The sequence below is a fragment of the Corapipo altera genome, unplaced genomic scaffold (genome assembly GCF_003945725.1).
Source record: "Corapipo altera isolate COAL_440 unplaced genomic scaffold, ASM394572v1 64, whole genome shotgun sequence".
Lineage (NCBI taxonomy): Eukaryota > Metazoa > Chordata > Aves > Passeriformes > Pipridae > Corapipo > Corapipo altera.
Window position 1 is genome coordinate 9273309 of NW_020884893.1, and position 114229 is coordinate 9387537.

The following is a 114229-nucleotide window of genomic DNA, read 5'->3' on the forward strand; positions in this document are numbered from 1 at the left end:
CGGCCCTGTGGGGTGGGATGACGGAGAAGGGGAGCAGGGGAAGGATGCGGCCAGGGGCAGGGTGGGGGGAGCCCAGGCGCCGTTGCCGGGCTGGCAGCAGGAAGAGCGCGGCAGCACCGGCACCAGCCGAGTTCTATCGGGGCCCTTATCTGGCAGGGGGATGGGAGCAGCTCTCGAGCGGGCGCTGTGGTTTGGCGTCGAACATGGGGCTGACGAAGGCTGGGGTGCCTCCGGCTCTAACGCCTGCGGCGGGGTTTGCTGAGCGCCGCGTTTTCGGTTTTAATCTCTTCACCTGCCGCGGTGTGGGGGCAAAGCTGCTGAAGGAAGGCGTGTGGCTTCCTGCTGCACAGCATGGCACGGCACGGCACGGCACAGGGGCTGCAGGTTCCACCCGGCTCCAGTGAGCACCAGGTCACTGTGCCACCATGTTAGGTAGCCTCTGGCCAGCTGGGCTACACCCGGAGCACCATCGTGGCATTGTCTGGAAGATACTGGGCATCCCTTGGGGCAGGGATGCCCAATTCCCAGTAGGGAGAAGAGGAGGAAAGCTTAAGCTGTGGGGTCTGAGGGTCCAGGTGCATGTCCAGCTCTCCAAAGCACTCAATTTTTGTCACACTGAGGCTGCAGGACCCACAGGGGTGACGGGAGGTGAGCAGGCAGCAAGTGCTGTGCAAATACGCCCTGGTTCCTGCCCAAATACTGTGCAAAGCTCCCGAGCAAGTCCCTGCTCTGGCAAAGGCCATCCCATTTTGGCAGCTCTTGGTGGCTGCATGTCCCCATTTCAGAGGTGCCAAACCATCCATGCAGGGCAGGTGCACCCACAGTCACACTGTGCCCAAAGGGGCTTTCCCGGCACCAGCATCGCTGCGTCACTGCAGCAGCAGCACCAGCCCCCATAATCACAGATTTAGATCCAGTTTAGGAGTGTTAACACCCTCTCAACCTTTCAGTGGTGTTCGGGTGATGGCTGCCCACAGAGACACCCTTGCGTGGGTCTGAAAGGGTGGGAGTGGGAGATGGAGGATGGAGCAGAGCCCACAGTCCACACTGCACAGTCCACAATCCACAAGGTGGGATTTCTGGGTTGCTTTGTTCAGGGCCAGGAGTTGGACCCTTGTGGGTCCTTTCCAATTCAGGATATTCTATGATTCCATAAAAGCACAGGGATGACTCCATCTCCCCATAACGAGGGACATTCTGTGATGGGAGCAAAGTCACTCAGGGCTTCCTGGGGGCTTGAGGGGGCCCTGGTCTACCCCAGGCAGCAGGAGGGGGACAGAGACCCTCACTCATGGCATAAAACCCCTGATGAGGGTCTGACCCTGCAGCCCCTGACAGGGCTGATCACAGTCCTGCCACCCCTGCCCCAAAACATGACTGGTCCCCACCCTGTTCTCGTCTTGGTGGTACCACCAGCCCTGTCCCATTGGGGTCCCACATGGCACCCAGTACCCCCAAACTGCCCATCCTGGGGCATCCCACCAGCAACCTGCTGGCACCAGCTGGGATGGGATGGGACAAAGACACTTAAAGGAAAGTAACAGAAATATATACAGAGAGCATGCCCCAGGGATATATACAGGGATGCCTCAGGGCTGCAGGTGCCTGTCCCCAGGCACTAACAGTGTCCAGCCATGGTGGGATCCCGCTGTGGCACCAATCCTGCTCCTGGGGGGCTATAGGTTGGTGATGTACACCTCCAGCCCATTGGCTGTCGTCCGGGTGGAGGCTCTCCTGGGCTCCCCTGCCCAAATGTCCCCAACACTCTCGTACAGGTTCTCGGGGACACAGGTCTTCCCCAGCTTGTCCCGTTTCACTGCCTTCTTCCAGTTAATGTCCACAGCCTCGTAGTCGGGGTCGGGGCCACGGCCCTGAGCAGTCCAGGCTCTGTCATTGATGGATTCATAGCAGGGGTCCGGAGAGCCTTGGGCTGATGGGCTCCAGCACCCAGCTGGGGCACCCTCCTGCTGGCAGGGGGGTGGCCACCCAGAACCTGCCTCCCTTGAGGCCCTCGGGGTCGATGCAGGGACCTGGGATTTCTTCTTGGTGGCTTTGCACACTGTCGAGTACATCTCTTCCAGCTGCAAAAGGAACTTTTTTGGGTGGGGGCTTGGGGGCGATCCCTGCCCACTGCAGGGTATCCCTGTGCCTGTGACCCCCCCCAGATCCTCACAGTCCTACAAGAAGATCCTGGCAGTGGATTACTGTTGGGGATCCCACTTTTTGCACACCCCAGGGAGCCTTCTGTGGGGCATAGAGAGCAGCATTGTGGGCATCGCCCGCCCCTTGAGGTTTTGGTTTCATTGTGCCCCCCAAAAAAGCCCCAGTGAAAATGCAGTAGCCTAATTTATACCCTGCTCCAAACACAGGTGCTACAGGGAGGCAGGGAGTTACATGACTTGCTCTGTACCCCATCCCTGATGCCCCCCAGAATCGTACCTTGGCCCGGGGGGCATTGCCTGTGCCATCCCAGCATTGCTGTGCTCCAGAGGGTCCCGCCGTGGCCCCATCCTGCACCTCCACAGGCACCACCTTCTTCACCTTATGGACACAGGCGTAATCGGCCGCCCCGTGCCCCACCCGCGGGGGGGACACCTGGGTGCCAGCGGGTGTGAGGGACACGGGGGTGTCCTCCCCCCCCACTGCCAGGGACTCATAGACGGTGTCTGCTGCTGGTTTCCTCAGTGGGGTGAAGAGCAGGTTGGAGTAGGTCTGGTCAGGGGCCGGGGAGGCAGCTGGTGGCTCGGGGACAGGGATCCGGGGCAGCTCACGGTGCAGGAGGCCAGAGCTGGGCAGGGACTCAGCTCCGGGGGCTGCAGGACAGGGGAGATCCAGGCTGGCCGGGCGCTGGGCTGCAGGAGAGGAGAAGAGAGGAGGGGACATGGGGGAGGCGGCAGCACCAACCCCTGTGCCGGCACCACACCGGCACTGCAGCACGGGTGTGCATGTCATGGTGTGCTCCCCAGGCAGCGTGGGGACCGCAGGCACTTGCCAAGGGCCACCAGCCCCTCGGCTCCCCCAGCTCCATGGCCACTCACCACTGTCTCTGGCCTTCAGCCGGTACAGCTCATGCAGCTTCGTGTCTGACTTGCTGAGTGACCGCAGCTGTGTCTGCCGGAGCAGGGCCTGCAGTGGGGGGACACACACTCTCAGCTTTGTGTCTGGGAGCTGGGGGCCCCAGAGCTCCCCCCTGGGGCTGATCCTGCCCCCCAACATGTGCTTACCTCATCCACCAGTTTCACCCCATCCGGAGCGACCTTCTTCCTACCCTTGCTGTGGGGAGAAGTGGAGCTGAGCTTGAGGTGGGCGGCCAAGCCAGGGGTGAGGAGCAGATGCCCCAGGACCCCAACCTGGCATCCCCCAAACCCACATCTCACTGCTCCTTCCCCAGCCCTGCAGCAAGGTCTGTGCTGGCTGGGGAGGTCTCAGTTGCATTCTGCAACAGAGCTGTGCAGGGCACCACTGGCACCACCCTTGGCCTTGCCCCTGGCATCACCCACCCTGCCCATCCTGCTCACAGCTCAGCCCTCTCTGGGTTACTCCTGTGAGATTTTTGGGTGCAGGGGGTGTCCCTGGGCACTGGGGTACAGGGCTCTGGGGTTTGAGGTGAGCAGAGAAGGAGATCCCAGCGGTGCCAGCTCAGGATGGGCACACGCGGGGTCTCCACGTGTGGCCACCAAATGCCACCGAGGGGCCCCCAGCCCCATCCCAGTGCCAGGAGGGAAAGCAGAGGGGCTGCAGGCAGCACGTACCGTCTGCAGACAGTGCACAGGGCACCCAGGTAGACCAGGCCACCAAGCAGGGCCAGGGTAGCTCCAGTTGGCAGGAGCGGGGTCCCCACCGGCCCCTCGCCACCAGCTGCAGCCATGGGGGATCCGCTTCCAACACCACTGTGGGGCTGAGCTCTGGGGAGAGAGAACATGAGCTGGGGTGCAGCCAGGCACTGCCAGGTTCACCACAGCATGAAATGGTGCTCCATGACTTGAGAGGCCCCTCTGGAGGGCGACATGCACTGGGTGTCCCATTTTCTGGCCAGTGGTTGCCCTCCCCAGGGTGACCAGGACTCGTCCAGTGCCCCATCCAGTGTGGACACCCAGCAGCAGGTGCTCTGCCACCTCCTAGGAAAACTTTTGGTTCCTTTTGAAAATATCAACCCAGCAAACCCAGCGAGATTCAAGCTCCCAAGTTGCCACTGAGATGCTGAAAAGAAGATTGCCAGGGGCCCCAGAAAACCTCTGGAGTCACTCAAAAAGTGACAGGGTGCTTTCTGGGGACACCGGGACACCCCTGGGCTGTGGGATGGAGGTGACACCACTCCCGAGCATAGGGGAGGCCAGACAGGACAGGCAGATGATTCAGCTTCCCAGAAATGGAGAGAGCTTTGGCCTCATAGCCATCTCTCCCTCCTCTCTCTTGTCACACCACGAGACACCCTCTGACTGCAGCAGGTCTCACACAGACCCCACCTCTCCTCTGCCACTACAGCCCCAGGTCTGCAGCTGCTCTCTGCTGTGACATGGGAGCAGACAACGCCCAACCTTTCCACAACTTCCCTCTGCCTGAAGCCATGCTTTGCCCAAATCCAGCCCTTGTCCCTGCACCTTCCTCAAGGGAAGAGTCTTCCCCTGTAAACCGCAGCAGTGGCTGGGCCAGAGCAAGTGGTGCAGAGGCACGAAGGTGCTGGGAAGCCCGACACAAAGTGCAGATGCTCCCCAGCCTGTCAGGATCATTCCCGGGAGGCTCTTGGTGACCCCCGCCCCACCATCCCCGTCCCTGCTCAGCTGTCAGCACGCTGCAAACCCAAAGCAAAAGCTGACACCGCTTCACCTGCCCCAGCGTCGACGGCGGCTGCGGCTCCCGGCTCTGCAGAGCTCAGCTCTGTGCACCCTGCGCTCCAAAAAGGCTGGCCTGTGAAACGCCGAAAGGAGGCGGAGGCAGTTCCCAGCCCGGGAGTAAAGCCCGGCTCCAAGAAGCCACGGAAGCCGATCCAGACGGGGCCAGCAGGGTCCCCGGGCAGAGCTGAGCAGGACAGCTTCCACCAGCATGGCTGGGCATGCAGAAAGGCTGCAGGACACACCGAGCACCTCTTACTCACCCTCTTACATATCACCATCCAGATGACAAAGACCAGACGAGCTCTGATGAGAAGCCATCCTGCCTCATGTGAATCTCAGAAGCTACAGCAGCTCCACGGTGAGCGGGGCAGTCTGTGCCCACTGTCCCCACTGCCCTGACCTCTATGTCACACTGCAGCATCTTTGGAACATCTTTACCCTTATAACTGGCAGGTCTCTGCCCACTCACAGCACCCTTCTATCCGAGAGCACCCTTTTATCTGAGAACTTCCCATGCCTTTGGAAACTGCCCTGACTGAAGCCTGAACCCTGGAGACCAATTAGTTCAAGGTAGAAAGTGAGACAGAGAGTTTTTAGGGACTAACCAGGCTGGACAGACTGGCTTAGATCAGAGCTGGGAAGGGAAGGCTGTTCCCTCTCCAACGACGTTTTAATTAGACAACACAGCTTTTCTGTCTGAGCATACATTAATTACGTGGATTACCTGCAACAGGGGCTGTCGTGTTAGACAGAGCCTGGAGCTCCTCGCTGGACTCGCTCAGCTCATTAGAGTGATGGGATCACAGGCTGCAGGAGCGGCCGCGCTCAGGGCAGAGCCGAGCAGGCTCTGGGGTTCAGCAGACAAAGTTCTAACGAGGAACGACAGTCGGGAACTGGTGTGATGTCGGAATCGAGGTGGGAGCTTTCAGCATGCTGAGGCAGGCACACATGGGGCAGCTTATCCCACAGCGGGGGGATTTTCCATCCCTGAATTTTTAAGATTGAAGAAGGGACAGGCTTCCTGAGTGGAAATGAATACAGAGAAATTCTTCTGACCTACTCGGTTGTGCAGGTGGGTGGTTGCTCCTGGATTTCTGACCAGTGAAACTGTCTATTGCAGGCTCAGCAGTCACTGGGAAAAGCCACTTTGGACAACTCGTTGGGCCTCCCAAAACTACGTATTTGCGAGCAAAAGTCAGTGCCCGACTGAAGCCGCTCGGGTAGGACCGAGCAGGTTTGCAAGGCAAAGTCTCAACCAGACCTTCCAAAACCTACACCTGAATTTCCTGCCAATAAAGTTATCGATCTCCCAGTCCTGGGGCTGTTCCCTGGGGCAGGAGACTCAGCAGATGAGGTTTCACAATGTGCTGGCTCCGCAAGCCCGGATGGCTTTGAAGGCAAGGGCGGCCACGGCCGTTGCGTACGTGCGACACACACCCACGGCCCAGGAGGGATAACTCCCCTCTGTGACACCCCAGCACAGGCACCCTAAAGGGCAGATGGTTTGTTAACTCCAGGATGTGGGAGTTTTTTGTGACTCCTACAAAAAGCGCGAGTTCCTCAGCCGGGTTTCATGAAAACAAGATCAATTTCACTGCAAATCTCAGTGCTGCTGCTGATTCTGTTCGACCTCTGATTCATCTCCCCAGATAAAACCACACAGTTTTCAGTGCAGGGTGATGAGCAGAAGGTCTGTGAAGCTACTCAAAGCCTGTTTTTGCAAGAAACCAGGGGGAACATTCTGAGCTGATTTCAATCAGCGACTGTGCACACGGCTGCAGCAAACTCCTCTCGGGTACCCTGGGGAGTTGTGCTGCAAAAAAGGCCCAAGAAGCAGAAGTAGACGGGTTTTTTTCTTTTTAATTATGAAAAATGAAAGCCCTGTTACAGTTAGTCACAACACTGAATCTGCCCTAGACCGTGGGCTGCAATTAGTGATTTTTAAGACAATTTCTAACATGGAGCAGGCACGAGATCTCACCCACTTCACTGATCTCTGCAGCAGGAAGGAGGGATTTCATGGTCAAACATCTCTGGAGGCATTTAATTTAGAAAAGACCAACTATATTTCTAAATGCCAAACCCAAATGTCCCCAAACTTGGATGCACGCTTCCAGCTGCAGTTCTGATGGCTGCTCAAGTGCTGGAGTAGCGTTTGAGAAGATACAACTTTAAAACCTCCAGCTAAGTGATCACCCGCCCACACCGTGGGGCTTTTCTCCAGGCTGACACAGTTTCAGTGTGTTTCTTTCTTCCTGCCCTTCCCTGATTGCAAGACACTCACTCACTTGGGCAGAGAAATGCTCTTCTAAGGCAAAAACCTGCTGGAGAGATTTTCTGCAGAGCTGAGCTACAGGAGGACACCAGTGGAGAGCTCGGATCTGCTGTTATGGGAAGCCAGATTCCAAACTACAGGATGTATTAAGGTGATACGTGTCTTTTTGAGAACCACCTGCCTACCACAGTGGTTTTCTTGCCACACATTCTGTAGTTGTGAATAACCTCAGGTTTACAGAGGACAGTGTTTCAGCGACCACACTCTCAAGCCTCCTCACCCACAGCTCAACACAAGCAAAACTCCAGTCCCCCTTTCCACAACACAACTGGAAACTTTCCTATTGAAAAAAAAACCCCACAACGCCCCACACCTCCGAACTCAACTCATTCATCCCAAAAACAATCGGCTCCCACTCAGCCTCCAGCCACGACATCCCAGCAGCGCTGCCGACCGACCTCCAGCACCTTTTCTTCCCTTAAAGCCCAGCAGCAGAGCACAAAGCACGGAGTGGGACACATCCTCCAGGGGCAGCACACATCCTCCAGGAGCAGCACACAGCCTCCAGGAGCAGCACACAGCCTCCAGGAGTGGCACACAGCTTCCAGCCCAACTCGCAAGGTTTAACGCAGCTGGTGCTTCCCCAGAGCAGAGCAGGAATCCTGCCTGTCCAGTCTAGCCAGCTGCAACAGCACCTCCAACAATGCTGTGACTTCTATATACTCTCATAGGGTCTTAAAGTATTCCCCCCTCCCCATTTAGCTGCAGATTCCCGAGACTGGAAAGCCAACACCACTTACTTTGCAGGAACTCAGAGGACAGTGGAGCACAGGGATTCAGTCATGCTTTCCTCTTTGCCAGCCAGCCTGGAGAATTTAATTTCTTTTATCCCGCCGAGTTAATCCCAATTAGGGGTTCCTGCGCATTTCAAACACGCTGAGCTCTCCCACTCCCGAGCTCCGTGAGGAGCAGCCGGCTGTGAGCACACACGGAGCACACACACCACAGCTTCCTGGCCTCGGAGGTGGTGGCTTCACCCCAGGGTAGGCTGGGTCTGTGCTCGCAGGCTCCCGGCACACACCAGCACCCTCTGCCGCCCTCCGCTCCCCGCCCGGCCGGTCTGGGTGCTCAGGGGAATACAAGGAAAGAATGGGGTGCCCCAGATCATCGTTACCTTGCAAATGAGCAATGCCTTACAAGGAGAGAGGGGAAAATAAACACCAACTTTATTCATCAGGGATGTGGATGTGTTGGGTGGGAGGTGGCAGCCACTGGGAGTCTGACAAGGCAGGCTGTGGAAATCCCAAGGAAGGGCACAACGCCACTGAGCTGAGACATGGGGCTAATGCACCCAGTTCCTAAAAAGATGATGTTAAACAGTCTCAGAGCACAAAACAACCCCAAAAAATTTCTCTGCCCAGCTCAGCTCCCCAGTCACGGGCCACTTGAGCGAGCACCCATGCTAAGCTGGGCACATCAGCCCTTGTCACCACTCAACGCTCAAGTGTGGGAAACAAACAGTCACTTATGAGGGAAGGGCTCTGGCCAGCCATTGTTAAACCCTAGAACTGAGCCCCGTGCATGGAGAACACAAATTCAGAACAATGAGGACAGTACAGCCAATTCCATCAGGAACTGATGGATGCTGAAGTGCCCAAGGCAGCCCCTGCCAGTTCCACATCCACAGCATGATCCAGGTGCTCTTCAGGAGCAGAGACCCACTCCCACAGGTTTCCTGAAGATCTTGTTTGGTTTTGCTGTCTCGCTGTGTTTTCAGAGGTGTGTCTGCAGCAATGCGAAATCCCTCATGACTTGAACAGCTCTGATCGTATCTTCTCCAGCCTCAGATCTTCTGGTTAGTTTGGCAGCCTGGCCCTGCAAGCAGGCACAGCCCTGCCCAGGCTGACAGCTTTACAGGCTTCTTAGGCACAGATAAAAAAAAGGGGGTACTAAAGGAGCAAACCTTTTCATGAGAAAAGTGACTCACAGAATAAAAGGAAATCAGTTTCTTAAACTAAGAAAAAACTCTGTCCTTAAGATACTGGCATGAATTGCAATTTTTTTTTTTTTTTTTTTTAAAAAAAGCCTTTACAATGCACAAATCCCACCAGAAACAGTCTGATGAAACCACCATCTCCTCTGGGGCAAGGATTGGCTGCCAACAACGCAGAATGTAACAGAGGGGAGAGAACATCCTTCCTGTCCAAAGACTCTCCATGGTGCAGGGAAGGGCACTTGGCTTGCCTGGCCTGCTCCCAGCCCAGCCCCAAGCTCTCCCACTGGAGGGCTGCACGCTGGGCACACACAGATTCTGCTCTTTGTGCTCATCCGGGGCCCAGTCCAACCTGGACCTGGGTCCTGAGGTTTTTTAGGAAAAGAACCTGTGTTCAGTGAGCCACCTTGGACAGAAAAACCCAACTAATGGTGGCAAAAATCACAAGGCTCCCTGTGGAGTTGTTCCTAGGGTTTGGGAATCCCATTACACTGCTGGCTTATTCCCCCAGTGTTGGCACTCTACTTGTGGAACCACACAGCCTTCCATGCCAAGCCAAATGAGTTAGGCTACAGCATGTCCTGGGATACTCTTACAGGCAAACTGCTGAAATCTGATCCTTGAGGCTGCTAGTTCCCACCTCTGAGCTGCCAGTTTTCTGTCTATTCCTTACACTAAGGCTACAAAGAACTGCTCCCTCAAAAAATGGAGTCTTCAGATAAATCCCATAGTAAAAACCAGAAGGCAGAGAGCAGCTGAAGCACTGTGCCTTAGATGTTTTCTCCCAGCACAAGCCTTTTCTGCTTTGCCAGGCCGTGCTCGGGACTCTGCCTGCACCTGTGCTTGTCGGGGGGGCTGCAGACAGAAGCCACAGCTCATGGCAGGATGTGGGGCTGTCCAAGCCCCCTCAGCTGCTTTGCAGCCAGCAGTGTTATCACCTGAGCAGCCACAGACTCTGGATGGAGGTGCTACCGCAGGGAAAACTGAAGAAAAAAAGTGTGCAAGAGAGCAGAGAATCATATTTCGTGTAGCCAGTCCTCACCCAAGGCCCAGCTCAGGGAATGCTTTTGGGGCTGGACGGATGTGTACTCCCCCCCAGTCCCAGCAAAGCTCAGAAGCATCCAGAAACTGCTCCTTTTCCACCCAGTTTCAGGCTGGGCAGCCTGAGGCCCAGAGGAGCAGGATGGCTCACCCAGGCTCTGAAGCCAGGAGCACTAGAAGGACAATCCCTGCAGTCCAACGCCTTCCTCAGCACCTAGAACTCAGTCATCTTCTTGTGGGTGTCTGCCTTCTTCTGCTCCCGCTGCAGCCTGGCTTCCTGGGCCTGCAGTTGCCCCAGCTGCTTGTGAGCATTTGCCAGCTTCTCCTCCAGCTTGGCTGCAGCAATGCTGTGCCTGAAAGCAAAAAGCACGGTGGTAATGTCATCCTGCATAGCAACATCAAAGGCTTGTCCTCATCCCAGGAGGGTTTGCCCTTTCCTGTAGGATTAGCACAAGGGACCCGCTGAAGAACCCCATGCTTAGCACAATTTGGGCTAGAAAATGTCCTCCTGGGATGTTCAATAGCAATGTTGCAGTGGTGGGCACGAGAAAGGACTCCAACACCTTCCCTCAGAGAGCTCCTCTCTTTCCCACAGCCTGAATTCCAGCCAAAGGACCACAGACACATCTGCCAGTGCCCAGCATGGTCCGAAGCACACACCGAACTCTCTCCTCCATTTCCCCTTAGGTCTCATCCACATGTTTCACTTGTTCCTCCCACACCCCATTTCAAGCCCACCCCTTCCCAGAAGCACCAAGAACTCGGTCCCAAAGGGAATGTTTTCCTACCGCCCGGTGTTGCGTTCCAGGGCCTGCTGGATTCCCCTGATATCCCTCAGCGTTTGCTCGATCTTCTCTGCGGTCTGGAAGAGGTGGACACTCAGGGCTTTCCTGGTGCTCTTGCTGGCATGGTAGATCTCCTTGCTGTTCCTCTGGGGCAGTGCCATCCCTCCAGCCTTGTCCCCAGCGCTCTTCCCACGCAGCTTCTCGTTCAAAAAGTCAAACACGTTCCGTGGGGGCTTCCGGCCGCCAGACTGTCCGGAGCTGTTTCCCTTTGCTCGGCATTTCCTCGATTTGCCTGGGTCCAGCTTCCCCTGCTTCTTCTTCTGAAGCACCTCAGCACACTGGTCCAGGGACTTCCCTCGAGGAAGCACCACAGCCTGCACTGGCTCCACTCTGCCCTGAGAATTCTTCCCTAACCCTGAGGAGAGACACCAAGTGATTACGGCAAGTGAGGACATCCCCTCTCTGAGTCACCTCCCACCACAGGATCAGGTTGACAAAGTCACAAGCTTAGAACAAGCAAACAGGCTTTTGAGGTACCAAAAGTTGTAACTACTGTCCAAGCAAGGGGAGCAGCAGCAAAGGCCAGGCCTGGAGCCTTTCACAGCAGGAGATTTGTGATTCCAAGCCCGGGGCCATCTGCCAGGCTGGTTTCTGTGAAACCAGGTTCAGCCTCACATTCTCGGCTTCTCCAGCCAAGTTCTACTTAAACTGGTTTGGTTCCTCTGAGAGAACTGGAGACACACAGGGAGCAGGGCCACCCTCCCAGAGCCCCCAAGGCTCGATGCAATTTGGGTGGGGAGCAGCGAGTTCAGCAGGCTTTGAAGTCTGTGTCCAGAGCCAGATGTGTTAACACAGACATCAGAAGCTTTGCAGATCAGCTCCCTTCCACCTACAGGCTCTTGACGCTCACACAGCAGTTCTCACGGCTTTGATCATGAACTTGACCGAGGTTCCAAGTGCCTCCAATGTTTGCCATTACCATACAGGGCTTGGTGCCCCACATGCCTGTACTTCCATGAAATAAGTCATCCCTCTTCCCTCCAACACCTGTGATCTATCACATCGCTTGAGCCTCAGCTCTGGCTTCATCCAAAATCTTGTATTTTTCTTTAACCACCTCCTCCCCTTACCTTTTCCAAACTCATATCCCATCTGAACAAGCAGTTTGGAGCCAATGCCACGAGTATGGGCTTCCCAGCCACCGAAAGAGGAGCTGCATGCAGGAGTCCATTCCCCGTTCTCTGGAACTCCTGAATCTATCACTGTGGCACAGGAGAGAAAATCAGTGAAACACAGGAACAAAGCTGCTCTGCAAAACCCTCATGGGGGGCACTCACACAGCATGAAATCCCTTCATGGGGTAGTACAATTCACTTCTCCCATCCTAAAATCACTTGGCCATTCCTCCAGCCCTACTTAGTTCCTACTGAGTTGTCACCTTCCATGACCACTGCACAGGGAGTGACTGAACTGAGAGATCTCAATTTAATGCACATACCACCTCCCTGATCCAGGCACAGTCACCTAGGAGTTTTATGCTTCCTTTCCATCCATCCAGGTTGGTGATACACACATCAGAGTAAAATCTAGCACAGTGGCACATAACACTTATCCTGTGCCTCCAGCTCCTGCCTCCTGCCTCTGGTCCGAGGCTCCTCTAAGTCACAGCGTTAATTCTGTGTTATCAGGATCCAGAAACCTCTGTTAGGTTAAATGTTAAGAGCTCTAGGACATGACTCTGTCCCTGTGACACTGCTGTGCCTGTGTAACCTCCAAGAAGTCATTTGGAGGGACCCAACACTCAGTTACTGGGATCTCACACTCCTGGGTCACAAAGCTGCACAGAGACCCCAGGGATGAGGGAATCTCCTGATTCACTTATTAGCTCAACTGAGGCAGCCACACAAGAAACAGGCTCTGAGCTTGGAACTCTGAAACATCACACCCTTGTGGAAGTTCCCATGGAAACCTCCAGCCTTCATTAGCCCAGTGATTTGCATAAAGCAAAGATTTTAGTTGGCAGTTGTACCATAACAGCTAATTATTGTTCTCTACCTTTCAGGAACACATAAAGAGATTAACTGCTCTTTCATCAAAGGTGAGACACTCACAGTGAGAGCTCCAGGACAGTCATCCAGTCCCAGAGAAAGGCAGACCAAGATCACAAGAAGCTTTTGCTCATGCCCTCCTCTCTCTCTTACCTTTGGCATAACCAGAATCATCGACACTGTCCTCGTCAGACTCATCAGACTCGGCAGCATCTTCACTTCTCAGTGGGGGAATGACACTGTCCCCTTCCAGCACAGCCTCCTTGAGCAGCAGGGAGTCAAACTTCACTGTGTAGTAGCCACTGTCCACGTCTGCAGAAGCAACAGCAAGGACAGGAGCTCCAGTCAGTCCCCAGCACAGAGGGGGCTGAGCCAGACTGAGCTCCAGCAGAACGACACGGGAGCAGGGGAAGGCCCAAGGAACATGTTTTTAAAAATTCTGGGCATAAATTGTGTTTCTCACTTCTGTCTGGGAGGGAGAAGCACCCACTGCAATGAAAAGCCACTTCCACAATGACTGTGTTGATACCTGAAAGTTTATTTCTATAAATGAAGAGAGATGGGGTGTTGAGAAATGGAATTAAAGAGAAGTTAGACTTGCTCCCTTCTGAATTAATAATAGTTAAAAGAAAGATGGAAAGAGGGAATAAGCCCTCCCTCTTCCCAGGACACAGGGAAGCCTGAATGAGCAGCTGCAGGGCAGGGCCAGCTCCTCTGGTTTTTGTTTAAACAAGAGCAGATTATTGCAATTCTCACCTAATATGCATGCAAATTCCTGCAGGACCTGCCTCTTCCCTTTCAGAGCAGTTAATGACCTTGCACTAATCTCCTTTCCACATTCCTGCCCTTTATGTCTCCTTTTCGTCCTACACTCTCTTTCCCAAGTCTGACACCACTCAGACTGGTGTCTCAGCTCCATCAAGATTTTCAGTTCAGGGCTGCAGCCACACAGTTTAACATTTTTCTGTTGCCAACCACAACAGCCAAGTTTTATATCCAGGTAACCATCAGCCTCCACCCTCCCCCAAGAGCTGCAGGGCAGCCCCCTCGCCCCCCTCACCAGTGATTTTGGCCGTGTACCATATCCCATCACTGTGCTTTGCCAGGCAGGCTGAGCCCACCCCCAGCGAGCTCAGGTCGGGCTCCTGGAAAGGCTGGAGCTCCTCCACAGACACCACCTGGCCATGGGAAAACCTGCAGGGAAGGAGGAACAGGAATCTTTAAATAAAAACCCCTTCCCTCTCTAAAGGAAATGTCCCAGTGATGAACCTCCCTCGGGCACTGGGGAGGTTTGACCATGTGTTGTTGCAATTCCACAAGTTGTTCATGTTTCCCTTCAAACATGTCATTTATGCCGTGTAACAAAGCAAGCACCCCACCCTGGAGAATTAAACTTCCTTGCTAGTGACACATCCAGTAAAAAAGTTCATGTCCTTGGAGATCCTGAAGAGGATCAGAGACAGGCAGGGCTCCAGCTCATCCATCTTCACCATCCCCTCAGGCTTCTCCAGGCCATTCCTGGTGAGGATCCCCAAAAATGGAGCCTCTACAACCTCCCTGTGCAACTGGAATGTGTGCACTAACCACACACTTGGGTGTTTTATTTAAAATACTTATCACCTATTAATTTACCCACTCAATCATGCAGTATCTCTGCAGCTTTCCCATGGGATTTTCCATTTCAACTCTGCATCAGCTAAAAGAAAACAGCCCAACTGATGCCACTGCCCACCACAGCATGTTTTAAAAACATAAAGGCATAATTTCACTGGGTAAAAAGAGCAACACAGGGCACTTCAGGAGGAGATTCATCCCTCCCACCCCCCTGTCTTTACCGACAGTTCTCCTTAAATCTGCACTTGTCGTCCAGGAAGAACGGGCAGGGCTTCAGGGACTTGTGGGTCGGGTACAGGTAGAGCACCCTGACCCCTGCACTGCCATCCTCCAGCTCCTCTGTCCCCACAATCATGGCATTGTGGTACTCCAGGGTCCCCCAGGAGCTGTAGTAGGGGGCTTTAACCTTCATCCCACTTAGCTCCTCCTCCTCCTCCTCCTCCCTCTCTGACTCCTCCTCCTCTTCGCTGCACTTGGATTCGTTTTTATCACCAGTTTCTCCCCCTCTCTCCGAGGAGATCTCGCTGTTATTCCCTGGAGGCTCCTCGTCTGCTCCAAGTCCAGCAATGGCTTCCTTAAAAGCAGCGTATTCCTCATCCTGGGCAGAGCTCTCCAGGTTGGGATCCTGCCCCGGGAGACCTGCCGGGGAGGAGGAGGAGGCATCTGTGTCCAGAGCGGACAGGAGTTTGCTCTTTTTCACAGCCACCAGGCTGGACTCGGTCAGTTCTATCAGCTGCTTCAGATCCTCCTGCAGCTGCACCAGGTCCGAGTGCTGCGACGGGTCCTGGCCGGCCCCCAGCGCCAGCTCCACCTGCTCCAGCTGCGCATTGTAGGTCTGGATCGCCGCTTCCAGACTCTCCTCATCCATTATGGGCACAACAAAGGCGCCTTTACCCGCGGGAACTCACAACACATTCAGCATTCACTTAAGAACTCTCTAGATAACGAGTCTGCAGAAGGGACATCCACACGCCGTCCCGCTCCTTCCCTCGGAATTCGCCAGGGCGATGGTCCCACTGGAAACAGGAGATGGGAGCGCCCGAGGAGAGGCCGGGCCCGGCTCTGCCTTCCCCCGCCACGGCGCCGCTCCTCCCGCAGCCCAGGCGCTCCCCCGGCTCCCGGGGGCTGCAGCACCGCCCCGGCCGCCGCCGCCGCCCCGGTGGCCCCGCTCCGCCCTCAGCGGCGCCGAGCCCTGCAAGCCGCCGCCATGACACCCGCCACGGCACTCGCCACTTCCGGCTACGGTGCATCCACTTCCTCCAACACGTCACCTCGTCAGAGCTGGGGAGGGTGGTGTCGCTGTGCATTCTGGGAGTTGTAGTCCACTGAAACTTCCAGCGCCGGCCCAACAGAGGGGCCGGGACTACAATCCCCAGAGCTCCGCGCGCGGGATGGCGGCGGTCGGCGGTGCTGGGCAGTCGTGAGAGGCGGTGGCGGCGGCTCCGGTGCCGGTGCCGGGTGAGGAGCCTCGGGCTTCGGGTTCTGGGCTCTGAGCCCCGCCCGCCGCGCTTGGGGGCGGCAGCGGCCGCGACAGGGGTACGGCTGGGCTTGGGGCGGACCTGCCGGGCCGGGACCTGGCGCTGGGCCGTGAGGGGGAAATGGCGGTGAGGGCCCGTGTGCGCCTTCACCCCTGTCAGGCTGTGACAGGGAAGGAGGAGAGGGATCTCCTGGATATGAGGGGGATCTCCCGGGTCCCAGAGGAGCGGACCAGAGGTCGGGCACACACGGGTCACGTCGGGGACGGCAGGAGCTCCCCCCTCGCACAGCTGAAGGTGAAGGGTCCCGATCCCACCTGTGCGGACGAAGCCCCCCCGCCCTGAGGTGCCTTTATCATGAAACCCCCGATTCCTGCCCTGGAGCGCTTTTATTTCCCTCTAGGTGATGGTGTTTGACTTCAAAGTGATCGCTTAACCACGCACTTGCTCAGAGACAGCTGCCTCTCAGAGTCTCTGCCTTGAGGTTCCCTTTATCTGTGTTTGAACAGGGGAGTTGTTGCAATGGCATGTGAGTCAGCTGGAGCACTTGGTGCCAGTGCTTCCTGCAAAGCCTCTCTGCCTTGTGTGTGCAAATCCAGCCACTGAAAACACAACAAGTGTGGGCTTCTGCAGGTGCTGGTGTTGCTTTGATTCTCAGCTTTGTGGTTTTTTGCTGGGCAGCTCGTGTAGCTGGTCTGTGAGATGACAAAGCACTGTTTGGTGGGTGCTGCTACATAAGGCTGTTGCTGGATAAGGCTGAATTTAAGATAAGAAAAGGAATTATGTGCCTTTAGGATGCTCTGCACTCACTGCAGCCAATAGAGACCCCAGGGTGCTTTTGTAGGGATTGGGAACAAGGAGGGGAGACTGGCCTGTGCATTCTTTCTTAAAAATACCTGCTCTGTGTATTTGTATAAAGTTCACTTTGTTTTCTGTGGGTCTTACATTTACTGCAAGGGGTGTTCAAAGTCTTCCTCAGCTCCCCTTTGAGCAGACAAAGTTGTCAAGTGAGAGCTGAGTTTGCAGCAGGTGCTGGGCACTGTGTGCAGACACAGAGCTTCAGCCCTTTGGAAGATAATCCCTCCCTCGTGTGCATTTGAAAACTTAATCCTGAGCCATTTTCATGGTCTCTCTCGAATCTGTGATTTTTCCTGGGGTTGCCCAAATGTGAGAGTTCCTGATAAAAGAGCAATGTCATTTATTTGTCTGGGGTTGGGAAGAACTCACGCTGTGGAATGAGAGGCTTTTGGGAATGACCTGTTTGTTAATGAATTCCTGGCATTTTTTTGCAGGAGCAGGATGTATACACTGCTGTCAGGGCTCTATAAATACATGTTCCAGAGGGATGAGTACTGTGTCCTGATCCTGGGTTTGGACAATGCTGGTAAAACTGTAAGTGCTGTTTATCACCCTGTGGAGGGCACACACAGTCCTAAACAGCCTCCAGAGATAAATCTTCCATCACAGGTCAATCTTTCTTCAGCTGTATCATGAGTTATTTTAGTGCTGTCACACCAAACAATCAACTTTCCCCCAGTACTTAAATTTAGCACAAGCTTTCAGGGATGTGGCTGAGGCTTTGGTAATCCTATAATCACCTATGATCCCTTCTTTCCTTGCTAAAATATGGAGCAAGGAGAGTGGTTTGTCCAGAATTAGGTAGGACAGTATCTGTTCTAGCAGGATTGTGCAGAAATTAAAAGGCAGGTTTGGGGTAGGATTGTCTCAGCAAGTAAAATATTTGGCAGTAAATACTTTGTCTCATTCCTTTTCAGACCTTCCTTGAACAAACTAAAACCCGATTTAACAAGAACTACAAAGGGATGAGTTTGTCCAAAATCACAACCACTGTAGGCTTAAACAGTAAGTAAATCCATCTGGAATTTTTTCAGCTTTCCTGCACAGTTGGACAACAGCTGATTCTTGTTTGAAGTATTTAAGAATTGAAAAGGGCAGAATAGTTCCTGGAAGCAGAGGCTGTACCTCTCAACTGCCCAGGTCTTTTTGTAGAGAATAAAATAGGCTTTCTTAGCTTAGGAGTGTAAAAACCCCATGAATCCCGTTTCAGTGCTGTGCTCAAGCTAAATTTTACTGGAGTTCATTCTTTGGTCCAATTCTGGTGTTATTTACATGGTATGACTTTATATTTGTGGTCACTGTGCAGGTTTTGTTCTGTTGTTGCAAATAACCACTTCCTGTGATTTGTTCCCCTGCAAACCTATCCTGCCTCAGATTTCTCAGTGGGCTTTGCAGGTGTTTGTGCTTTACAACACCTCCAGTTTTCACTGGATTGTCTTTCCTTCTTTCCCTCTAGTTGGTACTATTGATGTTGGCAAAACTCGGCTGATGTTCTGGGATCTTGGCGGGCAGGAGGAACTCCAGTCACTTTGGGACAAGGTTAGAGATGTGGGTTTATTTTATTTTAATTTATTTTATTTATGCAACTTGTCCAGAGAAGCTGTGGCTGCCCCATCCCTGGAAGTGTTCAAGGTCAGGTTGGAAAGGGTTGGGAGCAACCTGGTCTAGTGGAAGGTGTCCTTGCCCCTGGCAGAGGTTGGAACTGGATGAGTTTTAATGTCCCTTCCAACCCAAACCATTCTGTGGTTTATTTTAGACATGGGTTTGTCTGTTTTAGAACTGAACCAGTACTATCATTTGGTAATCACACAGACTTATTTGTAACCCCAGTATTTAGCATCAACACTTTTTCAGAGATTCAACTATATCTGTGCAAGATGAGCCAAGATAATACTTAATACTTGCATTATTGTTACAAAGGCAATTACCAACCCATATCTGGGGCTTGTGCCATAGAGATAAGCTTTGGGGGGACACAGGTGAGCTTCCTCACCTGGTATATTGAGCAAACAGAACAGGCAGCACATTCTGTTTGCCTCCCTTCTCTCCCAGAGACACACCATGGAAACAGCTGGCCCTAACTGGCTGATCTCTTCCGTGTGTACCAAAATTTTACCAAATTAAAATAAAATCAGGAAGAGGAACAAATGGTCGCAGTGGATCGACACCAAGCTCTGTGTTCTCCTTGCAGTACTACGCTGAGTCTCACGGGGTGATCTATGTTATTGACTCCACGGATGAGGAGAGGCTCTCAGAGTCTAAAAGAGCTTTTGGTGAGTACAGTGTGAAGAAAATTGACCCAAAAGGTTGTATCAAATGAAATTGTAATGCAAGAAGGAGCCTCTGGCTTCATCCCTCTGTCCAGACAGTCTGTGCCATGTGTCTGTACAACTTCAGAACTGGCTAAACCTCTGGTGTTATTTCTGTGCTTTGTAGAGAAGATGATTACCAGTGAAGCTCTGGAAGGGGTTCCCATTCTGGTGTTGGCCAACAAGCAGGATGTAGAGGTAAGATTCTTGCAGATTTTCGTAAATGAGCAAATAAACCTTGGAAAGGTGAGCTCTGCATTCATATTAAATTTGTTCTGCATTCCCGGGCTGATCCTATGGGATTTTGCTGCCATGGGAAATACTTGCTTTGAATTTAGTTGTTTGTTTTTTTCCAGTGGCATAAATGAGCTTCCTACAGGCACATAGCTGTGAACTCTTTATGTAAACAGAACAAACTGCATTGCTATGGTTGGTCTTTCTCATGCCGTGACTGGGTGTATTGATACTGGTTTTTCCTGTTTATTCAGAAAAAAAAATAAAAATGTTTAGTGCACTTTGTTTATGCTGCTCTTTTAAAACCCAGGAACAGCACAACAAATGCATGTGAAGCATTATCATCCTTCTCCCACAGCTTGATAAGATCTGTACAATGAAACATTTGTTTGTCCTAAGGCATTCCATCTATGTCAGCAGGGAATGACGAGGAATGCTCTTTTCTGGTAACATAATTTAAATTCTTTCCAGCATATCCAAAACTGCAAAGGTCTTGGTTTGGATTTGCAATATGATTTAAATTATTTCCAGCATATCCAGAACTGCAAAGGTCATGGTTTGGATTTGCCAGGTTCGTGGGCGGTACAGTTTTTAGGTGACACATCCAGGGCCATCCTCCTCTCCTCCGGAATGGAAAAAAGGGAAGAGAGTGCCTGAAGTGGTCATGGTGTTTTACGTGTGTTCCTCCTGCTTCCCTCTGCGTTGTACCTGGAATTCCATGACTGCAGCTCCAGTGATTCATCTCTAGATGGAGCCAGAGGCTTCCAGTAGGATTTGGAGCACCAGCCCTGGCAGTTGGGATCAGTGTCGGTTCCAAAGTATGCAAATACTTCTCACCTTCTTCCCCTGGACTTTACACTTGTCCAAGTGATTGCACTTGTGGGAAGTACTTGAGACTTCCACAGAAATCACTTTGGCTTTACAGGAGGATTTGGTTACACTTCACATGTACAACACAACAGATTGAGTTTTGGATGATCATGAGATTGTCTAAGGGATTATCTAGTGATGGAATTAAGAGAAATGTTGTTCCATGTAAAACACAGCATGAGGTCGAGACAGAACTCCTGACTTGTGGTCCTGACTTCGCTGTGGTCTCTGGGATGTGGGATAATTGTCTTTTCTGTGTGGAAACCAGAATATTAACTCTCATATTTCCATGCAACACCAGAGCTGTGCTGCAGGGAGCAGCCTGCGCTCTTGCCTTTAGAGCTGGAAAGCTGTTCCCATTTTCCTCTTGGCTGTATATGCATGTTTTGTTATGGGCACACTGCAGACCCTGCCTATTCTGGCACTCTAGTCAGACTTAAGACAAATAACTGAACAAGTGGACTTCTTTAAATGATTAGAAAGAGGTATTTGGAGCAGGCTCTCAAGATAAAAACTAATTGACTTTCTGCCCCTTCTGGAGGGTCCAAGACCAACCCACTGACTTAGTGCCTTTATGCAGTCATAGAACTGCAACAAGAGATTAGCAAAGCTGAACCCAATGGGGCTTTCCCTGTTTGTAACAAATACCTAAATTGGATATTTTGAGGTTCACTCCTGCAGTCTGATCTTGGATATGCACACAGCAGAGGCATCAATGCTGTTAGCAAATCATTGAGGGGGTACAGCTTATTTTTCAGTAGCTATTCAGATTCTCTTAAGCAAGGGTTAGAAAACTTGGTGGCCTGGTTCTCTTCTTCCAGTATAGCAGAATGGAAGATCTCTGGAATAAAACTGAACATTAAGGGATTATCACTGATAGAGATTTTTCTGCTCTGGATCTCCAGACATGTAACTGTAGTAGGGAATTCTCACCAGCATTCCTCTATCCTGGACCACGATAAGGGAAGATGAGTGATATGTTAATCTTGCTGGGATTTGCAGGTGAATGATAATTCTGGATGATGACTTACAGAGAGGCCAGCAAATACATCAGAAGTAGAACATCTGACATACTTGGGGTTTTTTGTGAAGTTTACATACCTCTCAGTAAGATAACAAAAGTTCTGACTCAATACCTGAATTTGCACGAGGTGTAAGAATTCTGCTGTGAACAGGCACCACTACCCCAAGGTTCATTGTGTCCTCTCAGCACTGCCAAACACAAGTGGTATTTGGTCATATCAGGGGATGAAATACATTCACAGACTGCAAAACACCAATTCAGACTCTTTATGGAATAGGCTGTTCACATTCCTGTTGTTTCTCTTTTAGTTCCATTCTGATGATTGATTACTCTTGAGATGGCTGAAGAGGCTGCACTTGAGGTTTTATCCTGAAAGGTTTTATCCTGACAGGAGACCAAGCAGCAACATTGCCTTTGGTGAATGGATAGACTCTACCCTTTTTTGGCTAAAACTTGCCTTGCTGCTTGATAGATTTTTAGGGGAGCAATTGATGAGTCTTAATTTGGGTAATGCTTTTCTGAACCCAGTTGATAAAAAGAATTAGCTTTAGTCCTGGCTATATTATACCTTGAGGGGCCTTCACGAAGAGATGTTTTACAGTGTTATTTTGGGGAAGTTGAGATGGAAATATGGTTTGTCATGTGTTGTGTGAGGTTCCTCCAAACTAGCTCCTGAAAGGTCACTGTGGATTGTGTTATTTTAGTGGGCACTGTTGATGTGGTCACAGGTCAAGCTTTTGAGTTATGTGCTTTCAGCTGAGAAACAAAACACATCTGTAAATAAATATTTTGTAATGTGTCTGGGGAGGTCTCTCTTGGGAGACAAGGGGAACTTGGAAGCCACAGCTGACATTTTCCCCTGAGCATGAGAAGCTCAGGTGCCCCTTGCTGGAGTGACAGATAATCTGCCTCATCCTCTGCTGTAAGATGAGATTCCAGTTTGTGGCTTCCCCTCAAAGACTAAAACAAGGCTTGTCCACATTGGTGTTATCCCTCTGCTGTGCTGCTCTCCTGGATCTAGAGGGGAAAAAGTTATTCCACAGCACAGGAGTGGTGTTGTGATGCAGTGGCACCCTGCTGCAACAATGTGAAAGGTGCAAAGTCTCCTCAGGAGCAAAACTCCGATGCGCGTTTCCATGGAGAGAGCCATGGCTGGACAGTTCTGTGGGAAGTGGGGCAGGCCATGGTTATACCAGAGGGTGGGAAAGGCAAGTGATGACAGTGGATTATACTGGGAGGGGAAAATGGCTATAATTGTAGCCATATAATTCCCAACTGCACTGGGAAAAGTGGATTCTCAAAGGCCTCAAGGATGGGTGAGCTGAAGGATGTGGGTTGTCTGGGTTCCTGGGTGTGTGCTGATCTGCCAGCTGGTTTTGGGATGTTCGTTGCCTGTGCAAGTAGAAATCAAGGACAGTATGACTACTGTCTATTGTTATTTCCTACCTTGAACACTTTCATATTTATTTTAGAAATATTTTAAAATGTGTGGTCATTCAGAAAAGGGGAAGTTGTTATACAATGATATTAAAGCTTAAATTATATTTCAGAAAACATTTGCTCGATTTCAACTGCCTTGAGAGTTAGTCTTCCTGCTGCTAAGTTCTCATTGACTGAAAAGAAACAAAGACATAAAAAATAGTTCAAATTACTGACATGCAGCTCTTCCACCTTCCCATTTGTTGGGTAATTGATTTGTCCAGAGCTCTGGCTTAAACCAGGAGGCACTTGGACCTGCCTTTCTTACTGGGCAGTGAATGCCACACCAGACTAAAGCAGCATGTTTTACAAACCCATAGAGAATGGTTGGTTGGTTGTTGTCTCTTGCCCATCTCCCAGACCTACTGATATGAATTCCAACTCCCAAGTCCAGTCTGACTCCCTCTAAAGTCAGTATTTGGGTTTTTTTAAAATTAGCTATTTTTCCTGTGACTGACAGTTCATTCATATGAACTGAGCCTTTTTCACTTGGCAGAAATCCTGAATTAAATTGTTAGGAATTTGGTGCAGTGATGTCAGTAACATTTTTGGATATGGTTTCCAGGTCATTCATTGAAAGGGCAAGTTTGAAATGCAGCTTGAGGTCATAAGAAAGTACAGTCATCCAAAGTTGCACAACCGATGGAGTCGAGGACAGTGGGTGAACTGGGTGTAGTTAAACTCCTCTCAAGGCATTTCTTAAGAACCCTTCTTATTTATAAGCAATGAAACCTGCTTACTTGTTGAATGGTTATCTCCATGGAAGTTTCTTGTATTTAATTTCTCCAGAACCAGTGATTTGCAAAATAAATGGCCGCTATCATTAATTTCCGTATTTCTGTTCTCTCAGAGTTCACATCTGCTTGGCCGGTCCTCAGGACCCACAAGGGTCCGATTTGGCATTTGTGTAAATTTGTAAACTTGTCCAAAGCATGTATTTGGGCCTCATGGATGGGTCAAAGCACATATTTGAGCCATGCTGAAGGTACAGAATGTCCTTGCAGAGAGAGGAGGAAAGGTGGGCTCGTGGCCAACTGAAGTGCTTAAATGGCTCATCCAGGACTTCTGAGGAAAAAGCAAGCACTGAGATCAGGGAAGGATCTTAGAGGCTGGTGATTTCTCTTGTAGCTGCTTTGTGTGCTCAGGGAGGTGCAAGTCCAGACTTCACTAGGGCAGGTTTGCTTTTGTTGTGTTTGTAACTCTAAGAATCAGATTTTTGTGGTAACACTGCGATTTGTGTCAGTAATGCACTTGTTTATCAGGGGGTTTATGATCTGTGTTGTAAAGCCGCTTCCCAGCAGCCTTCTGGCAGCCTCACAGAAGTGCAAGACCTGCAGAGGGTCAAGAGCACAGTGACATCAGGCATCAGAAAACACGCTGCATTCAGTGGTGCCAGCGTTCCTGTGAATGCAGACAGACAGGTGCAGGGTGGCTGTGCCTGTAGTGGCAAGGAATGTGCTGAGAACAGTGCCCAGGCTGCTGGCTGCAAACAGTCCACTGGGCTTGCAGCAGGTCCAGTGTTTCAAAAACCTTTGTAAATAGTAAAGCTCTTGTAGTACCCTGGTGGACAGAAGCTGTGTGTGATGATGGGGTGGGTTGGAAGGAGTATCCTGAGGGAGTGCAGGTTGTGCCTATTTTCAGGACTCTGTTTGCTTAGAAGTGCACAAATGTGTGTGTGTGTACTGTCTGCAAACAGCATTCTCTTGAGTGAAAAAAGAAAACATGTTAATTTTTTTGGAATGTAAAGAGGTGAATTTGCTGTGTTGGTGGGTGAGGGGGTTTAAGCTCCCAGCATTGCCATCCTGACCAAAGCAGGACTGCAGACACGGTAGGATTTGTTGTGGAAGAAGGTCACCATCTCTTGCAGCACGGAAAGCAAGCTCTTCTTTGGTTCCCTTTGCAGACTTGTCTGTCAATACCTGACATCAAGACAGCATTTAGTGACTGCATTAACAAAATTGGGAAGAGAGACTGCCTGACTCAAGCCTGCTCAGCCTTGACTGGGTGAGTATGAGAATGGATGGAGTTTTGTTTGACTGAGCAGCTGTGGGGTGTCACACACAGAGCAGCAGTATGGGATTTACTAACCCCTGAAAGGGAGCTGGGCTTCCTCCCAGCACTGACCTGTGTGTGAACCCTGTATGTGCACCAGGTCAGTAACTTCATCTGTAAATCCTGCCTATGAAACTGCATGGAAATGTACTGTGGGACTTGTCCACACACAATAATCCTTGCAGATGCTGGCTTGCTGCAGCTCCTGGCTTGCTGCAGCTCCTGGCTTGCTGCAGCTCCTGGCTTTTAAGTTAAGGAGTCAGTTGAAAATGCAGCTGTTGATGCCACTGCCAGAGAAATGGGGGGTGCTCTGCTACCACTGCTGCAATTATGCTCTTGCTTTCATATTCTTTGGTGTGCAGATGAGCTTTGTGATGTGGGTAATGTAACAGTCTCCAAGAGAGTTCTCACAAAGGGACGCCTGGTGGTTTAAAATTTGATGAGTAAAACAGACCAAAGTCTGGCTGTACACAGCTGCACACCATGACCTCGACCAGCCCACTGGATTCCTGACATCTCAGCGTCACTACTGCTCCTCTAATCTTGCAATACTTTGGTTACACTTTCAGTTCTTTGAGTGAAAAGTGCTATTTGTTGCAAGTTTAAAGTTCTGTTCCAGATGGCAGAAACACTCCTGGCTGTATTTCTGCCTGTGCTAAATCCAGAGCTTTGAGATTTCTTCTAAATCTAGCAAGAAATCTGTGTTATCATACAAGCAACTGCAAAAAAAACCCTCTTAAAAAACCTCTTAAACCATGGAAAAAATCTGTTGTCTGCATTGCTACAAAAAACCATGCCATTAAGCAGATGAGTGACCAGAAGAACAATGGTTAAGCATTGACTGGAAGAGAAGTATTAGGTGAAAAGCAACCTTTTAAAACACTTCAAGTTTTGGTCTGTGTGGAATTTCCTTTCAAAATTCCAGTTTGAGCTTGCACTAAAACAATAAATAACTTGTTGAAAGTCCTGGCTGGGGAGCTGTGCAGACCAGCGAGGTGGTGACTTGCTTGGCAGCCCCAGCACAGACAGTTAACAGAAAGATGGAACCACAATTGGAAGATCTGATGCAACTGATGTGAGGTTTGTGGCAAAATAACCTCAAACCAGCTGTCAGGTTTGTTTGATGCTTGTTCGTCCCAAGGTTTCCACAGAGTCGGTGACTAAATTGGATGTAGACATGTACAGACACCAGAAAAATAAAGGATGGAGTTTATATCCTTAGTTAGAAGAAATCAGATCCCTATTGTGTGCCTGTATGAGAAATAACACAGTAATGGCAGTAAATAACTGCAGGGCAGAGCCCTTCCCTTTCTCTTGTAAGGGCTCAGGGCCTGCCTGAACCATGTTTCTGTTCTTGTTTGTTCCTTGTCGTTGATTTATTTTAAAACCTTATCTGCTTATCTTACTTCCTTAGCAAAGGGGTGAACGAAGGAATTGAATGGATGGTGAAGTGCGTGGTGAGGAATATCCACCGGCCCCCAAGAAAGAAGGACATCACGTAAGGAATTCCAAGTCAGCCAAGGAGCAGACAGTCTTTTTCCACACAGTTTTGTGTTCCCTTTAAAGAAGGTGATCCACTGGATTCCTATTACGCCTGATTCTTCCCTAAGTTTGGAGACAAATATTCTCTTTCTGTGTCTAAAAAACTTGAGCCAAGGATTCCAACTGGGTGGGGGGTGGGAATCTCTTACATTAAGTATTAAGTCTTTGGCTTGAGAGCATCCTATGTAGCAACCTACACATTGTTGCAGATGCAAAGGACTTAGTTTTCTACTGTTTTACTTTGTGATTCCTGATTTGTTAGTCTAACAGGCTGGAGGCCAGTGACATGAAGGAACTCCTGAAGGAACTGTGCAGGTGAATGTGGGAGGGGAGGAGCAGCCTGGGGAATGGCTGTCCCTCCTAACTGAGAAGATCCCTTGCTGCTCCAACCCCGTGGTGTCTGCAGGGTGTCACTGGCCCTGTTATGCTGCTGTTTGTGTAGTGGGGAGAGACAGTGTTGATTAGAACTTGATTTTCAGCCGGCGTGAGGACTTGTAACTTTGACCTGTGGTAAATTCAGACATGGAAGCCAGCAACTGCACAATGGTCATAGGATCATGGAATTGTTAAGGTTGGAAAAGACCTTGAAGACCATCAAATCCAAGTGCATGGTTGTATGCTGGTTGAAATGGGTATTCCTACCAGGACATGGACTCCAAAAGCACTGCCCTGCTCTGACTGCCAATCTCTTTGTGCATTCTCTTTAATCCTAAGAGTAATTGGGATCTTCTGTAACTGGAATGAATTGAGGCCCTCTCTGTGATCCTTCTTGGCCAAAAGCAGAACCTCTAGGCAGGGAGAAATCAGTATGCAATAAAGCTTCCTACTTCTTTGAACTTCTCTGGCTGAAACAAGTGATGTTTGGCAATAGCAGAACTTAGCCCTCTAGTTTTTTGAAATGTAAGAAAGAACAGACAGGCAGCACTCAAAGTCAAACAGTGCTCAGTTCTTACCTCACCTACTCAACCAGATCTGCTGATGTATCACTAACATTTCCCTGAGTATCTCATTTTACATGAATTTGATGGTGGTTTGGCAGTGGCTGTTGCTCCTGACCTGGTTTAGTTACTCCTGGTGCTGTTTGCTCACAAAGTGAAGGGCCGTTAATCAAGGTGTACTTGAGCATGTCAGCAGTATTTGTTTAAAGTCTGTGGGTTCGTGTGTGTCAAAGAACTTTCTGCTGGATTTTTCGCGTGCAACTCACTGCAGATTTTTTTTTTTGGAGAGACAACATTCAGTACAAAAGTTTTGGAGACCCAGTGGCCACTGATCATCAGGGAAATCTCTCTCACTGGGCTGCCTTGGAAAGCCTGACTGTTTTCCAGGTGACTTTGTGGCCCTGGCTGTTTTGGTTGATAGGGTTGGTACTGACAATTAAGATGTAAAGCGGTAACTAGTGAACAAAAATACCTTGCTGAGAGACAAATTGCTTCAGTCAATTAGCTTGTGTTGTCAATTAGTCTGTGTTGTGGGATACCAGGGGTTTTCCAAGCTTTCCACATACTCTTTTCAGATCTCTTGATCTCCCTATTCCCTGGGAGACCAGGAAGGAAAAAAAACAGTTTCTAGACACAGATTGCTTTGTTGCCCGTATCAGCAAGGGGTCTTAAATTAAAACAAATGTTTTGAGCTCAGGATTCCAAGTTCTCAGGCGTGGGAGAGCCTTTCTCCCACAGACATGCCTGGGCTGTGGTAGGTTTGTATGAACCATATATGGTAGGTATGTGATGGTCATAACAAACCAGGGAGGATTTCTCTGAAACCAGCAGTGAAAAGGTCACTAATTCACAGCTTCCAGAGCAGTATCCCAGCAGGTACCAGGTGGGCCATTTTTTATATTTTGATCATAACTTTAGTATTTTATCCTGTTTTAGACTTACAGGAACCACAGACTTATTTAAAATGCTTAAGTGACACACCACCCCCCCCCCCCCACCTCAACCAAAGCAAGGATGTTTCTGAATAGTTCAAATGAAATCAAGTTTTCAGATTTTTGATACATTTGCATTGGACCTATTTTGCCCGTGCCAGCTCGCAGCAACCTACTTCTCTGAAGAGCTGCTTTATCTTCCCAAGGTGAAACATCCGCTCAGTAACCCCTGTTGTCATGCTGTACATGAGGTAAAGGTAAGTGTCTAATAAGCTAGGCAGTGATTCCTCTTGCCATATTTGAGCATTGGCAGATGGTTACATTTCTCTCACCCATCTGGAATTTCCTACACAAAGATTTACGGTCCGGGAGCAGCAGGAGGCAAGAGCTAAAAAAACACTTCTAAGGCTTTTAGAATCCCAGTGAATCTGCGAATCCCAGCAGTGTCTGTGTGCTGGCAATCCCATCTTTGTTTGGAACTCTGAGAAGACACAGAGTAACTGAGTTACAGCGCTTTGACTGGTACAACCTAATCCCGTCCCGTCGCGTCCTCAAACGAGGCAGCAGTGACATGGGACCTGACATCTGGGGGATGCTGATGTCAGAGCTTATCCCACTTCCCAGGACATCCTGTCCCACAGAACCAGGGGAAAAATACCAGGACAAGTCAAACACAGCTTCATGTTAAGTCCAACATCCTAGTCCAGGCTCTGGCCAGTAACATCTGGTGAAGGTGAAGCAAACAGAGGCTGCTTGGGAACTGTGCCCTGGCCATCCTTCCTACTCTGCCGAACTTAAATCAGCCCATCATAGAGAAGTGGACCTAATATGCAGTGCTGCAGGGTGGCTTTGTCCCTAATTGAGCTATTTTTAGTCTTTTCTTCATTAAGATCCTAATTCTGTACTGCTGACACATCCAGCACGTCCATCAGTTTGTTTAGGGAAGGGATCTGCTGTTGCACATACAGATCACAATCTCGAGCGAGTCTCCTCAGCAATGATGTTTTAGCTGAGCATGAGCCTGTTGGGTTAGTCATGATTTCCAGAAGTGCTCGTGATTCACTGACTGAGATACCAGTGCACATTTGGAAAATGTAAAGTTGCAGCATTCCTCAGCTAAAAAAACTGCATTAAAGTATTCAAAGGATTCTGAATTGATATAGGCATTTCACTGTATTTTGGGATGTCCCTGATGGCAAGTGGTATTAATTCAAGGAGAGAACTTCTAGAGAGGTCTGCTAAGGAAGGTAATGAGTGGTACTGTCACTGCTCTTGGCAATTATCCCTTCAAATTAAAAAAATCTGACTAATGGGGATGGTAATTCCTGGCAGCCACAGCCAGTGGTATCAACACGTGGAGGACATGAAACGTCAGGGCTCTGCATGCAGCTCTGCTGCTGGTCTTCACCTTTTACCCAAAGCAGCACCACAAGCTGAGTTGCCTTCAGCCTTGGGGTTGTTTTCAAATTCCTGAGTATTTGTCTGTAGGTTTCCCAAAAGCAATTCGGACAATCAAGAAAGACAGAGTGAACTGACTCCGCCGTGCAGACGGTTTCTAGGTCAGGTGCCCTCTCAAAATTCCCTTCTGGTACAGATTTCTATTCAAATGTGTCTGAAATCTCTCTCCAGGGAGATAAGAGGCAATGGGGAGGTGGGAAGAGCCATCGCCCTCTGCTGAGCTCTTATCAGGACCAATGATGTCAGAGAAACTAGAGCAGGTGCTTTTTCACAATGGAATTTTACACCCATTGGAAATCCCGTGTAAAACATTCCTGGTGGATAACACAGTTATTTTTTTTCTGGACTTTGGTCATTTCCTGTAGCATTGCCCTTGGGTTTTGTTCCTTGTGCTTCTGAAATCCCTTAAGAGTTGTTTTTCTGCTCCTCTGGTAGAACCAGCTTTTGTGAAAACTCCAGGGGGTTTTCCATTAGTTTCCTTACATGCACTTTGCCCTTTTTTATTCCCAAACCACCTTCAACAGGCTCTAGTCCCAGCTGTCAGTGGTGTCTGCTCTTGTACAACTTCGTCTGTACAACTTATATCTGATCACAAGCCTTCACTCCTGACAACCATTACCTCAGAAGGGAGTGATGCTTAAAATTCCTGGTAAAGCAACAAGTTGGTACTGTAAAGAATCAGACTTCATGGAAAATGACAGAGATCTGGCACAGAAAACATGGACAGCACAATATGCAACATTACTAGGGAAAAAATTAGCTAAAGTTTTTCCATAACCTAGGTGCTTGTTAAGTGGAAACAAGGAGAGGAGAAACACTGGTAGTTTACACTGTGCTGGAATTCTGCCTGACATTTGTTTTTAAACATGTACAATCACTTTCTGGAGGCAGGAATCTCCTCATTCCTTCTCGGTTGCACTCTTTACTTACAGCTGCTGATGGCAAATGAGTTTCAAAATTTCCGTGTTGTCATCAGTGTCCTCTTGAATACCACATTGCTCACGTGCTTTTTTGAGGATGTCCTTGCACAGTCTCACCTTTCCCACATGTTACCTGGTGTACTTTCCTTGAGACAAAATCCTTGCTGGACCAGTACTTTACTAACACTACTAACTCATGAGTAGTAACTTCTTTCTGTGTTCAGGCCATCTTGTCTAGGCTGTGCTTTTGCCAAGAAAGTTTGGACCAGATGATCCAGGAGGTGCCTTCCAACTTGGAATTCTGTGGTTATATGGTTCTCCATCCTTTGAAGTGTACATCCTTCAGCTGAATGCATTTCATGCTAAACATTTGGAGGAACTAATCCAAGCCTCTGACCCAGTGCAGCCTTAAGCCATCTGTATTCAGTACATAGCAAAAGAACTGCTCTGAGGGTAAAACTAAATTCAGTGTGAAATTAAGTTTATCTTTAAGTGCTTTCCTGAAACAGAAACCTCTGGAGTTGTTTCTGTTGTGTTCCAGTTCAGGTCATAACCAGGAACTCCTCTGCCAGTTCTCAGAAGTCAAAGAACCTGATACTGTCTCACTGGAGATTTCCTTCAGAATTTTTTTTTTCTTTTCTGAGTTATGCTCCCACAAAGAGTAAAAGGGTTCCACAAGGCATTCATAAGGAGGAATAAGGAATTTGTTGTTCCCAGAAGCTGGTATATTATGAACAGCACCTCCCGTAACAGTAACAGGCAAAGGAATGCAGGGTCATTTTGTAGAATCATAAAATATCTTGAGTTGGAAGGAATCCCCAAAGATCACCAAGTCCTACTCCATGCTGAGCTTTTGCTGGGTTTTGTGACCAAAGCCCTTCAGATGGATTCTTCTGCCAGGGGAACAAGAGGACCTGGGGGATATGGAGGGGTGTCCTGCCCTGTTGAAAGATTTTGCTCCTCTGACACAAACAAGACTTGTTTCTACATGAAATATTTGTGGTTACATGTCATAACCCCAGTATCAGCCACCATGCTGTGGCAGGGGAGCTTTGCCCTGGACAGGACAGCAGTGGGGTGAAGGCAGCTGTGGCTTCCTGGAGAAGGACAACAGCTGAACCAAAACCAACTGATCCCACACAGCGAGGATTAAGATCTCCCAGGTCTGCACCCACATCCTCAGGGTGGTGGAAATTTTGACAGCTCATCTGCATGCCATGAGAAGAGGCAGGATCATGGGATAGCTCACACCACAGGCTGTGAAAGACTAGTAACTGTCTCGTGAGTGCACCTGGTGTATCAAAGGGGATCTCTGTAAACAAGAGGTGCTGAATCACAGGCAAGATTGTTCCTCCCTGACGTGAGAGCAAACAACACATGAAACTGAGCAAAAGAAGAACTTGGGGTTGATCTTGTCAGAACTAATTTGTCCTTTCAGATTCAGAGTCATGGAATGGGGAATGTACAGTCCTGTTATTACCCCCCGAGTTTCCCAGCTAAAGAATTCTAGTCTTAACTTACGGGAAGACCAAGTCCAATACATCACCTCCCAAGCTCCAGTATCATAGAAGGAAGCAGAGAGAGACAGAAATGAAAACCAGCAGCAGGGAATCTGTGTGATCTGACTGAGGTTGAATGGAACAAGTCCCTGATGCCAATCTGGACTCTCCAGACCTTTATCTGATCCCTTATGCTTCCCAGTCAAAAACACCCTGAAGCCCACATGCCTGAGACTCAGCAGCACTGACCACCCAGTGCACGTCCTTGCTGAGCTCATGTCTTCACAGCAATAGCTGGGAAGTCATCGTTCCCTGTGTTTCCATAGGAAAATGATCAAGTCTCCTGTCTCCACTCTCATGTTACAGCTAAGCCACCACACTGCTGGAGCTCCTCTGTGTTCAGAGCACGTGGGAGAGCACAGGATCCTGATGCACTGAGTGCTCAGTGCTCTTCCTGGGTGAGCAATGACAAAAGACACCACAATGGGGACCTCAGTGCTCCCCACATCCTCATGGCACTGTGAGGTCTGGAATCCCCAATACTACTTAGTCACTTAGATACAGCAGGTTTTCTGTCCTCCCTCCCTAGACATTGTGTAATTGGAAAAAGCCTTTGTTTTCAAGGTCAAGCAAACAGTTGCTTGGGGAAGTCTCCTCTTGACTCAGACAATAACACATCAAGGGCTGGTGGTTCTAAGCAGCAAGGGTGTTGTGTACAGATATTGTAGCTGTGGCCATGACTGTGTTACCCAGAAAACTCCTGTAAGTTAAAGGGCATCAGAAGGTTTACTAATATGTTCTGATTTTATTCAAGCTAAGGTGCCCAGAACCTGAGCATTACAGTCTGAGTACCTTGGGAGCCAGGTCAGGGGAGCCAAAAAGTGTCTGATCAAATAGAATCAGAGAATATCCTGAGTTGGAAGGGACCCACAGGCTGCTTTGACAAGTGGGATTATGCACTTGCATTGGTTCCATGCCCTCTGTGTCCCTCCGCACACCTCAGAAAATCCCTGCCCTTGCTTTCCTCCAGCAATCCTGGCTCTACCTGCTTGCGAGGTCAAGGCATGACCTCACTGAAGAAACTCCCGCTGACTCCTTCCACTCACGTTAATCATTCACCTAAACCTGTTCCAACCCCTTGGAGCTGCACCAGCACTCGCAGCCCTCCCCTCCCACAAAAGAGGAACGTGTCCCGGCGGCTCCTGCGACGAGCAGGCCAGGAGCACGTCAGCTCCTGCTGATGGTGCTCTGGGCTTTGAGGCATCACCGCCAACCTGAGTCACTGCCACACCTGGTTGTGGTGAGAGGTGGCCAAGGAGCCCACAGCACCGACCTAACCCACTTCAGCACTTTAAACCAACTAAATCATTTTGTGGCATTTTATCCCGTTTTAAGCATTTAACAGCCTGACATGGAGAGCAGCATGGGCTTGGGCTTTCTATGTAGTGCTTGTAAGCATTTGGAAAATTATCTTCTGTGTACTAAATATCTGAGTCATCCCAGGAGAGTGCTGCATCCACTTTTAGATGTTACCATGTGCTGTCCTCAGCCACAGCTTATTAGTAAAGTCATTTAAACCATCAGGGAAACAGCTCACAATGCTGACCCTTCCTCTTCTCTCTCCGGACTTTGGAAACTTCAGTGGAAACCAAAAGGGGTTTTCATCCTCTTAACTTCAATTAGCTGAAAAGGTGAAATACCTCATGATCAGCTCGAGGGTGGTTTGGGAGTGCTTGCCTTGGTCCAGGTGTCCAACGGTGGGAGCAGATGTGGGAGGAGCTGGGGCTGGCACCATGCAGTGCTCATCCTGGCTTTTCCAGCAAAGCCTGTTTCCTGGAGGCTGAGCAGGACTCACGTGCCGGGGTGTTTGGCCGCTGTTATAACGGTCAGTATTTACCAGAACCTTCCCAGTCATCCTGTCTGTGAGAAAACTTCCTGGCGCAGAAATTCCAGCTAACTCACCAATGAGGGGACTTAGGTCAGGGAGAGACCTGGGGAGAGGCCCCAGACCACCTCAGCATCAGGAGACACCCTGGCAGAGCAAGTCACACTGGTGGCACCAAACCAGGGAGCTGCTGCTGGCCCAGGGTATTACCCCCTCCCCAGTCCCTCGGTGCTGCATTTGCTGGGGGCAGCAGGGGCAACCTGGGAGTGCAGAGCTCTTTGACATGATCTGGGCCATCCCCAGTTAATTAATCACCCTCTCCTGCCCTGGCAAGCTGAGGTCTGCGGTTCCCACTGCAACCTGGCACAGCACATGGATGCCAGACATTCATCATCCCTCTCCAAGGAGGGGTCAGACATGGTGGGCCCACACTTTGTACTGGGAGGGCCACGAGGCTCAGCAAGGCATCATTTCTCAGGAAGATGGGGAGTAGTCAAGGCTCTCCTCTCCCTTCCACACCTACATGGGGTGCTTAACCCCTTGGAGTCACAGCTGTGGGCCACAAACTTTGGCAAACCTCTGGGTGAGAGCAAGCCTGCCAAAGCATCTGCTGTATCTGCTCTATCTGAAGGGACAAAGGGTCTGTGCAGACTGGTGTCCAGGTGGGACAGAACACTCACGATGGTTGGTAAAACCCCCAAAATAATAAAAAAGACCCAAAACTTCCCTCCTCTGCACCAGCATTCAGCAGAAAAAAAACATTTCCTGGGCTCTTCTCCATGGCCACTCTGCTTCCACCTCTGCCAGCGCCTGGTCAGATTCAGAGCCCTCAGCCATGAGGCATTGCCAGAATAACCACAGCTCATCCAGGAGTTCAGAGACCAGAACTGGCTGCCTGTGTAGCTGCTGGAAGCCTTCAGCCCACACCCCAGCTTTTGCCTTGCTGGTGAGAAGGACAGCAAGCTCCAAGGACCACACAAAGTGTCCCAGGACCCTGAGCTCAGCCACCAGGCCCCATAGGGACTTCCATCTCAGCACTGAGGTCTTCCATCACAAAAAAATACACAGAGAAGGCACCTCTTTGTCTTCAAAAGTCACCCAACTAAACCAGGATCTAAGATAATGATTATCAGTTTCTTGCCAACAATATTCCCATTTTCCCTCCTCCTCAACTTCCACATATTTGAAGAAGCCATGGTGGTGTGGATGAAGAACAGGAGGTGGTTTCTGCACTTACAACCCTCCATTCTTGCTCCATTTCAGACTAAGGACACCGAATCCTTTGTGCTGAGTCAGGGCTAACTGCAATGCAGCAGGATGGGAATCCTTCAAGGAGCTGCAGCCAATGCTGGAGGCTCTGGCTGCCCTTGTCTTCAATCCATCAGCTCTGGGTGTCCTGCCTTGCACTCTGCCTCAGAGAAAACTGAGTGTGGGGGCACTTCCACATAGCACATGATTCAGAGAGCTTTAAATAGCTCCAAGTTGGGGGAAAATATTCCTCTTTCGAACCGCAAACTATTCTTGGCAACTGCTTAGTTAAAAAAGAGCTCTAAAAAGTCCAGCTCATTCAAGGCAAACATAGTTCATCATTGTTACAGGCTGGAAAATGCCCGAGGGGGTCACTATTGTTGACTTTACTAAGCAACATCTGCTTAAAAAACCCGTCTGCAGTCAGCACAAGTGCCCCGAGCCTGGTCCTTGGCTGACTGAGCAACTCTTCACTTGCTGCAGTGTCTGGTTGGGTCTGGGAACAAATCTGGGGCTCAGAGGAGACATGGTTGGGTTGAGCTGAGACCTGAGACCTGAGCTTCACCCTGGCCACAAATCCCAGTGCAGACAGACTGCATCCCACTGGCACATGACCTTACCATGGCTCACAGAGGCTGGAGCTGGTGGGCTGTGGGGTGGCTGGTATTGTGTGATCACCAAATCACAGAATGGTTTGGGCTGGAAGGGACCTTAAAGTTCATCTTGTTCCAACCCCATGCCATGAGCAGGGATGCCAGCATGCTGAGAAGTATGTGCAAAAAGCAGGCAAGGGTAAGCAGGATCAAATATGACAGTCTGGGACTCCCAACATCACCTCCAAATGAGACTAGGAAAGGACTCTGGTGACAGAGAATTGTATAATAAAATAACTTCTTTGGTTTCTTTCTTTAGAAAACAACTTTCAGACAAGGTATAAAAATAGGTAGTTAAGGAATACATTTCAAGCTGGATGTACCAGTGACTTTGGGGTATCTTTCACTACCCTGTGCCTCAGCAGCAACTGCCTTCTCAAACTGAAGCGTGACAAACAAATGCAAGTGAATCCTCTGTGGGAAATACCGTTACATAACTAAACCCTCCAACAAAACCAAACTTACAGAGTTTAAAACAAAGCCAGACAGTTTTCTCTAAAGAGGACTGGGTTCTTCACAGAAACAATGACCCTGGGTGCAGGTTTCTCTTCTGATAAAATATTGAGCCTTGTCAAGGGCTGGAAAATCAGTGACCAACACCTGGAGAGCTCCCAGGAGCTGCCCCACTGTAGGGACACTGCTGTTCACACATCCCATCCCATCCCATCCCATCCCATCCCATCCCATCCCATCCCATCCCACTGCTGCCACGGTACGGTGTCACTCCAACCCGTCACTCATCTCTCATACTGCTTTTCAAGTTATGCTTGGAAAGATGAATAAATTAATGAAGCCACAGAAGGAAAAAACCAAACCAAAAAGCACCCAAAAAGTCCAGTTCGTGCTCTCAGAGCAGCAGGAAGCGCTTGCGGACCTCCTCCTCGATGGAGTGGAGCTTGACAAGGCGCAGCGCATCCAGCAGCTTCTTGATGACCTCGTAGTGCTCCTCTTTCTTGTGAGTGAGGAAAGTCCGGAATTTCTCCTGGATGGCTGCCCTGGTCCATGGTTGCTGCTTCCTTGGTGAGCGCTCCAGGATCTGCTGGAGGCGCTTCAGCTTCTTGACGGGGATGTTCTGATACACCACAAAGTCTATCATGGCTTGTTCACAGTCGTCGTCCTCTACAGCTGGTGGGGGGAAAATAGCTGGAGGTTAGAGGGAAGTGAGCCTGGGACACTGGAGAGCAGGACACAGCCCTGCCAAGCCTCTCTGTGGGATGTCTGCCCCGGGAGGTGGTGGATGCCCCATCCCTGGAAGTGTTCAAGGCCAGCTTGGACGGGGCTTGGAGCAACCTGTTCTAGTCGAGGGCTGAACTTCCCATCAGTGACCCATGCTACACGTGGCAGTTGGACAACAATGTGTAAAAGTTCCTGTAATTCTGAAAAAAAGTGACTATACCTGCTCCAGGCTCCTCCCCATCGGGGAGTAGAGGAAGAGGGAAAGTTCAGAAAAATCTGGAGTAATTGCAATAAGTGTTTACACATTATTTTTCCTGCAAGTTTCTGTTCTCCCATGCAGATTTGTACATCTCGTGACAGGACAAGCCCCAAGCACAGCCCCAATCAGGGCACTGAGACAGATCCGGCCCCAGCTTGTGGAAGCTGCTGGAGGGCATCCAGCAAAAGGAATGAAAACAAAGAATTTTAAAGAGACCAAGGCCAAAGGATTACTCAATCAAGGAGAGAGAGATTAACTTGGTTTCGTGCTGTTGCAAACTGGGAACAGTTTCACTGGTTATAGTGGGATGGGTTGGGCTCCACTGCTCAGGCTGATGATGAGCAGGTCCCAGTGTGCCTCCTGAGCAGAATCATGACAAAACAGAGCTAAAAATACCCTTCAACTCCCATTGCTGGGGCCTCCTCTTCTCTGTAAATAGCCACAAGGGGCCAGTCTGGCTGCGGGGCCGTTTCCTGATGCACGTGCTGATGATGCTGCCCCCACCTGACCACCCCCCACTCCCAGGACCATGTCCTGCTGATGACAGAGCTTTTCATCTCTCTGCAGAGGGATCGTGCTCCTGGCAGGGAACTCATGGTGTGAGTCAGGATTAGTAAGGAGAAATGCCTGGGTTGGTGGTGCCAGGAGAGGATGGAAAGGTGAGAGCTGCTGGGGAAAACAGCCTCCTCGCTGTCGCATATCACCCCTGGAGCCAGCCCTCTGCTCTGCCCTGCACCTGTTCTTTTGCCAAGAAAGGTTGGACCAGATGGTCCTTGAGGTCTCCTCCAACCCAGAGTTCTGGGATTCTCTGATCTGTGCCCACTGGCTGCTCCTGCCTGACCTTCCACCTCCACTGAGGCTCATCTGTACCATTGCAGTGACACAGTTGACACCACGTCTCTACTTTTTCAGCTGACAGGTCAAAATCCACCCTATGCTCAGCTCTGATTAACCTTGGACTCTGCTACGTTCAACCTGCACGAGACCAGGCCATGCTGCAAGAAAAGCTTCCGGAAAACGGGCTGAAGCCCGGGAAAAGGGAGCACAGGATCCATGCCAGGAGCCATGCTGGATCCCTCAGCCCTTCTCACCTTGGCTGTTTGCATGGCCATCAGATATCAGTTATCAGCTACAGTCAAAAGGCTGCCAAAACTGTCCTCCTGTCCCAGCATTCCCAGTTGTTCCTGATAAGATCCAGCAGGATTTTACTGCCAGCTCTTTGCTCTCACTGAGTGGTGGCCATTGCTTAAGCCCAGCAACCTGTCTTTGCACTATGGGACTGACACTGGAGGGGGAGGAAGGCAGGCAGGCAGATGGACTGTATTCTACCCATAATTATTATTAATTGTGGATCACTCCATACTTTTACAAACCATTTCACTGCATTTTGCATCTAAGTAGGAGAAAGTCACCAGAAAGTTTGCTCTTGCCCCGGCAGCATCATGTTCCTGGCACCCCCTGTGCCCACAGATCCGCAGCTCACCTGGTCCCTGCGTAGTGTTGCCTTTCCCCAGTCTGCAGGAGGTGCAGAGGGTGTCGTGGAACTGGTTGCCCTGAACATTGGTCACCTTCCCCTGCTGCTCACAGTCCTGGTGTGGCTGGCATGGATCAGTGCTGGAGCTGGAGGAGAAGAAGCCGGGGGGACACTCGTGGCACTTGGTGTCCTCAAAAGGGGTACCTGTGCATGGAAAGACAAGGGGACTGTCAGGTGACAAGCTGGGAGCAGAGGCAGGAGCTGATGCCAGACACCACTGGAGCGTGAGGGTGATGTTTTGGAAATGATCACTGCCCGTAACTTCCCTGGGCACTGCATGTTCCTGTGTGGGGCAAACAGCAACGCTTTCCCCAGCCTTCTCCCAGCCCGTGCTGGTAAATCGTCACCAGCACCCTGACACAAGAGGACACCTCATCTGCTATGAAAAGGGCCACCTCCCAGGTAGGAGCTGCAGCTGGGCCAGTGGGTGAGCTGCCAAACCAGCCCTTTGGTTCCCAGTGGAGCCAGAGGCTCCCGGCCAAGTGAAAGTAAAAGTCACTGAGGAGATGAAAGCACATCGTCACTTCCCACCCTGGCTCCGGGCCAGCCCTGCCCATGGTGTCACAGAGACAGTGCCACGCAGCCAGGATTGCACCAGGCATCTTGCACGTTCCCTAGAAGCCCTGACACAGCAGATTTCACATCCCTTTCACCTTCTTTTCACAGATCTAATTGCAAACACAAGTTCTACCTTGTCACACCCCACTTTAGGCTGTTGCTTTGGCTTCCCCAAGAGAAGTCTGATCTTTCAGGTCCCTCCCAACCCAAACCACTCTATTCTAAGTCCCAGCCAGCCCAGCTATAACCCCAACACCAGAGACACTCCTTGTAAACAGGAAATCCCAAAGAAGCTGATGTCCCCCAGAGGAATCAAAGCCCCCAGTCCACATCGTCCCCATCAACACCATCACTGACAGCCCTGGGGTCCTTGCTGTGGGGTTCAGGTGGCTGGGCTGGGCTGGGGTACAGTCCTCCCCACACAAGAAGCCATTTCTAAAAAATAAATTATAATAACAACAAAAAAATGGCTTCTCCTCAAATCCTCAGCTTGCTCACACAGCTCCTCAGTCCTACAGCCAACCCTCCAAACAAATGTCATGTTTAATTTCAAAGAGCTTCCCTGTATTGCTTGGAGACCTAGTTCCCCTTTCACTGTATTATTGCATTTTGTCATGTCCTACAGAAAATTAAACCCCAAACCTCAGCCTTCAGTATCAGCTGAAGACAACAGGTATTTCTCCTCTGGCAGGTGAGCCTGGAGCTCTTCAATGCCGTGGATGGAAGGACTTCAAAAGCCTCTACACTTCAAAAGCCTCCACACTTCAAAGCATTAAGCAAAACACTGCTGGGTTTGCTGGTGCTGCCCATGCAGGTTTGTTTGTACCCAGCTGTGGTTTCCAGGCAGACCCTGGTTCTTGGTGGTTCAGGGGGGAGTGAGAAAAAGGAGAAAGAGGGAAAGCCACTTCTAGGCAGCTTATATTTTCAGAAAGTTTGCACACATACACATAGAGCAACTAAGGGAGCAGAGAAATGTGTACTGGGGAAACAATGGGAAAATAACCCCCCTAAAATCTCTTGGAAGTTACATCACACAAGGAGATGGAGTGTCAGACTCATGAATCGAAACAAGGCTGATTTTATGGGTTTGGAACCTGGCCATATACCCACTGCGTATTTTCAACACAAATTGTTCTCCTAATTGCTCAGTAAAAACCCACAAAACCCAGCCCCAGGGCTACACACATCCACCAGCCCTGCCCTTGCATCATCAGCCACCTTTTTCAGTCCAGACAATCAGCCTTCTCAGCTCCTGGGCTACCTGATGCAGAAAGAAAGGAACTCTTGGAGGAGCAAGAGCAACTTGGACCTTCTCACCTGTCCAGAGCCACACAGGGCCAGCAGCTGCTCCAGGGATGGGCAAGTCACAGCCTGGCTCTGCCTGTTGCAGCAGGTGAGGGAGGTAACTGGGATTGCCATGTCCCACCTAAGCCTGGTGCTGGGGATTTCACAGGCTTTCAAAATTAAAGCTGTGGGAAAACCCAACCAAATTCCTCCTCGGAAAAAAAAAATTAGGAGCAGTTTCACATGCCAGCGAGGATGGCAGTGCGATAGTGAGCTAAAAGGGAGTACGTCAGGCTATGAGCAAGCATTGGCTGCTGTATTTTTTCCTTGATTTTTAGCTCCAGCAGGGATTTTGGGATGTGACAAGAGCCTTGTGAGCACACACAGCACTGCCTGTCTGGGGATTTACCTGGTTTCTCCACGCCGGAGCCCGGCGGGCACTCGGAGTGCCTGATGCAGAGCTCCATGTCCGAGTAGTATCCCTCCTGGCACTGACAGACGCGGTTGTGCGTGGCATCGCACTGCTGCACCTCCACCTGCTTCTCGCCGCAGATCACGTTGCAGTACCGGCACTTCTCCAGGTAGTTCCAGTACTGCGTGTAGTGCAGCTCCGGGCAGGGATCGCACTGGGTCCGGTTGTCCCTGCTGCAGTGCTGTGACACGAATGTCCCCGGCGGGCACTGTTCGCACGTGATCCTCTCTCTCGTCACCGGGTCCTTCCATGGGTAAGTGGGTTGGGCTTTGCAGCCGAGCTCAGCCAGGAACAGGAGGAGAGGGGGAAACATCCACTGCAGCAAAGACAGCGCAAAGAGCCCTGAGCTCGTCCTCTGGCAGAGGCGGGAGCAGCAAACGCGGCTGCTGCTGTTACAGAACTTGTTATTGTTGTAGGTACAAGAAATCATCCTCCCTCCCTATGCTGTCCCCAGCCCCAGGGGTAAAGCATCGGTGGTACCGGGGAGGAGCTGCTGCCCCCTGTGCCTCCCCATTGCCTTCCCTTGCCATCCCAGGTGACAGAGCATCCTTCCCAAATCCATTTGTGATGCCTTCATAACCCCGTTTCCCTCTTTCAGAACTCAAAGCAGGTCCAGTACATTCCCCTCTATCATCCCAGTCAGTTCCCCCTGTCTGGGATAAGAGAGACCCTGGCAGATCAAGAAGCAGAAGGGAAGTTTTCCAAACCAGCAAATACATAGCATGCTCCGTAGGAACTCAAAGACTTTTTTTGGAAACCCAGTTGCTCAGGATAGTACTGGAGAATCCCAGAGCTTGTTTATCCCCCGCTTTCCTTTTTCAAAGCACGTGTGCCCAACCTGACGAGCAGACAGCACTTTACCTTGGATGGATGCCTCAAACTCGGCATGTGGCAGGATGGCATCACTGCATGGGGCTTCTGAGCGCCGGGATCAGAAACCTGAGGAGACAGAGAAGGTTTCTCAGGGGCTGGTGCTGGCTGGGCTGGAGCTCCTCTCGGCGGAGTGGGGCCAGCCGGCCAGCAATAAAGTAGAAAGAGAGAGAATGGGAAGGGCAGATAGTAAAGGGCTGTTGGGAAGAGCTTATATAGGAAAGGGCTGTTGGGAAGGACTGCGTTTCCTCGCCTGCTTTGCTCCGAGTCAGCCCTTCCTCCGAGGGAGATGCCAGCTCTTCCCAGCCCAGGGACGGAGCAGAGCCTTATAGCGGCTGCGGGCGGGAGGCTCTGACCGCACACCCACGCAGCGCCCGACGCGCAATCGCCTGGGGTGGGGGAAAGTCACCCCCAGCCCACCCAGCCGAGGGGAGCAGAAGCGGGTGAAGTGGTGGGGCAGCAGCCAGGGTCTCCCTTTCCTGCCCTTTCCTCCCCTTCCCTCCCTCGTGTTGAGAGACCCCTCTTGCGCAAGCGACTGCTCCATCCCGGCCCCCCCACCTCTCCCACCCCCTGTGACTCCTCGCCGGCTCCCGAAGCCTTCTCGGACCCCCGTTGCGGCGGCACCGGCTCCGCTTTCCCGTCCCGGCGCTCCCCCTCTTCCTGAGCGCCGCTTTCGCTCTCGTTTCTGCGTTTGCCTCTGAAAGTGAAGCTTTCGGGGCGATAAAGTGCGTTTGCCTGCGCGGAGGAAGGAGGCAGGTGGGATTCGCACAGTTTTTCAGAGCTCTGTAGGTTTTACAGGGTGTCGGTGTGGAATTGTTTTCTGGCAGGGCAAAGGCAGAGAGATTCCCCCGCGAGCGCGCCCCGTTCCCCGGCTGTAAATGCCAAATAACTTCCCAGTAACAGCAGTTGCCTCTTGCTGTCAGGGCACAGTTTGCCCCCCCAAAGGCAGCCCAGAGGGGTCGATTCTGGCCCTGGTTGGAGGCAGTGGAACCGGCGCTGTGGGGATCATCCCCCTGGCTCTGCCAGGGGCTCTGGAGCGAGACCCCATCCCAGTCCCTCACCCTCCGAGGTCACCGACCCTGCCATACAGCCCCGATCTCAGTGCTTAGGCGCTGCATTCCTAAAGCCGGCTCAGAGCTTCAACTCTGTCCTTCCGGGAGCACCGAGGATGACGCCGTGTCCAGCTGTAACACTGAACACTCACAGGTACCTTTTGTGGGACCACAACATCCAGCAGCTGAGGGGGTCAGCACTTAAATCCCTTTCAGGTGACACTGCCATAAGTCTTGGACCTCAAGGATTTCAGTGGAAACTGAACTCAGCCTTGCAGGTACAGTGCTGGGCAGAGCATGTACTGCTGCCTGCTCACCCTGCACTGCCACTGCTTCAACACACAGGACTCTTGCACTTTGTCCTTCTGCCCTTTCTCACCAGATTCCCTCTGAACAGGCATCGGTGAAGAGTCAAAACCAGGTCACATGCTCAAAAACCAAATACAAAATCTCTGGAAATGTGGGGGAACCACAGTGAGGACCTGAGAGGATGTGGAGGTTTTTCTCCTCAGGAGCCAGCAGCCACATGATTTTGCAGATCAGTACAGAGAATTAACAATCCTGCATTTGCCTTCTGCAAGAGTCAAAGGAGCCTCTCACCTCCAGCTGTCAGTCACCGGGGTGAGGATGGAGAATCTCCTGGACTTCATTCTTAACGCTCTTAAAGATCAAACCTACAAGAGCTAAACACACCATTCACCAAGAAAATCAAACCCAGTTCTCTGCTACCCAGAAGGAGAAGGAAACCTTGATGGTCAGGAAGAATCCAAAGCTCCTTCCAGTAAGTTAAGTTTCTATCCATCAAGGTAAAAGAAAGTCCTCAGACTCCAGCAGGAGCCAGGGAGGGTCAGAACTCTGGTCCGACAGCAGGGTCTGGGCTGTGTTTATTTGCACTTTACACAGAACAGGTGATGGGCTGAGTTTCATACATCACTCTAAAACGGTTTTTAATTTTACTGCTAGTTTATCTTAATCCCCTGTAGCTCTCCAAAGTAATCCTGATGATTTGTAAATTGTTTTGACATAACCCTGGAGCTGAAGACTGTCAGGGTTTTGCTTTGTCAGTATGTATCATCTCAGGAATTAGTAAACTAATCTCCCAGCACTCCCCAGAGACTGAGGCACAGCCCCTTGAGGGATGTTTGTTTTTTTTTATTAACCTCTTCACTAGACTGGACCCAGCAGGAAGCCCAGCTCTGAGCCCACCTGGCTGGAGAGTTTCAGTGAGGGCAGACACTAACAAGGACCAAGAGAAAGAATTTCCAGGATGAAGGGATAGAATGCACCCTCAGCAAGTTTGCTCCTCAGCACAAGAAAGGCAAGGAGCTACTGGAGAGGGTCCAGTGGAGGCTACAAAGATGATTTGGGGTCTGGAGCATCTGTTGTGAGGAGAGACTGTGGGAGCTGGGTTTGTTCAGTCTGGAGAAGAAAAGACTGGGAGGGGGTCTCATTAATGCATATAAATATTTCAAAGGTGGGTGTCAGAGGATGGTGCCAGACTTGTCAGTGGTGTGCAGTGACAGGATGAGGAGCAATGGCCACAAACTAAAACAAAAGAAGTTTCACCTCAACATGAGGAATAAGTTTCCATGGAGGGTGGCAGAGCACTGGAACAGCATTGTTTCTTTGCCCTGTGTCACTAACAGTGGAGCACTCCCAGGTAGGAACAGTCTCCAGACTAAAACAACTCCAGGAAAAAGCACAGCTAGAAGTATATTTTAGTTGAAGGGAAAAAAATAAGTGTCATAATATTTGTCCCAGCCAATCCCACGCATCTTTTTAAGTGTTTCCTTTAGTCTTGCTGGATCTGGCAGCATTTTTGGAGCCCATAGCAGGTAATTTCCACCAGCAAAACTGACCAAAACTACGTGGCACTGCCCTTGAAGATGCTCAGAGCTCATGGCTGTGCTATGGTTTCCCTCCAGTGGCACGAGCAGTCAGCTGCAGCTTTCCTGGGAGAGACCTTCAGAGCAAACCAGGCACTGAACTATCCACCAATAAATGACATTTCACCACTCACTGCTCCCAGCCTCACCCTTTCCCCTGCTCGTCCTGGCCAGGGGAACACATCCAGAATTAAAAATGGGCATTGAAAAGGAGTGACAGGGACCTGCTTGGGAGCAGCTGAGGGACTTTGCCCCAGTCAGAAAACCCGGATCACCCCAAAAAGGCAAAACATGAGCCTGATCTGCTGCTCCTGGGAGCATCTTTTATTTATTTAAAAAAATCCCTTCAACAATGCAGGAGTTGCTTTACTTGTTACAAAAGCAAAGGAGAACTAAGGATGATGAAAAGCACTCGGCACAACTTGAGAAGGTTCAACACCTTGACCAACAAATAAAATTAGGCACATTTCAGGTATGGAGTTGCTTTGGTGACACCAGTTTTGAATTCTATAACCAGGGAAATAAGAACCTCTGTTAAAATTCAACTCGGTTTTCAGTTTTATCAATTATTAACAATAAAATTTTATTACGATAAAATTTTCTAAATTCCATTGATGTGAAAATCACCAACAGGGTGATTTTAACCTTTCTACATGTTCCTACCAGGACCATTGAGACCCAATACCCAGTATTTTTTATATCTGGTCATTTCTTTAAAACTTTTTTTTTTTTTAATAAAACCAAACCCAAATAAGACAACGGTTTTATGTACCATCTCATTTACAGCACCTATGTTAGATTTAAAATTGATAAAATTTTCCAGGTTAACCACTTATACCCACTACTCACAGAGAGTGGAAGTATTAAGGAATTTTTTTAAACCCATATAATATGATATATTTTTAAGTTTTAGATTGATTAGTTCCTTTTTCTTCTTGGAAAACCAACATCAGATAACACAGACACATGGAAACAGCAGCACTGAGCAGAGAATAAAGGCTCCTTAGAAGCACATTTCAAAAAATCCCAGCACAATGGAAGATGGAATAAGGCTCTGGGGTGCACAGATGAGAGGGAGCTTCTGCTTACCATCCACCACTAGAATATTTCTGTAAAAAATGATCCTTTCAGTATCTTTTGCTATTGGAGACAGTGGCTGCTGCCAAATACCAAACAGTGATTGTGAATCACCTCTTCCAGGAACACCGGTGTGGTATGGATGGGTAGTCTGGCCTCCTCAGCCAGCTCAGTTTCACTGTAACAGCGTTCCTGGGGTTTTCCCAGGGTCTGGTATTACTTGAAGGGCACGTAAACGACAGATGCCCCTAAGGATATAAAATTTCAGCCTAAGAGTGGCCACAGGAGAATTCACAGGTTAAAACAAGTAAAAAGTTAACCTTCCTAGTTCCAACAGAAGATAATGTCCTGCTTTGTTTCCTGCAGCGAGACCTTTCAGACTCGATCCCCTCCGCAGGCAAATGACACGTGTTGGTGCATCGTAATCCAGAGGAAAGGACCAAAGGGATTTACAGGAACCTCCATTCTGCTTCTGCTCAGTGGCAGAGCTGGAGCACAGCCACCACCTTCTGCTGGGCACAGGGGGCTTGTTGCCCTTCCTGTGGGTGGGATTATGACCATAAGAAAACCTGGATTAATCGCTTCCTCTTCACATCACTGCAGCACTCTGGGCACTTCTTCACCACCTGTAGAAAGCAATGAACAAAACACGTGGATAATGTGTTTCTTATGGAGGAAACACCTTAAATGGAGGGAATTTTTTTGTGGGCAGACAGTGATGGGACAAGGGGCAGTGGTTTTAAATGGAAAGAGGGCAAGGTTAGATTAGACTTTACAGAGAAATTCTACCCTCTGAGGGTGGTGAGGCCCTGGCACAGGTTGCCCAGAGAAGCTGTGGCTGCCCCATCCCTGGAAGTGTCCAAGGCCAGGTTGGATGGGGCTTGGAGCAACCAGGGATAGTGGAAGGTGTTCCTGTCCATGGCAGAGGGTTGGAACGAGATGAGCTTTTAGGTCCCTTCCAAGCCAAACCATTCTAGGATTCCATGAATAGATTCCATTCTATCACATTTTGTCCAACATGAATCACAAGCCACACTACTCATGGGTCAGTCTCCCAAATATCCTATCTGCCACTTGCATCCTCAGTGTTCCCACACAGTTACTTTGTGTTATTTTGCCAGTAACAAAAAGAAGAGAAAAAAGCCTCCCAGCAAAGTGGCACCAAACTTTCCAGCAGTTGTCTCAGGTTAATTTACAGCTATGACACATCTGGACGACTAAAATACAGGAACAAGGAAATGCAGAGCTGCAAGAGCTGCTGTGAAGTACAGCTGTACTTTTGAGTAAAGTCCCCTCAAGTGGCTCATGAGTTCCCTGAATCCCTGCTTCCTCCTGCACTGATGGGAATGAAGAGTGTCCTGGACATACCCGAACATGGGTGGCACACGTGGTCATGATCAAGAGCTTTGCAGGGGAACCAAGCACATTTATTTCTTCATAGCACCCCACACCTTTCTCAGCAGGAGACACGAGGGCGTGTGAGGCACCATTTCTCCACTCAGGTTTCAGTTTGCTTCTTCCCTAATCTTCAATTTTAAAGTCATTTGACCTGCACGTGAATCCCAACTGCTCTTTTCGTAGCTTGCAAATTACCGGTAAAACTAAAATGCTCTGCTTACTTCAAAGGGGAGACAGTAAAAAAAAAAAAAAATTTAAAAAATTATTTTCTGGGAGAAGACTGCCACCTCAGGAGGCTAAAATGATGGTCACCTACATCAGTGGCACTGCACAAGCTTCCCTGCAGTGTGCAAGTTCATAATTAAAATCACAGAATGGTTTGGGTTGGAAGGGACCTTAAAGCCCATCTCGTTCCAACCCTCTGCCATGGGCAAGGACATCTTCCACTATCCCAGGTTGCTCCAAGTCCTGTCCAACCTGGCTTTGAACACTTCCAGGGATGGGGCAGCCACAGCTTCTCTGGGAAACCTGTGCCAGGGCCTCCCCCCAGGGAAGAATTTCTTCCTAATATCCAATCTAACCCTGCCCTCTGTCAGTGTGAAGTCATTGCAAGAAAGGGTGCAGTCTGCAAGGTAGGCTCTAGCAGTAGGATTTTGGTTCTAAAAACATGAATTTAAATACCATAAATGGATGGGGAGAGGAAAACTCACTTTACCTCCCAGCAGACAGTGATTTGCCAAAGACAATTTTAAGTGTAAAATATAACTGTGAAATCTGGTATTATTGGCCTATATTGCAGATAGTCTAAATGAGAATAACTCATTCTCTCTGGAAGAACTGCTTGAATAAATGACACATTTAAACACTGGAAAGCAGCAACAGCCCTCTGGAGAAAAAGCTACACCCCAAAGCAGCATGTCCTGGCCCAGTTTCTGCAAAGTTTCCCCAGCACAGTGAATCACCCAACATGCTCCAGCACTAATCCCCCTAATACCCCTGCAGCTGCAGGGAATTCTGACTGCTCCTCCAAAAGCTTCTAAAAGCTTCCAAAACCATTCACTGCCTCTCCCCACCAGTATTTCGCTACAACAACAAATTGGAAAAGATCACAATTTGCAAACCCTGCATTGTGAATGAGGCTGTTAGTCACTTCCTCGGGGGACAATCCGCACCAAGGGACTTTTGAGCTGAAAAAACAGTGAGTAAGTTGTTAGCAAAGCAAAAAGGAGCTTTAAACACAGCCCAGTCAGAGCTGACAAAGCCTAATGCCATCTGATGAGAGCTCAGAGCTCAGACGTGGTTGCTCATTTCCTGCTGGTAAAGGTAACTCTGTCCCAAACGCATCCCTGTCACGGATGGAGCCGATTGCCTGTTTGACCTCCCAAAGAATGGATGTGTTAGGAGGTGGCTCCTCTGGGACTGGTTTCAGAGAAACACAGAATAGTCTTCCTGTTTGCAATCCTGTGCTCTCCCAGGAGGCTGTGCTTCCTTCTCAGCTCCATGACCAGCAGAAAACAGTTCTGACTCAGCATTGGGAGAACCATTTCTGCATCAGTCCAAGTAATATCCTAATCTTCAACAGTTTAGATAATAGGGAGAATTTCTGTGTGGAAAGGGTTGGAAAGCACTGGAACAGGCTGCCCAGGGAAGTGATGGGGTCACCATCCCTGGCAATGTTCAAAAGTCACGTGGATGTGGCACCTCAGGACATGGTTCAATGGTGAACACAGTGATGGTGGTGGTTGAACTTGATCTCAAGGTCTCTTCCAACATTAACCATTCCATGACCCTCTTATTTGACTTTTCATTAGTCAAATGACACTTGAATCACATCATGAGCCACTTAAGACTCCTCTACACAGACAGCACTCATCACCAAAAGGTATGTCATAAGTAAGATTACTCAGGTAAGTGGCAAAGATTGAAATCATTAATAATAAATTACCCACAGGGAATGATTCGTTTCCTCAAACATGATTTTGCACTGGATATCTGGACAGAAGAGAAGGAACACTTCCAGTTGGAAGGGATCTACAGTGATCCCCTAGTCCAACTGCCTGACCACTGCAGGGTCCAACAGAAGTTAAACCATAAAGGGCACTGGGGAAATGACCACCTCTCTAGGGAGCTTCTTCCAGTGTTTGATCACCCTCTTGGTAAAGAATGTTTCCTAATATCCAGCCTGAATCTCCCTGATAGAGCTTTGAACCATTCCCATGCATCCTGAGCAAGTTGTCATTTATCTATGAGCTATGAAAACACCCATTCACTTGAGGATTAAGAAGAAATCCAGACCTCAAAATGACCAATTTCAAGATGAAAAACACAGAAGAGGGTGGTACAATTGCTCAATATACAATAGTTCTAATCCTGTGGATCCTTAAACTGATGAAACAACAACTACAAGTTCCATCTTACTGGTAAAAGGAATGAGTTTTTCGTCAGATATTTATAAGGTCAAAATTAATGGGCTGAGACAACATAACTACACTGTGGGATGCTAAAATGCTAAAAATAACTCCCTAGGGATCTCAATCTGTCCTTAATCAACTCAAATCTCAAGCAGCAGAGAATATAAACACACACACTAGTAAAATTCTTGTTGTGACTTTGTTGGGGTCCTTTCTGCAGCAGAGGATTCTGCCTGTCAGATATTCACCCCATTACACTTTGGCAAAAATGGAAAAATTAAACATTCATCAGCAGGGCCTATTGAATGTTCAGCAACCCCTCAGCTCTTGTAGCAGACTTCCAAATCCAGACTATTAACCCCTGGCTGCCACGTCAAATGTTGAGTAAGATGCTCCCAAACACATGCACCATGGGACCAGCTACATTCTCTTGCCCAAAGAATTTCAACCACCAACTTACTCAGATGGGAAAACCAACAGACAGGATGACACAGGAGACACTTGAGCGGGAATGGAGAATCACAGACTCATGGAATCATTTGCCTGGGAAAGACCCTTTAAGATCATCACGTCCAATGCCTGACCCAGCGTTGCCAAAGCCACCATTAAACCACGTCCTTTGGTGCCACGTCGCCACATCTTGAATCCCCTCAGGGATGGTGAGTCAACCACTTCCCTGGGAAGCCTGTTCCTGATTTCCCTCATCTCATGATAGTGCTTTACAGTAGGATTTTGATGGGGAAAATGGTGAAAATAATTCAGAAAAAAAAATTAAAATAACGGTTAACACATGAAAAAACTGACACTTTTTTTTCAAGCTGACTCCACAGCTTGTCGCCTTTGTAGTTTTAGACAGGAAAACACGTGGAGGCAGCTCAGAAAGATGCAAATGTGTAAAATCCCCAGCTTAAAGCAGAGGTCTGCTTCCAATCACATTGTAAAACACGGAAAATAATGAAACAGGTGATAAATCTTCCATTGGGATTTGGGTGTTCTTTCTGTAAACAGCAAAATTCTGTTTCTAGGCTTGTTCACATGGTTCTCATGAAAAGCACAAAATTCTCCAGTAGTTTCAGGAAAAATCAGACCAGTAAACAAGAGAACCTTTAAGAACTGCTCCCAGCATGTTTTGCAGCAAGTGAAGTCACATAATGGACATTTAAAGGGCACATCATCCTCAGATTTGCAGTTAGAGCAGTAGAATCTTCCTAGAACAGAGAGGAGGATGGGGAGAGGGGGAAAAAGAAAGAGGAAATGACTAAATTCCAGTAATCACCTGTGAAATTCTTATGCATCCACATCTCCAGTGCAGTCCAGAAAACAAGGACCATAACCACCTTAACAGTGCAATACCTGGCCCTGTTACGTAATTTCTCTCACAAGACGTCACTCAGTCTCCCGGTGCTTCAGATCCCACTTAGAAACTCAGATTACATCCTTCCTTTACCAGGAAGTTGTAGAGAAAAAATTCTGTAAATTCCTGGGAAACTATTGCACCACTGTGATAAAGACAACAAAGCACTTTGAGAGCACGTGGAAGGTGCACAGAGTACAAACGCTGCTCAGCAAACCACGCTGAACCACGTTGCACTTGAGCAAATACAGGCATGAACCACTCATCTCACAGGCCATCAGCGTAATTCTCATTTCTATAACTTATCTTTATTCCCAAGTATTGGAGAAAGGCATCCTCAGACCTCAGCTATACCTACCACACTCTGGTTCCATCTCCAGGGGAAAGATGGGCACGACTCCAGAGTCTGTGGGTGCTCTCACGTTACCGGTTCCTTCGGATATTTCAGTCTTTGGCAGCCCAAGTTCACTTTTCTGGCTAAAGCAAAACGAGGAAATCTTACTCTGAATTTTCCCTGGCATGTCAGTCTTAGAAGTGGAAGCATCTGAGGATAAAAAGAAAACCAGCACACAAACTTATGTCATGCAGAACACAACACACAGACTCTGCAGAACACAACCAGCAGTAAATTCAGCTAAGTTGTCATTGTGTGAGAAAGAAATTTGAATAACTACTTTTTTGCCATTTTAGTTCTGCGGAAATTCTTCCTAGACAGAAGGAAGAATTTCAGCTCCCACCCCACTTAGATGCAAAAATTCTGCCTTCACCCTTAATACACTTCACAGTCTAAAGATGGCAAAACTGTAACTAATTTCTTCATTGTTTCCTTGCACTTCCTCATCTCAGGTTACCTTTTATCTTACACCTGTTTGGGTGGGGTATTTTTAACCCAGTTTAGACACAACCAATGTATTTGATCCTCCTTTACATGCCTTGGGCACAGAGGCTCCAGTGCATGAGATGGACTTTTCACAGGGGCGTGGAGTGATAGGACAAGGGAAATGGCCTTAAACTAAAAGTGGCCAGGATTAGATTGGGTATTAGGAAGAAATTCTTCCCTGTGAGGGTGGGGAGGCCCTGGTACAGGTTGCCCAGAGAAGCTGTGCCTGCTCCATTCCTGGAAGTGTTCAAGGTGAGGTTGGATGGGACTTGGAGCAACCTGGTCTAGTGGAAGCTGTCCCTGCCCATGGCAGGGGTTGGAATGAGGTGAGATATGAGCTTTAAGGTCTCTTCCAACCCAAACCATTCGGTGATTCTAAGGCTGTTGAGCACTATCCATCATTAACAAATAAGATTCTAAACTTCAGGCAATTGTTCATTACCAACCTTGTACGTGGCTGTTTCCTTTCGTGCACCAGCTCTCCAAGCTCAGGGGTTTCCCTCCGCTTTGCACTGGCTGCTGCAGTTGCTTCTTCCCCTCACCACAGACCATTCCAGTCAAACTCTCACACATCTCTTTGAACTGCTCTTTGTGGTGAGGACGCACAAACATGTAAAACCCTGGCCAAAGGAAAGCACAGTCAAATGCATATGAAAATCAACATTCAACCATGGAACACTCCTTTCTTTGGAGTGGAGAAATTCTTCGGAAGCTGAACAATATCAGCCGTATTCCCCAGAGTATCTTCAGCTTGGTGCAACACTTGATTTTTTTTTTTGTGGTCTTTATGATTATGGGGTTTTCCTTGCCAGAAGGCAGATGAGTACTCAGTATGGAGAACAACCCCACTTACCTTGAAATTCTTCTGCTCTCTACAACCCAGCACTTCAACCTGACACAGTACCCGGAAAGACTCTCAGAAAGGAAATTTCTTGCTACTGTTTGGTTGACAAGGATTCACAACACATACACACAAATTCTGTAAACCTCCAGTTTTGATTTATTGCCAAGCACAGACAATTCTATCACAAAGTCCTCTGAGGTCAAAATATTTGCTCAGTAAGACAAGTGCTCAAGGGGACGTTATGACTCAGTACCCCACAACTCATTTCCCTCCCACTCTTCACTGTGCCAAGGCTCATCCAACTAGTTAATGCACCAGAAAAAAGATATTTTCTGACAATTTGCAGACTATGATATCTATTCAAGGTCAATTAATACTTACTGTTACTTCCTAAAGACAACAAAACAAAACTCCATCAGCATTTCCTAGCATACACCAAATGTGTAATTTCCTGCAGAGGAGTTCACCCCAGAGACATGGGAGAAGGTGGAACTGAGGTGTCACATCACACAAGCCCCCTTCTTCTTCTTCTTCTTAAAACAATGAAGTCCAATTTCAAATTTTGAAAACCTGCAGCTTCCTAAATCCTCCCATCACTAAACCCATGAAAGGAAAATAAAACAAACCACTTCAGAGAAAATAAAAGTATGACACAGATCCGTAACTATTTCCAGGTAAAGGTCTGTAAAAGAATAATGACCCCAAAGTGTGATTGCTTACCCCAAAACCTGGAAGTGACCTAAGAGCTTAGCACCAGTATAGCAATCACTTTGGCCATGAGAACAAAACTGAGTCAGTTCAATAGTCAGCACTGTTCTTCCTAAAGAGGTAGTAATTGAGGAGAAAAAATGGTCACAAAAGCACCTGACTGAAGTTAGCAGAGCTGAAGGTTGGGACTGGAATTACTGAGGTCTTGTCAAACGTTTTTAATGGACAATTTCTAACTGAACAGACAGAAACAACATTCTATAACCTTGACATTTTTTGCTCTCTGAATGACGTACATTGAACGCATCTTTCCTGCTGCTCCATTTATCCGGATTGCTACACCAAAAGATGAGATCTCACACGAGATGACAGCACCAACATCTTTCCAGCTAAATAAAAGTGATTAAAAAACCCCCCCATCCCTTACTTTGTAGGAGGTGAAAGTCCTGTGGCCTCTCCGTGGTGAGGGCTGCGATCACCGATATCATCGCGTCATAATTATCCGTCTTCTTGTAAGCCAGCAACGCTTCGTAGAACTGGCTGTAAGTGCTTTTGTCCAAAGCCCTTTGCACATCCCTGAGATAGGCAGTCCTGAGGGCCTGGTGATGGTCTTTCCTGGAGCCTGCAGGCCTTTCAGCCTCTTTCCTTGGAGCTCGACTGGCATTCTGCCCTGAGAGACAAAGAACACGTGAGAAGAGCCCAAAGAGGAACAAACGGATCACTCCATCATATTGACTTCTCATTTCATTTACAGGGGGTTTCTGGACTACTTCAAAGTGGTAAAGCCAACCCCACCTGCCCAGCCACACACTTCCCTCCAGCACGGCCTTGGCAGAGCCAGACCTGCTCCTGGAAATGGCAATGGAGCAAAATAATTCTGGGGATCACTTTTAGCATTTTCTAGAGTTCTTTGATATTTTCAAATGGAGAAATGTGTCAGAAGGTCGCTAAGGAATGAGCAAAAGGTGACACAGAAGACTGTGCATGGAGGTCAGCAATAAATCAGGCTCTGTGCTCCACTGAGGGAGTAAAAGCATCTTAAACAGATGGGTCAGCCAACTCTGCTGGCCTGACATATGGGCAATTTTAAAGGACAGATTACTCACCCCCTGACAATATAAGGAGAAAAGGTGGGGTAGAGTGTTTTCCAACAGGAAAACATAATGTCAAAAAGACTATCTAATCTGAAATAACACTCAAGAGAGCACAAGAGCAATGCAGGAGGACAGCAGAAGGTAGGAGCAGCTTGGAACATCCTGCTGAACTCCAAGTGGACTTTGTTCAAAATCTCAATCTTTAATTTCTGATATGTTTCAGAGGAAGTTCTGGTTTGCATATTACAGGCATGCAAATATGGATGAAGGATATGGTAAGAAACCGATTTAATTAACCTGCCTTATCTTTTGGCATTTAGATCTTTAAAAGTTCTTTAGAGAAGGATAAAGATATTTAAGTTTCAAAACATGGGCTTCATTCAATTTCCTGAAAAGGAAAAAACCTGGGTGTGAATTTTATGATCAGTATCCTAGAGCTTTCTGACACTTTCATAGGAGTGTTTTCTACTTAAGAAGTGAGCAACAGAAACAACATATCCATTTATTGCTATTATTTTCTTAATTAATTTTAGTGGAAACAAGTTTCTGTGAAACCACTCTAATGGTTTCAGGACAAAATAATTACCAAATATTCTGTTTTATTCAAATATTCTTAAAATATTTGAATATTCTTAAAATACAAAACAAAAGGGAAAACGAATCAAAAGAACAACATGGCTTCACACAAGAAAAGCTTTTAAAGCCTTCCAGGAAACTGGGGGTTTTATTGTTGTTTTTTTAAAGAAGGGATTAACCTTTGACTATTCTTTACCCTTCAAAGAAAGACTTCAAAGTTGTCCAATGATCCTACTCATTTCCTTGTGAGAAATACAAAAAATTCCCAGCTCTTCTCAGGAAGACCCGTAATCAAATAATAACTGAGCCTTTGAGTTCAAAGATAAATAATGGGCAAGAGTGAGTTTAGAGGGATGCACACAAAGATTACGTTTGCTACTCTCTGTTTCTGCAGAAAAAACAGACTGTCCACAGGAGGAATGCACACATTACACCCAGAACAAAACAGAAACGGTTTCGTCTTCATACCTGGATTCAGACTGACGTAATCTAAAGCTACATCACTTAACTGGCTCTTTTTCACAGACCCTGGACAAACAGGAAGCCCAGCAGACTTGTGCTCAACTCACCCTTTTCCCAGCTCAGTCTCTCAGTGCAAAAGTCTGGCTTCAGCTGGTTTCTTTCATACCCACCTTGATTTAATTTATTGGCTTTTGTGCTTTGTTTTGTGCAATCCCTGCTGAACATTCTGAATTACCACCACTTCTACCTACAGGGAGTGAGCCACTGTGCTGGGTGAGCACAAAGAACATTGGTTCCCACTAGGAGAACTGAGAGTCAGTGGGGAAATGAGGCATAACAGGTCTTGCCTTGGGTTAAACATGAAGGGTACCTGCACTGTTCAGTCCTGTTGCCAAGTGGAATCCTCCCTGGTTCAGGTGGAGCCCAGGGTTCAGCTGAGTACGTGAGGCCTTGGAGAATGCACTTTTCCGCTGACTCTGTTTTCCTTCTGCTAAATAAAACCAGTCCATTAACAGTGAATTTAGGGAAGAATGAACAAAGAAAGGTGCATTTCATAGTATGTCATCCTATGCTGAAAACACCTGAACAACCCAGAGAAGCTGTGGCTGCCCTATCACTGCAAGTGTTCAAGGCCAGGTTGGACAGGGCTTGGAGCAAACTGGTCTAGTGGAAGGTGTCCCTTCCCATGGCTGGGGGGTGGATCTGCATGAGCTTTAAGGTCTCTTCCAACCCAAACCCTTCTGGGACTCCACACAGAGGTACTTCTCTGATGATGAGCCAACACCCTGCTTTTTTTAGAACTTTATTGCTCCACGGTTTCAAAGATTTCACAAGCTTTGTGAGGACACTATCACTGCCTATTCACAATTCTGGTGGGACTACGTGGGCAGCAAAGAAGACAAACAAGGTTTTTAAATCCCCAGACTAGATTAACGATTTAAATAGTTTGGTAAAATCACCTTTTGAAATAAATTGGCATCATTACTAACTCTGCAGTAACTAATGCTCAGGGGAAGGCAAGATGATCATGAAGAGCAGAGACTTAGCTCAGCACTGATTAAATTAAATTGCCTTCCATCCTTGCATTTCTGTATTAGACACATCTTGCTCTAAGATTGGGTAATATCCTTCAAACAATACAACTGAAACCAGCTCCTCACCTGCTCTCTTGGCCAGGATCTTCCTCTCCTCCTGCAGGAGGCTGTGCTCAGGTTTGTAGCCACAGCCCACTCCAGTCAGGCTGCAGCAAGCTTCATCAAACTGCTTTTTATGCTGAGGTCGAACAAACTGGTAAAATTCTTTCATTAGAGAGAGGGAAGAAGGGGGAAAAAAAGAAAAAAAAGAAGAAGAAAAAAATAATCAATCCACAAATGCTACAGAAACCTACAACAGCAGGACTTCAAAGTTAGGCAATAAGAAGATAAAAAGGTGCAGCTAAATTAATTAAAATCTAAATGTCCTTATCTAATATTTATACAATAAGCACACTTATAAGTTACAGAAAGATCAGCTACCACGCAAATATTGAGCAAAATTATTATCAGTAGGTAAAAGCTGTCATTTTTTCACTGTAAATATGAAGGAACACCTCCCAGTGAAACAGGACATGATGTGACTCAAACCATGAGGTCCAAGTATCTTCGAGGCTGATACTTTAAATAACTGATAGATTGTTAATTTACACCTCACGTTACTTACTTACTACAGAGCGTTTGCCAACCAGAAGCCTAAACATCAAATCAGCTTTAGGTTTCAGGTGCCTGACACTCTTGAAAACTAGACTCAGACCTTGATTTGATTATCAAATATTTTCTTATCTATATAGATCATCAGCAAATTGGGAAACCAGTTGTGGTTACTATTAGCACTGAGTGCTCATACTGAGCTTCCCATTCCTTAACTTTAGACTTTACCTCACACATTTTACAAGATGCATAACTAAGCCTTCATTATTTCAGAAGATGAAAAAAGTCAGAGAAAAACCTGCCCATTTCTTCACAAGCTGAGAGAGAAATGAGAAGTCACACAGAAAACACTGTTAAACTAGAAGAAATGTTGATGGGAGTTCAGTTCCTGTCAGAGCAGTTGTTAAAAGTCAGGAGAATACCAGCTAATCCAGTAACTATCCATGTTTGCCCAGACCCTTTGCTTTATACTTACCATTATCTAAATAGAAAATTTCTCTAGATATTCTACTTATTTACTGCTTTAACACTGAATCCTTATGAATGCATGTATCCAACTCACCCAGCCACACTCTTGAACTTATAAATCACAGGGAATAAGCCAAACTACTTTTAGACAAAGTCTCAAATAACACAAACTTCCACGGAATGTGAATTTCTTCAAGTCAAGATGCAAGCTAACATTGATAATTACACTGAGAAGATTTTCTGTGTGGTCTGGGGAGATAAAGTGATGAATGTTCAGGATGACCATCCTGACTGATTTGTACTTCAAATCTAAAATATCACCGAAATACCCAAGTTTACTTAAAAGACAAAAATACACCAGGGGTACACAAAATACACCAAATGTACCTCGTAACAAGACATGATTTTTCTCATCCTCTACGAAGAGGGAGCTCATTTCGGATAACATGGCATGGAAGTCATCTGTCTTCTTGTACTGCTGCAGAGCCTTAGAGAAGAGCTCATAGTTCTGCTGGCTCAGGGTCTCCTTCACTGTGCTGATGTACGACGTGGCTCGGGCCTTCTTTGGCTCTGGCAGCTCAGCTTTCCTAAGGGCCTGCTGGGAGGGCAGGAAGGAATTTCAGTACAGAATGATTTCAGTTACTTTCACGGGAATTCAGGTAGAAACAGTATGTTTACAATTCAATCATGGAATCACAGAATCATCAGGGTCAGAAAAGATCTCTAAGATCATCAAGTCCAACGTCCACCCAGCATCACCACCACGTTCACCACAAAACTATGAATGCTTTCACCTAACAGGTTGTAGTTTTGGTAGTCACCCCTGTATCCGTGTATTATTCACCTTCTCTGCTTCATGGAAATATTCCTAGAGAAGGCAGCCAATAATCATTGCACAATTATATTCTTAGGAGATGGGTTGATAAAATGATATTTACTCCAAGCCTGGAGGCTGAGCTGACTCATCATGACATCAGACACCAACAAACTGCAAACACAACCTTCTGCATGAACCTGTTCTCTTCCTTCTCCCCCTTCTCCTGGATATTATCGGCTTCAGGATCAGTTTTGTTTGCCAGGTGACTGACAGACTGACAGACAGGCAACATCCAGTTAGGACAGCACCTTGGACAACTACTGGTGCACAGTCACCCAGGGAATTTTCCTGAATTTATAGTAACTCTTAAGCAATTAGCTGCCTAATGAGTTAACTGAGTTTGGAGACAGGGCAAAACTACAATGCACAACTGCGAAGTTAACACAAAATGATGACCCACCTCAGGATGGGGTTGGATGTGATCCCTTACCCAAAACGGGTCAGTTAAACCATTTGAGGCTCTACCAGCAGCTGGACCAGCTGATCATTGTAGGTCCCTCCCAGCTGAAGTATTCCATTGTACTCAAAAAGGTGAAACCACCCACCACACCTGGTCACTGGGAGAAGTTGTTCACAAAGCATTCAATGCCAGAAAACAACTCTTTTCACCTATTAGCTCTACTGGGACCTGTGCTTGATTTGGTCTGTGATGTCTGGATTTGGGAAAGATCATGAAATAGATTTCAGATGTGCACTGTTAAGTATTTACAATTTGGAGAAAAAACATGCTTGTTTTGGTATCAGTCATCTGTCTGCCTGGAAATTTCCATTTCAAATTAAAGCAATCTACAGGATCAAAGGGATGGCACCGACACAGGGAAACACATACTGTATTGCTGACCAGCTTTATTTTCTTCCTTCCTCCTTTCTGCTCATCTGTTAACTTCTTCTCATACTGAAGGGAAAGTGTAGACAGACGATGTGCCTGTGAAGACAAAAAGACAATAAGAAACATACAAAAAAAATGCTTTTCAAAGCTATTGTCTCTTTAATTGAGATATTTCCAGCAGTAAAGCTTGTTAACTCAGTTTGAGACACCATTCAACAAAGTGAAACAAGTCAAACTAAATTATTGCAACAGAGTATGGGCACATATCTGTTTCCAGAAGGTAATAATTTACAGGACAAGTCAAAAAGAGAGATCAAACAGAGGAAATTAAAGACAAAGCTGGTCTTGATTCCTGATCAAGCAAAACTGGACTCACAGCAGAACACTCCAGGGCAGTCTGGGAGTGTACACAGACCTGTGTGTAACCAATGGCTCAGATACCCTTCACTTTCCTGCCTGGAAATCCTTTTTTTGTGAAGAAAACCTGTATTAGGCTTTTGGAATACTGAGAAGGGAAGCCTAAGCAGTGTTGTAGAAAATATCAGGCAGGTAGGATGAGACAGTAGCAGAAACACTTGTGGGTGAACAAGCTCTTCAGCAGCTCCCATTCCCAGTAACAAAGAATGGCTCTCAAGAAAGAGGATTGGAATTGCTTAAAAGCAGAGGCTCCAATATTAGATCAGTATCAACCACCTTAAACACAATCACTCAAGGAACAGAAGAAGCTGCAGGACAGCCCCATACTGCCAGCTGGTCTCTACACACCTGCTGAGAAAGCAGGAATGTGGAATGAGTTACTTCTTTGCTCTCGCCCAATAAAAATTTCATGGCAAGTATGTGACTATCAGTTCATTTAAGTTCACTTGTGAGAGGAACCAGTGAAACATAAGAGCATCTCTAAATTCCACTGTGACTTCCAAACATGGCTATTCAGATCACAAAGCTTCAGAGCCAAATTAAACTAACTGCAGCTAAACACCATCACTAAAATAAACAACTCCTTTGGCCAATAATTTCAGATGAGTCAATTTGTGGAGTTCTGTTGCTGTACCCAGAAATACAACCTTCAGTACACTCTTAATACTGCAAGGACACCTAATTCCAGACAAACCCGACCACAGTTTAAGTGCACATTTAAATATATTTTATTTAAGCATCATGAAAGGGAATGAAGAATCGGAATATAAGCAGCAAGTCAAATATTTATGATACACGCAGTAAGTCAGAAAAATGATCAAAACCATCTTTTACTCCTGTGTTATGTAAAAGCACCACCTTGAACAGCAGGATCCAGCAGAAATAAGGCTTCCAAGACAAGTTTCCATGAGACATATCTCACAAGGAAATCTGATTATGGGGAACAGCCAAGTCATTATTTACATGGATTGAGAGACTATTTATTGCATTTTGATTTTTTGAGATGACAAAGATTTTTATTCTTTTTCACTGCAGGCAAATTCTTTCAGAATGACAGCAGCTAAATTTCCATTTTTTAGGGAACAAGGATGCAGTATCACCTTGATAAAAGAAAAAATGATAACACAGATACCATGCTGGACAGTGAAGAAATACAGGAAATCACACCAACCCCATCCTCAGTCCAAATCCAGCGCTAAGTAAATCAACTCCAGGTTGGACTCAGAGTGAAAGCTGGCTCCCTCAGAGGCCCTGCATGTCTCAGGGCTACACTCAGGTCACCAATTTAGGAGCAGCACAGGATGACCCCAGAGTTCTGCACAAGCCTCAGAGAAGCAGTAATGCCAAACAGAGGAAGAGGACACCAGCTGAGGGACTGCCAAGCCCCCAGGTCTATCAGCTCCAGGAAACGCTGAGCTCTGCCAAAAGCAGTGCAGCTGTGTTAGGAAAGCACTGTAGCTGAGTTACCAACTCCCTGGAAATGTGCCAGGCTTTCCAAAGAATAAGTAGTGGTGTCTGTGCCATGGCGGCTCATGGGTGGTGGAGCCCATTTCCCACTTGGCTGCACACAAGTTAAATATTTGCTATCCTTGGTTCATTCCTTCTGTTCTGTACACATCTCCATCTCCCTTAGGCCTCCTCAAATATTCCTCAGATACTCCTACACCTCCACATTTTCCTGCAGGCATTCTTCCCCTAAGCAAACTGCTTGGGTATGCTGCAATAGGCATTCTTGGAGTCCACGTGCTAGTCTGCAAGCCAGCACCAAAATACTCCTCTGATGGCAGCCAGGTAAGGGAGCCACCCCTCCAACAACTGCAAACAGGGATTTTGGGAAAGGAGGAATACAGCCTAACCACTGATGCATTAAAAATACCAATCTAAGAGGAAAGAAAACGAACAGCACAGAAGCAGCTTTGTTGATCTTAATGCAATAGTGGATTCTTGATTTAGATAAAATATTCCACAAGTCTGCAATATTCATTCTCTGAGGCAAATCAAAGATTTTAATCTCAAAGAGCAATTTCTAATTCATAAACCCTCCCCCACCCTTTTTTTAATTCAATATCTGGCCTCACACAAAGAGCTGACACAGATTCCACCCAAGACAAACTGTATTTAACAACCTCTCCTCTGAGAGCTCTTTGCTTCCCAGAGAGCGTGGTTAACTTCCAGGAATCCACCCGGTCAGCAGCCTTGGAGCACAGTACAAGCACCTACCTGTTGATCATCTACTTGAACGTGGCAAGGAAACCCTTTGATTAAATTAATTATGAGAACTTGCAGTTACCAGTGCTGATTACGGTGAGTTTTTTGAAAGAGGGTTGAGCTGGAACTCTTAGTGCTAAGCTAAACCCATTTTGCTTTAAAGCCTGTGATTTTTACTTATAAACAAGTATTCTGCACACCATTGCCACTACCTTTTCCTCTCCTGGCAAGTCAGGTTCCTCTTCTGCATCTTCACTGCTCTTCTCACTGCGCTCCAGGGCATCCAAGAGCCCAACACACCGTCTTCTGGGCGAGACAAATTCTTGTTCATATTCCACACACAGGCTGGGTGTTCCCTCTCCATTTACTGGCACCAACAGCATAACACAGACGACAAATTAACATTCCACATTGTATCTCTTGCATTTTCTTTGACTGAGTGATACCTCCCAGTCTTGCGAAGCAATCCACAAAGACGTGTCGGTGGATTAAATAATCTTCCACATCTTGCAAACTTGCATTTTATCACTTCATAAGAAGACTGCTTTGATAAATCATGCCCAAAATTGCTCAAGCATTTGTTACCACAACCTGGTAGATTGCTTTCAAACTTTCCCTGAAGTGATGGTCTTATTTAACCTCAAAATAGCTTAGGATGAATGGGTAAAAGTCTTACTGCTTTAATTACTTCAGCTTTGTGGATTTCCCCAAAACTGGGTTTCTAAGACATTTTGGTATGAAACACGATTTATTATTTTTAAAGAGAACAAGTTTTTTTAAAGCCTACAGTTCTCACAGTATCAGTACCTGTAAGACACTGTCACCAAGGTTGCAAGAATACATATTTCCACTAATCACAATCCAGGTATATTTGGTTTTAAATATAAGGATTTAGAGCTGCAAGTAGGGTTAAATTAGTATCACTTTGATACTTCTATAAGTCATTCTCTTAAAAAATGGATTTCCACTACTTTGTGAAATTACTTCAACAGCCAGTTACTAAGAAAAGTCACCATTTTGAGAAGAACGGGAGCATATTGTGATATAAATTGAAAAGTCAGTACAAAAAACTCTAGACAAAACTATGATTACAGGCGAGTTCGACGTTCCAGTTGATGCAAAGCAACTGAAAATTCCTTTCAAAACAGGAATGTGGGACCTCCAGTCCCACATTCCAGCCCATCCTTTGAGCTGGATCTACCAGTCAAGGGGATGGAAGGTAAATTGCTTCAGCAAAGCTCATCTGCTCACTCTGCAGTTGCACTAGAGATGGACTCAAATCAAAGGAAGGAGCAAAACTGCACAGCTGGGAATTGACGGGGGGGAAAAAAGTGGCAGCCAAAGTGATCCCTTTCAACAACAACCAGCAGTCAACACTGGCTTAAATTTAATGTCAAGTCACCCTCACACTTGCTCATAACTGGTTTGAAACCAGAGCTTTAAACACAAGTGCATTGTTCTGTTCCAAACCAGCAAGCAATCTAGAGTGCTGAAATATCTGACATGAGAAATGCTTTATCCTGCAGCATTAGCTAACCACAAAATTTAAAACACTGTTTTGTTCCAATGTCCTTTTTTTTTGTTTTCTTAGCCAGATTACTGAGTAAGAGTCGTTTATACAACAAGATGGAAGAAGAGCATATTGAAGTCAGTGTCAGTAAGAAACTTCTAGTTCTCATTTTCAAAACTACCTGTGATATTACACCAAATTCCTGTTCTGTGGGGTACTTTTTCAGGCCCCATCTGCCTCTTTGCTCTAATTACAACTGCTTTCCTCCATTTTCTATTGCCTAACTATGTCCCTTCTGATCAGATGTTTCCATCAGTCTTTGAACTCTCCTTGCGTTCTTTCCCATTTCATTTTCTAGTCTCTTGATCCCCCTTTTCTTGGTTCAGCTCAAAACAAAAAGATGTATCTGCGAGGACACAAACCTACCTTTCCTTTTCCTCTTCAAACTGGGGACATGGTCATCCAAGATTTTTGCTTTTTTGACGGAAGGGATCTGCTCAGATGAAGTAGATGGTGCTGAACTGCTGTCACTTAGGGAACCAGTGTGGCCAGGAGGGCACTGGGGCAGGGGTGGGGGCATCTGCAAGCAGTTTGCAAAGTGTTACAACAGGCAAAAGCCATTTTTCTACTCCGCTCCCTTTGCAACCAAAAATCTCAGCAACAATCCAAAGACATCTCCTTTTCCCCAAATAACCCTTGATAGCATGATTGTTAAACACTCTGGATTTATGGGCTTTTGAAGGAAAGGATCAAACACCTGGGAAGTGACACAGATGAAGTGCAGTAAGCAGGCTCAGCACTAAGTGAGCTGGTACCAGAAAAAGGATCATGACCTTCTAAAGAACAACCACTTCCTAATGCAGCTTCTTCTGGCAAAGCACATCAGACTGGGGTTCTCATTTACCACAAAACTCTCACTGATGATAAGAAAAGATCAAGTCATTCAGTATCACCCATCTGTAACTTATTTGTCTGAACAACTTGTATTTGCCTAAAGTGTCTTCCAGGAACTCATCCAAGTCTGTATGTGAAATTTTAAGTGTTTATTTTAATCTTAACCTCCGTTTTGGGAACAAAGAATTCTCCATTCTGGCTTCCAGCCTGTTTCTTTCTGTAACTTCCTCCAGTCAATTAGGAAGTCTTTTTACAATATTACTTTTTGCATCAAGGAACTATTACAGACAATATTAGCTTCTCAATGCTAAGAGAGAAGCTGTATCAGTAAAGATGACCCAGTGATGAACTGCAATAACAACTGATAGTTTGTCTTACTCTTTATACCAGCCAGCTTCAATTTAAATGTGAGGGTATGACCAATTCTTCCACACACATGCCTTCTCCCTGAGGTGAAAAGCTTTTGGATGCCAACATCGGTTCCAGGATTTGCATAACACTCAATAGAGGCCATGTTTATTCAGGAGGAACTGGAAGAGGAAGTTATTTTTGTGATCTAACCTAATGAGTTGCCCAGCATAACAACAACATCCTGTCCCAGCTCACCCTTGGAGAAAGATGAGGCATATCTTCTTTCCTGTAAATCTTCCAATGCTTAGAAGTGACAAGTGATTCTGTGTTAAGTCCTGTGAGGAGTGACAAGCTGGACTCAATGATTATTATGGGTCCCTTCCAATCTGACATCATCTCTGATTCTCCCACATTTCTGACCTGGCTTAGGATTCCCAGTCTCCAACACTATTCAGGAAATCTGCTGTGTGTTTTGTGATTTTTTTTTATAGACACTTACAATTTCTTGAGCAACGCGGAAGAAGAGGGAGACACTTTTGACTGCGTGGCCAAAGTTGTCATAAACACTCACGTAAGGACGGACCCACGAGGGCAGTTTGCCTCTTACATCACCAGCTGTGAACCTGTGTACGATTGGAAAACAAGAGAATTATTTTCCAGGTTGGGTTGAATTAAATAAACAAACTCTAGATCGGTCTAAAGGGAAAAGGGAGGGGTAGCAAGACAACTGAAGTTTGAAACAGTGCAGTATATATAATGGGGTGATGTCTTCACTCAAGAGAAAAGGGCTTTGTTGATACCACATACCAGGCAATCAGGCAATTCCTATCATTTGTCCATAAAATCTGTAACTGGGCAACATGAACAGTAGTACTGAACCCAGACTGTCCCCAGTCAAGCCTCAGCATTGATGCCTATCAAACTCTTATTACCTATAATATACCTATTATATTAATTAACATTTTATGAAAGGATATTAATGCAGTATAATATTACTATAGTATACTGATAAACACAGAATTGTTTCTCTAATATAATCTGTCCTCATTCCCATCCTCCACAAAACAATGCAGTGCTGGTGACTGCCTTCTCAAGTGAAAGATGGAGAAAATGCAAAACCATAAACTATTACCACATAATGTCCAGAGGTATTAGGAACATGAATTCAACAAACTGGTTCCTTTTCCATTAATACCATTAATCTCCTTCTGCAGTTCCAAGACTGCATAATTTGGGAGCAGAAGATAACAATCTGGTTACTTTCTTAAAGTGGTGCAATATTTATATAAATTGCTGTGTTAAATAATTCAGTTATTATGAACTGTAGCTTTCTCCAGACATTAACATCAGTACATTTATATACAAAGTACCCATGCTGGGATATAAAGCTGTTGATGTTGCTGACACCACATATCCCTGGAAGTGTCCAAGGCCAGCCTGGATGGGCCTTGGAGCAACTTGGTCTAATGGAAGGTGTCCCTGCCCACGGCAGCAGGTCGGAACGAGATGAGCTTTAAGATCCCTTCCAACCCAAACCATTCTGGGATTCTGTGGTGTTTGCTTACATCCTAGAGCCCAGGTTTACCTGTGGTCACACAGGAAGATGGCACCATAGTCCTGGCGGTGCCTGATGACCCGGCCGATCGCCTGGTTGACAGCCCGGGACGCCTGCTGACTGTACCACTCACGCCCAGACAGGTACTGCAACAGGTGGGAGGAAGAATTCATATTATTTACCAGGTAAAATGTTTTCCCCATGCTGTACAGTCATTATTTTTTTCTAAAGATATTAAAAAAAAAAAAAAAAAGAAAAAAGAGGCATTCGACAAGAGGTATTGACAAATCTCGAAGAGCCAAAGAAAACCAAATACAGGTTGACTCAAATATCACACCTGAATTACAGAGCACAGAAAACTCCAGTAGCAATGTCCAGCTTGAGGGGCTATTTCATATAAGGTGCACTGACAGCCTTGGCAGTACAACAGGTTCACCATATTATTTAAGAATGACTGTGCTGCAGAACAAACTAAATTATAATGCCATTCATTTTTGTGCCTAAAGTAATAATAAGCCAAACCCAAACCAAACCACAAAAACCCCAACACACACTACCACACCCCCTAACCCACAATCCCCAAACTAGCCAGCACAGGCAATTCTTCCTGCTCATGCTTTCTCTGGATGAAATAAATCCCTCAGAGAGAGAGATGGGTAACACACACACAAAGATTTTTGACTTAAACTTTACTACACCCTTTTTTTGAGCCTATATTTGTTTGAGAATGTGCCACTGGAGACAGAATTTGAAAACAAGGTGACTACATTTGTGACAAACTCCAAAGGTTGTCTGGCTTTTTGATATCCGTGCTTCCATAGGGCTGGGAGAAAAAATCCAAACCCCACTGGGACCAGAGGGAAAAACAATAACACAAACCTGCAAACAGCCACCAGGGAAAAGCTGCCCAGTCTTACCTGTGCACCTGCACCACTTCTCTTCATTTCATCCAGAAACTGCATCTTCAAAATGACTCTGGGCTCCATACGAGGGGGAAATGGAAGCCCAGTAATGATGACTCCTCGTCCATTTATATCTGCAAAGTCCAAGCCTTCACTGGCCTGAAGAGACAGAATTTTCCATTATCAACAGGGTTTGAAGTGACATTTCAGAGCAATTCAGCAGTTGTTGGCCTTTTTTCTCCATTCAATTAATTCTCTGGCCAAGTGCAGTTTATGAATACATTATGAATAGCTTCAACTACATTTTTTGCTTTTATTACCAAGACTTTAAACTTGGTTTTTTCTTCCAGCAGACCCTGACAAAGCATAGCTCAGCCAACACTGTTAATGCCTGTCTTATTCCCAGATAAGCACTACAGCTGTATTGAGAACATCTTAAATGTCAGTCAACACCTATGTTTAAACCATCCATACCCTGACTTGTTAACAAGACATGGTAAGAACACAACAAACCTTCTCCGACAGTAAAAATGAACAGAATCATTCCAAAGCAATAACAGAAACCTGCCAGAAATCTGCTCAGAATTCAGACTATAGTGCCATGTCCACCAGCTGTGCTGCTGACATCCCATCAAGTATTTGTCACTCACGTGCCCTGTACATGCTCACTGTGCTGGCAAATCACTTAACAAAATCAGAGAATCAAACAGACTGAAAAATAATTAGAGGAGAAAAAAAGTTGGTTTGTTTTGCAGCTGAATCAGTTCTCCAATCTCAGCTATGAGACTGGAGAGAGCTATGTCTTTTCTTCACTGATCCAAAAACCTCTTTGGAGACTGGGATCAAAGGTTCAAAACAAGTTGGGACTTCTCTTGCTACACAGTAAGCAGCAGCAAAAAGGCTCTAAGAGTAATTTCTGATTTTGCAAATGTTTCTACTGATAAACATAAGTCAATTTATCAGCACTGGAAAACGTAAAGGAAAGGCCATCAAATGTGTCCAGAGAACATGAAGATAATGTGTTTTGAAGCTAAGGAATACTTTTGGGTTTCAGCAGTGCTGTTCTAACATGTTTAATTACAATTCTCCAAAACAATTCTCATCTAATGTGTTAAGTTTTTGGTGACCAGCCAACATGAAATATAAGTATGATGCTCATCCATTTTAAAGAAATCAAATATGTGTCCCTTTAATAGTAACAGCAATGAGGCAGATATAAACGTGACCTAATTTTGGAAAAGCTTCAGGGCACTTGGTTTTATCCCCACATATAATTACAGTCAAATAACAGAAATGGATTGAAATCCAGAGTGATGTTTTCTTCTGTCAACTCTATAATCTTATCTCAGATGAAAGAAATTCCCAGTTACCTTCCCCCTACACACTGCCAAAAATGCAGCTCCATTGGACTTAGGACAGACGACTTTATCATAGTAGGCATCAATCACCTAAAATATAAACAAGTTTAAGTACGAGCAGGAAGGTTATTATCCTGTACTAACTAAATTTGACTTGTACACTATTATCTCAAACGTGATTAATCTGGCTTAGTACAATTGTGTTTGCTTTCAACTAATTGCAAATGTGAGGAGCCATTTTCTCAGCAAAACCTTTACACCACTGTGAAATCTAGAACACATCTGGGTAAGCATGAAAGATTAACATCAGACACTTCTGATAAGGAGGTAAAACATGGACTGTCTTGTGTTTCTGCAGATCCTTAAGTAAAATTGGCAAACCAGGAAAGCAACTCACAGATATTATTTACTCTAAGAAGCAAACAGAAGGGCTGTAAATAAACAGATGACACTGCACAATTCTTCAACACTGAAAGCATGATGAGCTGGGAGGAAAAGTCCTGCAGAACATTAACAAATGCTGACTACTCAAGTGACAGCTTTCTAGCAGCTCGATTACTCAGCACATGTGTATTTTAGCTGCTGTTACATCACCGGATTTAAATGAAGACTGTACCCTGCACAACCAGCCAAGAGAGGACAAGAAGGATGCACAGAAGAATTACACTTCAAAGAAGCCCTCAGAGTTTTAATTTCATCCTAGGATAAAAATTTGGGTGTTTCACACCTAAACACATCTTAGAGGAGGTATTTAAACATAAATACAGTTTCTGAAGATGATAGAGGTATGTAATGCAAATAATCAACCTCTGAAAAGCTTCCTTTGTTCCTGGGTTCCACAAACATTGGCTTCACTTCTTCTATTCTTTTAGCAAAATCATGCTCCTGTTAAACAGACAAGGAACAGATCAGAAATGTCACGTCAAAGTGAGCACATACCAGAAGTGCCCACAAGAACAGAAACGCTCAGAAGTGGTCACTGCTTCCCCACCACAGCCTGTTCCTCTCTTGCCAAACACAGCAAGAGATGGAAGCAGAAACAAGCAATCCCAACAGCACCAACAGTGATTCCTTGTAGTTGGGGCACCTCAGATATCAGGCAGGTGGGAGAGTTCCAACATTCATCTCCCAGATCCCACAGCATGACAACTCTGCCCCTGCATCCACTTTCAAGAAGGAGCATTTAACTGTTCTAGCAAGTCTTAGCAAGGACACTCAAGTTATGGGCATAGAATCCACAAAAGTTACAGCTGCAATGGTTACAATTAAAAGTGAAATGCTCATATTGGGATTTCCCCCCCCCCCCCAAGGGTTGAAACACTCAGAACAATTCTAATTTGGGAGGTTTAATAAAGAGAAGTCTGGTGAAATTAAATTAAGTGTGAGGTCAGATGAGATTATATACTAAGATTCTTTTGGGTTTGGTTTCTACACCACTGCACTCCAGCATACTGTGATCAAAATAAAAGAATTTTATAACTTTATAACCAGATTTTATAACTCACTTATTAGCAAAGAATTTTTCATACAATCCCAAAATGGCTTGGGTTGGAAGAATTTTTAAGATCATCTCAAGTTCCAACCCCCTGCCATGAGCATGGAACCTTCCACTAGAAGGTTTTTAATTACCACGGTTAAATAGTATAACTACAAACTGTCCAGTGTGTGTAACCAAACCACCTAATAAAGGCAGAGCAATAAACATACTCTCCAGTATTCCAGGCTCTTATCCATGACAGGATACGATGGGAAGAACACCAACAGCCCATGTGGTACAACTCGCACAATGTTACCTGCAATGAGAGAAACAAGTGTGTAGCTGAGGACTTTTTCATCCTGGGATGGAGAACCCAGACTGCAGAGGAAAAGCAACAGAAACAAGACAAGAAATTGCACTGATTTCATGTGATCCTTAATTGCTCTACAAATGGCCCTTGGCTGCATCACCTCTAATTTTCTAGTTTCTGTCACCTTCTGACTGTGTTTAGGAATCACATTTTTGACCCAAACACAAACTCCTGACAATAAAAATTTATTCTTGACTTGGAAACATTAAGCCAGGGACCCAAACTCATTTTTGTGTGCTATCACAGCAGCCAGCTGCCTGACCAAACAGAAGTACACAAAACCAAACAGCATTCAGGTCTGCACTGTGATTTTTTACCTTCGTCTTATTGCACCTTCTTTAGTATTGCTCTTTTTAGATTTCTAAAAACTGTGGTCATCAACTCATTTCTGAAATCCACACACTCCACTTACCAATTGTTTTTCCCAAAGAAGACAAATAATCCTCTGAAAACCTACAAAGAAGAAAAATCAAGTAACATCACTGTAGTTCCTTTTCTATGTTTTTCATACACATCTAAATATCATAATCATCTAAAACCTAAAACAGCATATCCAGACTCCCAATTGCTCTCCTTCCTGTGGCAGGTACCCATATCAAGGACAAAAATTAGTAATACCTTGACTAAACTTTACTAATACTATGAAATATTCCTATTACTAAGCACAGAAGATCATCTAAACTTCAATACTTTCAAAATGCACAAATAGAAATGGGAAGCCATATGAGTTTTATGATTAATACTAACATCATAAAAGTGAGAGTTATGCCAGAGAAGTCTACAATGCTGCCAAGCCTGCTAATGTTAAAACTATTTAAAATAATTATTGATCAACTAGGTGTGGTTGCTACAGGGCAAAAAGGGTGAATTTGGTTACTGTGGTTATTATTTACTCATATAAATCCCTTCAGCTTCAACTGAAAAGCTCTGCTCTCCAGTGAGCCATATTTATGTTCTTCCAGCCCTGACTGAAAACTCACCTGTTCTCTCATGTCTTTAGGTTTCTTTTGCTGCCCTGTAGTTCTGTGTACTGCTTTCCCAGAAAAATTATACATGCAGGGAAAAAACCTAACATAGATATTTTTATAGACCTACAAACACCAGTATCACCATACAGATGTTGCCAAAACACAGTGAACTCAGTGAATTCCCTTCTTCCAAAAAAAGCCTTGTTCTAGCCCTTGGGCAGGGGTGGAATCCTCAACCTTCCCTCTTTAAAAGACAATACCTTCAACAAAAATAAACTGAAATGGCACATTAAACTTCTGAAGATGACAAATGCAGCCTGAGGTTTTTTCAGACTACAGTTTCTCTGTAAAGATCCATTACAGATGCTGAGTCCCCTTCCAGTTCTGTGAAACATCTGGCCTTCTCTGCCAGCAGCAGAAGCACTGTGTGCTCTGAACAGCACAAAGACAGAGGCAAAATGATGGAAGACAAGAGAAAAGCAAGAAAAACTATGAAGAAAAGCTTGACAAACATTTGGATATGTTTTCCTTAAGAAGGCAACACAGAGCTGAAAGAGAGACTGGTTATGGTGAGAAGCTTTAAACATAAAAACAGTTGTGGCAAACATGTTTCAGTCAATTAAGTCTTCAGCTAAGAAATTTAGGATGGGGTTCCATGTCTGTGAGGGTGACTGCTCTGTAAGAGACAGGGTTGTGGGTGGAGGTCCAAGCTGAGGTTGACCAGAGCCATTAAGGACTATCAGTGCCTCGACATCTGACCCATTCCAGACCCAAAGTTCTAAATTCTAAATTTTCAACAGTAGCAGTTAAAGGGTGTTGTTATTCAGCACAGTGTTTATCCAAGGAAAGCACTACAGAGACCCCCTTACTTCACTAGCATCCTCCTGTAAGCAGAACCTGAAATGCTGGAACCCAAAATTTCAAAGCAGAATTCCACATGGAAGTTCATTACCTTCTTTCATAGGTAGAAGTAAGCATAGCTCCATCAGGTCCTTTTGGAATGATCCCAACCCAGAGCTGGTGTTTATCGATAACATGAGGATTCTCCAAACAAACAGGAAAAGGGCTAAAGAAACACAAAGGGAAGATCCCAGTCATACTCATTGTATGATTCTCTACAGGTTACCAGTTCCAGAACCACAGACTGTTTTGGGTTGGAAGGGACCTCAAAGCTCATCTCGTTCCAAGCCCCTCCCATGGGCAGGGACAGCTTCCACTAGCCCAAGTTGCTCCAAGCTCCAACCTCGCCGTGGACACTTCCAGGGATGGGGCAGCCACAGCTTTTCTGGACAAACACTCAAAAACCCTGAAATAAAACCTAAAATCACGAGAGCAGATTTGCACTTTCAGGAATGGCACTGTTCCCACATCTAGGTACTCACATCTGCATTTCCATTGTAAATGATGAGAGGGGGGAGAGAGTCCCACTTGTGAGGATAATTGTCCTGACTCCCTGTCGAACGAGCTCGTGCATGCTGTAGCCAGGGCTGAAACACCAATAGCTTAAAGTCTTTCCTGTATCAAACAAAGAGAAAACATTAGGAAGCAAGTCTACGTGGAAAAATTAGCATATGGCACATTGCACAGGAACTTCTGAAAGCAAAACGGGCAGCATTTGAAGGTAAAGTTCCAGATCTATGGTATGTTCTGCTTTGGTCCTTCCCAGATTTAATTACTATTCATTAAAAGGTCATTGCTCCCTCATAATATACTAATACAAGAAAATATCTCCAACCCTGCACTTGCTTGGGAAAAAGAACCCTTTCTCCATGAGGAATTTCCAATGGCTATAAACCTTCCATCTAAACTTTCCACTTTCCCCACAGGCGACTGCCAAACCTTTCAGCTCAAATCTTCTGTGGGATGTGGATATGCAGTAGGTGTGACACTGGAAACCTGGCATACTATAAATTATCAACAGAAAGAATATAAAGAAACACAGATAAATCACAGCAATCATTTATATCACTGCTCAGCTTAGGAGTTGTACCACTGTTGGCCTTGCTGAAAACTTCGCACCAGCTTCTCAGAGACACGGGAACAGGGGAAGGAAACAAACATCTAGGTCAAGAACAAGAGCAGCCAAATAAAACATGAGTTTTTGTTTCTGATTCCATTCTGTATGATTAGTTTCAGTGGAAAAAAAATAAATACCTATATCCAAGTATCTGTGCATGTCTTTTAAATTTACACACTTCACTCCAAGCCTGTATTTCCAAAAAAAAAGCTGACGTTTTCAGGAAATCCCCATTAATATCTGTCCAGTGAGTCACTTACTGCTTAGAATTACAAGAGAACATCTATCCTTAGCTAAAGTTTTGCCCTTCCAACTCATTTGGGCAAACCCATACAGACAACACCCAAATTCTAGAAAAATCACATTCCAAAATTTAGTGAGTTTTGTATCACTTTAAATCACACTAAGAATTGGTGCAAATCAGCTTGGATCTGTATGTGGACAGGCCAAAAAGTATCCACAGACAAGAGCAAACTCAGGTCAGGACTCCAAGAAATTCCAGCATAAAAGCAAACTGGGCCAATACGGGGTGGCCTGGAAGAGGACACCAACCCCTCACATTTCCCTCATCAGTGCTCAGCTGGAAACAAACTTCTCTAACCCAGCATGATGACTGCCAGACACCAGTTATCCAGTTCCTGGAGAGCTTGGGATTGCAGTACATTTTTAGTCAGCTGTGCTGCAATTATGTCTTTAAGTTTAACAATATTAAATCCATTTTAAAGGTCCTATTTGCCAGAAGGAAGTGTTGGGTGTCACACAAAGCAGATCCCCGTAGCAGCTCTTTCCATTCCTGGCACAAGGACAGCTAAATCCAAGGAGAAATGGCTTGCTAATACTTTGCAACACGGTGATTTAGAGCAAACCAAGAGCAAGGGTGTTTTATCTTACTGTAAAACTGCAACAGTTCAATATTGGTGACATAAGGCAGCATCTGTGCAAAGATGGCTCGGGCAGGAATCTCATCAGCCATCCCAAGCTATGCCCCTTCTCCTCACCAATTGCAGTTTGTAGAGAATGATGCCTGAATGGATAATCTCCACCAAATCATCGGAAAACAGTTATTCTTAAATGCTTAAACTATTTCTATACCATTAACTACACCACCACAGGAAACCAGAGACTTGATCAGTCATGTCTGGCCCCTGCTAGGCTTGCACATAGCACAAGTCTCAACAAGCTCAGGTCTGTGGCACATGTACTTGTAAATACGGTTTTTATTTGAAAAGCAAATATATCAGAATGCATCTACTAAGTCACAGAATTCTCTGACTGCTTTGTATTTTTGTGCACAAATCCTCCAAATTATGCAATAAACTCAAAGTGTTTGTAGTGGCCTTTTCCTGAGCAGATCTTTAACTAAATCTACTTAGATTTATTCCTGTAACTTTAAACTCCAATTGAGCAACATCTCAGGAAAACATCTGCAGATAACCAAACAGTACTAAATTTGTGGAGACATTTAAGGGGATGTTACATGCAAAATCATTAAATTTGTGGAATTTTATTCTTTGAAGACCATTACTTTTGTCCTTAAAATAAAAGGACTTCTGTGAAACACATACTTACATTATTGAGCACTTAACTAAGTTGATAGTTATGAGGCAAAGTATGTACAAAGATCCTTGGAGAGCATTCTGTTAAGAAAGCTTAGGTAAAGGGATCTGTATTTCTCTTCTCTAATCAGAAAACCTTTTGTTTTCCATCTAATTATTAAAAAAATATATTAAAAAATGAATGCTGAAGTCCAACAAAGCCAAGCTCTGTGCAGCTTTATAGGAGGCTTAGGATAAACTTTGATTCAGAAGCCAAGTTTCTTTTCTTCTAAATATGTTGTTTTGAAGCATGGCTATATTGAGGTTGTTCCAGATCCCAAGTTCTGCAGAGCATAAGGAACAAAACAGGTGGGAAGAGAGAGACAAGGAGAGGGAAGAAATCTCAACTCAACAAAGACTGAAAAGTATAGTTAAGGCTGAAACTATCAAGAACTGACAACATGCTCTGAAAAACTTAGGAAGTTGCTCAAAGTAGGCCTTCCCAGAGAAGGCAACAGTGCCTCAAGGCATGGCATTTTATGGCAAAGAATTCACATGATCTGGCCAAGATCCCTGTTAAATTACTGCAGAGTTTCAGAATGAGCCAACCATTTTTAACACCTCCACAATGAGTCATTTCAACAGAGAACATTCATGGAGTTTACTCTTTTAATACCTTTGGCACACTTTTTCAGCATCGTAGCTATACATGAGTCTCCTCCTTGTAAAAACGTGGTTACAGGCCTTATTCAACACTAATTTTGGGTTTAACACAGCAGTTAAGCAGAGGAATACAGCTGGTATGAGGAGAACAGAACATGTCATAAACCTCAGAATCAATCCTGAAGGAGGGTTTCCCATTCTTGGGCTGCTCAGAAGATTTTCTCTACACCAATACAACCAACCATTCCATCACGAACATTATTTTCTTTCACTGGAATAATTGCCCAAGAACAACTCCAGCAGTTCACAAAGCACCAAGAAATTTTTACACTGAGGTGGTTTATGTCACCTCACCTTTAGAAGTAATTATAAAAGTAAAAAGCACCTCCCCAGTTTATCATATCCACAATGGATCTGTGCTTGTTTTCTTTTATTTGAACCAGAAAGGAGCAGTTAGGGAGTTTTCAACTCAGCTTTTGCATGAACCTCCCCAAGATCAGTCCTGTACCTTGTTTTTTGGAAGATGATGAATTCCAGAGATCTGTCCTTTGTTTCTTCTTTTGATTACCGTTATCCACATGAATATGTACCTGAAAGAAAATAAAAAGCATTTCTAGAAATGGCTACAGAAAGGAGCCTTCAAAAAAGCTAGCCCATCTTAAGAGTAATTAATGTAATTAGCGTCACTCTTACAGTGTTACTAAGGCTGTATTATTTCCTCTTTCCTGTTTTGCTTCCAGTGTTTCATAACTTTCTAAGAACCAAAAAAGTTCATTCAACCAGTCATTCTGAGTCAGATTACGAGAGCGGCTTTGAGCAGAAACAAAGAATCTCATTATTTGGGTATTTCCACCAGCATAAAACATGCAGGCTAGAAATAAAACACTATTCTGAACTTGCTTCATTTGGCAACCAAAATAGCATCAAGTTTTAAACTTAATATGATATCTAGAAAAAGATCTGCTCCTTACATTCATTACAGCAGCACAGCCCATAAGTTCTAAACTCTGAATAAACTGTAACGACTTCGGGGAAGGAGGTTCAGTGGTTCTGTTGAACTTGCTTGGCAATGGGCTAAACTAAAAAGAACAGATTATTGGAAGAACACAACAATTCTTGCATAATATGCAGTATCGAAGTTTTCAGAAATTCACATCTGCTGCACTTTCCTAATTTCATTTTAGTTTCTTCAAAAATTGCTGTGTAGCTCCCTTTTCTTCTCAGAATCTAAACTAAATACAGTTCCTTTGGTGGGGTTTTTTTGTTCTGGGGTTTTTTCCCCTTCCTGTAATTAATATCATCACTTGCTACACTGTCCACATCCTTCTGAACCTTGGACACGCCAAGCACAGGGATGAAACAGCAGAGAGGAAAAACGCAGCACACAAAGCATCCCATACCTTGTAATATTTAGATATTGCCTGACGTGGAAGGAAACCTGTTGAGCTGCCTTCTGGGGGATCGATGCTGAACACTGTCTGCAAAATGGAGGTGAACAGAATCACAGAATCATTGAGGTTGGGAAACACCTCCAAGACCATCAAGAGAAACCTGTGACCGACCCCCACAGCACCAACCAGACCAGAGCACCCAGTGCCACATCCAGCCTTCCCTTGAACACCCTCAGGGATGGTGACTCCACCTCCTCCCTGGGCACTCTGTTCAAATGCATGACTGCCCCTTCTGTGAAAAAATTCCTCAATTTTTCCTGATGTCCAACCTGAGCCTCCCCTGGCACAGCTTAAGGCTGTTTCCTTTTGTCCTGTCCCTTGTTCCCTGGGAGCAGAGTCCATCCCCACCCAGCTCCCTCCTCCTGTCAGGGAGTTGTAGAGAGCGAGAACGTCCCCCCTGAGCCTCCTTCTCTCCAGGCTGAGCCTCCCCAGCTCCCTCAGCTGCTCCAGCTGCTCCAGACTCTTCCCAGCTTCATTCCCTCTTCTGGACCTCCAAGCCCTCAATATCCTTCTTGCCACAAGGAGGTCCAGAACTGGACACAACACTTGAGGTGAGGCCTCACCATTGCCCAGCACAGGGGAACAATCACCTCCCTGGTCCTGCTGGCCACACTATTTTTGATACATATATATTTTTGATTTTTGCTTCCAGCAAAATCCCAAATGTGTTTTTGCACTGAGAAGTACCTTCACAAAAGTTACTGCTGTGATAACCTTAAATATAGCTCCTTGCTCCTGTTATTTAATAAGACGAGATTCTTGAATAAATAAGGTTTTCACAGGTGACTCCTGCTAACTACATGGCTCTCTCATTGTTCTAAAAATACAAGCCAGTATCTTAATATATTCAAACTATACAAATGACAGTATTATCATTCACACTGTTCATGACTCTAGCTGTGGATAAACGAACACATTCACAAGATCACAGTCACAACCGAGCATAAAAGAACTCTTTCAATTCCTTCAGACCAAAATGTCATCTGTGATACTCAACCCTAATAACACTCTGCTTAGAAAAACAATCAAGCTGTAATCATATCTAACTGTCCATTAAATTAAAAGTTTCTATCAACAGTTATGCTTTTTCCCCTTTCCCGTATGTGATGCCTCAGGACAACGGATGATGCTGTTTCAAACATATGACATTCCAGTTCAACTTCAATGACAACAGCTGTGGTTCTCAAATATTTATAACCCCTGTTAATTTTTCTAAACAAAATTTCTTCAGACATTTAAAAGGAATTACCCACGCTCATAATAATATCAGCTATTTGAAACAAGAAAGATGTTCTCCACCAGCGGGAAAAAAAAATACAATTCCTGGAAATATTTACTTCTGAAAAATAGCCAGAGATATGGTGAATTTGGTAAGTGTTCTTCAAAAAGGAAGAAAAAAATTGACTACTAACTGAAACAAGTTGATGATAAATTAAGACTCAAAGACAAGGCTCTGCAAGCAGCAAGCACTGCGTTTAACCAACGAAAACTCTGTCCTGGTCCCACTTTAAAATATCTCAGGATAGCAAATTATCCCATGGCAGATCATTTGCAGTGACTGTCCATGTGCATGTCCTCAGCAGCAGAAAAGGGATCTGAGCCTTCTCTTCCAAATTCAAGTCACTACCCACAGCTTAAAAGAGCACACACAGGCAATTATCCCCAGGCCTGTAGCACAGGTCACTGGGATCAGGAGGCCTCGCTCCTACCTTCTGAATTTTCCCATCTCTCAGCTTTGAATCTCTGAGAAACCAATTTAAATTAGGCACAACCTCACCTTGCCCTCAGAACAGTGACATCACCACCCAGTATAAATTATTTTGGTACCAGCATACACAAATTGCTATTACTGTATCAGAACATACATAAAGGTTTTGTTTAACCATTCATAAAAAAATTAAATTCTGTGTATGCCACTGTAAATACACCCTCACAAACATCCATCCATTCAGAGTTCAGTATTGCAAACCTACCAGGAACATTTAAAACACAGACAGGTAGCTTGTCTTTATCATGCAGGCCTGCAAAGTTTGAATATATTTCTTCATTTTTAGTTTTAAACAGGGTGTTATTCTCTGGTGCCCCTCTGGACACATATGTTGGACAGGCCACTGGCCCAGTGTACTCCCTAATTTTATGGGGCTCAGAATTTTCATAATCAAAGTTTTGGAAGTGCACACTAGGGAGAGGACTGAAAGCATTAGGTGGGTACCCACAGGTGTCACATTTGGTTCCTGCAGCACTGAAAAGACTTTTGTTTTAGAGACCTCTTAAGTTAATAATTAAATGAAAAAAAAAAAAGCAGTTAAGTTATCTTTTGTTTGCTTTTTATCCTTAGCCTGTCCTGTTATTTCATGAGAAGGTCTCGTATTCTGAAACACAGCTGCTACAAAGCAAAGAGCTCAATAACCCAGCTCCACCTGGTGGAGGCTAAATCCAGGCTAGTTTAAATCCAGCATCTCCAAAAGGAGAGACCAGAAATGCAAAAGAACAACCTGTGCAAAAATCACATTAGACCATCCCATCAGGCAGCAGCTTTCTCCTCAAAAACTCTAGACTTGTACCACTGCACAAGTGTACACACCATCAAAAATAAAATGGATCCAATGCCTTTCTACACCTTTTAAACCAACCCTTCTATCCTTCAGATGTTTATAGAAGACATATTAATTATTTACCTGGATAATATCTGAGAGTTTATGCAATCCAGATGTATTGATAAATATCCCAGTACCTGGAGACAGAAACACACAATTCCTCTTACAATACAAATATACATCCTCTTGTATACATCCACATCTTATCTGAGCAGCTCAACGTGCTGAATACAAAGCCTTGAAACTATTATCTGAACAAACAAATGATTTCAAGTTTTTCATCATTATTCAAGATGCAAGGAGAAACAAAAAATTGGCATTGCACGCCAGGAAAATTGTTACACAGTGGGAAACTGTCATCTGAGAAAATTACAGAAACTTCTCTAAACTAAAAATTGGATAGGAGCTAATCAAAACCAAGATAAACATATTTAAACATCAGTTACTTTTTTCAAAAGTGTCATGGAAAAAAGAACAGAAAACTGACTAGTCCATTATGCAGAGAGAAAATTAACCTTTGCTAATAAAATCTTGCTAAAACCCTTTGCTCCAGCTATAAATCACCTCTAGTGTGCTTGAAACAGTAATTAGAGGAGCAGCTAAAGGAACATATGAAATACATGGATGGTGGAGATTTGAGAGCAGAAATGATCAACAGATGCACCTGTCAAACAGCCTAAAAGGACAAAGATGCTGAGGAAAGAAAAAGGAAGGATAGATGTGTTGTCCTAGGATGCACTTGCAGAACTGACAGTCTATTCTAGTCCCTTCAATGTTTTTTTCTGAAGAGTCTGCTAGTAAGAACTAAATCATTTTCTTAACACGTGTAGAAGTTGGAGAATTTTCTTTCCAGAAGGGCAAACTAAGAACAAGATGCTGGCAGACAGCAGAACAGAAGCTTGTTAAACGAAGGAAAAAAACCCCACATTATGTGATTCCCAACGTTTCTATTTCTTGACTCCATTACCAGGGAAGAACTCGAAACACTAAAGGGGCCATCAGCAAAATGTCAACAAGCTTCACTCCACAATCCACCTGGTTTTGGAGAAAAATAGAGTCTGTGCAAAAATCCTCTATGGATGCACACACACGTGCTGGCACACGCCCAGGTTTTGACACAAAGTGGTTCTTAAAATTAGTTCTGTTGCATGAACAGACAAAAAACATGTTTCCAAGCAGAGGACCCTGCTGCAAGTCTTATTAAAAAGACACAGGTCCTCACAGTCAATTTTTGTTTTTAAAAGCTTTACAATTTAATTCTAAACAAAGAAGCCTTTCTCCTCCTCCCCCTTAACAATGCAAACTTCCAATCACCTGCACTAAAGAGAAAAAGCCTGAGTGAAACAACTAACAAGTTTATACACTTACGGCCTGAAAGATACTGTAAAATTTGCTCCAGTGACTCCAAGAGGGAGGATTTGGTCTGGAATGTTATTTGAGCCTCCGCAAACAGATCAAAGATGTAGCTGCAATTTACAAAGAAAAAGCAGAAATGGGTAAACACTGTAGAGAATCACATGGACACAATTACTGTTACTCTTTCATAACAACAATTTCACCATCAAGCAGCAAAACATGTTTCTGTCTCCATGAGAAAGAAAATTTTACAGGAATTAAGTGTTTGCTTATAAATAGAGCGGATAATATTGACATGACAGAAAGCACATTGATTACAACACTCCCATTTTCCATGATTTCTCTCCAACATATTAATTTAGAAGCAGATTTGCATGCTATTTCCATGATTATTTTTTACAATGTGCAACAGGCATTAGTTTAGGTAGGAACAGACTTGCAGAGCTCTGAGGTGCCTCAAACAGCTCACTGCAGCATTGGTACCTGTGCCTAAGTCATGACACAAAATTGAAAGGAGCTTTCTTCCAGCTCAGAATACCCAAGGCATACACACACATCCACTCTTGAAACACCAGTAAGTTCCACCAGAAATAATGATTACCACAGACAGGGGATTTAAAGAAACCCAAAGCTGTGAATAAATACTATTCCCAGACACTAGAACAGTGCTAGAGCCCAACAGCTCACCCAGCTCCACCTGGGTCTAGAATTCGCTGTACTTTTAACATGTAAACTTATTAATGAGAAGAAGTTACCTTCCCTCTTTGGTGACTCCATTACCATTCAGTGGCAGCTCCACTGCATCAATAGCACTTTCTAGTTGAAGAAGAATTTCTTCAAGAGAATCAAGAGGGGAAAAAGTCAGGGTGCACAGAAACTAACTTCTGGGACATATCTAAGCCTCTTTTTCAAATGTACTTTATTACAAAGGCTGTTACCAAAGACAGCAGCCCAGATGTTCTCTTCAGTCTGTAAACAAATCAAAATGATCAAAACCAATTTCCTAGGCATCATCTTTAAATATTCATATTCAACTCTAAGAACTTCCATGATCTCAATTCCTAGATGAAGCTCAAGTCACAAGATAAATCTTAAACTCTTCTTTATAGACAGAGAAAGTTGGTTTTGGAAATGCTTCGTAAACATGAGACATCTCAAGCTCTTGTTGTTAACTTCAGGTAGCATCATGTTGTTTCAGCAGAATGATGCAACTAATGTAATTCCAAGATCAGAAAACAAGGGAATTTCTAGCAAAGAAGGAAGCAACGCATTCATCTGCCAAATCTCTCTTCTTGAGAAAAAATTAACTAAACACTTCACAAAATTCTTGGAACAAGCCAGACAACTTAAGCTTCCATGAATGTCAGCGTTACAAGCAAGGTCTACGGAAATGCTACATGAGTTTGATTTATAGTTGCTGACTTTTTGAGCCTGTTTCAACAACGGTTTTCGACAACACAAGATAGAAGCTTACTCTTGATCTTTGCTATATCTTCGAGTTCCATGTTCAGTCCTGTTGAAGAAAGGAAAGATTTCAAAGAGGTTGTTTCACGCCTATTTCATTCCCAGTTTCTTTGTGCCTTTTCACAAATTACAACTATGAAGGTTAGAACTGTGTGTATGGAAAGACATCATCTGTGTTCCCCTCCCTCTTATTTCCCATGACCCCTCATGTCACACTGGTTTCATCAAACCTTTCCGTGTCTGGCAGCAATTACTAATTAACAATAATTTACCTACTAACAAGAGTGTAAATTTCCCAGAAACTTTCCCTAAAAGTATCTCCCAGTGGCACCCTATAATCCCAGAGGAACAGCGACTTGTGGTTGCCAACAAACCTGAACTGGCCAACTCCATGTTGAATTCAGCATTGATTTCATTCTGTTGAACAACTTTGGCTTGTTCCTCTAGGACGACGTTTATCGCATCCATCGCCGAAGCCAAATCACAGGGAGTCAGGTCAAAAGAAGAGGACTCCTCACACAACTTCTCCTAAAACATAAGCCATGGAAGAATTTTTCTGGTTGCTCTGTGTGCTGTTTGCTCGGGCAATTTCAGAGATGATGAAGTCCAGGTGACTGGGCTTGATTTCATTTCTGATCTCCAGCTCAGGCCAGAGGACATTTTATAAGCACCTGAAGACTCTGACTTTTACTAAGTATCCTTTTTTTCTGAAATGTAGAACAGATTTTGCCTCGTCCATATTATTAACATTCTACAGAGTACAGACAGTAATTGTTTGATGACAAACTGTTCAAACAGGAAATTTTTTTACTTAGGGAATCAGTTCATCCTTCAAAAAAGCTACTTCTGGTCCCTCTCACACTCTTAAAAAATACTTGTATCCCTATATTCACTCATAGGAAGACATGATCCTTGCCCCTCTTCATTTTGCAGAGATGAGGATGTGGAGAAAAAAGGGAAAGGACACCATGAAAAAGAAAACAAAAACAAAAAACCACAGTAAAACGTTTATTATTCCAACGTAAAACTTGGGCCAAAACATATGGCAGGATAAATAAATACTATTAAAGAAAAGGAAGGAAACACACTAACTTTCTATTAAAAAAGAAGTAATGGTTTAAACACTCATAACCGACAAATTTGACAAAACTCTCTCTGAAAATTAATTCACATACAGTTCTGCCAGAAATTTTCATTCACAAAAAGAACCATTTTCCCCAAGGAACAAAGATAAATTGTAAGGTCTAACCTACACAAAAATTTGACTGCAATAGCTATGAAGAAACAAGTCATAAAGAAAAAAAAAAGTTGAGCTAGCTGCATATGTAAACAATCTAATCAGAAATAAATCCATTTTATTTTGGGGTAATCACTAAGTTTCCACATATTAACCTGGAACAGGCAATACCATCAGAGAACTATTGCAAAAAGAGTAGCTGTTCTAGTTAACTTCTGCATGCAGGCACATCAACTAGTACTTTTTAAACACTACAAAGGGAAAAAAAAATCCAAACCCCAAACAACTATGTCTGGATTTCCATTCATCTTTCTAAAGAAAAACAGATATTCTGGGGAAAGGAGCAAATACTGAATGCAACCATGCATTCAACTTCACTTTCTAGTGAAGCACGCTAGACCTTGGTGTGGCTGTTTACTGAAAGGACACATGCAATCAGACCAGAAACCACAGCTGTTCAGCAGAAATCCCACTAGGAGGCTCTTCATGTGGCAGAAAAAAGGGACATATTTCAAGTTCCTTTGCAATTCATCATTTAGGCAAAGGGCTGCAGTTTTGAGCCAGTTAAAAGAAGAACTCACAACACTGCACTATTTGTTTTTTCTTGTTTTCCTCTATGAGTGAAGACTTGGAAATATTACAAGAGCCCTGTTTGCCATCTATTGCACTTGGGGGAGCTGAGCTTCAAGAATGGATCTTTCATGATTTCTTAGACCCTGGAAGAGAAGTCTCCAAGAAAATAAGCACCTCATAAATTTGGAGATGTACCTTTCAGAAAGAAACTATCACCTTGTAAAAAAATCAGTGTCAAAAAAAAGCAGTGTCAAAGGACTGTAACTTAAATCACAAACCTTTAACTGTCATGGAAACAAGAAATGTTTGTGATAATGAATATCAAAACCATATATTTGAGTACAGATTTTACAGACTGTTTGTAATTGGACACAAGTCTATTTTCTCTGTGGATGAAAAATGGCAACAGACCAGAACAACTTACCACATTGTGAGCTTCATCAAGTATTACCACAGTCCCCTTCAGGTCTAAGTTGTGAGCTTTCCGACTCTAAAGACAAAAAAAGAGAACAAGGGACTGGACAAAAAGGTCACTGAGAAGTATGGATTTGATTGGCTGGGGAATTGGATGATGAGATACATTTGGGTTTTCATCTACTTTGAAGCTGGGTTGTTTTTTCCCTTTGAAAAAACAGCAAGTAAAGGTTGTGGCTAATCAATATAGAAACCACAGAATCACTTTCTCTGGAAATTAAGGTGTTAAAATGCATCATGTAAAAGTTTACAGAGGTTACGACTTGTTATAAACAAAAAACCTCAGATGTACCATACTGGGATGTACAAGTTCAACAGAATTCATTTCAGTTACTATTTTTGGCAACAGGAGTGGAGTGTGAAGCAGGGCATTTGTCTTGTATTGACAAATTTTGTTGTCTTTGCAAGAAGTGGATACTCTGAAAACACCCCTACCAGTACCACACCATGTCACTCATTTCACAGTGTTTCTTTGCTTATGGTGCTTAGGATATTTTTTAAATTTAGTTTTTAATTTATTAAACATTTGGTCCGTCTGCAGCAGTGGAGCGTAATCTGGATTTTGTTATAATTCAGGAATTACTCCAAGTTGCATGAAGATGTCACCACATTCGTTTCCTCAACAGAGTTTTCAGAGGTTTCATTTTCTATCCATGAAATATGGACAACTTACTACAATAGTTTTGTTGTAGTAAAAAATAATTACTTCCAAGGGATTATTTCCAAGGGATATGTCCAATCTCTACTGAAGTTTCCTTATTCTAGAAATCATGCAGCTGCTGCAGAAACAAAAATGTCTCAGGATACATGCAAAAATATTGCATAGTGTGTGACTGAAGGTTTGTGTCCAGAAGGTGAATATCCCCAACCAGAAGGGCACCACATTCTACAAAGCTAATTCTACAAAAATCTAAACATCTCAAACAAACAAACAAACAAAAAATTTCTTAACTGTAGGAAAGAATTTACAGAGAACCCTCAAAATGTCACCCTCTATGGTTCTGAACTTGAACTGGGGTTTGATCAGTTTTGAAGTATCCACGTAATGCATCCACTTGCTAGGTATCATTCTTCATAGCCTATCCACTAAAAGCTAATATAAAACAAACAGAAGTACAATTGTATTTAAAAGTAAATACATATATTACCTTTGAGTCTAGTAAATAGTTGTAAGGCATAAAAATAATGTCTGCTTGCTGCTTCAGGCTTCGAGAGAAATAATAAGGACAAGCTCTGTTGAAAAAAAAGCGATACAAACTATAATACTTGCAGAAATATTAAGATTGCATTCAACATTTATGAACTATGATATACAAGGGTAATAATAAGACCGAGCAGAAAAGTAGTGTTCATTATTTTCACAAGTCATGGGGAGGAAGGTCAGAGGAGATCCTTCACCTGTGCTTGTTTCCATTTTTAACCAAGTCTTCAATATCCATGATTGGTTCAATCAGTTCTTTCTCTGTACTCTTTTCTGTAAAACATGACATTAAAGCCATCAGCTCAGGTAAAGGTATCACACAAAGACTTGTTGTTACTCTGATCATCACACTCACCCACTATTATCTCATTCTTGAAAGACAGTAACACAGAGCAAAACACAGATAGATTCTGCCACCAACTCTTCCAAACTTTTCTACGTGCCTAGCAAACCTCTCCCTCCCCAGAAAATGTGGCTTTGCTTCCAGGTGAAGTAAAGGTGAGCCCAACTCACCTTCCACATTGTTATAGAAGTGACAAGCACGAGCCATCACTTTCATTCGGCACATGTAGATCTGCAAAACAAAGTCCATTTTAGCCCACAGTGGCACAGCTTGTCAAGCACTGAGAGAAGCAGGTTAAGGAGTGAGGAGATACCAATTTTCTCTAGCACCAGATAATTAATAAGGCTAATTACAATTCTTCAGTTTTAAAATCATGTGTCCCTCTGTCCACATTGCAAGTCAGGCTCTCTTTTTTGCAGCACAGAACACTCAGCTGCTCTGAGACAATTTTGCTGTTTTGTCATTAGTACTTTTCAAAACTGTTAATCCTTGACGTTGTAAAAATAACAGGTAAATCAATAACTAAAGCACTACTTTTTAAATTATTATCGCTCTTGACAAACACTTAAGAGGCAGGTCAGAAAGTGAAGCACAAAATATTAACTGTCATGTTCTACACAGTGACATCTGTGATTCTGTGATCCTTCCCTGGACGGAAAACATCACCAGAGACTCAAAATCACATTTTGCACTCACAAAACTAGAAACTAGAAGTTCCTTGAACAACATTTACAACTACTGTGTTTCCCTACTGCCCCCAGTAGTTTAAACAACGTCAGAGTGAAGAATGACACACAAATGACACAAAAGCCTCCGTGTTCTCCCTGTACATCCTCTCTAGGCTCTGATCTCACCTGCATGTGGTTGTTCTCCTGTCTCTTCACTTCAGGATTGATGCAAAGCTGCTCTCTGGATCCCAACACACATATCTTTGGCCTGTTCAAACAGGATACACAAACCCGATGTTAAAAACAAGGCAAGAAAGAAGAACAGAGTTGCAAGTGTCTAGATTCAAAGTATCAAAAGTGAAAGATTCAGGAGAAACAGATGAGCCCAAAACAAGGGTAAAAACCAGAACAAGTAAATTAGTCTGTCTGTAACTGCTGTACATGTTATTTGGCTTTCTGGCACTGCATTTCTGTGGCAGTAGAGTGTGTTAATAAGCAGCAGCAGCAGCAGCTCACAGCAGGAGGTAACAGCAGCATCTTACACCATCCACCACAAAGTCTGGGTTCTGTTATGACAGTTCAGCCCAGTCAGCTGGGCCTGTCATCCATTACAAGACATTTTGAGCCGGTGGGGTTGTTCAGAGTAAGGTTGTGACAGAACTGATGCTCTACAAACATTCACAATATTTTTTTTTTCTGCTTATCACAAGGTTGTATCTTTACAAGAACTATACAAACAAATAACTACTGCCTGTCCAAAGAGCTCGGCCACACACTGGCAGGTCAACAGCTGAAAACTGTGACAGGCATTGGTACAACAAACCCACAAAGTTCTTCATAGATTTACATCAGCCTGAGGAATTCAGCTTGGTGACAGCTTCCCGCTGCCTTAAAGAAATGCCCCAGGGAGAATATAAAGAAAGGGAATTAAAAAAGGTAATTTTGTAAGTAAATGTGCCAAGTGAAGAACCAAAACCATACTAAATTCAGAAAATTCTATGACTGAAGAAGATAAAAGAAGCTGTGGAGTATCAAAATAAACCAGACCCAACAACAATGAAATCCAGGTTCTATTCATGCACAGTAAGGGAATGACATTTCTCTGGATATAGCTTTTTATATCCATCCACAGAATTTCAAACGATAACTACATCAGATGGGTTTGTCCACCTTTTCTTTGAATGGCAACACTACCCTAAATCATACTTGCCTGTAGACTGTGTTCTTCAACTCATTAATGACTTGTGTAAGTTGGGAGTGAGTTCTGGAGGCATAAATTATTTTCGGAATGTCAGTGTAATAAGCTGCCAAACAGAAGAGGAAAAAAGCAGAAAAACATTAGGAGCAGGGACAGAAGAACTAGGGATATTCTTAGCCTCTTTTCCCAGTTGGTACTATGGTAACAGTTTGCCTTGTAGAGACAGCAGGAAATTCTGTCATCTAACAACTCACACCCACCAGATGAGCTAAATGAGTTTCTAACGTTGTAAGAAAAAATTAAAACCACGTGAAACACCCCTGAAAAACCTACAAAACGGTGAAACTGTGCTTCAGCCGCTCAACAACAGCTCCATAACTTCTATAATCATGTATTTATCATAAAAGATAGACAAAAGCAAGTGTTGACTGACATCCCTGAGGGCAAAGGTGGTGGTACTCACTCGGGACCTCGCCATCCGTGGCAGCAGTGCCCCAGGAGGACAGGGGTCTGTCTGGAAACAGCTCCACCCCGTGCAGACGCTGGGCGATTTTCCGGGCTGAGATGGTGTCCTTGAAGTGCTCCCGCCAAGCCAGGGTGGAACACAGCAGGCAGAGGGTCTTCCCCGTGCCTGTAGGGCTCTCCAAAATGCCATTCACCTTCTTTATTGGACGGAAGTAAAATAATAAGGGAATAAGTGAGTAATTTGGAGGTTCAGCTAGAACAGGTCTTGGCGTGGTGCTGCACATCCACTGCAAAAAGCAAACACCAGCTGGCAGCCCCTATCAAGGAACACACACACACACAAGCTCATCATCCATGCACGACCTGTAGGACCCTCTAATCAACTTAATGAGGCCCTTCCAACCCAAATCATCCACGATTCCATGACAGCCCAGGCAGCCAAGGACAGACTGCACGAATACAAGTACTACTTGCTCAGTTTTATTTCCTTTTCCCTAATTAGGCAGGGACACCCTATATATATTTCAACCGACTGTCACTTGCCACCTGGGTTTTCAATAATCATAGAGTAAAATAAAAATAGAAGCAAAAGGTCACAGAAAACTTGGAAAAGGTAGCAAACAGACAACATAAAGGAAACTTGAATTGTGACAACTTCTTCTTAGAGAAATCATTTTGTATAGTGGGCAAATGAGCCAAATTGCCCCCATGGAGGCAGCACGGACCCACCTTCTGCAGGCACTCCAGCACCTTGGCCATGTAGGCTTCCTGGCATGGGTAGGGTTGGAAGGGAAAATCCACTGTGATGCCGTTCAGAGTGATCCTGGGCATGGTCCTGTCAGTGCCTGCAAGGAAACACAGGCTGTGACTGATCCTGCTGCCACGGTGTTATCGGAGTGACAGAATCACAGTCTGTTTTGGGTTGGAAGGGACCTTAAAGCCCATCTTGTTTCAACCCCCGGCCATGGGCAGGGACACCTTCCACTAGACCAGGTTGCTCCAAGTCCCATCCAACCTGGTTAAACACTTCCAGGAATGGGGCAGCCACAGCTTCCCTGGTCAACCTGGGCCAGGGCCTCACCACCCTCACAGGGAAGAATTCCTTCCTAACACCCAATCTAACCCTACTGTTTGTCAGTGTGAATCTATTCCCCCTTGTCCTGTCACTCCAGACCCCTCTAAACAGGCTCCCTCCACCTTTCTTGTCGGCCCCTCCTGGCACCGAAGGGACAATCAGGTCACACGCAATCTGGGACGGGGCGGTACCGGCGGGCCGGGCAGGAGGCTCAGGGGCACTCGGGGCCCGGGTTTCCATGTTCCCGGTCCCCTCCACCCGCTCTGGCCCACGTTCCGGTATTCCCATATTCCCACATCCCCCTATTCCCGAGTCCTGGTATTCCCACATTCCCCCATTCCCATACTCCCGTGTCCCGGTATTCCCACACTTCCCCATTCCCGTACTCCCGTGTCCCGGTATTTCCACACTACCCCATTCCTGTGTCCCAGTATTCCCACACTCCCCCATTCCCGTGTCCCGGTATTCCCCTATTCCCGCACCTCCGGCTCCGCCGTTCGCAATCCCCGCGCCCGTGTCACGTGCCCGCCCCACTCACGCTCCGCGCGTGACTTCCGGCGGGCGCTCTCGCGAGAGCGGCGCTGTTGCCCCGGTAACGGCCAGGGGAGGCGGTGGCCATGGCGGGCCCGGACTCGGGCCCGGGGCGGGTCCCGGGGGATCCCGGGCCCGGGGAGCGAGCGCGGCCCGGGGGCTGGTGCCCTGTCTTTTAAGGGGCCCCGGGCAGGAGCGGTCCAAGCCCGGTGGGGTTTGGGCCCTGCCGCACCTGAGGGAAGCAGGCCTCTCTCCCCTGACAGGTGGTTCAGCCGGAGGGTCCCGCAGCCGCTTCCCTCGGGGCGTTGGCCGAGGTGGGGCCCCGAAGAGGCAGAAATCGGCTCTCCGGTCGCTAAAAACTGCATTTCCAAGGCCTCCCAGCCGTGTGCGGGTGCCCCGCGCCGGGGCCGCCCGGGACTGGCGTTTCTGCCCTTTTTAAGGACTCGGGAGCGTGTGATGAGCGCTGCCCTTCTCCGGGCGGTGTCCAGGACCCCGCTGTGCTTTGTGCTGGGCGGTGCTGCAGGGAGAGGGCAGAACACGGCAGGAGGCTTTGTGAAACCCTCAGCCTTTAAGGTGGGAGGGGTTCTGTGTCGAGCCTTGTGGCTCCCGCCTTAGGAGCAGTAATGAATTCTGACGGGTCTCTTTTGTTTGGGGTGAACGTGCCGCTCCTTTGTTCCCAGCTTTTCTTCGGCGCGGTGCTCCCACCCTTCAGCCCCCTGTCAGTGTATTCATGGAACGGCTCCGTCAGCATTCCAGGTGCTCAGGCCGAGGGTTGGTTCCACACGTGTGTGATTGCAGCGAACTGCTCTGGATTGATGGATTACTCAGTTTCTAAGACCCAGGTGTTTTAACAAGGCATGGTTTACCTGGACCTCCAAATTTTGCAAAAAAACCCGTTTTATGCAGTTACATGAGGGAGAAGGCAGGAACGAAATATTTTACACATATCTCTGTGCTTTATTGCTGCATCTCACGCTGTCAGATGGTCACTGTGTAGATGTAGAACAGGATACGTCTTCTTTTCTTGTAACTCTAAAATTATCTATCCCTAGCCAGCTGCACAATTGGTTTGTGTGCAGAAGTTCTGATTTTAAAAGGAACGGAAAAGTTTATGTGAATTAAACACTGTGTGATCTGTACTGTTCCCAAAGTGTGGTACCTTCTCTGTCTTGGTGTTGGGTTAGGGGAGCTCGTGGGTGTTGCTGTTTTGGTCACCAGCCTTTAAACTCCATGAGCTGAACTTCCCTGGATTATAAACTGTCTTTGATTATAGGGAGTGGGCTGGATTATAAATTGTCTTTGTGGAGAATGGGCTGGAGAGCACGGAGTTATTCCTTTGGATCTTCATGGCACTCCGTGCAAAATGTAACAGCTGTTTTTGCTCGTGTTTCTGACTGTGAGCTCTTCAACGTGATACCAGTCATGCAAGGTTAAGCTGCAAAAGAAATTACTTTGTAGAGATTGTAAAATGAGAGTGTTGGATAACCTGTGGGGACAATAAAGGTTCAGGTCTCCTCATAAATACATGGAATACCGTGTCATCATTATTTCCTGTAAACACATCTTTCCTACATGGAAGAGCAGTGTCAACTGTGTGCCAAATGAGATTATTTTCCCTTGTTTAAGAGCTGTTGCTTGCAGCAGTGTTACCTGCTGGGAGAGAAGGGCTGGAAGGCTCCCAGCCCAGAGGAGGAGTGTGAGTCAGCAGGTGCCCGTGTCCACAGCAAACATGACTCAGCTCCCGCCGGCTCCGCATCTCCTGGGGCTGCTCCTCTGCACCAGTGACCCCACCTGACCAGGCTGCAGCCAGGCTGCCTCCAGCACTGCTGCACCAGGTTCTTCTAAAAACAGAGCAGAGGAAACGGGGGGGGGGGGACAGTGATTTGTAATTTTAAAGAGAAACATTTATTTCTTGTTCAGGTTGCGGAGGGATTGCGAGGGTTTGGTGGAGCTGCAGCGCCTGTGTCGGGGTACAGGGATGGTAAATAAAGGTGTTGTCTTACACTGGATCATCATCCTGGTGTTTGGCTCCCTGGGGTAAACCCTGAGTTCTTATAAAGCAGGAGTTTGGAGAGGGAGGAGAGGTTTGCAAAATGTGGGTTGTGTGACAGTCCAGCCCTTCACCTGGAACAGCCTCTCCCTGCCAGCTCAGCCAGAGGGAACCAGCCCTTCTCCTCTCATTAGTGGATGGGGAAGATCTTGGCTAAACTATTTTTCATTTTCAGGGAAAAAAAATTATGCAAAATATAAACCTTGGAAAAGAAAAATATAAACCTTGGAAAAGATGATCCTTAACCTCTGTGGGGAAGTAGCTGAACCATGTCATGGAGACCTGGAAAGGAGGACACTCGTGCTGTGAAGAAGTGCAAAAGGAATAATGGTCCTGTTTGTTCAGAGGCTGCCCAGGCAGGATCTCTCTTCCCAGATGAGATCCAGATGCTTCCAGATGAGCAGGAATCTTCGGGAATGGGACAAAAGAATTCGTAGAGCCGTGAGGACCTGCTGTGAAACTCCTGTGGTTGGCATGAACGTTATTTTCATCCTTTCAGACAGGAGAGGATTAAGTTACCAGTCGTTGTCCTGAGATGTGATGGTTCCCATAACAACAGGCTAAAATTTTTGTTTGTCCCAAAATTATTGGATTCATTTAAATCCTGGTAATCCAGAGCCTTTCTGTCTCTTTGCTGTTGGGAAATAGCTTTCCACCCTGACCCTCCAAATCGTTTGTTCCTCATTTCTCACACAGTGTATTCCAGTGGGACACGTGCCATGGCACCTTGAAAGCCTTCTCTTCCCTTTCTTCAATAAAAGGAATAAAATGTGTACAGGATTGATGTCCAGAAGATGCAGAATGTCACAAGAGGTAGCCAAACCCTCTTGGGACTGCTGGGTACATCAAAGCCAGAGCTCATCCTGAACAGAGCTGGGAACTTATTCCAGCAGTCAGGTGCCTGGGATGGCTGCCTTCCTCTGATCATGGCAAAGATGTTTTTGAAACACACGCAAGATAACAGATAAAGTCGTAGAGATTCAATCCAAGGAGAAAGTAGAGGGAGTTGAAACTACAAAACAAGCCTTGGACAGACCAAGAAGCAGTTAAAGGTCATAAAAAAGCTCCTGTTGCAAACACGCTTTGAAAATGTGTGGGTAGTGTTGATTTTATTCTGAATTAGACTTATTTTCTATAATTTTTGGTTTTGTTTTTAAATGCAATGCTGAAGGAATAGGACACTTGGAAATTGGGGGGAAAAAATTAGGAAAAAAGGAAAATCTCTGGGTTTTTTAACTGAATTTAATAGGCACTGCCTGTGGCTTCTGCCCCTGACCAAGCCATAGCACTGGCAGCTACTCCAACAACCTGTAGTTCCCTGCAGCAGCTGGAATTGTTTGGGAGTGTCTGCATTGCAGCGTGCTGGGAGATGTGTGGGTTTGGGAGGGTTCCCTGCTCCCAAATGTGTGTGTGATGCTCTAAAATAACAGAAGCATTGGCCCCTAACAAGAGCCACAAATGGAAATGAAAGAAACGATAGAGAACAGAGAGCAAATGACAAGAAGAGAGGTCCTGCTGCCTGGGGTGGGGGAGAAACCTGGAGAATTCTCACTGAAGAGAATTCTCCATTCTGCTCTTCCTCCTCTACTTTTACAGCAGTTTCTTCCCCAAACTGCAGCTCCTTTAGTGCCTCAGTGCTGGTGCAAAAAAAAAAAAAGCTAAACCCATTCCTAAAAACCTGTCTGGGATCCCTCCTCCCTTTGCTGTTTGCCTAAAGCTGCTGCAAGGGTTGGGGTTTGGATTTTACATCTCAGCCCAGCTAAGTCCGACCCCCCGACCTGGCCCTGCAGGTGAGGCTGCCTTGGAATAGATGGTTTAAAAAAAAAAAAAAAAAAAATCAATGAATTTGCTTATCTCTGCTTTCAGCAAGGGAGAAAAAGCAGTTTAGCCCATCTCAAGCAGACAAGAAAGGGAGGAAGAGGAGGAAAAATCCTCTTTTGCCAGCGCCCGGCTGGGTGTGTCTCCCCCCCTCCCCCGTGGGGCTGTGTTCCTGGCAGCCAGGCTTGCCTGGGAGGGATCTGCCGTCAAAGCCACCCAGGAAAGGAGGCCTGATACGCTCATTAATATTCTGAACTAGTGACCCTTCTCTTTCTTTCCACCCCTCGCCTTTCTCTGGGCGCTCCAGCCTCTCCCCGCCGCGGATGGCTGCAGCCCCCTCCAGCTGAGTCAGTCCTCCCTCCCCGCAGCATTGCAGCACCTCCGCAGCTCCTGCGCTCCTGCAGCACCCGCTCCGCTCCCGCCGCAGCATGGCCAGCACCGTCTCAGGTAGGACAGGCGCCTTCTGGGGGGGCTCGACATCAACGCACTCCTAAAACCATCGGGGTTTATTTTTTTTATCATTATTCTGAAGGTTTGGGTTGGTTTTTTCCATTTTTTTTTTTTTTTTTACTCCGTGGGTTTCAGGGGAGTTCTGCTCTGAGGAGGCAGTTGGTATGGCAGCATTGTTCCCCTTCCTTCCCCTTCCTCCCCCGTACACACACCCTTCTGATGCAAGATAGCAGGTGGGCTTTTTATTTTAATATGAATACACAGGTGATAAACTTGCCAATTTAAAATATTGCTGCCGTTACCTTGTGCCATTAGAAGATTCTGCTACATGCCAATTAAATATTGTTTTTGTAATATGTTACAGGGCGTTTTTTTCCCCCTAAGAAAAATTTGCACGCTGTGTAGCAGGATGTAAAGAAATCAGGAATTACATTTTGTTTTATGGAGATCATGTATTGGCTAAATGGGTAATGGAAAGGGAGACAGGGATGAGAGACAGTAATGCCCTATAAAATTCCCCAATGCCAACCAAAAGGACCTGGAGGGGTTTCTGTGTATTCTCAGGGCTTCCCAGCCCTGGATTTCTTCCACAGCTCGCATTTCTTGGTTAGAAGATGGTACAGGGGAGCGGCCCTTTGATGGCGTTGGGTGAAATGAGATGCTGCAAGGGAAGCCCTTCCTCCCTCCTGCAGCAGTGCCGGGAATCACATCCCGGGAGCCTGGTCGGGTTTGGCTGCAGGATGGCAGCCTGCCCCGAGGATGCTGTGCTGCCTCGGTCCAGCTTCCCAAAGACTTGTCTCCCCTTTTTTTCTCAGGAGGAGGGATTTGAATGGCTGAAACCGGGAGTGTGGGTGAAGGAGAAAAGCCTGAAATGGTACAATGAGCAGTGGGTGTGTTTAGGGGGTCTTTTGCTTTTAGAAAAACAAGTTTTCTCTCGAAATGGCTCTGGATTCTGCAGCCCATAAAGAGGGGCTTGGGTGGGGAAAGCAAGAGCCTGGAGGGCTGGGATGGAGGGCTGAGCAGGAGCCACAGACAAAAAAAGAGCAGGTAGTGCTTTGTGACCCCCAGGCAAGGAACCAGCCCGAAGGAGACCAGGCAAAACACTTCCTGCTGCTTTTGCTGTCCTTTGCCTGGGTTTCCTGCTGTGCATTTTCAATTCCTTTCTCTTTTTAAAAGACCAGTAGATGCAGGGGGGAGAAGGGCAGAGAGATGGAGGGGTGTGTGTGGGGGGAGACTGTGAGGGCGCAGCTGATCCTGAGTGGGTTTTGCATGCAATTAAAGAAGTCAAGCAGCATTGTAAAAATGTGTCACTGTGACAGAAAACCTCCAGCTATTGTGTATATTCCTGTGAGTATCCCTGTCTCAATGAACGTCTGCAGCAGTGCACTCCTGGGAGGTGCCACCCATCTCCTGCCTTCCCTACTGAGCAGGATTGGACCTCGTTTGCAGAGTGGGGGTGGGAGTGGAGGCTCAGACTTACCGGCCATCTAAACCAAGGTTGCATCGAACTTGAGATGGACGAGGATGAAACACGCGTGGGCAGAACATGCGTTTTCCAGCTGGTGCATTCTCGCCCTCCCAACCCACCACATGCCCGTAGCATATTTCATCTTCCCAAAGATGCGGTTTTGCTGTCAAGGGAGGCTTGGGATCGTGAAGAAGCGTGAAACCGTGCTTCCTTGTGGCTCAGATCAAGCAGAGAAACAATTTCAGGGGGTGAAAAGTCACGGGAAAGCCGTGCTGTGGCAGGAGGGAGGAGAATAGGGCGCTGTGTGCCAAGGGATGGTCGGGGCTGAGCCTCGCCCAGCCGCCTTTGCAGGAGCAGCTCCTCATCTCCCCATCGCCTATAGCACGTGCAGCAGGAACGGAGAGTAGCCTGGAAAGGCAGGAGGAAAAAGACAAGTAAATCCTTAAATTAAGGAATGAGTCTTGATTGCTTCCTTCATTATTTCCTTCTTTATTCTCAGCAAAAGCCGATCCGTGCTGAAGGCAGAGCAGCTGCATCCTCTGCGGTTGATGCCCCGGGGGCTCCCCCCCCCCCTTGGGAAGATTAAACAAACAACCAAATCCTTGGGATGAAAAGAAACAAGGCTCGCTTCCCCCAGCCCGGCAGCCCTCTCTCTTTTCTCCCTGCCACCCCAGGCGTTTTCCCCCGGCCCCGGGGGTTGTTTTCGGAGCTGGAGCCGCGGGATGGGCGGCACATGCTCAGTGCCGGCTCAGCTGCGGTGCCGGCCCTGCTGCCGGGCAGCCCTTGCAGGGACAGAGCTCCCGCAGCATCCGCGCAGGGCTTTGTGCTTTTGTGCACCGCGGGCGGGGGGTCTGGCTGGGCTCTGCAGGGCTTACGGAACATCCCCCCGCCGTTTGCAGCAGCTGGGTTGAATAAAGGGACCTGAGGTTACGAAATGATGCAGTGAGGTGACAGCCTCGCTGGCTTTTCTCTCTGGCGTTAGCGTGTCTGAGAAGGTGGAGCCAAGAGGAAACACCAGGTTGTCATGACTGGGCATGGTAAAAGGGCCTTGGCAGACCCCGAGGTTTTCCCCTCCTGCATTGAAATGTGAGAGCTGTGTGACTTCATGTAGCTCCAGGTTATCCCCTTTTCTGGATGGTATCGGTGGACACCACGTGGTGTTGCCCTGTGCTGACACTTCTACTGCCCACTGCTCAGAGGCCTTTCTGTCAAGCTCTCCATCTCTCTGTGTTCCAAGAAATCACCATTTGCTTTTTCTTCAGGTGTTGATGGAGTCTACATGGCCTTAGAAATGTATGATACTTTTATTGGGACTTAAGGTTTACAAACCAAAAGAATCTACTGTAGGCATTTACATATATGTGTGTGTTTATATATATATATATATATATATGTCCTTTTTTTTTTACCAGTGTATCCAAATGAGGAACTGAGGGACCTAAATCATTGGAAAATATTTGTTCTTTCTAAAATATAAAATACAAATCATATCTTATTTAATGGCACCACGTAGGCTCTCGGAGATTGCCTTAGATATCTCAAGAGAGCCTGTCAATGTTTGTTCAGATTTGGTAAAGGCACTGCTTTATCCAATGAACATGTTTTCCTTCTGCAAAGGAAAAGCTGGGATTCAGAGGCTGGATGTGGCAACCAGAAGGCTGCAGATAAGCCCGTTGTGACAGCAGTGTGGGCAGCAGGGGGGATTGCAACTTCAAGCTTTATTAGGGTGAACAGGGCTGATGATTCTTGGTGATAATCCTTGGAGGGACCTGAAGCTCACTGAAACTTCTGTACCCCTAAATTAACTGGAAACAACACGCCTGGCTAAGCCTTCCCAGTTGTCCTAATGACATGGGCTTTACTCTTCCAGGTGGGAGTTTATGTTTCAAAAACAAAAATCTCCTATCCAGAGGGGAGTTAAACCAATGGTCAAATCTGTGATTTAGAAATAAAAAAGAGCCAGAGAGCAACCAAAGACCATGGGCTTGTGCTGTGGCACTTTGGCACATCCCAACTGGTAAAGAGCTGTACAGCGTATTTCCAAAAAATTCTTTCGTTCTTTAAAGGTACCTCTACATTTTTAGTGCCTTACTAGAGAATCTTATACCCTCTGAATGTGTTTATACAAATAATAACACTGTATAATGGGCGAGTACAATAATCCTTGGTTGATGCACAGGAAACCAAGATGCCAAGAGGCCAAATGACTGTCTGTGGTCACACAGTATGTCTGTACCTGACCCATCATGGCACTGGGCTCCTGTCTTTGTCTCATGAGCTGCTGCCTCATCAGGTCCCCAACTCCTTTGTAGCCCTTTGTCTCACCCAAACCTGACCATCCAGACCTGTGTTTGCCCCAAATCCACAAACACTCTGGGTCAGCTGCTTCCATTTGGCTCCTTCCTCTGCTTTATTAAGCAGCCCAGGCCATGGTTCTTTTCTCCCTGACAGTCAGTCACTCCCATCTCAGGCTGCCAGGGCTCTGCTGCACAGCTTTGACCCTTCTCTCCTGCTGAGCCCATAGAAGAGGAGATTCCCCTGGTTATTTTCCTGGGAGCAACCCACATGTTCCAGTGCTACAGCTCGAGTGATTTGCTGATCCGTTGGCCGTGGGTTGATGTGACATTCATGAGCTGCCAATAAAACCTGGGGGGAAGGAGCCAGGTGATGGGAAACCATCCCTGGGTGAGTGTTTGGCAGATGTTTGACAGAAGGCAGAGTAACCCTCACATCTGCCTGTTCTTGTGGATGGTCCCACATGAGCCCATGGTAACTCCTGGGCGTGAAGTTTCATGGTGAGCAGCTGAGATGGTGTAGGGTATCAGTGTGGGGTGCAACTGCTGAGCTGACAAAAAAAGAGAAAAAACACAACCAGAAAAACCCATACAGAACCCCAAATAAAAGAAAAAATGCTACTGTTTTCTCATTGTGTGATATCTGCTGCTGACCTGTTTGTGGAAGCTGGGGACCAAGAAGATGGAAATGAGTTAGACTGAAGGTCTGGCCATGATTTTTATGACAGGATTCATAGTGGGGGAGAATATCTGGAGCCTACTGTACTCTTTAGGCTTATCAAGGACTGTGGTTGCTTTTGTTGTGTGTGTGGCATTGCAGTCTTTGTGCTGGAGGTCTTGGTTAACTGCTCTCTGGTTTCTCTACCTTCTGTTTAAGCTTTGACTATAATTGGCCTGTTCTCGTTTTTTTCATTAGATAATATTCTTTATGGAAGCAATTTTTACTTCTCCAAAGTTATCTTCACAAACCAAATTATTTTCTTCTAATAACCTTCCTTTGACCTTGCTATCAGTCAGAGCACATCCAGTTTCATCCATTTAAATTGCCTGAATCCACATAAATTAGCCTTGCCTTGCCTCTGGTTCATTATGAATGGCGCCGTATCAGTGTTGTGCATAGATGGTCTCGCTCTGTTTTGCTGGATGTCATTTAAACACCAAACCAAAACCTGGTTAGGAAGCCAAGAACAAAAGTTTTTGATGAATAAAAGGTGTTGAGCCCCACCCTCCAGGCAGGTGTCGAGCAGGAAGACAGTTCCCGTTGCTCGTGCACAGCACCATCCCCAGCCGTTCCTCCATCTCCGGCGCTGCAGCCACTCGGGGAGCAGCTGGATAATGTCTCCGGAGGTTGAGTTGGAGACAAACACTTTTCACGGATCGATGGTGCACGTAGCGCTCCTGCTCATGCAAAGCAGAGGGGATTTGGAAGTGCAGGATGTTCCCTACAGCACTAGAGGGAGCACAGGGAAGGAGTCGCCAGAGGCAGCTGGGAGCCCCCTGAGCCTCCTGGTGCCTTGGTGAAGGCCCAGGTCGTCTCCCTTCTTCTCCTTACAACAAGGAGAAAGTAATTTTCCCCAGGCATTATATACATGTAGATGAAAAATTTTAATAAATATTGATTGCTTCATGGGGTGTCCGAGGGAATACAACCAAACCAGAGTCAGCCTGTCCTGATGGCAGGGAATAAATGTTCAGAGGCATTGAGGAACTGACTGCACCTTTTTGGATTGCAGCTTAATCACTACCCAGGGCCCTCTGAAGCAAACAAAACACAAGTTTACCCCACTTTACAGGATGGGCCTCTGATATATTTTTTTATTATTTCTACAGTTTATTCACTTGTTAGTTTATACAACTCAGTCATTTGCTATGTTTCACACCAGTTCTGACAGCAGTGAAGTGTTATGACTTAGTGTTGAAGATATACCAGAGTGAATGAATTTGCTGCTGATCTTTCTACTGCAGCATTTACCTAAAAAGAGATATAAAATATCAGTAAGTCATACCTGAGTGAGCAGCCTGTCCTAATCCTCTACCCACCAGTGAGACAGAGCTCTTGCTTCCCCTCTGAGACTGAAGTGATGCTTTGGGATGAAGTCTCTGAGGACATGAGTCAGATTAATCTATGCAGAAATGAAATATTTGTTCAGCGTAAGCTGAATTTATTTTTGCTGACTTAGCAGAAGTAAAAATGCTAATAGATCCTCAAATAAAATGTTCAGCATTTCCTGTCTAATTGTTCTTAAAACATGTACATTTGTGCACTGGATGCAGCCTTTCTGGGAAGGGGCTCGTTGGCCATGTCATAATGTGGTCAGTCAGATGTTTTGTCCTGGTTCAAGGGACACCAGCATAAATATGTTCTCAAAGCCTAATATCTACTGGAAAATGGGAGTGCAGATACTTCTGAAGCAAATTTGAGTCCTGAGGTTTGAAATGCTGATCTTTTACCGCTGAGTTCTGGGCATGTCCTTTCTGATGCAGCTGCGGCAACAGAGCTGGGGAAGGGTCTGGAGCACAAGTGTGATGAGGAGCGACTGAGGGAGCTGGGGGGGCTCAGCCTGGAGAAAAGGAGGCTCAGGGGGGACCTTCTTACTCTCTACAACTCCCTGAAAGGAGGGTGTAGTGAGGCAGGAGTCAGTCTTTTCTCCCAAATAACAAGTGACAGGGCAAGAGGAAACGGCCTCAAGCTGAGCCAGGGGAGGTTTAGACTGGACATTAGGGAAAATTTTTTCACTGAAAGGATTGTCCAGCCTTGACACAGGGTGCCCAGGGAAGTGATGGAGCCCCCGTCCTTGAAGGGATTTAAATTCCATGTGAATGTGGCACCTGGGGACATGGGTTAGTGGTGGGCGTGGCAGTGCCGGGGGAACGGCTGGACTCGATGATCTCAGAGGGCTTTTCCAACCCAAACGATTTAGTAAACCCATGGTCCTGTAATTCCTTCGGGAGTCGGTCCTTCCCCCTCGCCACGCCGAAGCCCCCGGCCCCGCGGGCGGTGCTGGGCGGACAGCTCCCGGCGCGGGGTCCCGGGGGTGGCGATGGTCCTGAAGGGACAGCTCCGGGCGGGGGGCGGTGCTGCCGCTCCGGGAAAGGTCCGGGAGGGGGGCTCGGTCCGCTGCCCCCTTCCCGCTGCTTCCCCCGCTCCACCCCGGCAGCAGGGGCCGATCGGGGCCCTTCGGGACCGTCCCCCCGCCGGTCCCCGGGGCCGCGGCAGCTCCAGCCCCGCTCCCCGGAGCCCTGTGCCGCTAATTGCACTTGACGGCTGGCGCCGGGCTGCAGCTGCAGCGTCCGGGACGGGACAAGGACGGGGAGCACTTCCAGCGCTCATCACAGCCCTGCCGCAGCCCAGGGCCCTTTTGTCTTCTCCCTCCTCTTCGTTTTAATTGACGGTCAGTTTGCTCTACAGTGGGGAAAACGGGACAGGGAAGATCCCGGTGGAATGGAGGCAGCTGTGAAACCACCACAACAAACCTCCTGAAAGGCAGGGAGTGCAGCATGGAATCATCTGCACAGAGTGCCAGCACTGAAGCTCAAGCAATGAAACACAAAGCCCTGTGCTCTGTAACAAGTGCTGGGAGACCGTTAAATTGAATTAAATGAGCGGGTCGGGGGTGTGGCACATCTGCTTCATGTCTTGGTTTCACCCAGGCCCAGACATAATGGTGGAGCAACGACCTCGTTGCCTGGTTTGTTTGTATTAAATGATAATGTCTAAATGATAATAAATGATAATGCCTCTCGTTTATTCCCGGGGAGCTTCCTCAGGGCTCTTGGCAGCACATTAGGAGATGCATTAGCTTACTGCTGCATGCCATGACTTCTGGCCTCTCAGAGGCTTTCCAGAGGTTTTTTTTCATTTGAAACAAAATCAAAGATGTCTGGCTGGCACTGCTGATGTGAACTGTTCCTATTTGGTTTACATTTAACAGCAGGACTGGGCAGGGTGTTCAAATCAAAATATGGAGCAAGCTAAGAAATTGTTCAATAAATATCTGAGTTTCAGGGATGGTTGGTTAGCAAAGGAGAGTGCTAATTAGGATGAAGCTCTGTACCTAGGAGAAAAAATAAGTGCATATATGAAGCAGGCATAAGTTTTCCCACTCGATTAGCTCTGGGAAGGCAGAGGAGAAGACCTGAAAGATGTTCCTGAGAACATGTGGTACACAAGATGCTACTTTTCTCAGAATTGTTCTGCATCTAGTGCCTCTTCATATCACAGAGTTCTGGGGGTTTTCCTGTCCTGCCCCAGGGGAGGGTCTTGCTCTGAAGGTGGCATTGGCAGCTGAGCTGCAGAGTCGCCTCTGGCTGGAGGTCAAAATGTGATCTCAGTACAGAAGGGACAAACCAAGGCCAGAAGCACCAGGGCATGTGGGAAATCCAGAGGCAGAGCCAAGGCAGGACACCAGAATGTCTGTGCCTGTGGCAGAGGCAGGAGCAAGGGCAGCACAAGGAGGTTCAGGGCAGGTTTGGCAGGACATGCAGCCATGAAGACTCTGTCCCCACATGCCTGGGTGTCCCCTGAGGAGCCAGTCCAGGGCAGAGCCTCAAAGCGCTGGTGAGACCTGGGAGCTGAGCCCCAGCTGCTGATCTGAGACATGGGAGTAATGTTGTGAGGGTTACACTGATGTGATCAAGAACCTGACAGCCTGACAGAGCACCTCCCTGGTTTCAAGTCCATCTATTCTGAGGCCCTTTGTCAAGAGTGTGCTAACAGTTCACTGTCTTAAATGTGCTAAACTCCAAAAATACAAGTGAAGATTGCCCCAGAAACAGACCTGCTGCAATCTGTCACGAGGGCAGCAGCTCGTGCCCTTGTGATCACTGAGGACTCTGCAGTGCATCCCCCAGACTGGAAATTATCATTCCAGTGGAGAAAGGGTGTGGGCAGCTGTCCCAACATGGTTAATGACATGGGCTGCAGTGCCCCAGCTCCTTTGGAGGGAAAATCCTGCACAGAAACTTATACCTCTAGATGTGGTAAATTCCTGCTCTGTGTCTTCCCATGACATTTGCCACACTGGCATCTAATTTAGCCTGCTCTAGAGCAGACACTGCTTGGGGACCTTTTGGCAGGCCATGGGAGTCTGGAAAAGCCTCCATGAAGTCTGGTAGCTGCAAAAGGGGTTCCTTGTGTACTTGCTTCATTTGTCTGTGAAAAAAGAGCTGCCATTGTTATTATAACATCTTCTTATTTTTATTTCATATTTTTCAGCCTACAAGGAGAAAATGAAGGAGCTGTCTCTGCTCTCCCTCATCTGCTCCTGTTTCCACACCCAGCCCCATCCCAATACCATCTACCAGTATGGAGGTAGGTAACCTGCTCCCACAGGAGCTCCAGCAGTGTTTGGATGATGCTCCCACTGGCAACGTGGGAGCTTGAGAGTCAATCTCTCTGCTTCGTGTCAGGGTGACATACAAGACATTAACAGCAATGTGGCCTTTCTGTAATTATGCTGTGACTTTAAATTAATTGCATTGACGTGGGGGAGGGATGGAGGTGATCACTAATTGCAAAATTCTGGAGGTAAAACAAAATCACCCGGGTCAGGACACACAGGACCCTAATTCCTGTGCAAAGAGCTTGGTGCTCTCAGGTGAATACTCCCTCGAGTGACAGGTCCACAGAGTCACTTTTTTTTTTTCCCTCACAAAGATATGGAGGTGAAGCAGCTGGATAAGAGGGCATCAGGCCAGAGCTTTGAAGTAATTCTGAAGTCCCCTTCAGATTTATCTCCTGAGAGCCCAATCCTTTCCTCCCCTCCCAAGAAGAAGGATCTGTCCCTGGAGGAGCTGCAGAGGAGGCTGGAGGCTGCAGAAGAGAGGAGGAAGGTAAGGAAATGTCCTATAGAAGCAGTGACTTTTTTGTGACAGGCACTAATTGCACCAAACTCTAAAACTGGCTTAGCAGCAGCAATCTGCAACACCTGGGAAGAGCATTCTGGCACTTGTTATTATATTCCACTGTAAGTTGTCAGGTGAGATACCACGGAGTGAGGTTCTGCAGCCTGATTTAGCCAGGGAATTGGATTCCATCATCGTCACCTTGTGGATGTGGCGCTTGGGGACAGGGGTTAGTGGTGGGCTTGGCAGTGCCGGGGGAACTGTTGGACTCAATGATCTCAGAGGGCTTCTCCAACCTAAGTGATTCTATGATAGCAGGAAAAAGGTGCCAAAACATCTTCTGAGCGAGAGCGTTACGGGATGGAGGGTGGTGACAGAGAGGTTTGAGCAGAGGAGATGGTCAGAAAGCCCCTCTGGGGAGCAGAGGGCTGGAAGAGCCTCTCTCTCCAGTCACCTCCCACCTCTCCCTCGGCAGACCCAGGAGGCTCAGGTGCTGAAGCAGCTGGCGGAGAAGCGGGAACACGAGCGGGAGGTGCTGCACAAGGCGCTGGAGGAGAACAACAACTTCAGCCGCCTGGCTGAGGAGAAGCTCAACTACAAGATGGAGCTGAGCAGGGAGATCCGTGAAGCACATCTCGCTGCCTTGAGGGAGCGGCTGCGCGAGAAGGCGAGTGCAGAGCCCCGGGAGAGGGCTGAGGGCTCAGGGTGCTGATCCTCGTGGAGGGGTTGGGGTCTGGCCCCTGTAGGGTCATCCCAGTGCGATGGGCACTGGGGAGCGGGTGTTTTGTTGCTGGTGGGGCTGTGGAGCAGCTCTTCTCTGGAGCAGCACGAGGAGGGGGAATGTGTCCTTAAAGGTCAGTAGAGAACATTGTCTGGGTAATCTTGATAAGTGCAAGTTCAGAGCCGCAGGATCAGGCCCAGCCCATGTCCATGGGCTGCATGGCCAAAGGGCTTTGCATGAGAGGGGATCCATGAGTTCTCTGTGGGTTCCGTCACCTCTGGGCTCCCACAAATGATGCTTCACTCCTTGCAGGTGTAACTCGCTGTCCTCAGGGGGCGTTGGATGGGAAACTGGTCTCTTTTTTTGTGTCTGATGTAAATCCTGGGTGCAGGAGGAAAATAGAGAGCACAAGAGCAGGCAGTGTTAGCCTGGTGTCACCTCTCCCATTTTTGCAGGAGCTGCACGCAGCCGAAGTCCGCAGGAACAAGGAACAGCGGGAGGAGATCTCTGGATAAAGGGCTTTTCTACACATCTAGCACCTGATTCCTGTTAACAAACCAACCAATCGACCGACCAACACATTTCATTTTGTTTGTCTAGATGCAGCATTCGGTTCTCCATCCCCATTCCCTGGTGTTCGTCCCCCAGCTACACGCTTCTCTCTGCATCCCTAATCGTCAGTGCTTGTGGGGATTCACAGATCATAGGGACCTCTAAGCAGAATAGCAACTAGTTCACATGAAATAGAGAATCAATCAGTCGATCAGTCAATCAAACAGCTTCTTTGGAGGGTTTTGTCCTTTTTTAAAAAAAAATATTTCTTAAACCGATGTAAAAAAAAAAAAATTAAGGTATTAATAAATTCAACCAGCAGTGTCACGGAGGTACAGATTTCTTATCTGGGGCTTTTCCTCCTCTTGGTTTTTGGTCCAAGCCAAAAATCATCTTCAGAATAATGGGAAGAAAGTGATTATTTCTGTATGTGAAGTTAAATAGGGAGCAACCCCTTGTTTGCCAGTGGTAGGAAAGAGGAAGCAGAGGGATGGGTGGCTCAGAAGTTGCAGCATGCAGGACTCCCATCTCTTGGCTGTATCCAGGTCCAGTCCAGGCAGGCAGTGACCCAAAGTCCTCATCTTTGGGTGATTCTTTGAGAGCAGAGTGATCCTTTGGAAGCAGGTGAGGGTTTTCACCCCAAGCTTGGTGCTGGGTGCCCCATCGTGCACTACCTGACACCCTGGTTACCTGTGGACTGAAGGAGCCCTCTCCCTACCCAAGCAGGGACTGAGAGGTCTTGGACATTCAGCCCAGGAGAACCATGGATGGTGATTGCAACCCTGGCTCTGTGGGAGCCCTGGGAGAGGGCACTTGGTCTGCAGGCTCTCCAGCACTACCACAACACAGGATTTCACTCTGTTAGGAAAGCAGATCCAGTAGAGACGGTGCATGGTTGTGAAATAACCTCTTAGTGAACAGAATAATCACCCTTCCCTCTTTCCAGAGGTGGATGTGGCTCTTCAGCGCCATTACAGAGCAAACTGCTGGAGATCAAATCCTGGAGCTCTTTGTTGATCTCCCCAAAAATCCCAGCTGGATATGGGAGGGATCTCTCAATGGCCATGTCTTGACATCAGGGGACTCTGCTTCTAAAAGGAAGGGCTACCTTACTCCCGAACCCCTCGGCCTGGGCTGGGGGCAGGACAGGGCTGTTAGAAAGCTCCTGTGCTGTCAGCAACAAAAATAAAATAAGATTTAGGGCAAAGAAGGAAACTGAGGGTTGAATTTCTTACCAGTAGCTAATGATCAGTTTATAGTAGCAACTGTCTTAGATAAGCATCTGTGTAGAGCGCGGCATCACCGCCAGCATCACCTCATCCATATAGTGGCGAGAAATTTTAAAAAGTTTAAAAAAAAAAAATTTAAAAAGTAATTTAAATGAAATGTTTGTGTGTAAGAAATGGTTGAAACTGTCAAATGTCTGTGTCCCGCGTTGGTGGGATCTGAGAAGGTATCTGCGAGATATTAACCCTGTCCTACTCTCTGTGGTGCTGAGTGTTTGCTTGGTGTGTAATTCTGACCTGGAGCTTGTTGTAAATACTGTTTTTAGTACTATGATTATTATGATTATTATTATCAGAAACGTTGTACTCATGAGCAGGAGTTGAAAACAAGAGAAATGGCCATTTTCACTCTCTCCTGGGGGCTCAGAAGGAGTCAGGAGGCTGAGCCAAGTGAAGGCAGGCTGTTGGTGGGATGCTGGACCAGGGAGCAGCTGGAAAATTATGGGATTGGGAGCTGGAGGCAGCTGAGTCCTGCAGGCAGGGCAGTGAGAGCAGGGACGGCTGCTCCTCGTGCTGGGAGGAGAAGGAAGGGCTGAGAGGTGAAATAGAGGTGATGCTTCAGTTCTAGTACATATTATTTAGTGTTGACCCAAACCTCCCTGTGTGGGGGTTCCAGGTGACTCCCTGCAGCCCCAGGGAAGCCAGAGGACTGTCAGGTTTGGCGTGTGCTGGAGGAGAGGTGGTCAGTGGCAGATTGTGCCAGACTCATCCTCCCAGACAGCTCCTGAGTCTCTGGGCTCAGTTCCTGCCTGAATCTTCCCTCTCAGTCCCTTGTGCTGCCTTGCACCTCTCTCCTCCCCCTCTCTGTAGCCCAGCTGGGTCTCAGGTGGGGACTTACTCTTGCAATATCTTTCCCTGGAAAAAAAAATCCCCTGGGAAACACAGAATGGCCTGGCAGATGGTGCTTGTGCAGGTGTGAGCACTGGGAAACTCATTTTTCTTCCCTCCGTCGGGCCAGTGAGGTGAGGGACAGTGGATGTGGCTGGAAAATGTGTTACTGCAGGGTGAGCTCCTGCCTCAAAGGAGCAGGGATGTGCAGGGGGAGTTTTGCATCAGTAACATCAGGCAGCTGCTGCCAAGACACGTTGTGCCAAGGAAACAGCCTCATTGGTGGGGCCGGAGGCTTCAGGTGTCGCAGAGCCGTGTTTGCCTGGTGCAGATGGATGTAGTAGGGATGTTCAGGAGCTTGATGCTTGCCCAGTGCCACTGGGCACTATCAGGGAAATGTGTGATTGCTTTGGCTGCGCGGTGTTGGCTGGATGAGGGGCATCCACCCACTGCTCCAAACCCATCGTGGCCAGGAGCCATGCCCGACCGGCAGCACGTGGCACGGGCCGGGATCGTGGTTATTCCATGCCTTTCCATATCCCTTCATGCTAATGGCTGTGTGCAGCTGCATATTTCATGCCTCAATTGAGACTAATCAAGTACCCTCATTAACATCCATATTGCCCCAGCCTCCCTCATTCCTGGACTGTTCCCATGTACTGCAGTCATGGACATGGCATGCAACTCCCAACTCCCGCGGTCACCTTCCTTCTGGTGGGGCTTGAGGTCCATTGATTCCTGTGGGTGTGTATGAATCAAGCTCTGTACAGACAGTTTTCAGCCCCATTTTTGCAGCAGCACAAGGACACAGGACTGTGCCTAGTAGGGAGAGCATCCTCAGGGCACACACAGCACCCCTGCCCAGACCGTGAGTGTGGCAGCTGTGTGAGGAAGGAAGGATGAGATGGTGACATTATTCTGTGCATGTACATGCCTCCCAAAGAGCCCTCCTGGGGAAGGGCCTCTGACTCAGGCAAGACCGAGGAGCTGAAGTGAAATGAGCTCCCAGCTGGCACCAACAGCTGGGCGATGGGTGAAGCCGCAGAAGAGCTGGGAAAACTGGCCTTGTAGCCCAAATTACAGCTCTGTGCCCATGTTATCCCTCACAGCAGAGCTCAGCTCTGTCCGTAAATAGGCGCTTCCAGCTTCTTCTGGACTGAGCCTGTTCCTTGTCTTATTGTTTCTGAGTCATTAAAAAATCTTGCTCTAACCCAGATGTGGGGTCCCCTTTGAGTTGACCTTCCAGGGCTGGTGGGAGTTCACGATTGCATGCATCCTACCTCGGGGGTAGGTCGGTCTTGCTGGTCCCTTTTCAAATGTAAACTTCAGCTTGCTTGCTTTAGCTTAGCCCGGCGTGGCTCTCTGGCCCTGGCTCTGCAATCCTGTCTCATGGGGTCCGTTATATCCCTCCCATGGCATTCCTGTCCTCCTCGCAGTGGCTGTGCACTCGGCTGTGCACACGCGCACAGAAATGCATCCGTGGAAACAATATATGCACATACACTCTGATACCACTTGAAATGAGTCAGGGAATGGCTGTTTACGGTGCTAGAGATTTCTTACTCTCCATGCTAGGGACAAGATGACATAGCAAGACCAATAAACTCCACCTTTGTAGTCAATTGTCGTTAAGTAAAGCAGAAGAGGGGCACTGGCCCATGCCTGAGTGTGGGCGCTCCGTGGTCCCCGGGGTGCAGGGATACAGTCTGGGGGGCGTGGGACCTGAGTGCAGGGGATCCCTGCCCCAGCATCCCCTGTACCTCAGTTTCCCACACCCCGAGACAAGGGGACACGGACACTCCCTGCCCACGGGGACCGCGGGAGAGCCAACGACTCCACGCCTCCAAAGCGCTCTGAAATGGAAAGTACCAAAGCATCGAGTTGGGATAGGCAGCTGTGCATCCCAGGAGGAACAGCCCAGCCCGTGGCTGCAGGCAGAGGGTTGGAAGATGACTGTGTGGGCACGGGGCTGAGCCATGACCCCAGGGCTCAGCATCCCGGCTGCTCCCCGGGCAGGATCCGCTCCTCCTGCCGCAGCCGGGGCCACCGTCCCTCGTGCCGGGTGGGAAGCTGGTGCAGTGTCATGGAAGGACTTTCCATCCCTAACAGAGCCTTGTCCGGTTCCCTTCGGTCTACCACGTGCATTTCATTGTCAACTTGAGGTTGTTGTTGTGCAAAAGAAGTGATTATGAAAAAAAATAATAAAGGAAAAAAAAAAGAAATAAAGTTGGTATGAAACTGTATGTGTCCGTCTCTCCCCATAAACGGGTTGGTTCAGTTCCAAGGCTTCTCTTTGTATTGTGAGAATACTAATAAATTGCATTAAACAGAAAATTGACCTAAAGATTTAACGAAATAGACTCTAAGCATCTGAATGCCCAATGAGTACTTTGCATCCAGCACAGAAGACGCAGAAAATGACAGTTTATGGCAATTGTCAGAGGGAAAAAGTAATAAATGCTTGAATGAGGGTCCTGCTGATACCCCCTGTGGCTGAGAGTGAGGGTGTGCACAGAGGAAGATCGAAAAAGATACAATACAATAAAATAAATATACAATAAAAAAATACAATGAATGCAGCTCTGGAAAACACACGAGCTTCTTTATTAAAAAATCCAATGCTTCCTTCATGAGCTTTTCCTGGGAAAGGATCCAGCTTGGACTGGACACAGTGGAAGGGAGCAGGACCATGGTTACCAGGGAGAGGGGACCATAACCCATGGGACCCTGCATGGCCAACACTCCAAAACCCACCCCTGGGGCCAGGTACACAAAAATGCCCCCAAAGCTGCAACTGAAAACAGGGAAGTTTGTAATCCACAGGGACACGGGGCAGGGAGGGTGCCTGGCCACTGTTCCAGCTGCTGAGGAAAGTATCCCCCACTCGCCTTTTTGGGGGAGGCTTTTGCCACCATGAGGGGTGCCCAACATCACTGCCCACTGCCCTCCTTGTCCTTGAAGTGATATTGAAACAGCAGCATCCTCATGGGCTGTCCCACATCTTGTGTTCCCATCAAAACAACCAACGTGGGAGTCTTCCCACAGATCTCAGCAGAACTCTGTGTACAAGAAACTGAGGGAAGGCAGAGGGGGTTAAATTTAATTGCCAGGGCAGTGTTCTGTAAGAGCAGGGAGGACAGTGCCAGGGCAGTGCCAGGACAGTGCTGGGGCCATCACAGCAGTGGCAGTGGCTGAGCAGCCCATGTTTGATGCTCTTCTCATGTGTGCTCAGGACGCTGCCTCCTGCACAAACAGGAATTCTATTTTTGCAGCGTGACCTTCCTGGTTTTGGAGATAATGACCTGGCTGCAAACACAGCATTGCTCACTTCTCCTCTGAGGTTTCCTACAGATCACTAACACGGGCTCTTAAAAAATGTGGATGTAGAAAACTAAACCTCTGCAGTAGTCTTGGGAAAACAGGAGCAGTCCTTAGTGCCACACAATTCAAGATATATTAGAGACCAAGCATGGCCACCCTCTAACTAGTTAATTCAAGTCACATCCTTCATCCTTTTGTCATCTGAAGGAGGAAATTGTGGAGGAATGGGATCAGTTGGGGTAGGGGGGTGGGAGGAGCAGGAGGCATCATGGAGATGCTCCCACCACCCTCCTGCCCTGCCCACCATGGAGCCCTCCAGGGCTGAGTGCTAAAGATATGATACTGAAGTCTTGGACCAGACTGTAGCACCCACAAAATCATAGTATCAAGGAACGTTTGGGGTTGGAAGGGACCTTAAGGCTCTTCTCCTTAACAACCCCCCTGCTGTGGCAGGGGCACCTTCCACTAGAACAGGTCGCTCCAAGCCCTGTCCAACCCAGCTGTGGACACTTCCAAGGGTTGGGCAGTCACAGTTTCTCTGGGTAACCCGTGCCAGGGCCTTACCACCCTCACAGGGAATAATTTCTTCCCAATATCCAAGCTAACCCTGCCCTCTGTCAGTTTAAAACCATTCCCCTTGTCCTGTCACTCCATGCCCAAGTCAAAAGTCCCTTCTGAAAAAATCAACAGCAGGTCAAGAAAGCAAAATATCTACATAATTCTTGGAGGGATCCCTACAAAGTGCTCAAGCTGTGCCTGAGTGAGGGGAAGGGAACACCAACCCTGCCACCGTAAATGTAAAAGCTCACCTGGGCAACCAAAAAATAGAGATTTTGCAGAGTAATTGGGTTTGAAAAATAACAGCTTATCCTTTCTCAGCAGCCTCTCTTGGCACCGTGGCTGGAGTGAGTCTGCCCACTGATAAAGGGGCAGAGCAGGGAGCAGATAAGGTGCCAGGAGGTGAAATCATCCCACCCTGGGCGCTAAATGGAGCCCAAAGATCTTCCCATGTCCTGGGATCTGACAGCAAAAGTCAGGTTTTGCTTTTTAAGAGGCCACTGACTGCTGGGAAAACTGGCACAGGGCAGCATCGCTGGGGGTTTGCTGCCTTCTTACCATCTTTATAAGGCCTCTGCCCTTGGGCACTGGCAGGAGCTGGTTGTAGTGAGAAAAGGGACCTTTTTCCTGCCCCATCTAGCCCCAGTGTGATTCTGAGGATGCCAATGCCAGAGGAGACATCAGCAGCAGCACCTGTAGAGATACAGACAGGCTTCCAAGGAAAATGGAGTCACCATTTCCAGTGGGTGATTTAACCTGGCTGATTACTGCTGGTTATCTTGGAGAAGGAAAAGAAATACAATTCCTTGCGAAATGTCACTTTAATGGTATTAGCTTGGGTAAACTGGTGAGAAAGAACATGAGGGAAATAGAGCTGGCAGCTGGTTATTGGGCATGGTTGGTTTGGATGGGGAGGACAGAAAAAGAAAAGGAAGAGCCTTGGGGGAAAAAAAGCATTAAATAAACCACCACAAATGTATCTGGCAGGTGCATTAGAAATTCGTGTAAAAAATATTAAACAGACTAAACACCACCTGAACACCTGGTAGGAAAAGGCACTCACACAGTAGCTGTGAAAATGCAACAAATGGAAACATAGCAAGTGTTTCCAAAAGGGGTTCACATCTTTTGGGGCCTCTGGCCTGGTTCGTCCCTTTTCAGAGTGCATTAACCACCTACTTGTGGAAAAAGTACAATGTGGTATGATCATGTGAAAAGCCCTCCCTGAGAAATCCCTTGTGCCTCCCAAACCCTGGACAGCACGAGCACAGAAACAGCAGAAATGACACCAAAATCTGTGAAAGCTTGTGGTGGCCAGACAGCAGAGTTACAGCACAATCCTTAGTGTTCATATGGACCATCAGCAGCTCAGCGATGGCTCCTGGGCAACGGACAGAAAATCACTGACAAGGACAAGGGTACTTCTCAAACACTGGAGAAGGATCCAGGGAGACCTTAGAGCCCCTTCCAGCACCTAAAGGGGCTCCAGGAGAGCTGGAGAGAGACCTTGGACAAGGGTATGGAGTAATAGGACAAGGGGGAATGGCTTCACACTGACAGAGGGCAGGGTTAGATTGGATATTAGGAAGGAATTCTTCCCTGTGAGGGTGGTGAGCCCCTACAGGTTGCCCAGAGAAGCTGCATTTGCCCCATCCTTGGAAGTGTTCAGGGCCTGGTTGGACAGGGCCTGGAGTAACCTGGTATAGTGGAAAGTGTCTCTGCCCATGGCATGGGGTTTGGAATGAGATGATCTTTAAGGTTCCTTCCAATCCAAACCATTCTGTGATTCTATGAATGGCCTTTGCACAGGACACCACCGAAGAGCTCGGAGAGACCTCAGGTAGGTGGAGGCCTCTGCCATGATGGAGCAAACCTGTGCAGAGTGTTCCTGAGGTGCATGAAAACCAGCCATGAACAGCTGAGGGCTTGCACGAACCCTGGAATGCATGTGGGGAGCCAGGGGAGGGACAAAGGGCTCGGGGAGGACACAGGAGATATGGGTGGCATGCAGGAGGCATAAGGGACACACACATGAGGCATGGTGGGGGGACACTCGAGGGGCACAAAACCCAGAGGGGACATGGAGGAGGCATGGAGGGCTTGAGAGGGGACACGGGGGGCACACAGGACCTCAGAGGGGGACACGCAGGGCATGGGGCAGGGGACAGACAGGGGACACAGGGGCTAAGCAGGGCACAGAGGACACGGGGGGACACAGGACCCGAGAAAAGGACATGCAGGAGACAAGGGGTCAGTCATACAGGGCCCCGGAGGGGGACAGGCAGGGGATAAGGAGCATACGCAGGAGGCATGGCTGGGGGGACACACAGGATCTGGGAAAAGGACATGCAGGGTATGGGGCAGGGGACAGACAGGAGACACCGAGGGGCACACAGGGCACACAGACACAGGGGACATGGGGCACTGGGGACACACGGGGGACACACAGGGGAACACAAA

At 46.8% G+C, this 114229-nt stretch overlaps 6 protein-coding genes and 1 long non-coding RNA gene across 17 annotated transcripts; 3 read left to right on the plus strand and 4 right to left on the minus strand.

Annotated features, from left to right (window-relative positions):
- Positions 1–1215: 1215 nt before the first annotated feature.
- On the minus strand, positions 1216–3868 carry LIME1 (Lck interacting transmembrane adaptor 1). Its single transcript, XM_027646307.1, has 5 exons — positions 3753–3868; positions 3225–3273; positions 3039–3126; positions 2440–2852; positions 1216–2081 (listed from the first exon to the last, which is right to left on the minus strand). The coding sequence occupies exons 1-5, from the start codon at positions 3866–3868 to the stop codon at positions 1677–1679; spliced, it is 1071 nt and encodes a 356-aa protein (XP_027502108.1). The 3' UTR covers positions 1216–1676.
- A 4446-nt stretch (positions 3869–8314) lies between these two features.
- Positions 8315–15723, minus strand: ZGPAT (zinc finger CCCH-type and G-patch domain containing). The gene is made up of 6 exons (XM_027646165.1): positions 14813–15723; positions 14038–14171; positions 13131–13289; positions 12060–12191; positions 10933–11344; positions 8315–10497 (listed from the first exon to the last, which is right to left on the minus strand). Exons 1-6 carry the CDS (start codon positions 15457–15459, stop codon positions 10359–10361), a joined length of 1623 nt encoding a protein of 540 aa, XP_027501966.1. The 5' UTR covers positions 15460–15723; the 3' UTR covers positions 8315–10358.
- Positions 15724–15955: 232 nt separating this feature from the next.
- ARFRP1 (ADP ribosylation factor related protein 1) lies at positions 15956–27270 on the plus strand. 2 transcript variants are annotated; one of them, XM_027646219.1, is made up of 8 exons: positions 15983–16042; positions 17358–17458; positions 17842–17929; positions 18381–18463; positions 19116–19197; positions 19361–19431; positions 24744–24844; positions 26307–27270. In XM_027646219.1, exons 2-8 carry the CDS (start codon positions 17366–17368, stop codon positions 26392–26394), a joined length of 606 nt encoding a protein of 201 aa, XP_027502020.1. In that variant the 5' UTR covers positions 15983–16042; positions 17358–17365; the 3' UTR covers positions 26395–27270. The 2 variants fall into 2 exon arrangements, with proteins under 2 accessions (XP_027502021.1, XP_027502020.1); XM_027646220.1 differs by lacking the exon at positions 26307–27270 and having other exon boundaries at positions 15956–16040; positions 17356–17458; positions 24744–24848.
- Positions 27271–36436: 9166 nt separating this feature from the next.
- On the minus strand, positions 36437–43485 carry TNFRSF6B (TNF receptor superfamily member 6b). 4 transcript variants are annotated; one of them, XM_027646123.1, is made up of 6 exons: positions 43331–43485; positions 42728–42855; positions 42112–42189; positions 41188–41566; positions 38886–39080; positions 36437–37092 (listed from the first exon to the last, which is right to left on the minus strand). In XM_027646123.1, the coding sequence occupies exons 3-6, from the start codon at positions 42151–42153 to the stop codon at positions 36815–36817; spliced, it is 894 nt and encodes a 297-aa protein (XP_027501924.1). In that variant the 5' UTR covers positions 42154–42189; positions 42728–42855; positions 43331–43485; the 3' UTR covers positions 36437–36814. The 4 variants fall into 4 exon arrangements, with proteins under 4 accessions (XP_027501924.1, XP_027501922.1, XP_027501921.1 ...); XM_027646121.1 differs by lacking the exon at positions 42728–42855; XM_027646120.1 differs by lacking the exons at positions 42728–42855; positions 43331–43485 and adding an exon at positions 42374–42423.
- Positions 43486–45368: 1883 nt separating this feature from the next.
- RTEL1 (regulator of telomere elongation helicase 1) lies at positions 45369–90658 on the minus strand. Of its 7 annotated transcripts, none has more exons than XM_027646114.1 (36): positions 90587–90658; positions 89703–89818; positions 88972–89170; positions 88521–88614; positions 87497–87578; positions 86813–86873; positions 86497–86572; positions 86247–86331; positions 85049–85114; positions 83189–83342; positions 82825–82863; positions 82106–82184; positions 81363–81460; positions 80076–80131; positions 77347–77424; positions 76455–76536; positions 73114–73246; positions 72684–72797; positions 71176–71216; positions 70624–70709; positions 69724–69801; positions 68929–69006; positions 67574–67717; positions 66687–66802; positions 65601–65724; positions 64283–64436; positions 62559–62713; positions 59722–59817; positions 58403–58613; positions 57023–57160; positions 56233–56352; positions 54158–54400; positions 52625–52798; positions 51657–51842; positions 51049–51152; positions 45369–46761 (listed from the first exon to the last, which is right to left on the minus strand). In XM_027646114.1, the coding sequence occupies exons 2-36, from the start codon at positions 89802–89804 to the stop codon at positions 46687–46689; spliced, it is 3921 nt and encodes a 1306-aa protein (XP_027501915.1). In that variant the 5' UTR covers positions 89805–89818; positions 90587–90658; the 3' UTR covers positions 45369–46686. The 7 variants fall into 7 exon arrangements, with proteins under 7 accessions (XP_027501915.1, XP_027501918.1, XP_027501917.1 ...); XM_027646117.1 differs by having other exon boundaries at positions 56233–56349; positions 58403–58610; positions 90531–90589; XM_027646116.1 differs by having other exon boundaries at positions 58403–58610; positions 90531–90589.
- Positions 90659–90704: 46 nt separating this feature from the next.
- LOC113948408 lies at positions 90705–92110 on the plus strand. The gene is made up of 2 exons (XR_003528153.1): positions 90705–90893; positions 91260–92110. It is a non-coding gene; the product is annotated as an uncharacterized LOC113948408 (long non-coding RNA).
- Positions 92111–94605: 2495 nt separating this feature from the next.
- On the plus strand, positions 94606–110133 carry STMN3 (stathmin 3). The gene is made up of 5 exons (XM_027645993.1): positions 94606–94894; positions 103875–103970; positions 104316–104491; positions 104979–105170; positions 105680–110133. The coding sequence occupies exons 1-5, from the start codon at positions 94876–94878 to the stop codon at positions 105737–105739; spliced, it is 543 nt and encodes a 180-aa protein (XP_027501794.1). The 5' UTR covers positions 94606–94875; the 3' UTR covers positions 105740–110133.
- Positions 110134–114229: the final 4096 nt, after the last annotated feature.

Bases quoted from the DNA above. Each gene is read 5' to 3' on its own strand.
- LIME1 (XM_027646307.1), bottom strand. From the start codon at position 3,868: ATGGCTGCAGCTGGTGGCGAGGGGCCGGTGGGGACCCCGCTCCTGCCA. The intron at 2,853-3,038 runs GTGAGTGGCCAT...CCTCTCCTGCAG, and splicing joins GCTGAAGGCCAGAGACAGTG to CCCAGCGCCCGGCCAGCCTG. The intron at 2,082-2,439 runs GTACGATTCTGG...TTCCTTTTGCAG, and splicing joins GCAATGCCCCCCGGGCCAAG to CTGGAAGAGATGTACTCGAC.
- ZGPAT (XM_027646165.1), bottom strand. From the start codon at position 15,459: ATGGATGAGGAGAGTCTGGAAGCGGCGATCCAGACCTACAATGCGCAG. The intron at 12,192-13,130 runs GTAAGAGAGAGA...CCTGTGCCACAG, and splicing joins TGATTCTGGTTATGCCAAAG to TGATAGATTCAGGAGTTCCA. The intron at 11,345-12,059 runs GTAAGGGGAGGA...GTCTCTCCTCAG, and splicing joins GGGATATGAGTTTGGAAAAG to GGTTAGGGAAGAATTCTCAG.
- ARFRP1 (XM_027646219.1), top strand. From the start codon at position 17,366: ATGTATACACTGCTGTCAGGGCTCTATAAATACATGTTCCAGAGGGAT. The intron at 17,459-17,841 runs GTAAGTGCTGTT...ATTCCTTTTCAG, and splicing joins TGGACAATGCTGGTAAAACT to ACCTTCCTTGAACAAACTAA. The intron at 19,198-19,360 runs GTGAGTACAGTG...TGTGCTTTGTAG, and splicing joins AGAGTCTAAAAGAGCTTTTG to AGAAGATGATTACCAGTGAA.
- TNFRSF6B (XM_027646121.1), bottom strand. From the start codon at position 42,153: ATGCCATCCTGCCACATGCCGAGTTTGAGGCATCCATCCAAG. The intron at 39,081-41,187 runs GTAAATCCCCAG...TTCCATGCACAG, and splicing joins CTCCGGCGTGGAGAAACCAG to GTACCCCTTTTGAGGACACC. The intron at 37,093-38,885 runs GTGAGCTGCGGA...TCCCCCCACCAG, and splicing joins CAACACTACGCAGGGACCAG to CTGTAGAGGACGACGACTGT.
- RTEL1 (XM_027646114.1), bottom strand. From the start codon at position 89,804: ATGCCCAGGATCACTCTGAACGGCATCACAGTGGATTTTCCCTTCCAA. The intron at 72,798-73,113 runs GTGAGTACCTAG...GTGTTTCTTTAG, and splicing joins TTTACAATGGAAATGCAGAT to CCCTTTTCCTGTTTGTTTGG. The intron at 69,007-69,723 runs GTTGATTATTTG...TTTATATTTTAG, and splicing joins ACAAAGGAAGCTTTTCAGAG to GTGATTGATGCCTACTATGA.
- STMN3 (XM_027645993.1), top strand. The intron at 103,971-104,315 runs GTAGGTAACCTG...TCCCTCACAAAG, and splicing joins TACCATCTACCAGTATGGAG to ATATGGAGGTGAAGCAGCTG. The intron at 104,492-104,978 runs GTAAGGAAATGT...CTCCCTCGGCAG, and splicing joins CTGCAGAAGAGAGGAGGAAG to ACCCAGGAGGCTCAGGTGCT.